This window comes from Pseudocercospora fijiensis, assembly GCF_000340215.1.
Source record: "Pseudocercospora fijiensis CIRAD86 unplaced genomic scaffold MYCFIscaffold_1, whole genome shotgun sequence".
Taxonomy (NCBI): Eukaryota; Fungi; Ascomycota; class Dothideomycetes; order Mycosphaerellales; family Mycosphaerellaceae; genus Pseudocercospora; species Pseudocercospora fijiensis.
The window spans coordinates 759605-895353 of NW_006921532.1; the positions used below are offsets into that span (position 1 = coordinate 759605).

The window sequence follows — 135749 nt, forward strand, 5'->3', positions numbered from 1 at the left end:
GCTAGGAGGGCCTTATCCGCCTAGTACGCTAGTAGCGGCTTGCTAACCGAAGTGCTAAACGTCGGCTATCTTTAGTTAAATAGAGAGGGTACGACGTAGCTCTAAGCTAGCGGTCGGAAAGAAAGTAGAAGAGGCAAATAGAAGTAGTAAGGGAAACGCGGAAGGTAGAAGGTAGAAAGAGAAAGAGAAAGGAGAAAGGAGAACGGCGGAAGGCGCTCTCTATTTATAGAACGCTAAGCTATACCGAATTAGGCTTAGAAGATAAATATAGCCTCCTATATATAACAGATTCGACTTGCTATACCTAACTATATATCGCTCTTAATACCCGTATTACTTTGCTAACGTTGCGTTACGGACAAGTTAAGTACTCGCTAAGGCTCGACATTAACTTACTCTTTACTTTAGTACTCTCCTTTTGCGGCGCTAGCGTTCTAGACAAGTTAAGCACTCGCTAAGGCTCGATATTAACTTGCCCTCTACTTTAGTACTCTCCTTTTACGGCGCTAGCGTTCCGGACAAGTTAAGCACTCGCTAAGGCTCGATATTAACTTGCCCTCTACTTTAGTACTCTCCTTTTACGGCGCTAGCGCTCCGGATAAGTTAAGCACTCGCTAAGGCTCGACATTAACTTGCCCTCTACTTTAGTACTCTCCTTTTGCGGCGCTTTCCGGACAACTTAACTACTCGCTTTTAGTATATAGGCGTAGGATTCTTAGAGCCTAAGGCCGCCGTCGTTATCGTATTAATTACTTTTACTAGCGTGCTTTTACTAGAAATGCGCTTAATCGACTAAACTCGGTCGGCTTCGGAGGGCAGGTTAAGGTGCTAGTTTAGGTGCTAGTTTAGCATATACTATCGATACTAACCTAATATTAATATAGCTTCTAGATAGGGAATTAAACACTTAACTAGTATACTATTTAAACCTTACCTCTCTACCTTCCCCTTCTAACTAAGCTATTACTGTCTAAGCTGTCCTAGGTAGTAGCAATAAGGGTATATAATAGCACTTTAATTTACGACCTTTAACTAATAATAATCGACTAAAACGAAGCTATAAGGCAGAAGCCGAGGAGGCTTAGCGCTAAGCACGTAGCGACCCTAGCCTATAAGTGCGCCCGAGATCTACGCTTAGTAAGCGCGGATACTTCCGATCTTTTGTCGCGGCGTAAGACGCTAGTAAACGGACGCACTAGTGTAGCGGTCTAACATAGTATCCGCGCTTTACGGTCTATAGGTTAAGGTCGCGCGTTCGATTCTCGGCGTGCGTTCTTAGCCGACTAGGCTAATCCTTAGTAGACGCGGCTTCGGAGGTGCCTAATTGCCTTAGGCGCGCGACTCGGCTATAGGCGCACCTGCCTTAGAGGGGTTAGCTTATAGGCTTGTTTATTTATTAGATTGCGACGCAATTCTAATTAGATGCTTAGCTATACGTTCGGGTGCGGGGCATTAGAAGATTTTATTAGCTACTCGGCTGCACGTGCGGGTGCAGGGTATACTAAGGCTAACTAGCTGCAGGGCCGCAGCTAAGAAAAGGGAAGCGCGTATAAGGCGGAAGCCGAGGAGGCTTGGCGCTAAGCACGTAGCGACCCTAGCCTATAAGTGCGCCCGAGATCTACGCTTAGTAAGCGCGGATACTTCCGATCTTTTGTTGCAGCGTAAGACGCTAGTAAACGGGCGCACTAGTGCAGCGGTCTAATAGAAGCGTATACCTAGCTACAACCGGATATTAGAGTTATAGTAATCCTTTACGCCTATTTATTAAGTTACGTAGGGAACCTAAGGGATTTAGGCTATTTAATAGTCTTTTCTAAGGCAGCTAGCAGCCTAATAAACTAGTAGAGGTAACTGCCTATTGTCTAAACCTAAAGAAATTAGTTCTCCGGGATAGGTTTTCTATAGCGGCGTTTCTTTTAAGTTTTGTAAGATTCGTATAAGGTCGAAGTCTAGTAGGTATATTTACTTAGTTAATTCGTAACTTGTCTTAAAGGGTCGTATACTCGAGGGCTATATCGTATCCGTAAGAGTAACCCCGGATATTGCCCGTCTATAGTTTTTTGCCTTTTAGTATTCTCCGTTTTTTTTAACTAAGTCCTTTATATCTCTATATCCTTAATTACTCGTACTTACTATTCTTGCTCTTCCTATATTGCTCTTTTACTATTAAAGGTAGCTATAGATAAGGGTTTGTTTATTTTACGATAGAAAGTCGTAGTTTGCGGAAGAGGCAGGTATAGTACTAGTATCGCTTAGTGCTAGTATCGCTTAGTGCTAGTGTCGCTTAGTACTAGTGTCGCTTAGTGCTAGTATCGCTTAGTGCTAGTGTCGCTTGCCGCTAGTGTCGCTTACCGCTAGTGTCGCATTAGATAGCGGTACTATTAGCGTATTAGATAGCAGTACTGTTAGCGCATTATAGTGCTAGTGCTATTAGCGACGTGAAAGTATAGCCTAAGGTTTAGGGCACGTAATTACGACTCGAATTGTTAGCTAATTACAGCGCGCGCTTAATTTTGCGGGCGTATCTCTAAAATCTAGCCCCTATAGTATATAGTATGCATTACTACTGCCTCTTTGCTAACAACAACAATAATAACTATATATTATTAGTAGCAATCTAATTTGTTCTCGATCTCTGTACTAGACTAAATAGACACCTTCTATAACCTTCGTCGTAAGCTCCTTAAGTTGCTCTAGGTGCCTATTTTTAGTCTATCGCTCCGCTCGAACAATACTAGTAGTATAGTGCCTACCGAAGTGCCTACTAAAGTACCTACTAAAGAGCCTACTACTAGGCCTACCGAAGAACCTATAGTTCTAGGTAACGACCTAGAGTTGCCTATTAACGATATACTTAACAATATTGTTAATCGACGATATAGCTAGCTAGCCTTTAGCCCTTAGCTAGTAGCGAGACTTTAAGAAGCTACCTAAAACAGGCTCGCTGCTTTACGCTAAGAACAATAGCTAAAGGATAACCTCCTCGAGCTTCGCCGCCTTTAGGAAGCTCCGATAACTACTACTAAACTAATAGTAGGACCTTCCTCGCTATTAGCCTAGAAGAAGGACGCTAAGCTTAAGGACTATACCGTGTTTAACGGCTCTAGCCGCAAGCAGTATAATAATTATATACGCGATTATAAGCTTAACTAACGAAATGTACTAAGGGCCCTTCTAGACGACTATTTATTAGTTGTCTACGCTATATAGTACATTAATAGCGACCTAAAACGTACCTAGGATAACTATTTTAACTCCCTCGATAACTAGACCGCTATCTAGTAGCAAACCTATAAAACTATTATACTAGATACCCTTAGAAACCCTATACTAAGGCAATAATATACTTAGGACTAGTACCTTCGAGCTAAGCAAAAGACTAATTAATCGGCCCGCTTATTCGAGGCCTATTTAAAAACCCTTAAAGACGACCTTCCGCCTAAGACTAATTCTATATAAATCTCCGAGATACGCCTAAAACTTAGATAGGAGCTTATCCTCGAATTAGACCGTCGCCGTATATTCGAACAAGCTAATCTAATACGCATTCAATTTATAGTCGAAGTAGAAACAGCCGAACGGGCTGTTTAGCTCTAATAACGACTAGAATCGAGGATCCGACTAGCTAGTACTAACCGTAGCAACCGTAGCCGCGGAGGAAACTAAGGTTCCTACTAAAACAATAGTACTAACAATAGTAATAGTAACAATAACCGTAGAAGAGGTCGTAGCCGACAGCTATATAGAGGAGGCTGTAATAGGGGCCGTAGAAGGGGCTCGTATCCCTATAATACTAACCGCTCGACTAATAATAGTAGCAATAGCTATAGCAACCCCCTAACCGGATTAAAGTGCTTTAACTATAATAGCACTAGCTATCTATTAGGCTAATGCGATAAACTAAGGGATTAGACCCGGATTAACCGCGCTTCCGCTAAATATAGGAAACACCTTTTAGTAGCTAACGCTACCCCTATAGGCTAACCTTCGAAAAAAAAGTAAGCGCCGTACTAACTGTTAGCCTTGTGCGGCGTAAAACTATCGACATTGTACTAGCTATTATACGCACCTGTCTTATATAGGATACGTATAGAACTACCTATTAAACTAAGGTTATACTAGATCTAGGAAATTCGGTTAGCGCCCTTATTAATTGCCGCCTAGCTAAGCAATTAGACCTCCGACAATTGCCTAGAACCGATATGCTAACCCTTGCTTAGTTTAATAACGCTCGGCACTTAACCTATAGAGCCTACTATATTCCTATAGTTCTAAAGGACGACCTCGGTAATAAGCGTTTATTAGACTTTACTGCCTATATAGTAGATATAGACAACCTCCTATCCGATATTATTATTAGCAACCCTGTTCTTAAGCACTATGCTATAGTTATAGACTTAGGCAGTTAATAGTAGCGATTTAGGATCGCTAGGAGAGAGGACATTAAACATATTAATATTAGCGAGTGCCCTAACAATATTAAGGTTCTGTTTATTAGTACCCTAATACTAGCCTCCGCCTTAGCTAATCCGACTACCGACCTACTCGGTAGTAATAACGATAAACCTGTGCCCCCTAATAGTATAGACCCTAATTAGCTTGCTCGCATACTATAGCCTATTCGAGAGACCTATATCGATATATTCAAATACTACCTAGTATCGATATTGCCTATATTTAAAGAGACGGACTATAAGATCGATATTATATAGGGCAAGGAGGTTCCTTTTAGGCCCCTCTATAACCTTAGTAAACGGGAGCTTGCTATGCTACGTAAGTACCTAGATAAGAACCTAGCTAATAGTCGAATTTAGTATAGCAACAGCCCTACTAGTACACCTATCCTGTTCGTACCGAAGAAGGATAGTAGCCTGCGCCTATATGTCGACTATCGTAGGCTTAACGCTGTTACTATTAAAGACCGCTGTCTACTTCCGCTTATTAATAAGACCCTCGATCGCCTTTCTAGCGCCTGTTTCTATACTATATTAGATATTAAGGATGTATACTATCGTATCCGTATCCGTAAGGGCGATAAATAGAAGACAGCCTTCTATACTCGCTATAGCTATTTCGAGTATTTAGTAATGCTATTTAGCCTAGCTAATGCCCCTACTACATTTTAGTCCTATATTAATCGGGCCCTTTTAGGCCTATTAGACTACCTCTGTATAGTTTACCTAGATAACATCCTAGTTTATACCTATTTACCTAACATTGCAGAGTACTAGGCTATAGTACGCAAGGTCCTCGACCGCCTACGAGCCTATAGCCTATATTGCAAACCTTCTAAATATACCTTTGCTACTAAGGAGGTAGCCTTCCTTAGCTTCCTCGTATTAACTAAGGGTATTAAGGCTAATCCTAACTAGATCAAAACAATTACTAAATAGCCTATTCCTACGTCTATTAAAGAGGTTTAATTATTCCTCGGTTTTGCTAACTTCTACCGCCGGTTTATTAAGGGCTATTCGAGGCATATAATGCTATTAACTAAGCTTACTAAAACCAAGGCCAATCTATCTAGAGAGTTTAAATAGACTAACAAAACACAAGCCGCTTTTAACGGTCTAAAGCAACGCTTTACTAAAGTCCCCTTATTATACTATTTCGTACTAAGTAAGCAGATCCGAATTGAGACTAACGCTTTATAGTTCGCTGTATCGGCTATTATATTACAGCAATTAGATAATAACTATTACTAGTACCCGATTGCCTTCTTTTTACGAAAGATAATCGATATAGAACGTCGATATAAGACCTACGAGCAAGAGCTCTTAGTAATCGTAGAAGCCTTTAAGTATTAGCGCTACTATCTCGATAGTGCTTAGTATACGATTTAGGTCTATACGGACTATAACAACCTGCGTAGTATTACTAAGGTTATAAGGGTTATAGGTCGATAGGCTAGATAGGCCGTCTACCTCGCTAGGTTCGATTTTAATATATTATATCGGCTAGGCGTAAGTAACCCTACTAATAGCCTATCGAGGCGACCTAATTACGATAGCGAGACCTAGTATATTAATTTATTGTTTCTAACCCTATAGTATAAGATTGCTATAGCCTATATTATTAATAAGCAAGCGTAGGATAAGCGGACTTCCGGACCCCGCGGCGGCAACAAATACTATAGCGGAGTTGTCGTTCTTCTAGTATACGTTAAAAGAAAGGACGTAGATCGCTCGAGCTATAATAACTCGATTAAAGACATTACTATCTATAGCGATAGCACTATAGAAGAGGTTGTAGTAGTTCCGGCTGCTAGTGCTATTAGATATATATAATGCGTACCTCGTTCGATAGCGAGGGTACTATTAAATAACCTTGCGAATAGGGATAGTTAATCGTTTATAGATAAGCTGTTACAGGCTTAGTAGAGGGACGCCTTTGCTATCGAACGTATTAATAAGCTTGTAAGTAGGCGAAAGACTCGATCTAGTAAGAGTAATAGTTAGTCGATCGACGACAAAGGTTACTTAAAGTTTAAGGGCAGATATTATGTCCCCGCTAAACAATCAATTAGACAAGAGCTTTTAAAGAGGCACTATAATAGTAAACTCGCTAGTTACTATAGTATAGAGAGGTCGTACGAGCTACTATCGCGCATATACTACTAGCTAAATAGTAAGCGGTATATAAAAGAATACGTACAGACCTACGTAGTATACTAGCGAGTTAAAGCACTAAAGCACTTACTATTTAGCGAGTTGTCTTTACTTCCTGTTCCTAGGAAGCTATTTGCTAAGCTTACGATAGACTTTATTATAGGCCTTCCGCCTACTAAGTATAGGGGTAGCAAGGATATATATAATACTATCCTAGTTATCGTAGACCGGTTTACTAAGAGCGCTCGTTATATCCCTACTCGAAAGGATTAGACTGCTATTAATATAGCTAAAGCCCTATAGAATAATATCTTCTATAGCTATTAGGGGACCCCTAAGAGGATAGTCTCCGATAGGGGCTCGATATTTATATCGCACTATTAGAGCGAATTATGCCTATAGCTAAGACTAAAGCATCGGCTATTAACAGCCTTCTATCTGTAGACTAATAGTTAAACAGAGAGGCAAAATGCTACGCTATAGTAGTACCTGCGTAGCTATATTAACGAGGACCCTAACAGATAGGTTAACCTCCTATAACTAGCAGAATTCGTATACAACAACAGTATACACTTATCTACTAAGGTTTTACTATATATAGCTATAATAGGCTAGAACGCTACCTTGCTATAAGATCTATTTACCTCGCTCGAGGCCGAGCGTAAGGAAAGGGAAGCGCGTTAAGTACTAATACCTAAGACACTAGCGGCTATTAAGAGGGTTTAAAAGATGCGGGAAATTCACGCTAAGTTAGCTAACAAACTAGCAAAGGCCTAGGCATATTAGAAGGCCTACTATAATAAACACTATACGCTAATAACTTTTAAGCAAGGCGATATAGTTATACTAAGTACTAAGAACCTCCGTATCCGTAAACACCTATTACCTAATAGCAAAACAAGACCCAAGCTCGTACCGAGATATATTAGCCTATTCTATATTCGAGAAATTAAGGGCTCTTCCGTATAGGCCTATTAGTTATAGCTTCTACCCTATTATACTATCTATAATACCTTCTATATATCCCTCCTTAAACTATACTACTAGCGCGAAGGCGATAAAGCGCCTACTAAGTTAGAAGAAGTCTTAGCCGATAGTAAAGAGCTATAGTCTATAGAGCGTATACTAAAGCATCGGACTAGGAAGGGTAAGAAGGAGTACCTATTAAGATAGTAGGGCTATTTACTAGAATAGGACTCGTAGGAAGCTAAAGATTCTTTTAAGGATATAACTAAGTTATTAGACGAGTATTAGACTAGCGTAAAGAATAAGAAAAAGGCTAAAAGCTCGTAATGCTACTAAGGCCTAGGAATAATGCTACCCCCGGGGTGCTATTAAACTAACTAATTAGAGATAAGCAATTATTAGCAAAGGATAACGAGACTATACTACTATAGTAAACGCGTACCGAGTATTAATAAACGAGCTATAACGCGTCAATTAACTACCTACTCTTCTAAAAGACATCTACCTCTCTACTACCGAGCCCTATAGGTCCCCCTCTTATTCCTTTATTCTATCGAGGCCTCGAGGCCTAGGTAATTAGCGAGGACGGCGCGGCCGGCGCGGCTATATTATTAACGGTATTGCGGAGTATATTGTTAGTTAAAGAAGAAGATTAGAAGCGAGGTAAAGTTAGCGCTAAGACGACTAGCGCCGCTATTGTTAATATTACTACTATTGTCGCTACGCCGTAGAGGCAACCTTACCTATACTACGAGCCTAAAGCACTATACTAACTAAGTTAAAAGATTGAACCTATTAAAGGTTTAATTAAAACTTTAAGGCCGAGTTAAAACTTTGAGCCGCCTAAAAGATTAAGCGACTAATAGACTAACTAAGGGCAAAAACTATAGAGCTAAGCTAGCCGGGGTCGATCTTGCGGACAATAGGTTACTCCTCGATCTTTCTAACCCTTTAAGCGAGGCGAACCTTAACTACTACACTTATAATAGCCTTTACTTATAGAAACTAGACGAGCTGTGTTTTTTCTAAAAAGATAAGATAAGATTGACAATTGAAGGCTACTAAACCTAACTAATTAGGGCTAGTGAAACTACGATAGTAAATAATAGTCCTCGTAATAATAAGAATAATAACCCTCGGAAGCGGACAAACCCTCGAAAGCGGACATTGCTAGGTCTTTTAAGAGTAGACGTAAAGAACTCGGACAACCTTACTTAGAACGGGGGTAGTGCTATAATACCCCGTATACCTACCTATTATAGTAGGGAAGGTGCGCTCGTATTGTAATTAGTTACTAGCCTTCAATTTATATAGCTATATAACCCCTTATTATTACTACGGTAGTAGTAATAGCGTAGTTAGAAGTTAGACATTGTCGGAGGTAAGATTTAATATAGTTATATAATTAGGTAGTTAAGCGTTTAATTTAGCGCGGCTAAACGGCTTAGTTAGTCTACTAAGTTAGCGGTAACGGAGATTAGGTTATAATATAGATAGGCTACGAGGGCGCGGCCTTTAGAAGGGAAGCGTGTATTAGGACTAAAGAGGTTATACGTAATTGGCATATAACTAGGCCGAGTAAAGCTAGGGTCTCGGTGCCTTAGGCAGGGCTTAGCGCTTAGCGTTAGGCTAACTAGCCTACCTTCCTCTCTCTCCTTTTAGATCTCTATCGAATACTATACTAATTCACTACTACCCTATCTACCTGCTAATATAACCCTTCTTACAGATCTACTATTCTAGTAATTTACGTAGGCGGGATTGCGTACGTAGTAAGACTAGCCTATTAATAAAGTAGTTTTACGTAAGAGAACCTAGAGCCTAGAAGCTAGAAGAGCTAGTACTAGTAGATAGAAAGCATAAGAGAAATACGGTATAGTAATATCGTTTAGAGTCTAGATAGATAGGTAGTATAGTTAGGCCTCTCTTAAGTAACGTAAGTTTAATTATATATATATAAATAGATATACTAGTCGGTACTAAAGGTCGGAATCGATAGTAATAATAATAATAATAACAACGGAAAGGGAAGGAGCAGGCAATCGATTAGTTTGTCTAGTATTATTATCGAGAAGTGAAGGGTTTTATCATAAGAGGTTGCTGCTAAAAAACATGCCCCTACAAAGGAAGAAAATTTGTGTCCGTGTAACCCACCCGCAGGCAGCACTGGCATTTGAAGCAACAGTCCGATACAACAAGAACAACAACAAAAACAACAACAAGTGCGTATCTTCCGAGTAGCGGTAGTAGAACATGGGTATTTGCGATGGGGGTATTGATGAGCGTGCTCCAAACAACAAAGCTTCGCCGTCAGTCAGGGTCGTTCAGCTAGAAATACAGTGGTCGATGCAGTGGTGGTGCCAGAAAGTGTTGTTACAGTCGCGTAGTCTTTAGTGGTCGTTATGCGTCCCGCGCAGTCTTCTAGTCGCCGAGCGACTCTTGACCGCCTGCAGTTCAAGAGAGGCATAGCATGCACTAGGGAGTATCTGTTCGCAGGAATTAGTATTCAAGCTGTCGAATGCATGGACGTGTTGGACATGATCGTACCATCTATCTCCAAGACGGTCTCATGAAAGCCTTGAACCCCTTCATTTTCGATTCGGGCTTTGGCGTGACCGGAGGTAGATGCATGTGGTCTACGGGAGACTTCATCGCCTTTGAGCTGGATTCCGGATTGTACTTTGGAGGTCCTGGAATCGGAGTCGTCGATCTTGAGCCCGTTGGTGCTTTGGGAGTCTGGCTTCTGCTTGTATCAAGGTATTGGCTCTCCTTGCGAGCGACTTGATTTTGGTTTCTGTGGCTTGAACCTCGCATTGGACTTTCTTGAATTGATCCTCTGTGTTCTTGACCTCCCCGTTCTTCGTCTGGACCTGGAAGAGTGCCATTCACATAGGGGTTGTTGGCGAGATCATCAATCGCTTGGAAGCATCGTTGCAGATAGTCGTCCACCGAGATGGCAGAGGATGGTGAAGCCGCGGTATGCATGTTGTTGAAGTCGCGGCTGCTTGAGGACATTACGGTCTGAAGTATTGGCGTCGTCCGAAAGGGAGAATCGGCTCCCACAGCTCTTTGCGCAATGGAGGAGAGGTGCAGATAGTCAAGTGCTATACTGCAACAACCAGTATGATGATGATGATGCTGATGCTCTGCACCGTTGATCGTTGGCAGCAAGCAGAATTAGTCACTGTGGTGAAGAGCGTCAAGTTTATGCGGAGTGATGGACCTGATGGTCTTTTGGGCAGCGACCAAGAGATGCAAGTATATCACAGACCAAGCCAAAGACGCTCGGACAACAGGTTTAATGAAGAAGCTTGTAGCTGGCCGGATCTGGAATTTGGACTCGGAGAGCTGAGGCTGCCAGGCTGCCTCCCGGCACACCAACGCCAGCTGTGCTTGGGCCTGCAACAGGGCAGCTAGCTCCGAAACAGGATCGTTGCAAGCAAGCAGCTATGATGCCTCGTACACACACGCAGGCGACCACGTTCATACCAGGCCTGTCCTGCGACGTCGAGCACTGCGCGCACGCAAAAGGGCGCTGCTTACCGGCTGCTGGGTGTGAAACGCTCGACCAGGACCCTATACCAACATCAGCGGTCGCCGGTCAGTGTCATCAGGAAATCGACAGCGTTCTCGTAGCGCGGACGACTCTGGTTGGTGCAGCTCAAGTCTCCCTGTCGCCGACGATGCCGAGCATCCAGCAGAATTCCAAAAGCGCGGCACGCGACACCTCGTCCCGAAGAAACTCCAGTACGTATGTATAACGGGCATAACCTTTTTCTCAACCTTATCGGAGGGGGACAAGGTCCACGCTACTCTCGTCGGCGTATTACCAGCTCTCATCATCATCCGCCGCGCACGCGCGCAGAGAGCTGTACTGTAGCTCTGGTGCCTTGCAGGTACCGTATAGTCAACCAGGTTGCAAGCAAGGGTCTGGAGCGCCAGTTCGCATTGCTTCTTCCTCAACCCACATGGCATTTTCATGAAACAGCTGGAAATTGTACAACGTGTTCGACGGTTCGTCCATTCTGTAACATTGGCCGGCACAGTGTCCGAAAGACTGATGAGCAGTGTCAAGAAACTCTATCTCGATCGTCATTTTGACAGGTCCAGGTTTGGCCGTAAACCAACAGTCCGTGGGCACTTTCTTCAAGGGTAGCGTGGCGGTGATTTAGTCAGGCTTAGATTCATGAAGGGGAAGGCAAGGACAAGTTGCCTTCGTATATGATGATTTGACTCATCAAGAATCATTCTGGAAAAAGCCATTGAAACGTTTCCAGGTCACAGTCAGCCCTCGTGGCGCGAAAGTAGCGGTGTGAACACCTCAGATGTGCAAGAGGAGCCGCTGTAATGAGAGACGGTTCGCTCAAAATTATTGACGTGCTTTGAACCCTCGGCCATCCTGCAAGCCCGCAACTCCGTACATTGGCTTGATGCTGCCGAGAAGCTGGTTTGCTGGTCACGCTGATGATGGCCACCACTCAATAGCGCCGCGGTGATGAAAGCTGACGCTGCCTGGCGTTTGCTTGGCAGCTTGGGTGATAGAATTGGTTCATATCATGACATGAGGCCCAACCTAGTCCCGGCCTGTCGCCTCAATGGAAGATCCTTGATGCTTGAAGACGCTTGATTTGCAGCAAAGCTGCGGCCGAGCCGCTTCATGAGGACGTGCGGTCGAAAGCTGACTGAGCATAGGGGCGAATTGGTTCCTGCCAGAGCCTGATCGCAGCCTTTCGGACTTGCTCGCTGCTGTTTTCCTTCTGGTCTGTTGTGTCTGCGCCTCTCAAGTCAACCCAATTACGCCCAGTGTGGAGTGCCATTGCTCGGTGCTCGGAATAACTTCAATCTGACTGGCGGTGACGGACTGAGTTGCAAGTTGCAAGCTCTGCAGAAAGGAGTTCTCCCTCTCAAAGCAGACAGGGGCGAGTTGCAGAATTGCGGTGAAGTCCTGCAAAAGGCAGCGTACCATAAGGAGCGGCATCCCTGCATGCGGCCCTTGAGCTCGGATCTCGAGCTTCTCGAAGGTTACGCCGCCGAGTCGATCATCAGCCACAACGACAGCGAAAGCAATTATTAGTTGTCGGCGACGGTGATGGATCATGGAGCCCACCATCCAGTGTATTCGTGTACACAGCGTGTAATACACCATGTACACAGCCCTCGAGGTCGGATGCCTGGTATACACCTATAGAGGAGTTATGTAATACGCGGATAACAGTCGGATTCCCTAAGATATCGAGGCATTAGTATAGGCCCTCGTATATACCTATATATTATATAGATATTCCTACTAGAGTTGTTAGAAGCGATAGCAGCGAACAATTAGAGACGAAGGGAAGATAGTTAAGAAGGAAGGGAGGACGAATAGAAAGTACTATATACTAGGGTAGAGGAGGTACTAAAGGCAGAAGATAGAAGAACCCCTAAGAGGGTATATAGAATAATAATTTTAGAACTCCTTAAAGGACTAAAAGCAATCTATAACTAGGCAAGCTACGTAATTATAAAGGTAGCTAATATAGTCGTAGCAAAGATTACGAAGAAACAATAGGAGATAAGCCTAAACTACCGTACCTAGGTAGCAGTAGCTAGTTAGGAGGCGCTAAAACCCCCGAGGACAGTAGTTCGAGTCTATATTACGGACCTATAGAAGTAAAAGGAAATCTAAGGACTTATAGGGAAAGAGATTATAGAAAGAATTATAGTTAAAGAGGTAATTAGGGCTAGGAACGAAGGTAAAGGGGTAATCAAGCTATTTATAGTATAAGAGCAAGACAAAAAGAAGCTAGAAATATAAAAAGAATAGACAACTAAGATAGGGAAAACAGCAAAGGTCTCCTAATAGTAATTTATAATTATAGCCTATAGTATAATAAGAAGCTTTAAGGAAGAATAGGATATTAAGAGCCTATAGAGACAAAACTAAGCTATATACCTAGGCCTAAAGATTATAAAAGTAGCATAGATTAAAAGGAAAATCGAAGAGACTAAGAAGCAATCTTCCCTAATTATCTAGGTAGGGAGTATAGAGCAGGCTAATATAGTACTAGACTAGGGGTTGTTCTAGGACTTTGAAAGATTAGAAATAGAGATATATAGAAGCAACTATAGGATAATATAGTGCTTCAAATATCAATACTATAGACACTTAGCAGCTAAATGTATAAAGACAACTAATACCTACTCCTATTGTATAGGGGAGCACTAGGTTAAAGAATGCAAAGTATATAAGGGAGAAGTAAGATATACATACTATACTAAAAGACACCCCTCTTAGGCGAAGGAATGCCTAGTAAGAATATAGGCAGCTAGGAAAGCGAAGGAAGCTAGAATCAATATACTAAAAAGATATATAATAAGCTAGGGTAGCTAGGTATAGAAGCAACCTAGCTAAGTGCTATAAAAGAGGTCTAGGCAAGATAATAGGTTTACATTTAGGGCCTTACTAGTACAAGAGAGTTACTAGCAACTAGGGAGACTAAGATACCTTAATATTATAGGAAAGGAAGCAGGGCAGACAAAGCTTAGTCAAATGTTAGTCTAAAGTAAGGGAAGACTAAAGGAAAACTTATAGGGAAATAATATAGATGAAACCTAATAAACATTGTAATATTACTGAACATTATACAGTACAATATTAATAAGAGCAAAGACAAGGTATAGAGGAGCTTCCTTTAAGTACTAAACCTAAAAGAATATTATATTATTGTAATCTAAGAGCCCTAGCTTAACCTATATACAAAGAGACTAGCAATAGTTAAAGACCTAAGATACTACCCAATTATCTACAACTAGGGAGCCCTAAGGACATATATCTATATTAGTAAGGAGATAGATATAGAAACCTAGCAGGCTATACTATAGGAGGATAGGGACCTAATATTAGTTTAAGTAGAGACATCCTAAGGTATACTCTAAGTCTACTGTATATACAACCTACTACTAGACTTAAGAAGCAGTACCTAACTAAAAACCCTAGAAAGACTACTTAGAGTTATTTAGGGGAATACCTACTAAATCCTACTTAGGGATTTCAACCTCTACTACCCCCTCTAGGGCTTAGACTTTACCCTAGCTTACTACTTCCTAGCAGGAAGACTAATTAATATATTAGAGAGGGAAGGAATAGAAATTGTTACCCTAAAGGGACTAATTACTTAGGAGGCAAGAGGAAGCAGCAGTATACTAGACCTATACTTTATATTATATTAGATTAGGAACAGGATTATAAGATACAAGGTCAATTAGGAACTAGAAGAATTATTAGACTACTTCCCGGTACAGATTAAGCTAAATGTCTAAGCTAATTAGGAAAGGGAACTAGAGGAGAAGCTTAACTAGAAAGGTGCCTAATAGGGCAGGATTAAGGAGGAACTAGAAAGGGGCCTAAAACTAGAGGAACTCTTAATAAAGTACCTACTAAGGCTAGAGGACATTAACAAGGCAGTAGAAGAACTAATAGGAATCCTAAAACAGGTAGCTAGAAAGCATACCCTAGTAAAGAAACATTTACTATACTAGCAACTATACTAGACTAGTAAGTATATAAGGAAGGTTAAAGTAGCAAGGAAGGCTAGGAGATAGTAGACACAAACCTATACCTAGGAAGTATAGGACAACTATAATAAAGCCTACTAGGAAAAGAAGATCTAGATTAAGAAAGACAAGATATAAGAATAGAGATCTATAATAGGAATGATTATAAAGAAACTAGAGGAGATATAGAGGATAGCTAAATAGGCAAGGAGATCTAAATAGGATAAGGATATGCTACTACAATTCCCGGACATTATAGACTAACAAGGACAAATACAGACTACAATAGAAGGGAAAGTAAGAGCCCTAGGCTACTACTTCTTCTATAGAGAAGTATAAGCAGACCTATTAGATATAAAGGAGAAAGAACAAGAAACTCTACTACTAGGTACACTAAGAGACACCTAGGTTAAACCCGAAACTATTGAAAGGATCCTAAAGAAAATTCTAGGCAACAAGGCACTAGGAGAAGACAAGATCTATAACAAACTCCTAAAAGCATATAGGAAGGGGCTAGCCCTAGCACTAGCTAATATCTTTTTATAAAGCCTAGCACTAGGACACTACCTAAGACTATTTAGGAAGTCCCTAATAGTAGTGCTAAGGAAGCCCTAGAAGGAAGACTATATATAGCTTAAGGCCTACAGACTAATAGCCCTACTTAATACAATAGGTAAGGTACTAGAAAAAATTATCGCTAAAAGGCTAACAACCTTTACCGAGGAAAGGAACATCCTTCCTAAAGGCTAGATAGGAGGAAGAAAGAAGAGGTTAACACTAACAGCTATAGAACTAATTATAGAACAGATTAAGTATATCTAGCACTATAGTTAAAACTAGGTAGTAACCCTCCTCTCCCTCGACATCTTAGGAGCCTTTAATAATGTCTTCTATAAAAGGCTCCTATATATACTTAAACAGAAAGCTATACTAAACTAGATAGTCTAATTTATCTAGTCCTTCCTATAGGAAAGATTAATACAGCTCATTCTAGGCAAATTCAAATTAGACCTAATACTAACTGAAAAGGGAATCCCCTAAGGATTAATACTCTCCCTAATCCTCTTCCTTATCTTTATAGTAGACCTACTCCTACTCCTAGAATTAAAAAACACATTAGTATTAGGGTTTATAGATAATACAAACATCCTAGCCTAGTCTAAGACAACAGAAACTAACTATAACATCCTAGAAGAGAAGCACTAAGAGTATAAAAAATAGGCAAGGAGGTATAGAGCAAAATTCGCCCTAGAAAAGTACTAGCTTATCTACTTTAGCAAGGCTAAATCAACCTATAATATAAAGCAATCAATCACTATCTAAGGCTTTAAAACCTAACTATTAGCAGAGCTTAGGGTACTAGGGATCTAGCTAGATCTAAAACTGAATTAGGGACTATAAGTAAAGAAGGTAAAGTAGAGGGCAGATGCTAATATGCAATCTATTAATAGGCTTATAGCCTCTATATAGGGGGCTATATTCGAGAAAGCTAAAGTTATATACAAAGCAATTGTTAAGCTAGCAATACTATATAGAGCACAGATATAGACAGCCTAGGAGAAAATACTAAAGAGGATTAAGTAACTAGTTAGTAGGTCCTAAACCTAAAGCCTAAAGAAAATCCTAGGAGTATATAAAACTACACTAACAAGGGTAGTAGAAATAGAATTAGGGATCCTACTAGTCAAACAATATTTTAAGGGACTAAGACACCAATATATAGCAAAGACAATAGAATACCTAGCCTAACAGACTATTTAAAAGGCACTAGATAAGATAAAAGCCTAATATATTAGGACTAGGAGGCGAGACAGACTACAAATAACTCCCTAGAAAGTTAAAGACCTAGAGCAATATAGAGTCTTAACAAGAGAAATGCTAGAGAAAGAGCTTTAGGGACTAAATATAAGGCCGAAGGAAGACAAGCTAAAGGGAGAGAAACAAAGCCTAGCAGAATTAATTGCTAGATACCTATAGGAGCAGGAATAGAACAAAACACAAGTTAGACTAGGAACCCTAAAGGTACTAATCAAATTTAGTTAATATAACTACTAGCTCTATAAGGACCTAAATAGGGCCGAGGTAAGCCTAGCTATCTAAATTAGATCTAAATATATTAGACTCAGATCTTACCTATTTAGAAGAAACGTCCTAGGAATTGAAAGTAGAGCTTGCTAATATAGCTACTAATCTTAGAACCCTAAGTATATACTGCTAGTCTGCCCTTAATAGTTAGAAGGTAGAAGTGATTAGAGACTAAAAGCAATAGAAAGGGAATACGATAAGCTAATCTAGAGCAAAGAAGACCTAAAGAGGATAGTAAAGTAGATTATTAAATAGGGATTTATATAACAATTCGTACTAGTAAGGGAAATTAAGGAGTAGATAAGAAGGAGGGAAGAAGAGGGGGAAAGAAGGGTAGAGCAGTAGGCAAGGTAGTTAGAGGGTAATAACTATAATACTAGTACACCCTAGAGGAAGGAAAACAGGGAAACGAGGAAGATTAACACTTATAAATAGGACAGGAGGGAGGTTTTTACTAACCAAGTTGGTTTCCTACCTAAAACAATACATAGAAACAGACCTACATAGGCCGAAAGGCACTATAACAGGCAAATGAAATATCTATCTATCTATATATTATATAGTATATACGGTGAATTTACATCCTTAGTCGGCGTTAGTAAGTTTTCGCTAAGTAAAAACAAAACTATTCGTTATAGATTTATATAGGGATCTTATTCTTAGGAGCGAGCGGTAGGCGCGGTAATAAAACATAGTTCTAAGACGTATCGTAGGCCTCTATAGTATTGTCTAAGCCTTAGTAATTACTATTACTACGAGATATAAGAAATAGTAATATAGATAGTAATTACTATTTAGTAATTACTATATTACTATTATATTACTATTTTTTATTAATAGAAAAACTTTTTTTAGAATAAGAGATTCTTAATAGCTTTTTATAGATATAGTACTATTATATTTATTTTCTAAAGATAATATAATATATCTTTAAAAATAAAGTACTCCTCTATATCTAAATAGTATATATTAACTACTATACTACTATATAGTAATAAGTAATTACTAAATAGTAATTACTATAGTAGTAATAATAATTACTATTACTACGTCTCGAAATTTCTATAGTAATTACTATAGGGATAGTAATTACTACTTACTAAGGTTTGGACATCACTAGGCCTCTATAGAAGGCTGAAGCATGCATGTCACAGTCTTCAGCCTGCACCAGGTGGCATTACTTTCTAGGTAATAAGGTTATGCGGTGAAGCCAGGCCAGCTGCTCTGCGGTGCCAACACATACGCGAATCCAACGACAATTCAATGCATATGCCGACCTGTTTCCAAATGACTTTTGCTATTCTCAGTACTGTAGTAGTCAGAAATTAACGATACGACACGACGAAGGATCAGTTTTAATAAAATGCCAGCGAAGCACCGCTTATGATAATAGCTTCTCGCATGTTATTATTATGCCGCGACACTTCGATGGTGCAGATGGCGCGGGTATTCTTGTTTGGTATGCCGTCTCATCAAGCAAGTACTCTGACCTACCTGTAGCCATATGCAACTTTTGTTGTCAAAGTGTGAATTGCGAACACCGTCTGGGAAGTGTTGGTGCCGTGCAGATTGTTGCATTGGAGTTTACATACTGGAACTTCAGACGTGACCGGCATTGATGCATGCACCGGCTGCAACGTGTCGCGCATGCCACTTGACTGCAGCGCCAGCTCCAGCTTCTTCGCGATGGCGCAATGAAGCAGCGTGGGATAGCGCGATGTAACAGGAAACAGAAGGCGCGCAATCGTGTGACCATCAGGTCAGTATATCATTTGACCACTGTCTTGGGTCCATCGCTATCAAAACATAGTTGAGGCGCGCATTCATCTGCAGCTGCCATTGGGTATATCACCTCCATTCCTCTCCACATCATGCTCGCATCTAAGCCAAAGAATTGCGCGCCTCCATGCCATCCATGCAATACCACCGTAGACCAACCCAAAATTACATTAACCAACGTCTGGCCAGCGCTCAAATGAGCCCCGACCTGGTATTCTAACAAGCCCGTGATGTGTTGTTTATTCAGCCCAGTAGTAGTACATTTCCGCCGTCCAGCAGCTCCGAAAGGGAATAAGGTATCGAAAAGGGTGACGACGTTGTAGTGTCGTCGGGGGTGATTATATGCGGGGGAGTTAAGATGGTGTTCGCGGCAAGAGGAGTCGTAATAAAAGGTGGGAGTGAGTGAAGACGCCTTCTCGCCAGTGGGTGTCGTACAGCAGAGCGCCAAGCATGTCGATTGGAAAGTGAATGGTCCAGCTGCACTCGACAGCATAGATAGACCGAGCCAGAAAGCTCCAGGATCCGAGCAAGGTGTGAAGCTGGCTTGCATGATGTTGTGTATTAGCTGCTCAGGCCAGGCCAGGCCAGGCGCGGCGAGGTGCGAACAGGTATTGCAGGCCTGGTATTTCCGAGTCGAGCCGGGAAACAAAGCCGCGTTGTCGAACAGAGTGTTGCAGGTTGTGAGTAGTATGGCGAATGAGCAATGCGTGACGCACATGCCTCATTTTGTGGGAAGAGGTGGCAGAGGCCGTGTTGGCGGAGGACCTGGGCAGGGTGGAAATGTCGAGGCTGGCATTGTGAGATTTTGTCGTTAGCGACGATGAGTGACGTGGGTTGTCGTATGGGCCTGAGGCTGTGTCCACGTGGATGAGTATTTATCGATGGAACAGGCGTGCAATGGATCGTGCCGTGATAAAAGCTTGAGATTCCAAACGTCTTGGTAAATAATGTTGTTGTTGCTGGTCGAGAGAAGCAAGGGTGAGGGAGGCGGAGGAGATGATGCTTATATGATGGGAATCATACGCAAACCATGTCCACGGGTCATTTCTTCTCTTGATGCAAAACGGCATCCCAGACCGCCTTGACTAGACTAGCTGCCTAAAAGAAAGGAGGAATTGGCTGAACTCAAATTTGGGCATGACAGGGCAGTCAGGGCAGCGATTTTGGACGGATCATGCGGTCGCCCTACCACTCGCATCCTTACTGCTTTCGGCCTCGAGTGACTAGCATTGGCCTTGTTTCATGTAGGCACTCGTATGCGATGATGCGCAAAGGACACCGGCGCCAACGCCCTGCTGGAGATCCATTGTTATTACGGCACTGGGCACAGTCAATACAAGGCAATCGATATGCCCTGTCCCACGTTCGCAATATTGAAGGCACCGCGCACATGTCGCACTGCTTCAGACATGATGCGTGGGCGCGCAAGTATGATATGCCTGGCTCCTATGCAGCTCCAGTAGTCAGGCCGTCAAGCCACACTGGGCAGCTGGGTCAAGCTACAAGGGCGTTGCGTTGTGCGGGACATGGCCTCATCGCTTTCCGCGCGCAGCCGTGCCGTGGGTAACGTTAGCTCGACGATGGCTACAGTAGTGCAGCTCGCAAGCTATTTCTGTGTCGCAGGGGCACGGGGAGAGGGAGAGCAACAGCAGCGACGCGGCCTCCTACGTACGAAGACGCCGTAGCCGTACGCCTGTTTCACCCTATACCCTAGCTAAGGAAGATTTTTTTTGTCGCAGAAGAAGGCGTGTTCTGCGTGGCAAATTGTTCGACGCTATGCTCCTGACGTTGGTGCGCCGTCGCAGATGCCGGCAAGCGAGATGAAGAGGCGGGCGGAAGAACGGTAGTGGTAGTACCGATACATAGTTCTATGACTGGCCGGCTGTCTTTGGGTTCCTTGGGCTGCCTAGCTCTCGACCGCACCGTCATCGGCGTGTCCTTTATTGCTGCACTTTGCTTATGATATGCTGTTAGGCGAATCAGCATGCATGGTCTTCTGTGCAGGGCAGGAGAACGAGAAATGGTCATGCACGAGAAATGATGATGCTCATGCCATGCCATGCTATGCTATGCTATGCACGCGTCAGCTGGACGAGCAAACGCACTCGTTGATTGAAAGAGTTTAGTGCTGCTAGTATTTCTGCTTACCTGGCTTCCACGTGGTCGCTCGCCGTGTATACCTGCGCTGCACATGATCTGCAGGAGTGCAGGCGTTCGGCTCACAATCAGCGTGGATCATCATGCTTCTCTTGCGTCTCGATGTAATAATAGCATGTAGTATATATGTAGCATAATGGATGTTTCACATTACATTGAAGCCCGATGCTTCTTCTCCATCTTCAACGATAAGAGATTAACACCAGATCAATATACTACCCGTGCCTTTCGCCTGCTTCATGCATGAGACGGCGCAAAAGCATTCTCAATGAATGGCATGGCGTGGCACAGGAGGCAAGTCAAGTGCATCTCCCGCCCGTCTGTTACACACGGCCTTCTCAAATCCAAGAGCCCTTCTTCTTCTCATTGTCTTCCCATCTTCCTATAGCGACACCGCAATGCCAGGGCTCCTCGTCGTCTTCGGCTTCATACGCAAGATCTGAGCCGACCACATCGGTACCAAGAGAACGGGTAGATGACAGGGACAGGTTGACGGATTTCCTGTTCCTGCCACCACCACGAGCTCTCTTCGCAGACGCGGGGTTCCGGATGTCAGGTCAGGCCACACAACGCGGACTGCTGTCGCACCACACAAGAACCATCGTCATGTCAAAGTACTTCCACAGCGCCCCCGCTAGACCTCCTGGCAGCCGTCAGTCGGCCACGCCGTTCATGAAAGGTCGGGACTTGGTCGCGGGCTTAAGCCACAGCGCTAAGATCCATTGTGACCGTAGACCACGCCTTGGCACCAATGCAATGTCTGTATCTGGAGAATACCAACCACCCTCATCGTCAAAGCCAGAGTACAACCAGACACCCTTCTGTCAACCAGCAGTATCCCTCGATATCATGGTACTACGCACTCCTACACGTAGTTTCTTGAAGGAATCGCTGCGCTGTGACTTGCGGGTTGCTGCATGCACAGCAACAGTATTGATGCCATCAGACACGTATTCAGGATGAGAGCATCCATGCCTTCCACTGCTACTGCTACTCACCGCCTCGAAGTAGCAATGACGAGAGCAGTTGTCTCACTGCTAGCGTGGGTGACCTTTCAACAAAAGTCTACAGCCCCCATGTGAAGCTTCAACTGCCGTGTGGTGTGCGAGCCACGTGATTAGTAAGCAGAGTTTCCCAGTACTGTAGCACAACAACACCGGAGTCCGTAGCTCGCGACCATGCTCATGATTGACGATAACACGCGTCGTGGTTTCTTTGATGACCAAACCGCCACGACAGCATGAACGGCACGGCTCATCATCACACAGTCACAACTGATGCTTGCCGGATATCCTCGTTCGCACTGTGCTCGTTAGCGTCCGAATCCTTCGTACCGACGTCTTCATCACCGTCATCATATCGAAGGCACAGTACGGAGGCAGCGGGAACGGCGTCAACGGGGCGAAATGCATCCCTGCCTGGTTCATAGAACTAATAAGCAGTACATCACTGGCCACTGCCACTGCCCTGTCTTGAAAAGGTCATGCGATGACAATAATGATGTTCTAGACGAGAGCTCACACTGACCCGTCACTCCTCTCTCGCATGTCCACCGCGCGGCAGATCGTTTGTCGTTTGACAGCTGCAGCCTGCAGCATCATTGCACCAGTGCAGAAATGTCAATTGTTCCCAATCAAGCTAAAGTAAAAATAAACCTTTATCAAAATCCTTGAGATGCATGGAACAGGTGAGGTATCCCCGCGCCGCTAAGCCAAGCCGTACCATGGGTCACAACAAGACAACGCGGAAATTCGTTTCTTAGATTGGTTAGGGAGTGGAGTTTGGAGAAGAAGTGATGAGTAGAAAGCTTTGTAGGATCAAGTGAGGGGTGTAGGCCGAGTGGACAGCGATATACCACTGTCTCCGTACTACAGCCCCAACAATGCGACTAACTCATAGACATGGCTTGAAGATAGTTTGCAGCTACCGAGCCTTTAAGGCCCTATATACTTCTGTAGATTGTAGGTTGTAGATTATAGGTTAATAACCTGTCGCTATAATCTATAGATTACGCGGTTATTAAGTAAACGGTTTTATAGTAGATTATAGGTTATTACGGCTCTATTAGGTTGTTAGTCTTAGCTCTTCCGCGGACGTGTCCTATCGCGTTGCTAGTACTATAGATTGCCTTATCTACCTCTTATTTATTTAATTTAAGCTCTTATAATAGCTCCGAAGCGTAAACGTCGTCTAGTAAAAAAGAATAAAGCCTCGAAGGCGACGAAGTATCTAGAGCTTAAGCGCTATACGAATAAGCACCTCTAGTTCTATCTCGACTAGTTAATTAAGATTAAGGCGAAGTAGACTAATAGTAGAAACTTCCGGTTAAAGGACCTCTAGCCTATTATAGCGATAATAAGTAAGAAGTTTTAGCTCTAGTTTAAAGACATAGCTCTTAAAAACAAATAGGCTATAATAAAGCGAGAATAGGGTTTCTAAGTTATCTATTTAACTTATATTAGCGGCTAGAATAGATAGCCTTCTCGAGAGACTACTAAAGCTAAAGATACTTATAATAAGGCATATCTAGAGTATACTATCTTTCTTAAGTAGGAGCCGGCGTAGAAGGTAGAAATAGAGGCGCTCGTAGGCGTAGATATCGCGATAGGTAATAGCGCTAAGACGGCGGCTTTGTTAGTAGAAGATAAGCTAACTAATACGATAGGTAGTCGAGGGTCGGACGAAGAGGATAAGGACTCGAGCGATAGTAGTAGTAATAGCGGCGAAGAATCTAAGGACGACAATTAGCTAAGCGAGTACAAACAATAGGTAAAGCGCGCAGCGAAGAAGCAGAAGATAAATAAGAAGAAGTTTCTAAAAGCGAAGGCGGAAGGTAAGCGTATCTACTACCGCTAGACAGCCGAGGCTACTACTAATAAGGATATTATTATAAAGGCATTTAATCCGCTAAAGGACATACTAGCTAATTTCCTTTATAAGTCTAACGCTAGGTCTTTTATACTAATACTACGAGTTAAGGATTCTTTAGAGCTAGTATATAAGCGGCTATTTAATCCGGAAGTGCTAAAGGAGTAGCTGTTTGCTATAAAGAACAATATAGCGAAGGAGGTTAGAAAGGTACTATACCGCGCAAATATTGCCGTTTTAATAATACGACCTAAACGGTAGGCGGACTTCGAAGCCTTCTTCGTAGAGCTTTAAAACGAGGTTAATAGCATGCCTCGACTATAGGGATAGTATCTAGATATACCTGCGTATAGCTAGCCGTCGCCCTTTACCCCTTTGCCCGGTTTAGGGTATCTATAGAGCTAGCGATAGGTTGTTATTTATAGAAGAGTTAGTATAGACTAAAGGTTAGAGGTTAAATTTAGCTAATCCGAGTCTAAGTCTAATTTATTAGTTTAGGAGGTCGGAGAGGTACGCACTTATATATATAGTAACTCTATGTTAGCAATTAATTCGACTTTATTAGTATTTTATTATATATCGACGAATCGTATATAACTAGCTTTTATATAAAGTATAAGTTCTAAACTCTTTATATCCTAAACCCTACCCTGCTAAGACTGCACTAATATAACGTTAACTTACCTCGAGATATCGATATAGAGACGTAGAAAGGTAGTCTATATACCGTTGCTATAGCTAGAAGGGAAGAAATAGTAGAAACCTTACTAAAAACGCCCCCTATATCCCCTACTAGATAGCCTCCGGTAATAACTAAACTTTACCCTACTCCTATAGGCGCTAATCGAGCCGTTTCCGCTCTAAATACTCGAGATAGTCCTACTACATTTCCTCCGCTAGTTTATTACGAAACTTAATTATTATATCGTCTTTAATACTACCTTATATCTCGTTTACGGACCTATCGGGGTTTCTAATTATACTATTACTTCTAGTAAGCTTAGGCTCGCTCTCGAGAGGCTATCCGCTATAGCTAAGAATAAAGTTATAGAGTACGAAATAGGCTATTAAGATACGCTTCTAGTTAATAAGTTTATAACCTTAGTATAGACCTTAAGCGACGATTTCGAAGCGCTTCTTAATAATGCTAAATATCCGCTCTATATAGTTACGAAGCTGCGCGTAGCGGAGGTTGAATAGCTCTTCCTTTGTCTCTAGTCGCCGAGAAGAAGCGTACTACTTACGAAGATAATATCTTATTCTTTAGTATAGTACTAGAAGGCGCTTATCGAGTAGTAAATAGCTACCGTTAGCGAGATAATATCGACCTTTAGGTACGCTAAATCTACCGCTCTTAAAGGCGCGACCTAATACTGTTCTATTGTTTATAGAGCCTTCGTAACCGACAAACGCGTATAAGAACTTGCAGTCGAAGTCGTACGCCGCTATTATATTCTACGTAATAAAATTCTTCCTATAACGCTAGGCGCTCTGTTCTTAGTATAGTATTTAAGCGTAGATATAGGTGCTATTAAGGGCGCCGAGCGCGCCTAAGAAGTACTTAAATAGAGGATCTTTTAGCTTCTCGTAGATTAAGTCTGCCTCTAGTAACGATATATATTTATTTGCTATCCTATAGAGCGCTTTGCTAACTCGCTTAATAATTAACTTAAAGGTGCTAAACAAGTGCTAATATTCCTTTCTTAGCTGCCTTATAGATAGGTTATACGCTATAAAGTCTAAGAATATAACTACCTACTTCTCGACCGAGACCTTAATCGCGCTATACGGATCTAAATCGCCGCCTTCTTTTAGCTCCTATATTAACTTATATAGCACCGGCTGTCTAAGACGTATTATATTATAACAATCCTACTCTAGACTATATAGTACTCGAAAGGTCTCCTTTATGCCTTTATTTAGCTCCGTAAGGGTCTCGGTCTTACTAGACGGCTAGTACTACCGTCTACGTATATTTCGTTAAAAGAGGGGGATCGAGGTAGCGAGAGTTACTCCGGCGATAAGAACGACGACTACGGCGACTTAAATAGAGTCTATATTAGATATATAATAATAGTTAGAAAGAAGAGCTACTTCGGAAGCGACGAGAAGTCTATTATTTAGGGGCTAAAAGCACCTCTCGAGGTATTTAGTAGGTTATTCGTATATAACTACTGCAATTAGTATCCCTAATAATCTTTTTATAATAACCTACAATCTATAATAGTCGTACGATTAAGAAGTATATAGTGTTTAAGAAGCTATAGATTATAGATTATTGCTAATAATCTATAGGAAATAAGCCGATAATCTACAGAAGTATACAGGGCCTAACCAGGTGCTTGCCCACGAGGAAGTTGATTAAAGACAGCAAAGCAGTGGTGTATTCGCATGCCCAATCAGTACACCTCACTCCGGATCACCACAGCTTAGGACTTGGTAGTGCAACTTGAAGTCCTTCATGCTGACCTCTATCTACCTCACAAGGTGAAGTAGTAGTAGAAACTAGTGCGTGGTCAATGCACAACCTCTGATCCCACTGCAGGAACAGAACAAAGTCGTCACACTGACGACGCAGGAACGACGCAAAACCGAAGCCTGAAATTTTTCGACAAGGTGCAGACAGCTGACCGGCTCCTTCCTTCCCTGCATCGCAGGGCGGCTTCGTATCGGTATCATTTGGACATGAACAAAGTGTTCACGAGACCTGTTGGCTTTATTTTATTGCTAGAAGAGGACTACGTGCGGAAGTGCATCCTTGACTCTGACATTTCGATCAATATCACAATTGTCATGTCGTTTTCCATGCTATGATATCCGAGCGTCTTACTCGGATGGAGATTCCGGTCTGGAGAAGTTGTTCAAAAGTAGCAATTCGAGACCGATAAGTCAAGTCTCGGAGTCATTCCTATTTTCTTCCTAAACAGATTGATACCCCGAGGACAGAGTGCTGCAGAGGTCTTGCTCGAATCTCGAATATGCCACAATCGGGCCGTTGGTGAGGAAGCTCGTTATCTCGGCTTTGGCTGCGTGACACGAGAGGCAAGCTCACAAAGACATGGACAGCTCAAATCTTCGTCGCATGCTTCGTAGTCTCATGTATCCCCCGCGATTACTAGTTGGAATAATTGACCGAACTGGTGAAGGCGGAGGGCTCGGTTTGAAGATGAGGGCGATGCATGCAATGTGCAGTAGAGCATATACTGGACCACGCCTGCGCCTCGAATACATTCACGACAAAGGCCATACTTGACGTTGGCATGCAAATCGTGCGTCGCGCCCTAGTGTCCCGGTCTTGCATAGTAGTCACTGCGACTCCCAAAGTAGAACTGTCATCTCATCCATACGCCTTGAAGCTAGGATGCTGCTAAACGACTTCAGCCTTCCTCATCATCGAGGATAGCGTTCCCACCTTCTGCTTGAGTTCCAATCCACTGCTCCATCATCTGGCTTCCGCCCACTGCAGCAGTAGCAGTCGTCGCGCCAGGATCTCGTCTCCCTTTCCTCGTAACAATCAAGCACAGAATCCTCCCATAAATACTAAACCCATCATAATTCGTATCCATCATCATTTTCTTCTTATCATCATCTTGCTCTTCGACTTCCGGCTCTGGCTCTACCTCGTTCCTCTTCCGTCTCTTCGCAGGCTTAGGGTTCGCACGCTGAGTCGCAAAAAATTCCTCATCGCTCGAAGACACGAAAAGCGCATCGTCCTCCCCATCAGCAGCAGCAGATTTCCGCTTTCCATTCATCTTCTCAGGAATATCATGCAACGACACAACCTCCTCCGCTCCTTCCTCTCTCAAAACTTCAGGAATCTCCTCATCACCATCAATATTAATCGGATCCTCGCTCAAATACCCCGTCAAATTCTTCACCCCACGACTCTTCAACCTCGGTTTCTCCGTAAAACTCTTGCTCTTACTCAAAAGCGAATGCCTCGTACTCGTATCTTTGAGAAAAATCGCAACTTCGAAATCTTCCTGACTCGCAACGTCTTTGATTCCACGTTTCTTCTTCCCGCTCTTCTTCTTCGCATTCTCATTCTCCTCGCGTAGTTTGGGTAGGACTTTCGGGCGCACTTCTGCGATTATGCGTTGGAGCACGTTGTCTCGGGAGGAGAGGAGCCAGGATGTGTCGGAAGGTTTGTGCAGGTAGACTCGTACTTCGAGGACGGAGAATTTTGTTATGCGTAGATAGCGGCGGATGGGCGCCATTGCTGGAGAGTCTACATTGGTGTTGTGATGAGTTTCAAGTGTTGTTCACAGGAAAGTAGACTGGAACCTGTGATGACGCAGGGAAAGGTGAAGCGCGTTGCGCCTTGCAGGGATTTGGCGCGGAAAGTGGAGAACTCTCTTCAGGTGAATCTCGGAATTTGGATGCATGAGCGTGCTCTCTTCTACATCTGAGTAACGATCAATTGCATCTTGAAATTTATCGAGAAGGGGCCAATGTTTCAACAGGCTGTGCGCTTGGTGCAGAGGACAGCATACTCAACCATGGCATCCCAAACACCGATGGAAGATGCTATCAGACAAAAGGTCAGGCCTTCCACGCAAAGCTCATTTGGCCCGCATGGTGTTAACCATGGACATTGTAGCTCACAGAGACTCTTGCGCCTGCAAGTCTGGTAATCCATAACGATTCACATAAGCATTCACACCACAAAGCAATGCAGGGTGTGACGTCTAAGGAGACACATTTTCGGTAGGTGGTCTACATGTCGAACAAACCCCATTGCTGATGCGTTCTAGCCTTGAGATCATTTCAGAAGCTTTCATGGGCAAGCCGCAAATAGCTCGCCACCGCATGGTGAACCAGTTGATGAAGGATGAAATGGCGGCGGAGGGAGGTATTCATGCTTTGCAGCTGACGACGAGGACGCCTGAAGAAGACGAACGACTTCGGTCGAAGGATGTTTCGTGAAAGTGTCTACAATTTGCTTCCAGTTAATCTAAGCCATTCGTCACAGCTGTCTGTTGCAGCGCGAGCCGGTCTATTGCCAGACACCAGACACCATGCTATACCCCAAGCGAAGCCCATGCCATACACAGTCGCCCTTCTATCCGAGCAATTTCCATCCATATCACAGGAGCGAATTCGAAGTCTGAAATCCTTACAAAGGTGGGAGCTCGCCTCCGTCCCTGTCGTGCGCTCCACTAGGCGCAGAGTTGAGGTAGCTTAGGTAGCAGTTCCAACCTGAGATTTTTTCCATTAGCACTCGAGTTCAACATATCCGCATCCATGCACTTACCAAGTGATACGACGTTCACCACCAATACTCGGTGCTCCAATGGGACGAATTTGAAGTTGGTGAATTGGACGGCCGGCCAAATCATCCAGTTCTTCTGCAGCGCAGTTCCGTAGCTTTGCTTCAATTTATCCCTCGGGTCCGTGCCTTCCATGAGAGCCATTGAGCTCAAGAACACAAACAGGTTCGTACTAGCGAACACAGTTTGATCTGTCGCCACTCTTGCAACAATTTCTGTATTCGGTCGGCCAGGGAACACTATCTTCTTCTGCAGAAACCCAAACCACTTCGTTGCAGCAGGGCCGAAGACGCAACCACCATAGAGGGCCATGCGACCAGATCGAGCGAAATCTTGATTCTGAATACCCTTCTTTTCGACGAGTTGCTGGGCCATCGTATCACCTGTCGCGAACAGGACGGCGGTCGTGACGGCTTGTGTGAGGACCGGCCGCGAGGTCAATTTGGATTGATACCTTTTTGCCAGAACAATGATTAGAGAATATATGAAAAGTAGACATGGTATATCTTCATACCATCGCAACATTTTGGCTGCGTTGATTTTCGAGTCAAGCTCCTGCCTGAGAGCTACGAATTGTAGATACGCGTCGCGAAGTAGGTTGCCGCCGTCGGCTTAGGAGAAATCTGGTTGGTGTGGATGCTGACCTAAAGAAATGCGGAAGTGAAAGTGGCGATGTAATAGTACAGCAGAGCAGAACTTGTGAAGATGGCTCGCCGACCGAAGCTCTGTGCCGTATGGATTCGAGATTGAGGCTCTTCGAGCGAGAGCTTCTCCTTCCCTGCACGTCGATGTCATTGCTTCGAATGCTGGACCCTGCAAAGAAATGCTTCTCGGAACAGACGCCGCGCGAAGCGAGCTGGAGTCAAACCAAGCAAGCCAAAACACTCGTTCACTCACAACAAAGCATGTGATAATCGATAGCGTGGCATAGCTTAAGCTTTGGAAAATATCTCCCTGCGAATCCTTCCGCATTTTTACAGCGACCAGACCTTTACATGCTCTTCCACGCCGTCCTCATGCCACAGCCTTATCGCCGATCTTACGCCCCACCTCCAGCAAACACTCTCCTATGAATGACTACGGTCGCGTCCTCGTCACCTTTTCCACCACCTCTTAATTCAAGCTCTACACTGCGCTCCAGACCATCCAAGACCCACCATTTCATCCGCATCGCACATACCACTACCAGCCATGGCGACCACCAATGGCACCGATCACCCAGAGGGAATATCCTCGCTGCTTGACACAGATCTGTACAAGCTGACGATGCAATGCGCCGTCCTCAAGTACTTTCCAGATGTGGACGTCGAGTATACCTTCACCAATCGTACCCCTCATATGCGCCTCACCAAGGAGGCTTTCAAGTGGCTACGCGCGCAGATCGACAAGCTCGAGAATATCTTCGTCACAGCCTCCGAAATTGGCTGGTTGAAGCGAACATGTCCATATCTCAGTAATGAGTATCTAGAATACTTGAAAACCTTCACGCTGAAGCCAAAAGAGCAAGTCACAATCACATTCACACCATCTACTGTGGGGGACGCGGACGACTCTACGCCTGGTGACTTGCATTTAAAGGTGCATGGAGGGTGGAAGGAGACGATCCTATACGAGATCCCAGTACTCGCGCTCACTTCAGAAGCATATTTCAAGTTTGTGGACAGAGATTGGAACTATGATGGTCAGCTAGAGAAGGCGAAGCAGAAAGGCGAGAGGCTGCTCGAAGCAGGGTGCGTCTTCAGCGAATTCGGAAGCAGGAGAAGGAGGGACTACAAAACCCACGATACAATAATTCAGGGCTTGATCGCAGCGCGAGAGGAGGCAGAGAACAACGGCAAGGGTTGGAAGGGCAAGTTTAGTGGGACCTCCAACGTTCACTTAGCGATGCGCTATGGTTTGAATCCGATCGGCACGGTCGCACATGAATGGTTCATGGGAATTGCTGCTGTTACCCAAGACTATGCGAATGCCAACGAAAAAGGTCTGCAATACTGGATCGGTACCTTTGGCCGCGGCGTGCTAGGTATTGCTCTTACAGATACCTTTGGCACGCCGAATTTCCTTCGCGCCTTCGCTCGTCCGGCACCTACGAGTGGCTACACGTCAGATGCGCAGCGCGGCAATGCCACATATGCTGAAATCTTCACCGGCGTTCGACAAGACTCAGGGGATCCAGTCGAGTTCGTGCAATTGATGAAGACATTCTACAGCAAGCAAGGCATCAAAGGCCCCAAGACCATCGTATTTTCCGACAGCTTGAACATCGATCGCTGCGTCCAATATAAGGCGGCGACTGAAGAGGCTGGCATGACGCCAAGCTTCGGCGTTGGTACATTCTTCACCAACGATTTTCAGCGCCTCAAGACCGACGAGAAGAGTGTCCCTCTGAACATCGTCATCAAGATCAGCAAAGCCGATGGCAAGTACGCGATCAAGCTCAGCGACGATAAGGGCAAGAACATAGGCAACGACGAGCTGATGCGGTATGTCAAGGAGCAAGTCGGATACGAGGAGAAGAGCTGGTCCGGTGGCGACGAAGCTCACAGATGGGATGCAAAAAAGGAAGGCCATGCTTAAAGAGTGCGATAGACGAATTATGGAGTTATAATACAACAGAGGAGCAAAGTCTAGCATAGATGTAATACCCAGAAGAGCCTTGATATAGCGATAGCGCAGCCATTGAGCAAGACCTTGGGTTGACGTCAACCGAGGAACTAGACTTGCGAGAGCTGAACATCAGTTTTCCATATGGTCTCAAATGAGATATAATGAAATCTCAGCGTCCAAGAAAGCCCAAGAACTTTCAGTTGTCTCAATCTCAGCATGTGAGAGGGTGATTCATTTGAATTGCCACGTCTTTTGAAAACGCGTTCGTTGTCTAGATTCATGAAGCATCATACATACATACATAGATAGCATCATTCAATCATTCGGCGTCGAAGACTTTTCTCCCAAGAACAAGGAAGGTACTATTATCGTATCAATCACCATTATGTTCATAATGCTGCATATCAGTAAGTGGTATCTTCCAAAATCGACCCAGCTAGCTAGCTCTTCTACTGTGACAGTGACTGTGTATTAAACTCAACACAAGTCTGAAATTCCTCGGAATCTTCCCTATCCCCATCATCACTTTCTTCTTTCCCACCATCACCACCCTCACCATTTCTTGGAACCTCCTCCTCCCCTTCAGCTTTCGCAGGAACCGGAACCGGAACCACCGGGGGTTTCCCGAATTTCGCCTGCCGTAACACTGTTCCCCCAAAAACGTTCTTCTTCGGTTTCATTTTCGTCCTCACAGAGCATTCTAACCTTGCGATTAACCTCTCCGTCGCACTTTTAACTTCTGTTCGACGTAAGTGCGTCGTGCCGGCATCGCGGATTCTGGACGCGATGTAGTTTAATTCCGAGACGATGGCGTCGATTTGGGTGTTGTGGAGCTTTGCAGCAGGTGTTGTTGCTGCGGTGGTGGTGGTGGAGAAAGGTAAGGGTTGTCGTGTGGGTCGAGAGGAGTCTGAGGTTGGGGGATGGAGGTCGGACCATGGGGTGAAGCCGGAGGAGATTGCGATGTCGAGGATATCGATCATTGTGAGGAGGAGGTTGAAATCTGTGCGTTCGGACATTGAGAATTCGGGGGCGGAGTGGAGGGTTGTGAGGATTGAGTGGAGCCAGTCTTGGGTTTCTGCGGTTTTTCGGGAGGGGGTGGTGGAGAAGCATTCTAGGGCGAGACGGCGGCGTAGGCGGTAGGAACGGTCAGTGCCGGCAGGAAGTGAGGCGATGATTCGACATCGTATTAGAGTGTTGAGATGGTCGGGTAAGAAAAGGGTGCCAATGGCTTCGGTGACGAGCATTTTGAATGCTTGTTCGGACAGGTCGGCGAGCATCTTTTCAATGCAGGATGCGACTTCGTAAGAAAGGCCGATGGTTTGCTTGACATGCTCATCGATGTTGATCATAGCGAGGTCTAAGAAGGCTGCGGTCGTCATTGAGGGCGCTGCGTCCGGCACAATACTGTCCGATGCAGGTGCGCAAACTTGAACGACGCGCATCATATATCTCAGTCCAGGAGGTAGACCTTTTCGGACCTGTTCCTTGGAGCCATTTTCGAAGAATGATCGTGTCTTGTACATCGATGACAACGACGCTATCGTGTCTGATACGGATGTATGGTCCTGGCTTGCGACTTCAAGTATGCCTACGTAGGCTTCGCAGAGCACCTCGTCCCGTTCGTGAAGCAGCTGCTGTGCAAGCCAATTTGTTACGGCTACAGGCAGCGGGCGATAAGCGGCCACTTCAGCCGCAAATCCAGTAATACAGGCTTGCCTTCGAGAGTTCTCACTCTTGTACAAATTTGCCCACGGCTCGTTTGGGAGTGATTCCACCGGAAATGGAGTATCGGGAAATTGTGGCCGGTTGTCGAGAAAGAAGTGGTATCGATTAGGTTCATGAAGCGCCTCAGTCCTTTCCAGAGCTATAATCATCCTTTCGCGATTCTCATCGTCACTGCCAGCGGCAGCCACCAAGGCGTCGCCATCCGCATCTTGTTCCAGCGCGTCGGTCTCCTCCTCCTCCTTTTCCTTCCGGTCTAGGTCTGCCACGGCTTGTTCAAGGCTGGCGATCTTTGCCTCAGACAGCTGCCATTCCTCACTCTGTCTAGCCAAGCTCGACAGACTCTTAAATGTTCTCCTCGGGGGCGAGGAGATGCGCGACTGCAGCTTCTTTTTCACTCCTTTTTGTCTATGTCTCTCACTCTGCGCAGAACACTTGGCGGTGCTGGGTGCGATCTTGCTTGGTCCTGCTTCGACAGCAGGCGAAAGCTTGGGTCTCTTGTTCGCGAAAAAGGTGGACACATCTGCCAGATCATCATCACTGCCATCAGATTCCGAGTCGGAATCGCGAACACCTTTCAGTCCGCCGCTGATCACGCGCTTGCTCGACGACGCAGTGCTGATGGGAGCTGATGGAGTCTGCGAGCTCAATGGAGCGCTCGACAATGTGGATATGGACGAAAACGATGTTACTGGTGCAGGTGCGGTGGTGTGCGGTGGTGCGCAAACGGCAGGAACGGGAGGCGCAGCCATTGAGCTCGAGCCGGTAGCAATGGGGTCTGAAGATGTTGATCTTGGCGAGGAGGAGAGTTCGACGCCGAGGGCAACTCGTCGTTTCGAAGGCGTGGCAGATGATTCGCGATATGGTGAATCTTTGGTCGGTGTGACGTCTGGCAGTGCCGTCACTGGATTCACATTGTACCTCAAGGGTGACTTTTTGGGCGTGGCAGTGTTGGCATGTATACTGCTATTCCGCGATGGATTGGATGACGAACTCAGGCTTGACTTGGGCGCGCGGCCTCTACGTCGTCTAGGAGTGCTGGCTGAAGTGTGTGTGCTCGACAGCGAAGCTGTAGATTCCTTGCGCGGCCTGCCTCTTCTGCGCGGTGTACCCTGCGAGCTATTCGACTGCCGTACATCTTTTGCCGGGCTCGGTTGGCTGCTCCTGCGGCCATGCGTGGAGGCGATTCTGAGCTCGGATCTTGGTCTTGTTCTGCAGTCGGTGCACAACCATTCTCCCTTCGGCTCGGCCGTCAATGCCACACATGGATAGTGAAAGCACTGCTTGTCGCAATTTTCGTTGTCGCATCGGATCATGGCGCCATGCTCGGCTTTTCTGCATATACAATACAATGTGTCGTCCGGTGCGGACAGCGTCGACGCGCGCGAACCGGGTGTCGCGACGATGATCTCATCTTCGATTACGTTGGGATCGGGGCGTCGTTCTTTTGGGACGGTGAACTTCTTGAAGAACGAGGTGATCTTGTGACTGGCGCCAATGTCTGGGCGGGCAGGCGCCATAGGGTTGCATAGATGTACAGAGAGCGGTTCGAGTCTTCGGCTGAAGAGTCGCGAGGGACGCGTCGAGGACCAGAAAGCTCGGATCACTAACGCGCTTGCATACGGTGGACCCTTGCACTGGGCCACTGGCGCGCGCATTATCATACACGAGAGAGAAAGAGCCGCAAAATCGCCGTACACCGCTGCACACACCCTCGCCGCCGACGCCGACGCCGCCGCCGCTGTGGTACACCCTCCCTCCAGAGATGCAACGCTGCCTCATGGAGTCGAGCTCGCCGAAGCTGATGCATGAATCACGATGACTGCAGCAAGCGGCTTATCCGAACATGCCGAAGGGCATTAATATTGTCGTATTCGGATGACAAGAATAACGCACGCGGTCTGTGGAGTCACTGGAGTGTCGACTGCGCTATCCTTGGCACAGCAGCCGCAGCAGCACGTTCTGTTTCCCGAGCCACAGGAACAGTGCAACTCTGCTAAATTTACGTGCCACTCCAGATCTCATACAATAAGCTTTGTAGGACTGACCTTCGATACGATTATTATATCATTCTGCGATGCTTCTGCCGTAGGGATGCGCCTCAGGCTACAGTAATAAGCTGCGCTGCGCTCGCTCGCCGACGCCATGGCCATGCTGTAGCCTGTAGCTGCTCGCCAACTCGGCATCTCATTGCTCCAGTCCCGTGGCGCATCCTGGCTCAGCTCTGCAGCTGTGCTCACTTAAGTTAGTTACTGCTGAGGCAAACAGCCAGCGATGGAAAGGCCGCAGAGGCGGATCTTACGCTTCCGCCCGGAGTCGCTGGCATCGATCTCACTAGAGTATTGCGTCGTGTCTGCCTCGACGGCGACGGCGACGAACACTCGCTGCATCGCACCCTTTCTTGTTCATTGCCGTCCTGCTTGGCCGCGTGCCGTGCGTGGTGCTGTGTGTCTGTGTGTGTACTCCGTATAGGGGGCTCCATCCTCTCCCTCTCCGTCTGCGCCTCGACAATAATCGTCCGTCTGGAAACTTTATCACTGCCAGAGCAACAACCTGGCCTGGCCTCCTTGCACCTGGTCCCACTCCCTGGCCACTCGAGCATCATCCCGCCCAGCGCCCGTCAGTTTCAGCCCGAGTGTCGAGAGGTGAGAGCCATAATAACAAACACCGCCGACATCACCTCATCCCCACGCCCGCCCGCGCGCGTCAAGCAGCATTCGAAGCCCACACCCCCGCGGTCATCGGTCATTCCAACAGCCACCGGCCACCATTCCTTCGATGCCAGCCTGAGACGACGCCGTCGGTCGCGGAGAGCGCGGGCTGTCAGCCCACCCACGAAGAACACACCGCGCCGTGCAGGCTCAGCGCACCGCTCTGCTGCATGCCATCGTTCACCACATTGATCCCGTCGCCGCAATGGCTGTCACATATGACACGGAGCAGACGCCGCCCTCTCAGGCTGCTGAGCGCAGCACGCCATTGAATCGCATGCGATGGGCTACCGTGCGGAAACCGGGGCGCAAGGGTGCCGTCAAGCGCCGCAGCATATTCAACAGAAACATCGCCCGCTTGAGTGGCACTTACAACAACCGACACTCCACCGGCACCGATCTGAGCGACGCGAAGCCGCACGACCTCGCCAATGACCAGCCTACCGAAGGCCACACGAGCCGCACCATATATTTCAACCAGCCTCTCCCGGACTCCGCACGCGATGAAGAAGGCAAGCCATTGAACCACTTCAAGCGCAACAAAATCCGAACCGCAAAATATACCCCCATCAGCTTTATCCCCAAGAACCTGTGGTTTCAACTGCACAACATCGCCAACGTCTACTTCATCTTCATCGTCATTCTCGGTGTAAGTGGAGCGGTGCACATGGCTTCCGCCAACATTACTAACTCCATATTATCATCTAGATTTTTAGCATATTCGGTGTGCAGAATCCAGGTCTGGCCGCAGTGCCCATCATTGTTATTCTTACCATCACCGCCATCAAAGACGCCATAGAGGATTGGCGGAGGACAGTCCTCGACAATGAGCTCAATAACGCCCCTGTGCACCGATTGGTCGACTGGGAGAATGTCAATGTGTCCGAGGAGACGATTAGCTTGTGGAGACGATTCAAGAAGGCAAACACCAGGGCAATCTTGTTGCTCTGGCGATGGTGGAAAGGCAAGAGAGAGGCTGCTCTGGCGAAGAAGGGCAAAGGTGCAACGTATCAGGATCGAAAGCTGGATGAGCAGCTGGAAATTGATGAGCGCCGTATGAGTACCCTAACCGCACGACTTGACTACGACGAACGGAATCCCTACGAGAACGAACAAGGCGATGTGGAGATGACGCCAGTGCCATCTCCGACACCTGGCCAGAAACGATCAGGAGATCACAGTCACGAAGGGCAAGGAGACGAGATTGTGAGGGACAGCTTGACAGTGCCCAACCTTGGTGAAGACGGAAAAGGTGGAGACCTGCCTGTGCCAAAGAAGTTCCACGGCAGCTTGATCAATCCGAACAAGCCAAGGCCCGAAAAGGCACGCTTCAAGAAAGATTATTGGAAGAATGTGCGCGTGGGCGACTTTGTCCGCCTATACAATGACGAGGAGGTGCCTTCAGACATCATCGTTTTGTCGACTAGCGATGCAGACGGTGCATGCTACATCGAAACGAAGAATCTAGACGGAGAGACGAATTTGAAGGTTCGAACCGCGCTCTATTCCGGTCGTCAAGTCAAGCGAGCGAGAGATTGCGAACAAGCCGATTTTGTGCTCGAAAGTGAGCCACCGCATGCGAATTTGTACGCGTATTCTGGAGTCGTGCGTTGGAACCAGTACGACATGAAGAATCCTTTCGCCGAGCCCAAGGAAATGGCAGAGCCAGTGAGCATTAACAATCTGCTCCTGCGTGGTTGTACGGTCAGGAACACCGAATGGGTACTAGGAATCGTGGCATTTACGGGTGAGGACACAAAGATCATGCTCAACTCTGGTATCACACCTTCCAAACGGCCAAAGATTATGCGCGATCTGAACTGGAACGTCCTGTACAACTTCGTCATCCTTTTCGTCATGTGTCTGGTTGCCGCACTTGTCAATGGTGTGACGTGGGGCGAAGGAGACAACTCCCTCGACTTCTTCGAATTTGGAAGCTATGGTGGCACACCAGGTCTCAACGGCTTCATCACTTTCTGGGCGGCCATCATCCTATTCCAGAATTTGGTCCCCATCTCACTGTACATCTCCCTCGAAATCGTGCGATCCGTCCAGGCATTCTTCATCTACTCCGACACCTACATGTACTACGAGAAGATCGACTACCCATGCACGCCAAAGTCTTGGAACATATCCGACGACTTGGGCCAGATTGAGTACATCTTCTCCGACAAGACCGGTACGCTTACGCAGAATGTCATGGAGTTCAAGAAGTGCACAGTCAATGGCCACCCATATGGCGAAGCATATACGGAAGCGCTTGCTGGAATGCAGAAACGCCAGGGAATCAATGTCGAGGAAGTCGCCGCTCAAGAAAGAGCGCGTATTGCAGAGGACCGAGTGGTCATGCTGAAGCACCTTCGCCGGATGCACGACAATCCTTACCTACGAGACGAGGATCTTACCTTTGTTGCGCCAGACTATGTCGCAGACTTGGATGGCGAGAGCGGGCCTGAGCAGAAAGCGGCCGTGGAACAGTTCATGCTTGCACTCGCACTCTGCCACAGTGTCATCACTGAACGGACGCCTGGTGACCCGCCGCGAATAGAGTTCAAGGCGCAATCTCCCGATGAAGCTGCGCTCGTTGCCACCGCTCGAGACGTTGGCTATACCGTCATCGGTCGATCGAACGATGGCATCATCCTCAACATCATGGGCAAAGAAAGCGAGTTCCAGGTCCTGAACATCCTCGAGTTCAATTCCACCAGAAAGCGAATGAGTGCCATTATAAGGATGCCGGATGGCAAGATTGTCCTGTTTTGCAAGGGTGCCGACAGCATCATCTATTCGCGTCTGCGAAGAGGCGAACAACCAGAACTGCGAAGGGCCACAGCCGAACACCTCGAAATGTTCGCCCGAGAAGGTCTCAGAACACTTTGCATTGCACAGAGGGAGCTTGGCGAGGAAGAATACCAGAAGTGGAACGTTGACCACGAACTCGCGGCTGCCGCGGTCCAAGATCGTGAGAACAAGCTCGAGGACGTCGCTGACCGAATTGAGCGCGAGCTCACTCTTATCGGCGGAACAGCTATTGAAGACAGATTGCAAGATGGTGTGCCAGACTCCATCGCTTTGCTTGCGCAAGCGGGAATCAAGCTCTGGGTCTTGACTGGAGACAAGGTGGAGACCGCCATCAACATCGGGTTCTCTTGCAATCTTCTCGACAACGACATGGATCTGATCGTGCTCAAGTCTGAAGACGAAGACATTGCAGGTGCGGAAGCAGAATTGGACAAGCACTTGGCGGCTTTCGGCAAGACTGGGTCAGACGAGGAGCTCAAAGCTGCTAAAAAGAACCACGAACCTCCGGCTCCCACGCACGCATTGGTCATCGACGGCGATACGCTCAAGGTCGTGCTTGACGACAGGCTACGTCAAAAGTTCTTGCTGCTGTGCAAGGAATGCAGATCCGTTCTTTGCTGTCGTGTCAGTCCTGCGCAGAAGGCTGCCGTTGTGGGTCTTGTCAAGCACACGCTTGAAGTCATGACTTTATCCATTGGCGACGGTGCTAACGATGTCGCCATGATTCAAGAGGCTGACGTTGGCGTTGGCATCGCTGGTGAAGAAGGTCGTCAGGCCGTCATGAGTTCCGATTACGCCATTGGCCAATTCCGCTTCTTGACCCGACTACTCCTCGTACATGGTCGTTGGGACTACCGGCGCATGGGCGAGTGTGTTGCCAACTTCTTCTACAAGGTATGTCATCTCCATCTGAATCTTCCCTGCCCCCGCTAACGTTACTACAGAACATCATCTGGGTCTTCGCCTTGTTCTGGTATCAGATCTACACCAACTTTGATTGCTCGTATGCTTTCGACTACACGTACATCCTGCTCTTCAACTTGGCCTTTACCTCACTCCCGGTCATCTTCCAAGGTATTCTGGATCAAGATGTGGATGACAAGGTCTCACTTGCCGTACCCCAGCTTTACCGACGTGGCATCGAGCAAAAGGAATGGACTCAGACCAAGTTCTGGATCTACATGTTTGACGGCTTCTACCAATCAGTGATCGCCTTCTACTTCACCTACCTGCAGTTCAAAGTTGCCAATTTCGAATCCGAGACTGGTCGCAACATCAATGACTACAAGCGCTTGGGAGCGTACATTGTGAACCCCGTCGTGTTCATCGTCAATGTCTACATTATGATGAACACCTACCGCTGGGACTGGTTCATGTGTCTCATCACGGGCATTTCCATTCTCCTCATCTACTTCTGGACCGGAGTCTACACCTCCTTCACCGCTGGCTACACCTTCTACGAAGCTGCACCACAAGTCTATGGTGCCTTGTCATTCTGGGCAATCAACCTTTTGACTGTCATTGCATGCCTCCTCCCCCGTTTCGTGGCGAAGGCGTACCAGAAGATGTACATGCCTTACGACATCGACATCATCCGCGAGCAAGTGCGGCAAGGAAAGTTCGATTATCTCAAGGAGGTGGATCCACACAAGGTTGGACCACAACCTGACAAGCTTGCTGAGAGTACTGCGAGCAGTGAGGTTAGCCAGAAGGTAGGCGAGAACGGAGACAAGAAGGGACACAGGAGAGGCGGCAGTCCACCCACTGCACCGGGCCGACATACCTTTGACGAGGACATGCGACCAATATATCCACCAAGTGTGGCGGCGACTGCAACGACTAATAATCCCAGAAGTCATAACGGGTCGGATGGGACAGAGTATACTGGTCATCGGTCGTCTGTGGGTGATCTAGATCGCTTTGAAAGAGCCTTCCCGCCCAGGTACTCGCAGTCTGCGAGTAACGCCGCCACGCCGGCAATCACGCCGGTAATTACCAGGCAGGATCATGATCAAGCACCAACGCGGCCGAGTTACGATCGACCGAGGCCGTCATTCGACCGATTGAGATCTTCTATGGATCGAACACGGCCAAGTTTCGAAGCAAGCCATGACTTTACATCTGCCGCCTACTTGGCGCGGGTGGAGTCAAGCCAAAGCGCCGGCCGGGCTTCAAGAAGAAAAGACATCTCTGAAGATCTGAGGCGATGACACTGACAAAAAAAGTGATTATTAAAAAAATTTGACGAAGCGAAACGAGAATAGAGAAACAGAAAAGGGGGGCGTGGAGTGGCCTCTTTTTTTTTGAGATACCACCACCACCACACCACCGTCACCAGTTTCTTTGTAATGAATGAGGGGGTTAAAGCGTAAGCATCGTGGATTTTTGATCTATTTATCTCCACAACAACTTGTATATAACTGCCGGCGCGCGCGTGTACTGTTTCGCACGCTCTTTTTGCCTTGCAAGCTATTGGACTGAGAGATACCATGTTCCTGCTTTTCGCATGGTGTTTGAGGGGAGGGAGCATTGAGGAGTTCGAGTTTGCATGGTCGTTGTTGTCGTCGGGCTATTTTTTTTTTGGATAGACATTGCTGGTGCGGTATTTTTATTATTGTAGCGAAGAAAGGAAGGTTTCATTATAGCATTTGAAAAGAAAGAGGAAAGTGTTCTGTTTCTGGAATTGTGTGTGTGCTTCTTGATCTCTATTTATTGACTACAGAAGGGAGAGGAGGGATTGGCTGGTTCTAGAATAGGAATAGTGTTTCTTGGCATTTGCGCATCATTGAACTTCAACTTCCAACTTCAACTTCGGCGATTGATTGATGTTTGAATAAGAACGACTTCGACTTCACCCATCCATCGATCTTTTTTTTTTTGACGAGCGATCACACGGCTTGATATCACATCGAAACTTCGAATTGAGCGCGGGAGAACTGGAATCGGAGCGAGAAAAGAAAGAAAGAAAGATGAAATCCATCACTTGGATCAAAATGGCTTTGGCGTAAGTATTCCATTCCATCCCATTCCATCCCATCCAACTAACCCCTCTTCTTCTTTTCTTTTCTCTCCAGCGGCGGAGTCATGTGCATCGGCGGCCCCGCCCTCATCCTCTGGATCTCTCCCACCGAAGAAGAATTATTCCTAAAATACAACCCGGACCTGCAACGCAAGAGTTTGGAAAATCGCAGAGGAAAACAGGAGGATTTTGATAATTTTGTGAAAAATTTGAAGAGGTTGAGTCGGAGTGATCGGCATAGTACGTATTACCCCTTCTACCCTTAACTGACGTGAAAGAAGAGAGGAGAGAGAGTATGCTGACTTTTTTTTTTAGTTTGGATGGTTCAGGAAGAAGAAGCTAGTCGTTTGAGGAAAGAGGGAATTCAGGCGGAACTTGAGAGGAGGAGGGAGGAGGAGGAGAGGAGGGTTGAGATTCGGGATAGTTTGAAGACGAAGTGAGATGGGGAGGTGAGGTGGAGTTTGAAGACGGAGTGAGTGGGATGGAGAGGAGGAACTGTGTGAATTCGAAGTGAGATGGGGGAGGGGAGGGGAGGGGAGGGGAGCAGAGGCGGAGACTGAAGATTGGGAATTTGAAAGATGCAGAAGCATCTGCATTTTCTGTGCAGTATGAATGAAGGAAGGAATGAATTGATCGACTCCTGAAACTTCCGTTGTGGTAGGTAAGAGCTACAGACTTTCAGTATGGGAGAGAGAGTATCAGGCTTCTCTTCAGATCTATGAGTGAGCACTTGACGCTCAGAGTAGTTTAGTCTGCTTGTTTCTTTCTCCTCAATATGTTATGATTACAGATACCTAGCTTTCCTTCGAGGCGCTAAACAACACCCCATCCTGCCATTCTCATCCCATACCCACTTGACTCGCAGAGTAAGTAGTCTGCTTTCTTCCCCACGATATATAATCACCTATCTTCCCACCTCTCCCCCTCCTCCCCCCACAAAAAAAAAATCCTGACTTAAAAAGGCGGATAAACCTTCATTCTTCCATTCTCATCCCAAACCCACGCTCGCCTCACCACCTTGACCACTTTACCCCCAGGGATCTTGCCTTCGAGCTTCTGCGGCGTGATTTTGGCTCCGTTGAAGTGGGCGTTGATGCCGCCCACAGCCCAAAATTTCTCCTTCTTTGGTGGTTGTTCAACGGCAAAGGTTTCTTCTGATGATGATGATGGAGAATCTTCGTCCCTCTCAGAAGTCGTTGCCTCCCGCCTTCGCTTGATGGCATGTGTCTTGTCGTCGCTGTCTGGCGTTGAGGGTTCACGCTCTCGTCTCCGTTTGATGTGATGATGATGATGTGTAAAGTATGCCTTGTCGCTGTTTGGTGTTGAGGGGTCGCGCATTTTGCCATGGGCGCTGGCTTGTATGGCAGCTGTGCGTTGAGGCACCGCGCAGCCGAAGGTGAGATTTCTGTTGTTGTTGTTGTAGAAGGTTGTACGATAGTCTTCTTCATCATCTTCATCTTCAGGCTCGGGCTTGATGACCATCTCCTCGTCATCTTGGTCTTGATCATCATAATGACGCCCCAACTGAGTCAAGGGGGTAGGATAGTTTGCGTTGGAGCGAGCAATGTCAGGCTTATTGATCTTGCCTTCCTCCGCGCCGTCCAACCAAGCCGAAAAAGTCCTCCGAAGCCAAACATCTTCGTCAATTTTGTTGTAGAATTGGGGAAACAGAGATCTGGCGGAGCCGGTAACCTTGCCCTTCCGCTTCTCCAGCTGGTTAAGCTTCTCATCATACCAGAGACTGAGCTGAGCGAAACGGTCTTGCTTGGCGATGAGGCGTGCCTTTCCAGTCGCAGTTCCGTCCTTGGAAACGCCCTTTTTGTCTACGATGTATGTCTCGATGGCATTACGATCGTTTTGTGTTCTCTTCCAGAAGCCGTCTCTTGTCGATGTCTCTGGGCGCTGGGAAGTGGACCCGAGATGCTCAGTAGCTGACGAAGTAGGTACAGGATCTGTCCTGGTAACGCGTGCCGGAGCTGTGGACTTCTTCTCGGTGCTCTCCTCTTCGTTCTTCGGTACAGTCAAGGTCATTCCATTCCTGGCAAGAGGATGACCATAGCTGGCGGTGTCACCTTCCTCGTCTGTTTCAATGGTCGCGCGTGGATGGCCTCTATGCTTCGATGCAGTTTCAATCTCTTGCGGGCTTGATGTCCTGACGTGGTCGACGTTGACCACATTTAGGACAGGCATAGTGTGCACAAGGTGTGTTGAAGGAAGCAATCAGCGCGATTCGATCTGATGGCTTGCAGTCGTCGAAGGCGAACTTCGTATTGGGAGCGTGGCGCTGACAATTTCGACGAAGCCGCTTGTTATCTTGCGGTTGCGTGACAGAGAGTGTGATGTGACGATGGCGTTTCGTGGCGTCTGGAGCGTGGTAAGCGCAAGTATCATCTGAAAGACTCAGTAGGGTAGTGATCATGAATGCAGATGAGAACTGTAAGAATGTTGAGTGCTTGAAGTGGTTCTAATGATATATGCTTCAACCAGCTGGCCCGAGCTCTTGTGACGTGAGTGAGCATGAAGTAAGACTGTGACAGCTCACTCGGCGCCACCATCTTCCCAGACACTTCGATCGAAGAAAGCTCTGATCTGTCTCGCGTTCTCCTTCCCAATCAAGTCCGCGAGCATAGTCTCTCTCGCATTCGCCACGTCAAGCACATTCTCAAACTCCAGTATCAGCTTATTGAGGGCTTTGCTGGTAACACCCGGCACACAGCGCAGCATATCTTGCGGAACCTGGCTAAAAGTCCTTGTCTCAGGATCTTCTCCATTCTCAAGGCCAGTCTGCACAGCCTTGATGGGATCTGGCTCATCCTGCTTGTTCTTGAGCTCTTCGAAGATCTCTGCCGTCTGATATGGCGAAGATGACCAGATGATGCGAAGCCTGGGAAATGCCAGTGTCAAAAGGACCAGCTTCGACTGTAGATCTGTGCCCACCATGTCTTTGCTGCCGACAGAAGACGTGAGGTCGGCAAAAGGCTCGAGCGTGAAGGCTTTCTGGGCATCGAACTCGATCAGCAGCATAGGAGATTTGTAGTGCTGGAACATAGTCTCGGCCTGGTTGTAAAGGCGGCCATTATTGAAGGAAGAGATTAGATCGCCGATACTCTTTCGCTCAACGCAGATATCGGGCGTAAGCACGTAGTCGCCCACTGTCAGCATACATGGGATGACGACCATGTTGCGGCCATGACAGAGTGATGGCAAACTGCTGCGGAACTCTCGAACATCGACGACTACGCGCGGGGGTTCAGCAGTGGCCGTCAATCGCCCACCGCCAGCGATTCTGGTGTTGACTGTGCGCAAGAATGATTCCTGAGGGTCCATGTTGTCAGAATCGTGGGTGAAAGTCATGGCCATGTTTCCACGCTCGCGGATCAGTCTCGTAAAGGAATCCTTCTCCCTTCGTACCGCGGACAGGTAGCGCTGCTCTTCTACACTACCACCATAGTACATGAAGTACACACGCACTTGACGGTTGCTGTGGCTACTTCTGTACACTTCTATTCGTCGGATGAATGCCGCATCCGGCTCGTACATGATGACATATCTTGGCTTAATTTCCTCAAGCAGATGGTCGTCCATGTCGCCGTCGTAAGGGTGTATTAGCACAAGGTCTTTCATATCGTAAAGTTCGTAATAGTCGTCCATATCATCGAGCGGATCTGCGCCAAGATCCACTTTTGCTGCTGTGTTATCCTCCGTGAAGTTCGTCCTGTCGAGATCTTGGATTAGTGCCTGGATGTGTGAGTCTTTGTCGCCTGCGACTCCAACTGCGCCCATTGCCGTCCGACCTGGACCAGCACCAACGTCACCCCCTCCTCTGACTCGTCTCCGCTTGTTCGGCGGTGCTCGACCACGATTTGCCTGTGGTCCATGCAGCTTCTTCGCAGTGCCGTCGATCTCCTTCTCATTCGCGGCGAAAAGACTGTTGCTGACTTTTGCAAAGTCCCGTTTCCATTGCAAGTAGTATCGCAGCTTGCGTCGCATCATATATCGAGCGCTGACTTTCGACTCTCCATCATCGACCTCATCTGCCTCTCTTGCTCGCCGATCCTCCTCTGCTTCTTGTCTCATGGTTTGTAGATACTCTCGCAGCTGCCGGCAAGTACCCTGGTCGGCGCACATGATCAGAATGGCACCGCTTGACTCATCATCCGGGCGTGGATTGAAGTATGTGTCTCTCTCGATCTCTTCCAGGATCTCTGCCAAGAGTGCCCACTTTGGAAGCTCCTCGAGAACGGGATGCAGCCCATCTTGCTCGGCTGTTGCAATAGGTCCATCTGCAATCTTGCCGGTGTAGACTCTTCTCTTCGCAGAGTCGAATAGAGTGTGCGCCGCATCCAAAAACAGCCAAGGCGAGACATCTTTTCTTGAAGAGTTCGGCGGCGGGCTTGAAGCAGCAAGTACGGTATCCAGATACTTGTTGAAATCGACAGCATTGAGAGTCAACAGCGAATGGAGAATGGTTCTCAGCATGGTCAAGTCTCGAACAATCATCTTCGTCCTGAAGCTGACTCTGTGCCACACCGGATCTAGCTGTCTTCGCACTATCGAATCGAATGAGCGATGCAGTGCGGAATCTAGGTTCCAGTCTTCCATCTCAATCGTGCCGGTGTTCATCTTCTTCAATTCTGATATACTGACCTCGACGCATTCCAGCACAGCATTCTGAATGTCCCGCATAGCATCTGTCATCGGCACTTCCAGCTCTATCACTTCTGCCTTGCGCTTCCCCTCCAAGCTCTTTGCGACTGTGACATGGAATCGTGGATATAGAATCGGCTTGCGTAAGAATAGATTTCTCAGGATACTCGTGAGAGGCTGGTAGCCTGTTGTGAAAGGTTCAGGCTGGTCGGAAAAAGCTTTGAGGAAGCCTTTCTTATTCTTCTGCCGATAGATTCGCACGATGAACGCCTCCAAGCTCGTGGCTGCAACGCGATCGGCATGAAGTATCACCAAGCCAGTCACAGTCGCAGGATCAAGGAGACCAGACAGGAAGTCGACAATCAGAATTCGACTTGTGATGCTGCATATGCCTCCTCCCTTGTACATCTTCTCTCTCGACCCAACATTGGTCATGTCGGTGTTGACCAGCTGCATGCCTCGACATTTTGGGCTGCCGCTGACCGCCGCGTGCTCTGCCAGCGACTCGCCAATCCAGTCATTCTCGCGATCATCTGCGCCGACGAGGATGACGAGATTGTGGCCGGCGGCATCGTAGCTGTGTAGAAGGTTCGTGACAAGGCGGAGCAGACCCAGTCCGCGCGCGAGCACTAGCAGCACGTCTTCGTCGCGCAGTTCGTGGAATATGTCTTGCTGGAATTCGAGAGGCAGCGAAAGGCGGACGGGCGGGTTGGCGACGGCGACGGCGACTGCATCGTCGGCGGCTGTGGCCATTGTCACATTGCGAGTGCAGATGGCAGTGGGAGATCACGATGATGGCGCGAGATCACGAGGGGGAACAGACTTCGACAAGGATCAAGCGCGTGTTGGTGAGGTGAAATACCACTCTCTTCGATGGGACTTGTCTCCCTTTCTCCCATCTATCAAAGCATTTTCGGTACCGCAGACTGAAGGGCGTATATCGTATATCGATGGTTGATGAACAGTCAAGATGGCGTCGCTGAGGCTTGGCCACCGGCCCGGCATCGATCGCCTGCTGAATCAATTTCATCCACCAAATCTTCACGTCAGTGTGAACGGCTTCTCCTTCGCCCCCAAAGAACATCTGGACATGGTGGCTGCGATCCCTCTCGATCGGCTACAGCTCGAGACTGATGCTCCTTGGGGATACATCAATCCGAATGGAGACTTGGCTAAGAAATATCCCAGTCCTGTGCCGCTTCCGCCAAGCAAGAAGAAGGACAAGTTCGAATTGGGCCTGATGGTGAAGGAGAGGAATGAGAGCTGTGCAATTGGACAGGTAGCGAGCATCGTAGCTGGCTTGAAAGGTATCACGGTTGAAGAGGTGGTCGAGGCTGCTTGGAGGCACAGCACCGAGATGTTCAATCTGCATAGCTCGAACACACAGGCTGATGCTGGCCAGTCGAAGTCTTGACATGGAGCAGAGCCTGGCAGCGCGAATGGGCAAATCTGGCACGACTTGACACGTGCAAAATGGATGAGCTGGGGAGATGAGACTTCAGGAGGTGAGCAGAGCTGCCATCGCTATGCAAGTGTCCTACACGACCAACTCACTTTCCCACCTGCCACACGACGATCGAATCCGATCCGACAGCAGTCCAGATAACCAGTTGGAGATATCCTCCCAAGAATCTGTCTCACTTTGATTTGATTAGGAGGACTCTTAGCAGCTATACGTAGCGAAATCTCAACGCGAAACGACCAGGACTTCGAAGCCGTGACCGGCAACCCAATAGCAAGTGACCTTCGTATCCACGAGCACTTGATATCAAGTCCTTGAGAAGAGAAGTCAGCAGCAGCACAGACCGAAGGATAGACATCGAGACACGAGCTTCGCATTCGTAGATTTTTCTTGCTTCAAAGTGGATAGTGAGATCCTTCACGAGCGGTTGTGTCAAGCACCCTTCCTATTGGTTACATTGTAACACTGTTTTCAAGGGTGTCTATTGTAGTAGTTCTGATTGACTAGTTCTATCTAAAAAGGCGGTAAGAACAGGTGTTGATATTTCCCTGGTTTTGCCGAGAGTTACGTGCGCTATCAAGAGTTATGTGACCTCAGCTATGCGTTATACACCCCCTTAGCTTGTGCAAACTAGGCTTGCCTTCCATTTTGGGCAAGGTAGTTAATGCTTCTTTATATGCAAACAAAAGAAAAATTAATCTTTTCAACTTCTTATATAGTACTTTATTAAAACAACAAAAAATTAGTTTAAATCTACACTATATATAAGAGAGTCTTATTTCATACCCCGATTACCCTAGAAGGATATCGTTACATAATCCGGACTGTATATGTACCTTTATATATAGTCCCTATTACTAGGAACTATTGTCTTCCTATATAGTCTAAGTATAGACCGACACTATTAAGCCTTATCTAAGTACTCGTATCGTATAGTAAAGTTAGTTCAACTAAATTAAACTAAGCCCTTTATATTATTACTATCGTTTATTAGATTAATCGTATAGGTAGCGTCTATTTAATTAGACAAAGGATTAAGTAAGGATATACATTAGTTAAACAGATTTAATAAATTAGGATAGGTAACTTAACTAAGGACGCTACCCTTAGCTAAGACTACTACACTATTATTACTAGCACTAATACAATCGCCGCAGACTTGTTATTAGTTAGTAGAAGTAACGTTCGAAGTAATAATATAGGCGACAATAACGTATTAGGAAGTAAGGTTAGATCCGCTACCCTAGTTAGTCGTCGCTATCGTATTAGACACTTTTGCTAGCGCTAATCGATAAAGGTATACTTAATTAACTTAGTTACAATTAATAGTAAATAGGGGGCTACTACTACCTATTATATAGAGTTGTCTTCGTGTAGTTTATTAGCTAGTAGCCTTAATAGCCTAAGTTGCTATATAAACCTCTGTTAGTTCTGTAGTCTATAGAGTTTAGTAAGTCTATTAGCTAGTATGTCCTATATAGCTAGGTATTCGCACTATATTCGGCCTGCTTTATGTTCTTAGCGGAGCTAACACTAGTAGATATCTATATGCCTAAGCTTAGTGTCTAGTTTACTAGCATTAGCCTTAATAATACGAATAGTCTAGGTGTTGTCGCAATATAGCATAGGTACTGTGTCTAATGTAAGACTAATGTTGTTAAAGAATCGCTTCTACTAGATTAGCTCTAAGCTAGTATGTAATACGGCTAGCAGCTTAGCCTTAGTCGTAGATTTAGTGACGGTTAATTGTCTTGCTACTTTCTAGTCGACTAGGCTATTAAACAGGCTAAATAACCATCCTTCTAATAACTGTCTAGTGCCTTTATAGTCGCTATATAAGGCATCGGAAGCTCCGTAGAACTCATTTAACTAATAGCTAGAATACGCTATAATTGCTAGTCCGTCGGTATTGTATTCTAAGTATAGGTCCTTCGTTTGCAGGAGGTATTTAATATACTAATTTGTAGTAGCTATGTCTTCTTGTCGTAGATTTTGAAGGGCTTTAGATAGTAGTAATATAGCCTTAGCTATGTTAGGCCTAGTCTGTACTACTGCGAAGTTAAGCGATCCTATACGGCTTTAATAGGCTAGTACTACTATTAAATCTAGGTGTTGTAAGGCCTTCTTACCGTCTGTTTTCTTATAGGGCTCGTATCTAGTTAGTAATAGTAAGTCTGCCCTTCTTCTAGTTCTAGCGTCAATTCTATACCGCTAACCCATTTTTTCTATATAGGCCTTCTATAATAGCTATAGCTTTCGGTAATTACGGTTACGCACAACCTAAATACTAAGAAACTATAATAGTAGACTAAGGTTATTTAGTTCGTATTCCTTTATTAGCCGTTGCTTTAGGTCTATAGCCTTCTATTTGTGTTAACGGTAATATAATAGCACTATATCGTCTATATAGAAGAAGATAAATATATGCTTATCGGGGTTTGTATATAGGCAGTCGACATTATCGACTAGCTATATACCGAGCTTCTCTAATATAGTAGTAAAGTAATTGTACTATAACCTTAGTAACTCTTATAGGCTATAGAGAGCCTAAAGCAGCTGCAGTACTATACCCTTCCGTTCAAAGCCTTCTAGTAGCTTCAAGTACAGTATATATAGTAGGCTAGCATTTAAGAAGGCATTAACTGTATCTATTTGCTTAGCTTTAAGGTCGAACCTAGTAGTAATAGCTATAAGGGCTCGAAACACGCGTACAGCGAGTGTTAAGGCATAGGTGTCTAAGTAGGTGTTCTTCTATAGGTCTCCTCTTGTATATACTCTAGCCTTAAACTTAACTAGCCGTCTATTAGCATCGCTCTTGTATTTAAATACCTAGGTAAGAGGCAGAAGGTGTATATTGTCTATTAGTTCCTCTATATCTACCTATTTGAATGTACCTATCTTTAAGGCCTTATTAAACTCTACTCTTGCAGTATATATCTAATGCTCTTTAAACCGGCTCTTTAATACCTAGCGCTAGTTGCGTAGCTCTATAGGCAGGTCTAACACCTTCGGTATAAGGTTTGAATCGTGTTCGTCTCGTAGAAGCGGCGGTAGATTGCTATCGGCTTAATTACTTAATACTAATGCATACGTTAATCGGGCTTCGTACTTAGCCGCTATACAAAGGCTGCTAAATAGTAGGAGATTTCTCGCTTGTTCTCGATCGCTAATATAATAACGGCCGGCTCGATAGATAGCGGCTGTTCGCTATCGTTTATTCGGATTATTAGCTCGATAATGCGGCCCTCCTATGTTTAGTAAGTAACGATGTAAAACATTAGCTGCTTTAATTGGCATTAGCAATTCAGCTAGTTCCGCTCGTAGTAGGTTTATGTCTATGTCGTCTACGTAACCTAGTACGTCTATATTGTTAGTAGGGCTATAATTGCTAGCATCGTTCTTAGTCTTAGGTTGCTAATTAATAGTTAGGTCTACTAATCTATTTAGCATATTATTACGCGGTTGCGGTGCTTCGCGTAGGTTAATTAGAAAGTCCTATTAATAGGTAGGTACTTCCCCTAGTTTAGGCTTATGTAATCTCTAATTAGTAAGATCCAAACGTAGCCTCTTCGGCACCTATACGAGCTGCAGCTTAGTTAGTAGTATCGGCGATGATTAAGGTAGTTCTTGTCTAATAGGTTTATCTACTAGCCTTGTAGGGTCGACTATTATAAGCCGGCTAGGTCCTATTAGTGTATCCACCCCCTTAGTTCCAAACCGCACTAGGTCTAGTAGTGTGTCGTGTCCTTCTCGAAGATCGTTAAATTGATGCTCCGAGGCTAGTGCTTGTAGCTCTTCGAGATTACTAAATTAAGCTAGTTCTTAGTTAGTTATAGTAACGCCTAGGTTAGCGTTATGTCTATTATAGAACCTAGTCTTATTAAATACAACATCTCTTGTGCGTAGTACCGTTATTCGTAAAGGTACCCAAATCCGATAGATAGAGTGTCCTTCGTATCTATAGAGGTATCTAATATGTGTTCGTAAGGCCACTTTTATAGTATTTAGCAGTATAGCCTTCCTCTTGCCGTTAGCTATCTCGGTACCGTAGATTACTAGATATGCTCTTACTCTAAACTGATAGATGTAGGCTATATTTAGCTTATATCTAGTCCTAATCTCGTATAGTGTACGCATTAGTAGGTTAGTATTGCGTAATCTTAGTAACCTATTAGCTAGGAAGGTTGCTGCATAAACTGCTTCTAGCTATAAGCTGTATAGGAACCTAGTATGTATTATCAAAGCTCGAGCTACCTTAATAATAGTGCGGCCTGCTCGCTTAGCTAGGTCCTGTTCTAACGTGTATAGTGCTGTTAGCCTCTAAGTGGTATAGTTATTACGTAGATAGGATCGAAACCGAAAGCCTAATATGCCTCCTTTATTATTAGATAACAAACAGATGATATCTCTGCTAATGCTGCGTACGAAGGTTGCTAACTAGTTCTAGCACTAAAGGAGTGTTAATTCCTAACGATTACTTATTATCTATATAAAGTGAAGTCTAGTATTTAGGTCGTATACGTAGAAGATATACTAGTCGCTATTGTAGGCTAGATCCAGTTGCATTAGATTAGTAGCAATATAGCTATATAGTATAAGAATTGACATATTATACTTTCGTAGCCTTCTAGATATAAGCTTCTTACCCTTAGCTTATATACATACTAGACAAAGTAGTGTTCTTAGGACCTCATTTCTATATAAGAGGTCCCGTGTTATTCTATTAACCCTATTAACTAGCTCTTCTGCTCGCTTTATACCTAGGTGCCTAAAGATCTTATGTATCTACTAAAGAGTAAGCTGCCTCGATAGTAGTAGACGTGCGGAGCGGCGAGCTGTTGCGTATACTAATAGGAGTTAGAATAGGTATTTAAGTAGTCGACCTTCCGTATCGGCTAGCTACTCGGTTAGTAAAGGTGTGTTATCTACTATACTGACTATGTTAAAGTATAGCATCCAATTATCTAGTCTAATAAACTTAACTAGAGGCTTCTACTAAGGGTCGTATAGGGTGTTATTAATTTCCTAATGTTTGTATCCTCGCTAGAAGAATAGGGCTCTACCGACTATATTAGTATAGAAGTTTGGAATGTATAGGCATTCTCCTAGTTCAATCTGTAGGGGCCTGCTACTAACAGCCTTAACCGTGAATAATGCCTTTCTAATAGCTACGACCCTATTATAGCCTGTTCCGGTTGCTACTATAGACCTTAATAGTAGGAAAAGAGGAGCAAAGTTAAATCGACCTAGATAGTTAATAATATAGCAATTAGATCTACTATTATACATTAGTCTATTAAAAGGGTTCTATTTTCTAATAGATATTCCTATGCTAACCTGTCTATATCTAGTTGTTCCTACAAAGGATAATAATAGAGTGTTAGGGCTAAAGAAGCAGGCTAGTAACAACTTGTTAGGTGTATTATTATTAGTCTTGCTATATCTATAATGCTGCTAAGCAATCTTGATAGCTAGTAGGTCCTTATAGAAGCTGGCTTATCTTAAATAGAAGTCCTTGTTTCGGCGTAAGTAGCCTTTAAAGTAGTTCAGTTTTCCTTGCTATTTGCTATCCTTATCCTTCTCCTTAACCTTCTCTCGAAGGCGGTAGTTAACTACTAAGCACTTGCTACGGTTCTTATATGCCTTCTTCTTACTAACGCTAGTGAGTTCTATACAAGATTTTGGAGTGTAGGTGCCTTTCTTGTCCTTCTTGTCCTTGTTTTCGGAGGCTCCTTAAAGGGCGGCATTAGATTTACTAGTCTCTATATCGTAGGTGATTCTAAATAAGGCTCCTCGCTTTGTCGATAGTCCTAATATGTTTCGGGCATAGTCTCGCACTATACTAATTAGTTAATAGAAGTAGGTAGTATTTAGTAAGGCCTAGTGCATTATATAGAGTCCTTTGCTATAGGTTTCATCTATATTAGCTACTGCAGTACAGAGGTAAACAACTATATTATTAAGTTCTATATGCTATATCCTTTTTATAATTTTGTATAGATTAAGCTATTCCTTATACTACTACTTAGGATCCTTTACCTGCCTTAAGTTAATTAAACGATTTAGCTCTTTAACTAAGTTAGTTCTTTGCTACTAAGTATTTAGCGCTAGCTTATCCTTTAGTCGTATTATAATTAATCGAAGGGTTAGTAGGGATAGCTTATTGTTATTAGTAATCTCTAAGTAATAGCGGATATCTATTATAGTTGCTAGGTACTCGAGGGTCTTGCTGCGGGCCGTTCTAAACCTATTAAACTTAGCTATATAGACATTATAGAAATCCTTTTCTAGACGGATTGCCTATTAGTAGACTTAGTCGTCCTATAGGCGTTCTTTATCTATAACTAGTAGAGCAGGCTAAATTAGCTCTATAGGCAGCGTAGCATACGGATTAGTATATAGCTAGGTCTCGTAACCTGTTAGATAAGTCTTAGTTTGCTCGTACTATCGATCCTAGTCGTTCGGGCCTCGAAGGGTAATATATTTAGTACTACTAAGACGGCTAGCTAATAAGAGGGCTATTATTAAAGATATGTTATAATAATCTTAAAGAGATGGTAGGTGCTTTGGTTAGTTGTTTAGTGTCGTAGAAACTGATTTCCTTTTGCTAATATTGTTGCTCGTAGAATAGAAAATTCTTCCTCCTTTCTTAGTCTCTAATACCGCGGGTAAAACCCGGGCTTATAACTGTTAAGCACCCTTCCTATTGGTTATATTGTAACACTGTTTTTAAGGGTGTCTATTGTAGTAGTTCTGATTGACTAGTTCTATCTAAAAAGGCGGTGAGAACAGGTATTAATATTTCCCTGGTTTTGCCGAGAGTCACGTGCGCTGTCAAGAGTTATGTGACCTCAGCTATGCGTCACAGGTTGAAGCGCTTCACAGCTCGCTGGCTGGAATCGAGACTCGGCGTACGGAATCCAATAGCACAGCCTGTAGGGGTGGGTAATAGGTCAAATCTTCACCAAAAAAAAATTCGTCTTCAATTGGATGGTCTCACTCATTCCTACTCTTCTCCTCCCCAAAATCCCTCCAACTCCAACTCGCGCATCAAAAAATCATCCACCCAATCAAAACCCTCATCCCACCTCTCTCATCATCCCCCATCCTCAATCCCGACTAGGACTGACCAAAAAATGCCCCTCACAATACCCCCCATTCATAACCTCGCGACAAACTCCACAAATCGGCTCCCGACAATTCAAAAACTCGCAAATATCCCCATGCTCCGGACAAAACACCCTCTCGCAGGACGAGCACTCAAGATTCGTATCGTAATTCTCGATACCATTCCCGCCGGAATGTTCTCGGAGGAAAGAGACGTGCTGACGTGCGCGCTCGATGCGGAGTTTCAGGTCGGAGTCGCGCGTGAAGGGGAGCTTTGCGATTTGGGCTTGTTCGGCGTAGTAGCAGCAGGTGCAGCCGCAGTAGAAGCAGGATTTGGCTTTGCAGGTGGAGGGTTGGGGTTGGGGGGGAGTAGATGCAGTGGGATTGGTGCGAGCGCTGAGGCGAGCGAGGGGGCTTTCTTCGGAGCTGATGGTCGTTAGGGTTGAGGTGCTTTCGCGACTGGAGGGATTGTGGACGCCGAAGCACATGATGTTGATGGTGTCCCAGACGTAGGGGTGGTTTGGATGTGGTCGGTCGGCGTCGCTCTTTGCTTGTAGCAAGGGGAGTCCGAGCTTGTGGCGAAGTTGTTGAAGATCAGAGATGTTGGCTTGAGAAGTGTTGGAGTCTTCTGGTTGTCCGAACGGTTCACTAGACATGTCCGGCGTGGCCTTGTTCCATTTGTCGACCATGGTGTCGATTTGTTCCTCAAGCGGTGACTGTGAGCTGACAAGATACTGATACTGATCGTCGTCGGCTTGGGCTGTGGTGGATGCTCGTTCAGAAGGCGTGGTGGCAACGCTTGGCGCAAGCCTGTCCGGTCGAGGGAATGGGAAAGGCGATGCGTTCAGGTTGTTGCTGCCAGCCATCTGTGCAAGCTGGTCTTTGACCGGGGTGAAGCCTTTGCCTGGCGAGATCCGGCCGCCATACTTGGGAGGTGTGATCCGCAGAGCACTCTTGGGCGGTATTGCCGGCGACTCCTCGTCCATCAGTCTCTGAATAGTGGCGTGGGCGCTTCTTGTAGGTGTCGGAGCAGCGCCAGACTGGTCTCGAATCGCTGGATGAACGAGCTGTGCTGAGTTTGCGGCTTGGCGAGCCTGTCTGCGTTCTCTGACGTCTTCGAACCTTTTGAACATGTCCTGGCGCTTTGAAGCGCTGCGAGAGACCACAGCGCCTTCAAATGTTGGATTGCGGTCGATCACCAAGATGCTTCCACGATCTCGCGCTGCTGTAATAGTGCTTGCTGCTTTTTGGGCTGATGCATCAATGCCTTCGTCATCGAATGGGTGATATGAAGGAGACGTGGCTCCAGCAGCGTTGACTTCATCGACGAGATCGTCTGCCACGTCCTCCCAATCTTCGTTGTCTGCGTACTCGGTGTCACCGCTATGGATGCTGCGTCGCGATGGAGGCCTTGGCATTGTCCACACGGACCGACTCTCATCGATTGCATAATTATCCGCATCTCTTTCGCAAATTTCGCCACACTCCGATGTAGCGGTCATGATTCCGCTGCCACGCTTGAATTTGCGAATCTGCGCGACGACGCTCGCTGGACCAGGGTTGCACAGGCTGAAGTGCGATGTCTCCCATGGCGGCTTGATAGACGGAGGCGATATCGTCTTGGTCGGGTCATCGCGGTAAGCTGCGTACGGAGTTCCACTGCCTTCAGAAGAGCAGGTATCAACAGTTGTGATTCCCAAGCCTGTCATCTCATCTTCCCCAATGCTGCTTGCGGCGAAAGACGAGCTCCCATCGAAATCGTCTCGGAGTCCCGGATCTCGCTTTTCGTCCACGTCCTCTTCGGCTTCGACGAATGATCCCATTGCGCGCGAGACATCAGCTCCTTCTGACGACGGCTTTGGCGACAAATGTAGCATGTGCGCTAGGTGCGACAGCGAGGACTTCCGTGGAACCGTTCGCGGCTGTGTGGGTGTCGTTGAGGCGCTCTTGCCGGTCGTAGCTTTCTTCAAGAATCTGTTCAAAAGTCCTTCCATCTTGCTGCCAACATCCTTCTCAACATGCATCTCCCGTAGTTCACTTCCAAGTATCCGGTAGCAAGTCTCGGTCTCATTGTGTTCCTTCAATTCTAAACCGCGGTAGTGACTCGCACATGATGCAAGATTTTCACCGATTCTGATCAAATTGTCGTTCTTAAAATGTTCGTAGGCGTTGCGTTTCTCGTCGTAAGCGGCGTGATTGCTGGCATCGGCATCGCCATCGAGAAGTTCCCTTGCGAGCTTTTGTTCTCGCTCCAGATCGAGCTGGATTTGATGCTTCGCGTTCTCAATACATTTTTCCCATGCTTCGGGATCATGGTCTGCCAAATCAGTCGATGGCAGTCCTGGTGAATCCGGGTCGACTGAAGAAACGTATTGATCAAGGGTATAGCCGCCTTGCATCACGACTTTCTTCTCCGTTCTGATCTTGCGTCCTGGCCTTTGCGCCGCAATTTTGACAGGACTCTGACTGAAAGTGGCTACCTCGTCTCTCGGGAGACGTGGCTCACATGCGATGGAGGATCTCTTCGTGGCATTATGCGACTCTTGGACCCTCAGAAAAGTGGAAAAGTCGTCCTCTGGATCTGGAGGAACGTGACCAGCTGTAGTAGGCGTACTGACGGTGCGCAAGGAGGATGGTGTAGCGGGTGCGAAACCATGCATGGAAGAAGCGACAGAAGGACTGTCTAAGAGCCGAGCGGTCGCGGAAGGGGATGCGGAGTCTGCTGCAATTTCCAAACGCTTCGGCGAGCTTTTCATTCGTTCATCGGGGTGCCTTCCAAAGTCCATTGGAGGTAGCGATTTCAGTGACGATGAAATTTTTGATCCATGGGTCTGATCGATGTTGTGTTGTCCAGCAGTAGCCACGTGCGGTCTGTGATTTGTCTGAATCTGGAGCTCTGGTCGTCTTGGTGTGCTTTTGGACCGCATCCTGCCAGCTGATATCTGCGTCGTATTGCCGCTGAGCGTATTCGTATCCGTCGCGCCCACGGCACTCTGGTCAACGGTGGGGCTTTCGCCAGGAAAGTAGGCCTGTGGTAGCTTCACACTGCTCTTTGATCGTGGTCGTCCAGTCTCAACCGCTGTTGTCTTCGTGACCGAGATCTCGCTATCAGTTCTGAGGAGGTCATGGCCGCTGATAGGGCTGGACAGAGCTCGACCGGAGTCAGGCTTAGGACTTCGAAAGAATGGCCAAACTGTTTTGCCCTTCTGTGCAAGGTCAGTAATGCGGCTGTGATTGTCGGAAGACCTGTCATTCCAGGTCGCCACCATCTCGTTTACGAGGCCATGTCTGATTGATCCGACATCACCGCTGCTGCAATGGTCTTTGACACTTCGGCTGCCGATGCCTTCATGAAGGGATGAAGGGCTTACCTTGAGCTCAAATTCTTCACTTGTTCGCGCCGAGTCCGGCCCAACTAGAGTTGATCCTTGAGTGTCGTCAGACGATCGCGCTGTGCCAGGCATTGTTGGTACCGGTGGCGCATCATTGTCAGTGTCGTTCGCGCGCCCTGGTCAATGGTCAGTCCATTGCCGTTGGCATGCATCTCGGTTGCCTTACGACCAAACCATGATTTCTTCTTCTTCAGTGTGGGCTCCGCCATGTTCTGCTTGTAATCGCTGACTGGCGAGACTTTCTTGTCTAAGGTGGTGTCAGCGTAAGGGTTCAAGATCAGAAGTGAGGCTGTCTTGGGTGAACATCCGGCCGGTAGATGGAACTCACTTGATATGACATCAGGCGATAGAATCGCCTGTGGAAGTGCGAACATTGTAACGGCGCGCTCTTGCGTAACACATATAGCGAGGTCCGCGCATGGGCTAAGTGGGCGATTGAGGCCGCCGCCTGCGACTTCTGGTGAATGCCGAGATGCGTGATCTGTTGGTTTTTGTTGTTTCGCGGCCGTCGTGGGAGGGAGAAAGTCTCGTCCGCAGGGAGAAAGGCGAAGTGAGGGCGAGCTGAAATGACAACCGCTTTGAGATTCTGAGCAGAATTCAGGGTCTCCACTTTTGTGTCAAGCTCACATGCAAAGCCGTTTGTAATTCCCCAAACGGAAGGAGCCTGAGCTGGCTTGCCCACCGCTGTGGTTCACGAAATCATTCCTCGATCGCTCCGTAGAAATGGTTTCTGGGTAGGCGACATTATTCACGCTCTTTCACGACGGCGGCGACTGACCTCGCTCCTCCTATCGCGTGCCGTCATGGCTGTGCCGAGCTTCGCTACGGTCTCGCAAATCGAATCCTCGTGTCTGCACCATTATCAGTAGCTGAGGAGCATGATACCTTATCGAACAAGAGTGCCTTTTGAGATACTCAAAGAAGAAATAATTCAATGCCAGCTTCAATCCAGCCGTCGGCGCTGGGCCCCTCATATCTCTCACGCTCAAAAGTATGCTATCTAATGCAGCCAATGCAGCCACGCATCTCTTCCGCATCACCCATTGTAAGTCAAATCGCTTGGTCGTTGATATCATGCAGTCCCTGTCAGGCAGTTCGTCGAAAGCTGTAGAGCTGGCCAGAATGTGAAGGCAGTCTACCATGTCAATGCTCGTGAATCTGCCGCAACGGGATTCCGGTTCCTCACTGATCAGGCTGCGCGTACAGCTTGGTCCATTCGCGAGCCGTCTTGATGGCCTCGGGTTGGTTCTCCTAAAACGAAGTGTCAATATGTGCCATGCCTATGACGCTTCTCAAGGCCTCTTACTTTCCACTGCTTCGCAACAGCCTCGTTTAGAGGATCCTCTGGGTTGGGGGCGCCTAAGAGCGCCTGTATACTGAGCAAGATGGTCCGTATCTGCAAAGCTGGTGACCAATTGTTCTTCAGTACATCAAGGCAGATTCTTCCAAGTCGATCGATGTTTGGGTGGTAGATGCGGGTCAAGAATCGTATTCTTGGAGGACACATGGGATAGTCGTCGGGAAGGAACAGCTCAAGCTTGAAGACACCGCCTGAGACGAGGTCAGTATGAGGTCCTCATTGAGATTCACATGAGCGCGCCAAAGTACCCTCGTAACAGCTGCCGCCTGGCCCTTCGACCATCACGTCGAAGTATCTTGCATTATCATCATGAGGCATGGCCGAGATGCCTGGGACTGGTTCATTCTGCAGACGCTCTGTCTCTTTGATAATTCGCTTCGGCAGCGGAGCCGCCATGGTCTCCGCAAAGGATGGTATGCTCTCGGTATCTGAGCTGGATCTGGATGGTGAAATGGTGCTCGTGCTCGGTCGAAGTTGTAATCGGGGATGTTTCGCGCCGGGCGAGGCTGCGTCGATTGCTGGCGGTGTGTGAAGTTCGAAGGCTGAATCGCAGACAACCAAAAAGGCAAACAGCGTGTCCAGGCGTGGAGATTGCTGTCTGGCGACGAGATGAGAGGTCGCCGGCGATGTTTCATGCATGGATGCCGCGCTCTGGCGTCATCGTGCCGCTTCACGCTTCACGCTTCACGCTTCACGCTGCTCGCTTCACCTCACTCTCTCTCTACGCGATACGCTTCATTGCTTCATCACATCGCGCAGCACGCGCAGTCGGAGATGAGGACGGCGTACAACGCGCTCTCTGTCGATGGAGCTGGCGAGCCCGCGCATGGTGGAGTTCGACGATGACCTACAGCCGAACAAGAAAACGAAACATGGCACGGAAGGCGCGGCGACCTATGCTGTCAACGCGCACCACACGGCATTTTCCGACTATCGAGGCGTGTTTGTCCGGAAGCTGTCTGGACGCGAGGCATATCGACGCCTCTTTCGATACGAGGAAGATCGGCCTTGGTTTGAGCCAGTCTTGGCTTTTTCAGCAACCCGTCTGAACCTCCTGGCAATCGCAACCGGCCTCCAAATCCTGATCTTCGATGTCGAAAGCAGAAAGGTCAAATGTGCGCTGAAGGGGAATGGAAGGGTGGTCACGTCCGTTTCCTTCTCGAAGAGCAGATCAAGCTTGTTAGCCACGGGCCATGTCGACGGTTCGATATGCGTGTGGACTCTGAAGCATCCCGCACGGCCACTGCGCCATCTGCGTGCCTCTCGCCGCGCCTGCACTCATGTTGCTTTCAGCGACCATGATGCAGATCTCCTTGCCGCGTGTCATCAGGATCGCGTGTCCGTCTGGTCGCTACCAAGCACGCGCCCTGTCCTGCTCACCGAGGCAATGGAATCGGGCTTGAAATCCATGCTTTGGTTCTCCAGTCAGCCCGAGCGAGTCATCGGCATATCTTTCACTGGATCCGTCGCTATTTACAATGTGCATGACGCGGTAAAGTCGTTCAGAGCTAGGGCTCCTGCCTCTGGAGTATTCGATGACAGTGACGATGAGCTTGGAGCATTTGGTGATCTCGACGACTTGCCCTTCAAGCCTGCCATACATTTTGATCTCAGCTTTCGGATCAGTCAGGCCCTGCTGTTTGGTCGCAATGGCTTGATTGTCCTTCCACACAAAGGTCATGTGCTATTCTTTGTGACCTTCATGGAAAACCACAACGAGCCTACAGAGCTTTGGCGGCTCCGCCTCGACTCCCAAGTAGACTGCTTCACCTTGCGCCAACGTGCAGATGCAATCGAGGTTGTAGCCTGCTTTGGCACAGACGCACACGCCTACGAGATTCCTGGACCTGTTCTAGATGGTATGAGGTGGATTCCTGGAATGTCCATACATCATCATCCTCTGACTGTACGAGACTCCAAAGATAACATAGATGCTCTCTCGACCAGCTCTATGAGGCCCGAGCTGAGTCTGTATCAGCGCATAGCAAGACCTCCAACGCTGTCAACCTCTACGAAAGAGTCCCCACCACAGCCCTTGCATCGACCTATCCCTAGAACAAAAGCTACGTACAAGGTTTATGGTGAGCCCTCTAGATCTGCAACCCCCACACCTCGCTCAATGACCTCCAGTCTGGAACTACCAAAACCGTCCAATGCTGAACAAGAGCATGATTCACCGATGCCATTTCTGTCGCCAGGCATACCTGCTAAGAAGACCTCGCCAGCTCCGGTGCTCACGCCGCTACACGAGACAGTGCGTCTTCCACCTCGCTCCTCATTCGATTCTATTGCTTCATCGGCAAATCACGACAGCGACTCCGACGATGAGGCATTTGCTGAGATCATGCAAGGCAGCGGCTCCTTCCTCCCCGGAGGAGTAAATGTGCCACTACCAAGAACCTGTGGAGCAGCTTTCGCACCCAATGGGCAACTACTTACGTTTTTCCCCTCGAAGATGCGACCATCATCTGCCACCGAGGACGCCAGCATTACACATCAGGCTGATCTGCCCAGACTGCAAAGTCGTGAAGTTCAGCAGCTATTTCAAGGTTTCGGCAATCTCATGCGTGCGGACATTGATCGCAGGGATAGCATGGCCTCAGAAGGCCATCGGGAAAACGGAGCTGGCGCGGAAAGTGACTTGGGCCATTCTCTTAGACATCTGACCTTGGATTCTGAGATGTCGTGGTCAGCAAAGGTGTCGCCTACGAAGCCCATCTCGATGTCTTTGACCGTGAAGCAGAGAGTCTTCGTTGCGGTACGTGAGCTTCGACCTGAGCTGCAACCTCATCGTATCCTGGCTGATCAGTACTGTGTCCTTCCTGATCGTCACGAGACCATTTCTGATGTGTGCTTGAATCATGCTGGCGCTGCCGAAGACGTAGGCCTGGAAGAGATCTCAGATCTTTGGCGTCTTTTGGCCCTGATCACAGAATCCAAAAGTGTAGTCGATCCCATATTGCCGGACAACGGAGGTGAGCCATCGCGCTCGCTCTCGTCGCAAAAGCCCACTGCTTCCCGTAATCCTTCGACGGCCTCTAGCTATGTTGGGCGACTTGCACGGCCAGCATTGGCAATATTGTCTTGGTCTCGACATCCGATGGGCAAGGCATGGGCTATTGCGCAAATTTTGGAATGGGCAGAGCGCAGGGGGGAAATACAGCTGCTAGCTCATGTCTCGGCACTGATGTTACAGGCTTCTAAAGCACTGGGCCGTAGTGTTCAGTCTCTAAAAAGCAGAGACACAAGTGAACCCGACGGCGCTCAGAATCATTTGGCAGAATTTGCCTCCACCAAAATCGATCCATTGAAGTTGCCTCCAAGGATTCCTATCCTCCGCGCCGGTGCCGAATTCGTTGACCAGATCAGTCAAGATGATTCTTTGATCAAGGCACGCTCTCAGGCGTCTTCAAGGGAGCCCTCCCAGCCACCGACGCCCTACTTGGACTCTTCGTCAAGCACGCCGCCTCTAGGATTGCCGTACTTCCAAAGATCAGGAACAAAACTTTCTTCGTCGGGATCTGTGAGTCCAGAGACGCAACGAACTAGCTTCAGCTCAGCTGCCAAGTATTATGCGCAGACGATTACGGATAAATTGTCGTCCTATGGTTCATCGCCTCCACCGAAGAAGATGCCGAGTGATAGTCCAAACGCAAACGAGCTGTCGTCAAGTCTGCCAAACACCACACCGGGAAGCTGGAGCAAGTCTGTGTCATTCGCTTCCACCACGGACACCGCAAGACATAGCCAGCGCAGCTTGAGCCTTGCGCAGCAGGATGATGACTACGACAGTGACAAGACGATAGATGACGCTAGCCTGCCGCACACCCTGAAGCCTCCCACCGGTGTGAATATCAAAAGCACCAACGACCTTTTCTGGGACGAGCCTGCGGCCTCTTTCGAAGCGGCATTTCTCCCTGATCAGCACAGTGAACAGAGCAAAGTTTGGCGGGAGAGCTACGCCGAGCAGCTGCGTGCCTGGAATCTCTTGCTTGAAGCTGCCGAGCTGGAGAAAATCGCCGACGAGAGCCAAGCAACACCGGGTTGGAATTCTCCTGCGAGTTCGACGGTGAAGCCACTCATAGACGACGGTCAACAACACGCAACTTGCGGGGTATGCTTCTGCGCAATCCAAGCAGCTGAGCACATGTGCTCTGCTTGCCTACACACGATGCATCTGGATTGCTTAGACAAGATGTTGCTGGCTTTGGGCGAGAGCCAGTACACATGTCCAACAGGCTGTGGCTGCGACTGCACTGCCGAAGCCGATCTTTCATATGGACTTGCCGACGATGAGAGCCCCCCAAGCTCGGCAAGCATGGGTGAGGAGGTCCCTTTTCGACCTCCATTTCTCAAGAAGAAGAGTCTGACTGATCCACGCTCTCTGCGGGATCGATTGCAAGGTGAAACATGGTGATGTAGAAAATGAATCGACGGTTTAGCTCTACAATCCGGGGGGGGGGGGGCGACATTACAGCAGCAGCAAATGGGATTTTGGCCAGATCCATGCTGCCGACACATGTCCATCCTTCTACGTGAGCCTCTGGCGATGAACTGAATAGAAGCGTGTCCTTATGCCGAGTCAAGGCTTGTGATGTTGCCATGCGCCTTCGGCACGTTCCTGCCGTTTCCTTTCGACGCGTGCAGGTAACAGCAGCTAGGGGGTCCAGCGCTTTTGCCGTCACCCACATCAACGTTCCTCGGCACCAGTGTCCCATCATCCAATCGACGCTTCTGGTCTGATCGCAGATCTGATCGGGAGTTCAAGTCAAAGCCAACCGCGCAACTTGTGCCAGTAGGTCGTGATAAGGGAGTGGGCGAAGTGTTTGGATGGAAAGTCCCGAGCTTCTTCGTCTCGTTGATCCAAGGACGAGATTTCACGTCTGGGCGGGCCAGAGATGAGCACTTGATCGGAAACAAGTGGACCAAGGAGAGTTTGTGGAAGCCAAGCGATGCCTGATAGGCGACACAATAGCCCTGAAACTGTGCATTTTTGCTAGTAAAAAATGTTGTTAGATATCCCATAGATCGATCCAAATAGACTCCAAATTGCTCTGTCGGATTATGTGCAGTGCTGCTATTTACACCAGTCATCATCATTACATTCCGCCTTGCTTGAAATATATGGCATGCGTATGGCCTTCCGCAGCATCGGCTCGCTCAAACACACCCACAGTGCTTGAGCAGCCGTACAGACCGGGGTTCCATTCGGCGGCGAATCGTTGCTTGTGATAGGCTCTCCCGCTCTTTCTACGGCCGGTTATAAACCAGTGGTGCATCATGGGACTGAAAAGAAGCTGGTCTAAGCCAAAAGGCTCACGCACAGCATCCCCGATGAAGACTCGCAAGCCTGAGTTGTGAATATCGGGCAAAGCTTTGACGTATATACGAAGTGCGATCTGTTCTTCTCTTCGCTGTCCAGACTCATTAGAAGTGGAAATGCGCACGCAGTTGAGTGGGAATAATAAGGTTGTCCCTTGTCGCCCGATGGAGTCGGTCCGGACAGGGAGAGAAAGCTGAAGTCCCTTGTTAGTCATTGAGTATGGAGCGCGCTGGAAGATGTCACGTTGTTCGATTGCTTCGTGGCCAGCAAATGCATACGGCGAGGGAGCCAAAAGTCCTTTCCATAAGGGTTTGTCCGAAGTCCATGCGAAGATGCTCTCGTCTTCTGATTTTGAGATTATCTCTAGTTGAAGTCGTGTGAAGGCTTTCCGGCCTTCTCCATAGATTAGAGGCATGTTGACGTCGAAGATGCCCAGGAGACAGTACGCCATGTCTTCGACTCTAGTTGTCTCACGCAACGATGCCCATCGCATTCGCTCTGCGATACTGGCCAAGCGGAGTTCACGGGGACGCTGCAAATATGTAATGCCGATTCCCGTGATCTTCGATAGCGCCTCGCAGAAGGAACTTTCCCGTGTTTTGACACCAATGAGCTGGAACTTCGCGTTGTAGAAGTTGACCAGGCTCGATGCCAATAGCTCCTGCAGTGTCCAGCCTCTAGTGAACCAGGTGCTGTTCTGCAATTGGTCGTAGAACACTGGATCTGATTGCTGAACTTCGACGTCAGGCAGGAAGGCATAACACTGCTTAGAATTTTTGTAGTAGTTGAACATTGAGTTGATTGATTCCGTCAATTCTGCACTGCTGTGCTTGTCCAAGCAGCATGTATCGATCCATAGCCACTTAATGTTGCGAAGACGGGCGATCCGACAGCCTTGAATGATCTTTTGCCACCCTTTTCCATCTCGATTCCTTCCAGACAGGAAGTCTTGATATGTTACTTCTTCGTCTGTCCAGCGATGAGAGACAATGGCGTATACGGGCGCTCGGTGACTGTCAAATTCGTGCAGCGTGACGTTGGAGGTATCTAGCAGGCGCATGTTGCCTCATCGCCGTATCAATCTGTAGTACAGAAGCAGTTCCAGTTCCAGCACGGTCTAGCAACTTACGAGGAACATGCGAGGTGGTGGATCGGGTGAGGGGAATGGAGACGAAAAGCTCGCGTTCATTACCATCTCAATTACCATATATACTGGCAGGGCTTTGGAGTGCTGGTATCCTCCCAGTAATGCCAATATGGTGCTGCTTTGTCTGTAGATGTGGCATCTCCTATGTAGACATCGGGAAGGTAGAAGTGAAAGGTGTAGGTGGATGTGAGCTGCTGATCTCGCGAAGAGTTCGCGTCCCGTCCGAGCTCCATCCCATCCATGACTTCATTATTTTTGGTATAAGTATCGCCGAATTCGTTCACTTACCTACACATCCTCCGTTAAAGAATCATGGGTTCATCGGCATCGAAAGCATCGCGAGCAGCAGGCTCCGCCGCCCGCAAATATCCTACACGGACTCCCACGCAATCGCCTCCTACAAGCAGTGCCAGTGCTACGACATCCAAAACCACAACCAATGCCGCTCCACAGCCGCCTCCAGCAGCGGCATCACAACCAGGCCCAACCGTGAAACCAACGCCTCGCGCAAGCGGGTCTCGCGACAATGCCATCAATCTCGATGCTTCAGATCCCGACTTCGCACAATCGCTACGCTCGATAGGTCCTGTGCAGCCCAACCCTACGCTTTCGCCAACATCTGCATTCAATCCCAATCAAGCTGCAAGATCTGGGCCCGACCCGAGACAGAACCCTGCCGTATTAGTGCTGGAAGCGAGAGCAAAATTGCAAGAAAAAGCTGAGATTGAATTCATGGAGGCCGGTCGACGAGCACACACAGGACGAGAGTTTCTGGATGTCTACCAGATCCGACAGATTCTTACGATGCGGGACCAGCAAGGTCGAAAAGATGAAGATATTGAGCGGAGACTTGGGCTGAAGAAGGGTGCTGTCAGTCGGCTGGGCATGCACGGCATTGTCGGGCTTGCGCACGAAACTGGAAGAGCAGAGAAGGAGATTAGAATGGTTTGAAGGATGTCACGCGACTGCGGCTTTAGGTCTTCTACATTTTCTGCTTGATGCTACGCAGCCCAAACACAGCTTTCACGCCTAGATGGTCCGTGATCCATGGCTTGTCAAAGCCAAGACTAACGATCTGGTCTTGTTCGGATTGGTCTTCGACACATACATCACCACCGAACTTCTCGAATGATAGAAGCTCAAGACTTCCGACAAAATACACTTTATCCATGCGGCTGGTGCCAAAGCGCTCTCTCTGGGATGTGGCAGCTTGTTGGCCCCAAGTATGCCCACTCGCATCGTCTTCGCGGCCGCCAAGTTCGAGATACGCATCTTTGAGGCCGTTGTCCGAATGCAAAGACTTGTCGAATGGCTGTATGGCATTGAAGTCACCAGCAACTGCGGCGCCATCCACAGACTGGTCATGCATGTACTCAGCAATCAACTTCATTTGCGGTATCCGAAATGGCGGCTCCAGCGCAAGAGACTCAAGATGACTGTTGCACAATCTGATGCTTTGTTGCTGGATTCTGACGTCCACGATTAGGACATCCCTTTCCATGCGAGTCTTCGAATAGTGGACGCGAAAACAGGATGTTATAGGAAGGCGTTTATCCACCAAGCTGATGGTGCCATAATGTCCGGACTGCCAGTTGTTGCCACTCAAGTCAGTGAGTGCGAAGTTGGATCGGATCCAAGTATTGGAAGAGACAGTCTGAAGGTCTGATTCGACGCACTCTTGCAAGTAGATTACTGTGGCCGTCGAAGCGTCCGTCTTGGCCACCATAGACTCAAGATGGGATAAAGCCTTGTTCATCCTTGACTGTGCTGCCGGTAGCATAAAATCAATGTTCCAGCTGTACAGTGCCAGCTTCGTGATATCTGCTGCTCCTGGTGACGACTTGCTGACAGGCTCCCGAGTTTGCCACTCCGCGTTGTTGAAGACATAGTAAGGCTGCTGATAAGGGTGATCAAACTGCCATGGCACGCTTGATCTCTTCTTAGCTTCAACCTCTTGGATGCACTTCTGTACCAAGCTGTCCATGTTGCGTTGCCTAGATCTGTTGAGAATCTTGGAGAAGCGCGGGATGCTTGAAAGGATTCAAATTCTTGGGGTGAATGTATGAGCCTTCAATCGAAATCAGCTTGCGAGACTCGCTAGCTAAGAGGTCTTCTTTGCAGGAGCGGATCATGAGCAAAAGACCTTCAAGGTGATGCTTTCTTGTTGAGTTGTATCGTCAGACGAAGCACTTTTGGCACAATGTCAATAGTCGTGTCCTCGCGGTCGAGCTGACCTTGTGGGCACAATGAACCACGTTTCGCTGCCCTCTGAGGGACGATATAACAACTCCGAATCTGGGCTCACGATTTGCTGTTCGTCGACGATGTCTAGCCCTTCCCTTCCCCCTCCTGAGCCGCACTTTCTGACCCAACAACACACCTCTGACTCTGCTTGCCCCCCTTCATGATCTCTTACGCGCATCCAACACCTCCAATGCTCCTCGGTCCCTATCCCACCTGATTGACAGCCATGCTCCTTAAATCCGCAAATCGTCCAGCCGATGCAAGCTGATATGCGTCCACAATGGGGGCTAGACGACGTACCAATGCCTGATGTACAGCGACCGGTGAAAGCATTTCGATAAGACGCTGGATCTTGTCATAGTCGTATTGATGCATCAAAACCTCGATCTGGGACACTTGTGGATTCGAGATCGCGTTCGCCAGATATACGTTCAGTGCCGTTTCCAGTAGCCCGGAGATCTCCTCCAAAGCAATAAGCCACGCAGGGACGGGGAGATTCTGGCCTTCATATGAGGAGCGCACTCTCTGGACTTCAGTTCGAATCTGCTGCAGCATATCGGTGTGTCTATCGCGAAGCTGGCCTTCTGGTGTTGCAAACATGAGACTGGCTTCCTGGTGTCCCTCAAAGGCGAACATGTATCGGGAGATGATAGCTTTGAGAGACGGCTGCAAGCCTAGGTAACCTCTCTCGGAAGCCATGCGTATGCCGTTGATGACCCCCCTCATTCGGCCATGCACTACTGTCCTCTCTTGGTGTCGAGTTGTGTCCCGGTCCAGGGTTCGCAAATGCGCGACATGAGCATCCAATGCGGGAGCGAGGTTGTTGATGAGGCGTTGCAGGACGTTACGCTGCTCTTGATGCTCATAATGAGCATCAAAGATGCGCTGGAGCTCGTGTCGATCTCTTCGCATGACCTGGCCTTCGGGACTCCCTTCGATACGTTCTTGCTCGACACGGAGTGCCTCTCGACGCTGGATCCTGGCTTCGACTTCTGGAGACAGGACTGGGTCATGTATAGCGTGGGATGTACCGGGTCTTCCAAAGCGAGGGCAGCCTCGCCCAACGACCCAGTGGGTACTATTCGCAGTAGCAGGTTGTCCGCATACAAAGCAAAATTCCGTCTTACAGTACAGGCATTTGACGCCATTGCAGCCGTCCCACAGCGCGACCTTGACCTGACATGATGAATTCGGACACTGCTGGTAGTCTTTGCCTCGCAGCATGCCAGTGAACGGGTCGACCTCGAGATCGGTCTTGCAGACGTGCTTGCCAAAATGGACCAGAGCGCCGGCACATTTTGAGCATGCTAGGCTGCCGCAAGCATTGCATGTCAATTGAAACGGCCTTCCGGCTTTTTTTCGACCCACAAACGCATTGCAGGCTTGGTTGGTGCCTCGGTCAACAGCTTTGCAATACAGCCGCGCTTTGACCACGGTTTGGTACTCGTATTGCTTCTGTTTATAGAAGAGGAGGAGCCCGCGTGGTAGAAGCATGCCATAATCGAACGGGTCCAAAATCGCATCGCCCCATCGCACCGGATATTGCCCCTCGTTAATCAGCGCTTCTTCAAACTGTGGCTTGATGCCGTCTTCAAAGCAGTCTTCGCACACTGCGGTCTGAGCGACGAAGATGGGAATGCCCGAGCAAGAATCGAGACAGGCGCAGCATTCGAAGGAAACCGAGACGTGCAGTAGGGGATCCCCGATGGGTATGCTCTGAGCAGGGCGCTTCATACGAACGGATGGAGGCGTGCTCGAGGGCACCGCAAATCGCGTTGCGCGGCGATTAGGATGTCGACTCGCCATTATTTGTCGAGGTGCGAGAGCAAAGCGGAACAATAATGGATTGGAGAGGTAAATGCAACGCGGAAACTTGGAGCAACTTCGGGAACAGCGTTTGCCTGGGCTGAAGTTCCACTCATTCATTCACTTCACATCCTGCCAAGACACGCACGAGCGCCGCTGTGTCTAGATCGAAACGAGCGGAGTCACCTTGACTTGGAGTGTGTGTCCAGGTGTCAGGGTCCATCACGTGCCTGATGCCTGAGGCTGCAACTGACGCACTTCATCTTTAGACTTTCCGTAGATAGTCCTTCTTCTAAATACATTAGTTACATTAAGTAGTTATAAGCCCCCTGCGTTTCTAACGCATTCTATACGTTTTCTAATAGTTAATCTAACTGCTACGTAGATAGCGCTCGTTACTAAAAATTACGCTAATACTAATATCGTCGCCGCCGCCGCTACCCTCGAGTATTCTAGTAAGTACTAGTCCGACTCGAGTCGGTTACTATTAGTGTTAGCTGTCTGCTATACTAGTATTAGCTGTCCGCTATACTAGAACGTAGGCGCGCCTATCGGCCGCCCCTTAAGACAAGTCTATAGTCTTATTTCTATATCGCCGTCGCTATCTATAATAGCTCCCTCTATAACAATATCTAACGCTTATATAAGCAACATTCCTAAGCTAAAGAATAAGGAGAACTATCTAGCATAGGCCTATGCCGCTAAGGGTGCCCTTAAAGGTATATAGGTATAGCGCTATATCTAAGGGACCCGCCTAAAGCCTAAAGTTAAGCTATTATCTACTAAAACATAGGAGCAAATTCAATTTAAAGACCGCTAAGATAAATAGGAGGCTAAGGACTAGTTAGCGCGTACGTAGATATTCGCTAACTATATATCGGAGATCTAGTAGTCGTTGCTTAGACTCGATACCTCCTAGGTAGTATAGAATTATCTATATAAGAAGTATACTAGTAAAGGTAGGTCTACTAAATTTATGCTCTTCTAGGACTATATTACCCTTCGTTACGATAGCAAGGACGTCGAGAAGTTCTATAATAAATATAAGAAGAAGCTCGGTACCTTAAAGGATACTAAATTAGCTATTAGCTAGTATTAGGCTATCTATATATTTATTATATAGATCGCTCTATTCTACGAGGCTTTCGCACAGATACGCCGTAAGCAAATGCGCGCCTCGGAATACACTATTAATAATAGTACCCTTAACAATATTATTAGCGCGTTGCTTAATAAGAATATAGCTTAATTAAACTAGGCCTAATATAATAGCTTCTTCGGTCTTTAACGCTAACTATAATAGCAAGGTAGCAATAGTAATAGCAATAGTCGAGGTAACTCGAACCGTAGCGGTCGTAGTAGCCGCGGAAACAATAACAGTAGTCGTAGTCGTAGTAGAAACAACTAGAATAGTTATTAGTCTAACCGTAAGAAGTGCGCCTATTATTAGGGATCGTACCCTTCTAACCGCTACTATACTAAATACCCTTATCTAAAGGAAGAAGACCGACTACGTTGTAAATAGTAGAAGGCTAAGAAGAAGGGGATGCAGCAGCAACAGTAGCAGCGTAGACTAACTATGCAGTAACAATAGCAATAGCCGCTATCTAGTTAGAATAGTGCCTAGGGCCTATATGCGGCTAATGCTACCCCGGGGGTATTATTAGACCTAAGCAGCAACTACGCCTTTAATACGATTACTGTTAGTAACGTAGCTTCTATAGCACTTACTATAGCGACTCGTACTACTAATTAGGTTGTCGACTTAGGTACTAGTATATATATAGTTAATAATCCTTTATTGCTTATTAAATACGAAGGCTATTATATTCCTATCCGGTTTAGTAGCAACACGAAGCACGCTACGATAGTTAGTATAGCTTAGACTAAGGTTGTTAATAAGCGTAGTATAAGTAATATAAAGTTGTCCGATATACTATATATACTAGGTCTAGTAGCTAACCTCCTATCTACTAAGAAGCTTGCCGATAAGGGCTGTTTCTATCGGAATAACAAGCGCGTGCTATTTACTGTTATTAACGGCTCGGAAGTTACTATTGCTTAGACATACCGCAAGAATAGTCTCCCCTATCTGTATATACTAACCTCTAGTCTAGATAGCTAGATTATTACGCTTCTATCGAAGAAGAGGGTGCTAATAGGTACGATAGAAGAGTAGTATCTACGATATAGTAAAGGACGGAAACTAACACTACTACTACTACTCGTAGCAATAGTATAGGCTACCGAGGGTAATATAACCTATAGCAATATAGGCAGCTATGTTTAGTAAGATAGGATAACGAGACTGTCGCTTAGGCTAATAACTAGAGCCCTGCAATATAGGCATTGTAGAAGTGTAACATAAACAATGTGCTATACGAGGTTAATAATCTGTCTACTCTATAGAAGGAGGCCTCTTATATAGGCTCAAAACTAGCCTATAGGTATAGGGCCGGTTACTAGCTAATATCCCTCCCTTTCTTCGTATCTAACTAGATACGGTTTACATTATGCGCGCTTAAAACAAACATATATGCATCCTTAGCGCTCCTAGCTAAGGCTATTCTTAGAACTCCGCAATAATACCTCCGGGGTAGCATTAATCCTAGATGCTATAATTATACAAAAACAACTTCCTAAGCAATACTATATAGACTTACTGTTGCTTTAACGCGCTGTAATCCTTACTAGTAATAACCTTATCTGCTAGTCGGCTCTCGAAATCTCCTCCGTATACGTTAAAGCTGTTAGCACCGAAGTACTATCCCTCGTAGAAAGCTTAATTAACGAGGAGGTTAGCAGCCTTTTCCGTCGTAGCGTTCTCCTAATCGTATAGATATTCCTTAAGTCCTTCGTTATTAAGCTAGAGGATCTATTCAACTTCGTTCTAAACAACGTAACTTAACTAAGGAATCCTACTAACTAGGGCGTCGGAGATATAGCCGAGGCCTTCGACTAAGATAGCCGTAGGGAAAGCGAATAGTACGTAGGAGTTAGAGGATAGGAGGGCGGTTAGATTACGGTACGCTTTAGCAACCTAAGAGACTATTAAGTTCTCGTAGCCCTTAACCTTAGTACTGTTAATAACGCGAGAGTAGCCTAGGTTAATTAATATACGGTTGCTCTTAGTCTTTAGATTACTATATAGTAGGTATAGCATCTAAATAGAGACCTCGCACTCCTTTAGAGGATTAAGGATCTACTCCGCTTTACGCCCCTTACTATTAGGCTAACTATTAAACATATAGTCGAGGTCGTCGTCGGTAAGGTGCTTATTAGTAAGCTTGCCGATCTTGCTTAGTAGGACTAGGCTACGAGCCTTAAGCTTCTTAACCTAGTTCGCAAAGACCTCGGGCTAATATATGCCTTCGATAATAGTAGAGTAGCTAGTCTTATCCTTAGATATAAGGCAGACCTTAATGCGTAGGTAACTAGCACCCTCGCTAGCTGCGAGCTTAACTATATCTTGTCCGAGACGAGTAGACTCCTTAGAAGGACAGTTTTTATAAGTACCGCTAACCTTAAAGAACTTAGTAGGCTTAGGGACGGAGATAAGCTCGTATACGTAATTAGGTCGAAGGGCGATAGCTAAGAGCTATAGGGCAGGATACTAGCGGACGATCTAGTTACTTATACTATAAGTTTAAAGGGTATTGCGGCCTTCTTGCTTAGACTTAGGCATCGTACGTATATACTAAAGGTATATTTTAAACTCCTCCTATATTAGATCGATAAGGAAAGGAAGATATACTCTACGAGGCTCTTATAACTAACTAAAGACTTAAGGGAAGATAGCATTGCTAGTCTAGCGAAAGCGGTCGAAGGAGGTACCTTAGCTAAGGATACCGGTAACGAACTTGCTCTAGCGATCTGTCGGCGTAAGGGCGCGAGTAATAGTACTAGTAGGGTTAAACGCGTAGAGTCCTAGAGAGGTCGGGGCGGTAACAGGGCGTCTAGGAAACTAGTCCGCATAGGCCTAATTAGCCTTAAGGGCAGCGAAGGCATCTTAATTAGCGATATTACGTCTAATCTTTAATAGGCGGCTAATAAGGACACTCGTCTTAGCACTAGTATAGAGACTATAGACCTTAGCAGCCTTCTTAATATAGTTAGTATATATAGTAAACCGCTCTTTACCTAGCTTGCTAAGGTCGTCGAGCTATTAATAGATAGATAGGGCAGTAGGAGCTTTACCTATATCGGCTTTAGGAACTATATCGATCTCGGTAATAAGGTACGCAATAGAGTCGCCCTTATAAGAACTATAGATATTCTTAGTTAATAGGATCGGCGAGAGGCCTCTATCTCTACGCTCGCTAAAGGAGCCTTCGGAGGAGACATCTTCTAGTAGTATATCTAGTATATTAATATCCGAGTTACTATAGTTAGTACTATAGTTAGTACTATAGTCGGTACTAGAAGGAGTACTATACTTCTTAGTAGCCTTACGGAGGGCCTAGCGAGTATACAATGCCTTCTTACGCGCTACTTCGGCCTTAGCGCGCTCGTCTTAAACTTCTTAAGAGACCTTACGGTTACGGGTCGAGCGACGATCTTTAGCCTATATTTCTATAGCGAGCGCAAGACTAGTAGCCGTATCGGCCTCGGTTTCTAGGCGAAGAGCCTTACGTTTAAGGACATTAACGATAGGAGCCTCTTAACCTTTAACAATAAAGCCTATACTATTAATGCGATAGCCTTTCTCTTTTAGTAGATCCTTAGTTATCTATACGTTAAGATCGACCTAGACAATCGCATCGTAGTGCTTCTTCTAGTAGGCTATCGTAAAGTCGTTAAGCGTAAAGGACAAGTTAAGTAACTACTTGCCTACCTTCTTACTAGCGGTAGATATACGATAGATTATAGTACGGGAAAGATGCTCGGCGCCTTAACGACAGACCTTATACTTATTAACGAACGAAGAGACCTGCTTAGTACGCTCTTATCTACCGTAGGCGAAGTTAATAAGGCTCTTAGGAAGACTACTTAGTCCTCCCTAATGTTCGAAGGCCTAGTCGAGGGTCTTAAAGCGTAAACGAATCTAGGTGCCGGCTATCTCGAGGCTATAGACGATAGGAAAGGCTTATTCGATGTCTATATTATTAAGAACCTCGCGCTTAAAGATACGCTTACCGATAGACTAACGCAAGTTGTTTATACCGTACGTAACTAAGATAGCAGCCTTCTTAATATTCCTATTAATAACGCGTAGTAGGGTACGAGCGTTCTAGATCTTCTCTTAAGGGTCTTTAAGGGCGGTAACGATCTAGAAGCAGTGCTCGAGGCTAGTTGTAGTAGCTAAGGCGCTATCGGAGGGGGCTTCGATCGGGACTAGTATACCTAAGTTTAGGGCTAGCGGGTTGCTACTACTACTAGCGCCTAGCGGATTTAGGGCGCTAGAAGACATCTTAGTCGACCGGAGCGGAAAGGAGTTAGTAACGAGCTTACAAAAACGTTCGTAGCTTATTAATAATAATTAAAGGGTTTAGATAGAAGAAGGGGGAGGGGTAGGCGGTAGTAAGTTAGTTAGTATTCGAGTAGAAGAAAGAGCTTAGAAGGCTCGCCTTAAATAGGGTACGAAGGTAGCGTAGTCCGTATATTCCGGTAAAGCAAACGGATAACGACTATATATAGACCCTAAAAAGTAAAGCTATATACGAGACTCTTTTATTAGTAGGGCAGCTAAAGTTTAATAATCGATCTAGCTAATTACTAGTAGCGACTACGCGCCTTTTATTAACCTCTAGCTTTCGTAGATTCCCGCGTACTCGAAATGTAACTAGTTAGTTCGAGTACCTAGTAGTAATCTATAGTAGTAAGACTAGCGGGACTAATAACACCCCCGGGGTAGTATTAGCTTTTCTCTAGAGATGCTCGGTAACTAGGAGCAAATCGCCTAGGCCTAGCGTAGCTTATATTAGCCTATAGCACTATCGTTATAGATACAGCATTACCTTTTATAGTAGTAGGCATATAAACGTAGCCCGTGCGTTCTTCTTTCTTCTAGATACTAAGCTTAGCGGCCTAAGGTCCCTATTCTTAGAGGCTATAGGCCTAGGTTGCTACGTCTATCTAAGAGCTAGGAAGGGAGAGGGATCCTCCCTTTCTTAGTGTCCTACGTAACTAATGCTAATTAGGGCAGGAACAATCTTCTCTAGCGGAGTATCTTGTTATCGTTACTACCTAAGGGCGGTTGCTAGAGACTAGGAAACTAGAGGGAAGTAGTCCTAGAAGGGCGGGAGGTTAGGTTCGGCTAGCTTCCGAATACTACCCCCGGGGTATTATTCGGAAGTTATACCTCGTACAGTTCTTTTCTAAGGAAACACAAAAAGAGTAAAGCTATAGCAATATCAATCGAAGGCAAAAGATAAAAGAGCAAAACAACAGACAAGGTAAAAGCAAAGAAGGGCAACAACTAAGAGTATTAACATCCGTAGGAACTAGGAATAGGCAGTAAGGACTAAAGGCAAAGGGTAGCGCTATATTAACAGCGCGGAGAATAGTTAATAGAGGCAAGGAAAGCAACGTAGTAGAGGTAGGAAAGGATATACGATTATTTAGTCTCGGGGTCGTCTAGCTATAATTCTAGGCGGTCTTTATCGCTAGACTAGTTAGGTTCCTCGGAGTTAGAGTTAGATAGCTAGAAGTCTAGTTCACTATTAGAATCGGAATTAATATCGGAAACGCTCTATATATAGTTAATCCGTATATAACCCTCCCTTTGTTCTTAAGTTATTCCTAATAGCTTACTAAGACGAATCTAGGGATAGGCATAGTTCTTAGGCAGAACAGGATCTATAATAGCGGTAGGATCCTCCTCCTAATAGGCATCTAAGGACGGTAGAGGGTCTATAGAGGCACTAACTTCCTCCTCGGTCGGCGGAGGGTAGGCAGGTTCGCGTAACTTAACGATCTTCTTTAGATTAGCCCGAGGGTAAGAGTGCTTTAAGGTAGCACTATCTAGCTCCTAAAGAAGGTATACGGAACCCGAGTAAAGGACCTCCTTTACTCTATAAGGACCCTTCTACTTAAAGGCTAGCTTATAGGAGTAACTATACTCTAGTTCGGACCGGTATAGAGGGACTATATCGCTAACCTTTAGAGGTTCCTAATTAACAGCATTATAGTTATTAAAATACTACTTAGCTTCCTCCCGAAGGCGACGTTGTCGAGCAAGACCCTCCTAAGAAGTCGTAGTTATATCCTTAAGAGCCTTAGCCCGTAGGGTAAGAAGATCTGCCCTAGTACGAATAGACCCCTAATCGTAAACGCCGTACGTACGATAGGACAATTTAATAGGAAGAACGGCGTCCCTCCTAATTATAAGTTCCGCTAGTATAAGTCTAGTCGTATCGATAATAGTAGTTCGGTCCGCCTAGAGAAGGGCTAGGACGCGGGTAGAAATAGGAATTAATCTATCGCTACTATTAGTTATCTTAGATAGGGCATTAATTAACGACCGATAGCCGCGCTTAATAATAGCATTCGACTAGGGATAGTACGGGGAGATGCGAACGTTCTTCGCCCCGTACGAAACAAGTAGCGCTTAAACCTCCTTAGCTATATTGTTCGTAGCGTTGTCTAAGATAACCTCGTAAGGTGTTCCCTAGCGGCAAAACAGATCCTTAAACAGGAAGGTAGCTATATTACGGGCATTAATAGCACCGCAACCCTTATAGAAATAATAGGCCTCCGGCTATCGAGAAAGACCCTCTCGAATAATATATAGGCTATTATTGCGGCTAAGATAGACCCTATCGCTATACTACCGCTCCCTAACTAACTAGTATTAGCTAGTAACCGGCCCTACACCTATAGGCCAGTTTTGAGCCTATATAAGAGGCCTCCTTCTATAGAGTAGACAGATTATTAACCTCGTATAGCACATTGTTTATATTACACTTCTATAATGCCTATATTGCAGGGCTCTAGTTATTAGCCTAAGCGACAGTCTCGTTATCCTATCTTGCTAAACATAGCTGCCTATATTGCTATAGGTTATATTACCCTTAGTAGCCTATACTATTGCTACAAGTAGTAGTAGTAGTATTAGTTTCCGTCCTTTATTAGAGCCGAAAGTAGGGCTATCTCTTTATATCTAATAGGTTCGGGTGTATTAAAGGTAGTCTCTAGGCACGAATAGCTATAACCGAAGCGAGGGCACGATAAGAGCCTACGATACGGACGATACCGAAGTATCTTAAGGGGCCGTTACGACAAGCAGAGAAACCTCTTAATAAGGGCATCGCTTTAACCCCGAAAAGCTACAAACCCTTAGGACTGTTATAGCTTAGGGCCTAGTCTATAACTATAGCTAGCTTCTAAGGACTCGGCTCCGGGTCGAAGACCTATTTAGTACCGCTTGCTCGAGATAAGCCCCGCCTAAGGAGGAGATAGATTAATTACCTATCGACCTTGCTTAGTTTGCTAAGACTATCTATACGATAGCAATTTCTAAATTATAGGTCGGATGCCTAGATAGTTCCCCTATTAACCGGGTAGATTGCTTCGGGATTCGCTACCTCGTTCGGATAGTACTTAGCCTTCTACTAGAAAAAGAAGGTCCCCGCCCCCCCTCTACCTAGCTAAAAGAGATAACAATAGTTAGTAAAGTAGCTGGTTTCTAGGATCTAGGTATAAATAGAGATTACAGTTCCTTTCTCCGAGCGGCTTTTGTCTAAAATTACTAAATTAAAGCTCCTAGGGGTGTCTAGGCGACCCCTAAGAGGCTAAACTCTAATACTACCCTAGGGGTAATATTAGAAGAAAACAGCCTAGTACACTATTCTCTCGTATAGCAACATCGAAACAAACCAAACCTACAATATATACTAAAAACACTTTCCTATAGTATTTTATTTTAACTACTTTATAACAATCGAATAAGCTCTAGCGAAAGCGAGTATTACGAATTAGCGGAATCTTCGGAATCTAATAACCTACCGGACCCTATTAACGAAGAAATTAGGCGACGACTAGTTGTTATAAGCGCTATCGAACTAGGGGCTGTCGAGCCTTCTATGCCCGAGGCCCTCTATAATGTCGTTATAAAGATAATTTAAGGGTAAACTAACCTTCTCCGTTAGAACAGGCGTCGCCCGCTAGAGCTAGGAAGTAGTAGGAACCCTCTATTCGAAGGGTAGAACGCTACGGCGTACGTAGAACGCTTTAAGGACAACTTAGCCGAGTACGGACTCGAAGAGGAGTCGGACTAGTACAAGGTCCGGTCCCTTACGAGGACTACTATTACTAAGCTTTACCGAACCCTTAGAACCCTAGTTAGCTACCTAGAAAAGGACGATAAGTCTAATGCCGACTAGGAGGTCTTTAAGTAGGCCTTTATAAGGGAGTATCGGAATCGCGATAGCCGTCGTATTAAAGGCAGTCGTACGTAGCTTAAGAACCTCTATATAGAGAGGCGCACCGAAGATAACGACCTAAAGGAGTACGTCCGCGAGTTTGTTAAGTTAGCGGACGGTATCGACTAGTAGGACCTCGAGAATTCTTAGAGAACGAGGCTACTCCTTAAAGGGTTGCCGTAGTCTACGGCTAAGCGGGTCTTCCGTCGCTATAAGCTTAGCGAAGCTAATCCCGAGACTTTTAGGAAGTATAAAGAGGTCCTAGAGGCTATTAAGGACGATATTAATAGCTCTGCTAACGTAAAGAAGTTCATTTACGGCGAGGACCGGAATAACCTAGCCTAGGTAAGGAACGATACCTCGGGAACTAGAGGGCCTAAGTTTCTTCCTAAATCGCAAAGTAGTCCTAGTACCGTAACTCCTACTATTACTAAGCATTCTTAGGACGTTGCGGACTTAGCTGAATCCCTAGCCTAGCTTAACCTTAATACGAAAGCACTATAGCGAGTTAGGGAGGTCCTTAATACTAGTATACTAAAGGATATACTACTAGTCTACTAGGTCTCCGATCCAAACTACCCTAAGGCCCCTTTAGTTAACGTCTACGCTATACGGAAGATCTATTCTAACTTAGATAGTAAGTGCTAGATGTGCGGCGGTTTTAAACATATTTAATTAGACTGCCCTATCTAGAAAGAGCTTCTTAAGAGGAAGCTCGTTATATAAGTAAATAGTCGGTTCTACTATACCGATACCGGCGATAAGATTAACTTCGAGTAGGATCGTAGAGCTCCGAAGCTGCCTTAACTTAGGAGTCTTCTAGAGAAGAAGTATAGTAGTAAGATCGAGTTTAAGGATACTAGGAATAGTACCCTCGCCGCTATTACTAAACGAGAAACTTAGAAGGTTAGGGCAAAACAGGTTAAGGAGCGGAGTAGTAACGGTACTACTAAGCCTATTAAAGTTAACTTTGTGTCTTAGGACCCGGACGCAGTTACTAATGTTTACGCGGTTACTAAGAACAGTATAGATGTCTACGCTACTATAAGGTCCTAAACTTAGTCGTCCTAAACCTAGTCCTAGGGCAAGGGCAAGAGCCCGTAGAACCCTACCCGCCCTAGTGCGGCAGCCCCTACTAGGATACTTAAGAAGTAGGCAGCTAATAAGGCTAAGAAACAGCGAGAATTAGTCACTAAGACTAAGACACTCTAGACAGCCGAAGACCGTGCAACCCGAGCTAGTATAGCTACTCCGGAGGTCCTAGAGACTCCGGATGTCGATATAGAGGATGCTACTACCGACCTTAGTAGTACCCTAGGCCTAGCTAACCCGCCGGCCTATAAACGAAAGTTAGCCGACCTAAAGAGCTTTCGCTTTAATAGGTATATAAAGAAGTATAGTGCCGGGCCTACTAACTCTTACGATATAAAGGCAAATGCTCTCTTCTAGGCTTTATAGTTCCTAGACCTTAAGTCTAACGTATCTATAGAAGAGCTTCTAGTATACGGTTTGCCTACTAACCTGTTCTAGAGCCGGATTCCTAACGAATCACGATGCAACCTTTATAAAAGACCTTATAGCCCTTTAACGCAAATAGGGGCGAGAGGACTATATCGACGTCTCTTCCCTATAGTTCCTTCCTAAATTTTTAGGGGCCTAGGAGTTAGCAGAAGGCGAATTAGTAACCTACGAGAGCTAGGAGACTATCGATAATGCTAACGAAGAGGGGATTAAGGAGATAGGCCGAGGGGATAATAATAATGCCGACTCTGCTTCGGTTTTAGTTTCTATTAAGGCTGTCCGATTTACTAGCTAATAAATCGGTCGAGTAGGACCTCCTCGACCTAAGGAACTTTACTCTATCCCTAATAATATAGACCTTTCCGTAGTTACCCGTTCCTTTACCGTCGTTCCCGCTATCTATATTTAAGTTACTATCGGAAGCTATAGTTAGTAGTTGCTAGCAATGCTTAATAATAGTTTAGAGTTACTTATTATAAGTAAGCGCTAGGCTAAACAGCTCCGACTGCTAATAAACAGAGATATTTCCCTTAGTATATAGGGAGTAAATAGGGAGGTTGCGCTAGTAGGTGCCTACTACAATGTTATAGTAGACGCTTTCGGCATATACTTTTCCTTTACCTTCTAGATTGCCGCTAACCCGAACACGCTAATTATTCTAGGTCGTCTATAGTCTCGTATAACCCGGGGTATCTAGCGTAACTGCGACGATAGCCCCTAGGAAGGAACTATCGCTAACTAGAAGGGCAACTAAGTCGTATTTACTAGTTATGTCGGAAATACTAGCTATAAATCCTACGAGGATATCCTTGCTACTTCTAAACGCTCTTCGGGAAACGCTATAGCGCGGTTATAAGACCGGCAATCTGCGCTATAAGTTAATATAGCTTAAATAGGTTATATCTAGAGGTGCGCCGCTCTATACGATAAGGCTAGTTTCTAGGCTCTATACTAAGGAGACGAATGCTCGAAGCGATAGCGAGTATAATAGTGCAACGACTACCTAGTATACGAATCTCGGTAATAATGCTATCGTAGGCATCGCCGCCGGAAGCGGATCTACCCGAGCCCGAATCCGAACTAACTAATTAGAGCGCCGAGCTAATACTACCCCGGGGGTATTATTAGGAATCTAACGTTTTCGCCGGAATTATAAATTAGGATTACTAGCTATATACCTACCGACTTAAGGAGACTTCTAATAAAGTTTACGCGCTGTTCTATTGCGCTAATCTCCGGGCCTAACTTTAAAGAGAGAGGGCTCGGGTATTACGAGCGGTTAGTATATATACCCTATATAAGAGGGTAGCTAACAAGATTAAGCCCGTAAAAGGCAGCGTATATATAACCGATAGGTCTAATCCTAGCGGAAATCCTAACTAGCGATAAAAGTGCCTTAACCGCGAAGCGATATTAATACCTAGGGATAGTCTATACGACTAGAGGTATATTACTAAAAAGTTCTCCGCTATTCCTAGGGGATCGAGGCTAACGCCGGAGAGACTAGCGAACATTAAACCTAGTATCGAGCTTTCGGATCTTAAACTAGATTTGCTATACGAGCTTCTATACAACCGCGAAGCCGTATTAGTATATAACTTTACGTATCTAGGTAGGATCAACCCGGAGGTTGCCCCTCTATAGAGGATCCGAACGATCGAGTATAAGCCTTAGGCTTACCTAGGGTTTAAGCTAAACCTAAGCCTAAGAGGTATAGTTAAGGATATAATACGGTAGCGTGTAAAGGCTAGCACCTTAGAGCCTTCCTATGCCTCGTATCGCAACCTATACTTCCTAGTTTAGAAGAAGATAGCTCCTAGGGAACTAAAGAAGTACCGTCTAATTAACGCTATATAAAAGTTTAACGCAGTTACGATTAGAGATGCTAACCTCCCTCCGGAGACTAATAGGTTCTTAGAAGCCTTTACTAACTGTATAGTAGCCTCGCTAGTTAATATGTTCTCGGGCTACGACTAGATACCTCTCTACCCTAATAGTAGAGACCTAACTAGTTTCGAAACGCCTCTTAAGCTATATAGACAAACTACCCTTCTATAAGGGGCAACTAACTCCGTAGCCTAGTTCGTTCGCATTATAAACTAAGTCCTCGCGGCCTATATCTCCTATATAGCGATACCTTTCCTCGACGACATCGGCATTAAGAGCCCTAAAACTAGGTACGATAATAAAGAAGTAGAGCCTAGCATCCGTAGGTTCTTTCTCGAATATATTTAGAACCTCGATAGTATCCTCTGCGACCTAGAGCGAGCTAACCTAACGGTATATAGGGAGAAGCTTTAGCTCCTATATAAACGAATAAACATTGTCGGGTTTGTAACTAATAAGAACGGCCGCTATCCTAATAATATACGGGTCCTAAAGATTGTTTCCTAGCTAGACCCTACCTATTAGAAAGATGTCCGGATCTAGCTTAGAGTAGTCTCCTACTTCCGTATCTAGGTCGAAAACTTTGCGTTAGTATACAAGCCTCTATACGCCTTGCTTAAGAAGGATATAGAGTTTGTATAGACCTCCGTTTACTAAGCCGCTAAGGACAAGGTTACTAAGGCACTTATTAGCGCGCCTACGCTTACCTCTATTAACTACTCGGAAGGCGTAGGTCTACTAATTGTTACTATCGACTCGAGCGGGGAAGGCTACGGCGAGATACTAATATAGTATAATCGTAAGGAGCCCTCCTTACGTTACCCTATCCGGTACGAGTCCGGTCTATAGAAACCTATCGAGGCCCGATACGATACTAGCAAGCGAGAGTGCCTTAGTGTCTATAAGGCTCTTAAGAAGTTCCGACCTTAGCTCTTTAGAGTATTCTTTCGCCTAGAAGTCGACGCTTAGACGCTAGTCTATTAACTTAACTATATAGCCTCCGACCTGCCTAACTCTGCGATAGCTCGGTAGGTTGCCTAGATCTATTTGTTTAATTTCGACGTCTTCTATATTCCTAGTAAGAAGTATACTAGACCGGATAGCCTTTCTAGAAGGCCTACTATAGAAGAAGATATCGCCGAGATAATAGAAGAAGAGGATGTCGACGCGGTTATTAACCGTATCTTCTTTACTACCTTCTATATTAACGCTATACCGGTAATTACTAGGTCTACTACCGACGACTAACCTAGTAACTAGCCTAACGAAGACCCTACTACTAACGGCGAGGACTAGGACGATACTAAGGTAGGCGAACTAGGTAGGGATAATATCCTTAATAGGGTCTACTCCGATAACTCCTATAATATCGCCTACTTCCTTACCTATACGAAGAGAGCTCCTAGTCTATTAAAGAGTTAATACCGTCGGGTTATTCGCTATTCTCGACGATTCCTAGTTAAAGATCGAATTCTTTAGCGATAAGCGATAGTTAATGCACCTCTCTAGCGTATTATTAACGATCTAGCAGCCCGATAAGAAATCCTTCGCTCCGTTTACGATAAGCTCGGCTACCGGGCGGCGGAGGGTACCTTCGATATCCTTCGTCGACGCTACTAGTAGGACGGCGTATAGGCTAATATCTCCTGCTACTATAAGAGCTGTCCTAAGTGCAACTTTAGGAATAGCTACTAGCGTCTAGAAGAGCTGCGTATCCCTACTACCTAGTTAGTTAGGGAGCGGTAGTATAGCGATAGGGTCTATCTTAGCCGCAATAATAGCCTATATATTATTCGAGAGGGTCTTTCTCGATAGCCGGAGGCCTATTATTTCTATAAGGGTTGCGGTGCTATTAATGCCCGTAATATAGCTACCTTCCTGTTTAAGGATCTATTTTGCCGCTAGGGAATACCTTACGAGGTTATCTTAGACAACGCTACGAACAATATAGCTAAGGAGGTTTAAGCGCTACTTGTTTCGTACGGGGCGAAGAACGTTCGTATCTCCCCGTACTATCCTTAGTCGAATGCTATTGTTAAGCGCGGCTATCGGTCGTTAATTAATGCCCTATCTAAGATAACTAATAGTAGCGATAGATTAATTCCTATTTCTACCCGCGTCCTAGCCCTTCTCTAGGCGGACCGAACTACTATTATCGATACGACTAGACTTATACTAGCGGAACTTATAATTAGGAGGGACGCCGTTCTTCCTATTAAATTGTCCTATCGCACGTACGGCGTTTACGATTAGGGGTCTATTCGTACTAGGGTAGACCTTCTTGCCCTACGGGCTAAGGCTCTTAAGGATATAACTACGACTTCTTAAGAGGGTCTTGCTCGACAACGTCGGCTTCGGGAAGAGGCTAAGCAGTATTTTAATGACTATAATACTATTAATTAGGAGCCTCTAAAGGTTAGCGATATAGTCCTTCTATACCGGTCCGAACTAGAGTATAGTTACTCCTATAAGCTAGCCTTTAAGTAGAAGGGTCCTTATAGAGTAAAAGAGGTCCTTTACTCGGGTTCCGTATACCTTCTTTAGGAGCTAGATAGTACTACCTTAAAGCACTCTTACCCTCGGGCTAATCTGAAGAAGATCGTTAAGTTACGCGAACCTGCCCGCCCTCCGCCGACCGAGGAGGAAGTTAGTGCCTCTATAGACCCTCTACCGTCCTTAGATACCTATCGGGAGGAGGATCCTACCGCTATTATAGATCCTATTCTACCTAACAACTATACCTATCCCTAGATTCGTCTTAGTAAGCTATTAGGAATAACTTAAGAACAAAGGGAGGGTTATATACGGATTAACTATATATAGAGCGTTTCCGATATTAATTCCGATTCTAATAGTAAACTAGACTTCTAGCTATCTAACTCTAACTCCGAGGAACCTAACTAGTCTAGCGATAAAGACCGCCTAGAATTATAGCTAGACGACCCCGAGACTAAATAATTACTTGCTCTTCCTTGCCTCTATCTACCTCTACTACGTTGCTTCCTTGCTCTTGTTAATCGTTCTCCGCGCTATTAATGCAGTGCCGCCCTATACCTTTAGTCCTTACCTGCTATCCGTTCCTACTAATGTTTATACTCTCGTTTGTTGCTTTTAGATTATCTTGTTGTTGTCCTTTGCTTTGCCTTTGCTTTCGATTAATGTTGCTATAACTTTATTCCTTCGCTCTTGTTTCCTTAGATAGAACTGTACGAGGCGTGTTTTCCTAATAATACCCCGGGGGTAGCATTAGGAAAATAGCCGAACCTAACTCTCTACCCTTCTAGGACTACTTCCCTCTAGGTTCCTAGACTCTAGCAACTAGCCTTAAGTAGCAACGATAACAAGGTACTCTACTAGAGGATGTGCCTGCTATAATTAGCACTAGTTACGTAGAACACTAAGAAAGGGAGGATCCCTCTCCCTTCCTAGCTCTTAGATAGACGTAGCAACCTAGGCCTATAGCCTCTAAGGATAGGGACCTTAGGCCGCTAAGCTTAGTGTCTAGAAGAAAGAAGAACGCATAGGCTACGTTTACATGCCTGCTACTATAAAAGGTAATGCTGCATCTACAACGATAGTGCTATAGGCTAATATAAGCTACGCTAGGCCTAGGCGATTTGCTCCTAGTTGCCGAGTATCTCTAGAGAAAAGCTAATACTACCCCGGGGGTATTATTAGTCCCGCTAGCCTTACTACTATAGATTACTACTAGGTACTCGAACTAACTAGTTACATTTTGAGTGCGCGGGAATCTACGAAAGCTAGAGGTTAATAAAGGCGCGTAGTCGCTACTAGCGATTAGCTAGATCGATTGTTAAACTTTAGCCTACCCTACTAATAAAGGAGTCTCGTATATAGCTTTACTTTTTAGGGTCTATATATAATCGTTATCCGTTTGCTTTACCGGAATATACGGACTACGCTACCTTCGTACCCTATTTAAGGCGAGCCTTCTAAGCTCTTTCTTCTACTCGAATACTAACTAACTTACTACCGCCTACCCCCCCTCTTCTATCTAAACCCTTTAATTATTATTAATAAGCTACGAACGTTTTTGCAAGCTCGTTACTAACTCCTTTCCGCTCCGGTCGACTAAGATGTCTTCCGGCGCCCTAAATCCGCTAGGCGCTAGTAGTAGTAGCAACCTACTAGCCCTAAACCTAGGCGTACTAGTCCCGATCGAAGCCCCCTCCGATAGCGCCTTAGCTGCTACAACTAGCCTCGAGCACTACTTCTAGATCGTTACCGCCCTTAAAGACCCTTAAGAGAAGATCTAGAACGCTCGTACCCTGCTACGCGTTATTAATAGGAACATTAAGAAGGCTACTATCTTAGTTATATATAGTATAAATAACTTGCGTTAGTCTATCGGTAAGCGTATCTTTAAGCGCGAGGTCCTTAACGATATAGATATCGAATAAGCCTTTCCTATCGTCTATAGCCTTAAGACGGCCGGTACCTAGATTCGTTTGCGCTTTAAGACCCTCGACTAGGCCTTCGAATATTAGGGAGGACTAAGCAGTCTTCCTAAGAGCCTTATTAACTTCGCCTACGGTAGATAAGAGCGTACTAAGTAGGTCTCTTCGTTCGTTAATAAGTATAAGGTCCGTCGTTAAGGCGCTAAGCATCTTTCCCGTACTATAATCTATCGTATATCTACCGCTAGTAAGAAGGTAGGTAAGCAGTTACTTAACTTGTCCTTTACGCTTAACGACTTTACGATAGCCTACTAGAAGAAGCACTACGATGCGATTGTCTAGGTCGATCTTAACGTATAGATAACTAAGGATCTACTAAAAGAGAAGGGCTATCGTATTAATAGTGTAGGCTTTATTATTAAAGGTTAGGAGGCTTCTATCGTTAATGTCCTTAAACGTAAGGCTCTTCGCTTAGAAACCGAGGCCGATATAGCTACTAGTCTTACGCTCGCTATAGAAATGTAGGCTAAAGATCGTCGCTCGACCCGTAACTATAAGCTCTCTTAAGAAGTTTAAGACGAGCGCGCTAAGGCCGAAGCAGCGCGTAAGAAGGCATTGTATACTCGCTAGGCTCTCCGCAAGGCTACTAAGAAGTATAGCACTCCTTCTAGTACCGACTATAGTACTAACTATAGTACTAACTATAGTAACTCGGATATTAATATACTAGATATACCGCTAGAAGATGTCTCCTCCGAAGGCTCCTTTAGCGAGCGTAGAGATAGAGGCCTCTCGCCGATCCTATTAACTAAGAACATCTATAGTTCTTACAAGGGCGACTCTATTGCGCACTTTATTACCGAGATCGATATAGTTCCTAAAGCCGATATAGGCAAAGCTCCTACCGCCCTATCTATCTATTAATAGCTCGACGACCTTAGTAAGCTAGGTAAAGAGCGGTTTACTATATATGCTAACTATATTAAGAAGGCTGCTAAGGTCTATAGTCTTTACGCTAGTACTAAGACGAGTGTCCTTATTAGCCGCCTATTAAAGATTAGACGTAATGTCGCTAATTAAGATGCCTTCGCTACCCTTAAGGCTAATTAGGCCTATACGGACTAGTTTCCTAGACGCCCTATTGCCGCCCCGATATCTCTAGGACTCTACGCGTTTAACCCTACTAGTACTATTACTCGCGCCCTTACGCCGACAGATCGCTAGAGCAAGTTCGTTACCGGCATCCTTAGCTAAGGCACTTCCTTCGACCGCTTTCGCTAGACTAGTAACGCTATCTTCCCTTAAGTCTTTAGTTAGTTATAAGAGCCTCGCGGAGTATATCTTCCTTTCCTTATCGATCTAATATAGGAGGAGTTTAAAATATACCTCTAGTATATACGTACAATGCCTAAGTCTAAGCAAGAAGGCCGTAATGCCCTTTAAACTTATAGTATAAGCAACTAAATCGTCCGCTAGTACCCTACCCTATAGCTCTTAGCTATCGCCCTTCGACCTGATTACGTATACGAGCTTATCTCCGTCCCTAAGCCTACTAAGTTCTTTAAGGTTAGCGGTACTTACGAAAACTGTCCTTCTAAGGAGTCTACTCGTCTCGGACAAGATATAGTTAAGCTCGCAGCTAGCGAGGGTACTAGTTACCTACGTATTAAGGTCTGCCTTATATCTAAGGATAAGACTAGCTACTCTACTATTGTCGAAGGTATATATTAGCCCGAGGTCTTTGCGAACTAGGTTAAGAAGCTTAAGGCTCGTAGCCTAGTCCTACTAAGCAAGATCGGCAAGCTTACTAATAAGTACCTTACCGACGACGACCTCGTCTATATATTCGATAGTTAGCCTAATAGTAAGGGGCGTAAAGCGGAGTAGATCCTTAACCCTCTAAAGGAGTACGAGGTCTCTATTTAGATGCTATACCTACTATATAGTAATCTAAAGACTAAGAGTAACCGTATATTAATTGACCTAGGCTACTCTCGCGTTATTAACGGCACTAAGGTTAAGGGCTACAAGAACTTAATAGTCTCTTAGGTTGCTAAAGCATACCGCAATCTAACCGCCCTTCTAGCCTCTAACTCCTTCGTACTATTCGCTTTCCCTACGGCTATCTTAGTCGAAGGCCTCGGCTATATCTCCGACGCCCTAGTTAGTAGGATTCCTTAGTTAAGTTACGTTGTTTAGAACGAAGTTAAACAGATCCTCTAGCTTAATAACGAAGGACTTAAGGAATATCTGCACGATTAGGAGAAAGCTACGACTAAAAAGGCTACTAACCTCCTCGTTAATTAAGCTTTCTACGAGGGATAGTACTTCGGTACTAATAGCTTTAACGTATACAGAGGAGATTTCGAGAACCGACTAGCAGATAAGGTTATTGCTAGTAAGGATTACGGCGCGTTAAAGCAACAGTAAGTCTATATAGTGTTGCTTAGGAAGTTGTTTTTGTATAATTATAGTATCTAGGATTAATGCTACCCTAGGGGTGTTATTGCGGAGTTCTAAGAATAGCCTTAGCTAAGAGCGCTAAGGATGCATATATGTTTGTTTTAAGCGCGTATAATGTAAAACGTGTCTAGTTAGATACGAAGAAAGGGAGGGATATTAGCTAGTAACCGGCCCTACACCTATAGGCTAGTTTTGAGCCTATATAAGAGGCCTCCTTCTATAGAGTAGACAGATTATTAACCTCGTATAGCACATTGTTTATGTTACACTTCTACAATGCCTATGTTATAGGGCTCTAGTTATTAGCCTAAGCGATAGTCTCGTTATCCTATCTTGCTAAACATAGCTGCCTGTATTGCTATAGGTTATATTACCCTCGGTAGCCTATACTATTGCTACAAGTAGTAGTAGTAGTATTAGTTTCCGTCCTTTACTAGGCAGTAGGGATACGTAGCTCTCCTAGACGCCGGTAGCTATTCCTAAAGTTACACTTAGGACAGCTCTTATAGTAGCGGGAGACATTAGCCTATACGCCGTCCTACTAGTAGCGTCGACGAAGGACATCGAAGGTGCCCTCCGCCGCCCGGTAGCCGAGCTTATCGTAAACGGAACGAAGGATTTCTTATCGGGCTACTAGATCGTTAATAATACGCTAGAGCAGTATATTAATTATAGCCTATCGCTAAAGGATACAATCTTTAATAAGGAACCTCCGGGAATAGCGAATAATACGATAGTATTAACTCCTTAATAGACTAGGAGCTCTCTTCGTATAGGTAAGGAAGTAGGCGATATTATAGGAGTCGTCGGAGTAGACCCTATTAAGGATATTATCCCTACCTAGTTCGCCCGCCTTAGTATCGTTCTAGTCCTCGCCGTTAGTAGTAGGGTCTTCGTTAGGCTAGTTACTAGGTTAATCGTCGGCAGTAGACCTAGTAATTACCGGTATAGCGTTAATATAGAAGGTAGTAAAGAAGGTACGGTTAATAACCGCGTCGATATCCTCTTCTTCTATTATCTCGGCGATATCCTCTTCTATAGTAGGTTTTCTAGAAAGGCTATCCGGTCTAGTATACTTCTTACTAGGAATATAGAAGACGTCGAAATCAAACAAATAGATCTAGGCAACCTACCGAGCTATCGTAAAGTTAGGCAGGTCGGAGGCTATATAGTTAAGTTAATAGACTAGCGTCTAAGCGTCGACTTCTAGGCGAAAGAACACTCTAAAGAGCTAAGGTCGGAACTTCTTAAGAGCCTTATAGACACTAAGGCACTCTCGCTTGCTAGTATCGTATCGGGCCTCGATAGGTTTCTATAGACCGGACTCGTACCGGATAGGGTAACGTAAGGAGGGCTCCTTACGATTACACTATATTAGTATCTTGCCGTAGCCTTCCCCGCTTAAGTCGATAGCAACAATTAGTAGACCCGCGCCTTCCGAGTAGTTAATAGAGATAAGCGTAGGCGCGCTAACAAGTGCCTTAGTAACCTTGTCCTTAGCGGCTTAGTAAACGGAGGTCTATATAAACTCTGCATCCTTCTTAAGCAAGGCGTATAGAGGCTTGTATACTAACGCAAAGTTTTCGACCTAGATACGGAAGTAGGAGACTACTCTAAGCTAGATCCGGATATCTTTCTAATAGGTAGGGTCGGGCTAGGACATAATCTTTAGGACCCGTATATTATTAGGATAGCGGCTGTTCTTATTAGTTACAAACCCGACAATGTTTATTCGTTTGTATAGGAGCTAGAGCTTCTCCCTATATACCGTTAGGTTAGCTCGCTCTAGGTCGTAGAGGACACTATCGAGGTTCTAAATATATTCGAGAAAGAACCTACGGATACTAGGCTCTACTTCTTTATTATCGTACCTAGTTTTAGGGCCCTTAATACCGATGTCGTTAAGGAAAGGCATCGCTATATAGGAGATATAGGCCGCGAGGACTTAGTTTATAATGCGAACGAACTAGGCTATAGAGTTAGTTGCCCCTTATAGAAGGGTAGTTTGTCTATATAGCCTAAGAGGTGTCTCGAAACTAGTAAGGTCGCGGCTATTAGGATAGAGAGGGATCTAGTCGTAGCCCGAGAAAACATTAACTAGTAAGGCTACAATATAGTTAGCAAAAGCTTCCGAGAACCTATTAGTCTCCGGAGGAAGATTAGTATCTCTAATCGTAACTGCATTAAACTTCTATATAGCGTTAATTAGCCGATACTTCTTTAGCTCCCTAGGAGCTGTCTTCTTCTAAACTAGGAAGTATAGATTGCGATACGAGGCATAGGAAGGCTCTAAGGTACTAGCCTTTATACGCTGCCGTATTATGTCCTTAACTATACCTCTTAGGCTTAGGTTTAGCTTAAACCCTAGGTAAGCCTAAGGCTTATACTCGATCGTTCGGATCCTCTATAGAGGAGCAACCTCCGGGTTAATCCTACCTAGATACGTAAAGTTATATACTAATACGGCTTCGCGGTTGTATAGAAGCTCGTATAGCAAATCTAGTTTAAGATCCGAAAGCTCGATGCTAGGTTTGATATTCGCTAGTCTCTCCGGCGTTAGCCTCGACCCCCTAGGAATAGCAGAGAACTTTTTAGTAATATACCTCTAGTCGTATAGACTATCCCTAGGTATTAATATCGCTTCGCGGTTAAGGCACTTTTGTCGCTAGTTAGGATTTCCGCTAGGATTAGACCTATCGGTTATATATACGCTACCTTTTACGGGCTTAATCTTGTTAGCTACCCTCTTATATAGGGTATATATACTAACCGCTCGTAATACCCGAGCCCTCTCTCTTTAACGTTAGGCCCGGAGATTAGCGTAATAGAATAGCGCGTAAACTTTATTAGAAGTCTCCTTAAGTCGGGAGGTATATAGCTAGTAATCCTGATTTATAATTCTAGCGAAAACGTTAGATTCCTAATAACACCCCCGGGGTAGTATTAGCTCGGCGCTCTAATTAGTTAGTTCGGATTCGGGCTCGGGTAGATCCGCTTCCGGCGGCGATGCCTGCGACAGCATTATTACCGAGATTTGTGTACTAGGTTGTCGTTGCCGGGTTGTTATACTCGCTATCGCTTCGAGTATTCGCCTCCTTAGTATAAAGCCTAGAAACTTACCTTAACGTACGGAGCGGCGCACCTCTAGATATAACCTATTTAAGCTATACTAATTTATAGCGTAGATTGCCGGTCTTATAACCGCGCTATAGCGTTTCCCGAAGAGCGCTTAGAAGTAGCAAGGATATCCTCGTAGGACTTATAGCTAGTGTTTCTGATATAACTAGTAAATACGACTCAGTTACCCTTCTAGTTAGCGATAGTTCCTTCCTAGGAGCTATCGTCGTAGTTGCGCTAGATACCCCGGATTATACGAGACTATAGACGACCTAGAATAATTAGCGTATTCGGGTTAGCGGCAATCTAGAAGGTAAAGGAAAAGCATATACCGAAAGCGTCTACTATAACATTATAGTAGGTACCTACTAGCGCAACCTCCCTATTCACTCCCTATATACTAAGGGAAATATCTCTATTTATTAGTAGTCGGAGCTGTTTAGCCTAGCGCTTACTTATAATAAGTGACTCTAAACTATTATTAAGTATTGCTAGTAACTACTAACTATAGCTTCCGATAGTAACTTAAATATAGATAGCGGGAACGACGGTAAAGGAACGGGTAACTACGGAAAGGTCTATATTATTAGGGATAGAGTAAAGTTCCTTAGGTCGAGGAGGTCCTACTCGACCGGTTTATTAGCTAGTAAATCGGATAGCCTTAATAGAAACTAAAACCGAAGCAGGGTCGGTATTATTATTATCCCCTCGGCCTATCTCCTTAATCCCCTCTTCGTTAGCATTATCGATAGTCTCCTAGCTCTCGTAGGTTACTAATTCGCCTTCTACTAACTCCTAGGCCCCTGAAAATTTAGGAAGGAACTATAGGGAAGAGACGTCGATATAGTCCTCTCGCCCCTATTTATATCGGAGGGCTATAAGGTCTTTTATAAAGGTAGCATCGTTAGGAATCCGGCTCTAGAACAGGTTAGTAGGCAAACCGTATACTAGAAGCTCTCCTATAGACACGTTAGACTTAAGGTCTAGGAACTATAAAGCCTAGAAGAGAGCATTTGCCTTTATATCGTAAGAGTTAGTAGGCCCGGCGCTATACTTCTTTATATACCTATTAAAGCGAAAGCTCTTTAGGTCGGCTAACTTTCGTTTATAGGCCGGCGGGTTAGCTAGGCCTAGGGTACTACTAAGGTCGGTAGCAGCATCCTCTATATTAATATCTAGAGTTTCTAGTACCTCCGGAGTAGCTATACTAGCTCGGGTTGCACGGTCTTTAGCTATCTAGAGTGTTTTAGTCTTAGCGACTAATTCTCGCTGTTTCTTAGCCTTATTAGCTGCCTGCTTCTTAAGTATCCTAGTAGGGGCTACTGCACTAGGGCGGGTAGGGTTCTGCGGGCTCTTGCCCTTGCCCTAGGACTAGGTTTAGGACGACTAAGTTTAGGACCTTATAGCAGCGTAGATATCTATACTGTTCTTAGTAACCGCGTAAATATTAGTAACTGCGTCTAGGTCCTAAGACACAAAGTTGACTTTAATAGGCTTAGTAGTACTATTACTGCTCCGCTCCTTAACCTGTTTTGCCCTAACCTTCTAAGTTTCTCGTTTAGTAATAGCGGCGAGGGTACTATTCCTAGTGTCCTTAAACTCGATCTTGCTACTATACTTCTTCTCTAGAAGACTCCTAAGTTAAGGCAGCTTCGGAGCTCTACGATCCTACTCGAAGTTAATCTTATCGCCGGTATCGGTATAGTAGAACCGACTATTTACTTATATAACGAGCTTCCTCTTAAGAAGCTCTTTCTAGATAGGGCAGTCTAATTAAACATATTTAAAACCGCCGTATATCTAGCACTTGCTATCTAAGTTAGAATAGATCTTCTATATAGCGTAGACGTTAACTAAAGGGGCCTTAGGGTAGTTAGGATCGGAGACCTAGTAGACTAGTAGTATATCCTTTAGTATACTAGTATTAAGGACCTCCCTAACTCGCTATAGTGCTTTCGTATTAAGGTTGAGCTAGGCTAGGGATTTAGCCAAGTCCGTAACGTCCTAAGAATGCTTAGTAATAGTAGGAGTTACGGTACTAGGACTACTTTACGATTTAGGAAGAAACTTAGGCCCTCTAGTTCCCGAGGTATCGTTCCTTACCTAGGCTAGGTTATTCCGGTCCTCGCCGTAAATAAACTTCTTTACGTTAGCGGAGCTATTAATATCGTCCTTAATAGCCTCTAGAACCTCTTTATACTTCCTAAAGGTCTCGGGATTAGCTTCGCTAAGCTTATAGCGACGGAAGACGCGCTTAGCCGTAGACTACGACAACCCTTTAAGGAGCAGCCTCGTTCTCTAAGAATTCTCGAGGTCCTACTAGTCGATACCGTCCGCTAACTTAATAAACTCGCGGACGTACTCCTTTAGGTCGTTATCTTCGGTACGCCTCTCTATATAGAGGTTCTTAAGCTACGTACGACTGCCTTTAATACGACGGCTATCGCGATCCCGATACTCCCTTATAAAGGCCTGCTTAAAGACCTCCTAGTCGGCATTAGACTTGTCGTCCTTTTCTAGGTAGCTAACTAGGGTTCTAAGGGTTCGGTAAAGCTTAGTAATAGTAGTCCTCGTAAGGGACCGGACCTTATACTAGTCCGACTCCTCTTCGAGTCCGTACTCGGCTAAGTTGTCCTTAAAGCGTTCTACGTACGCCGTAGCGTTCCACCCTTCGAATAAAGGGTTCCTACTACTTCCTAGCTCTAGCGGGCGACGCCTGTTCTAACGGAGAAGGTTAGTTTACCCTTAAATTATCTTTATAACGACATTATAGAGAGCCTCGGGCGTAGAAGGCTCGACAGCCCCTAGTTCGATAGCGCTTATAACAACTAGTCGTCGCCTAATTTCTTCGTTAATAGGGTCCGGTAGGTTATTAGATTCCGAAGATTCCGCTAATTCGTAATACTCGCTTTCGCTAGAGCTTATTCGATTGTTATAAAGTAGTTAAAATAAAATGCTATAGGAAAGTGTTTTTAGTATATATTGTAGGTTTAGTTTGTTTCGATATTGCTATGCGAGAAAATAGTGTACTAGGCTGTTTTCTTCTAATATTACCCCTAGGGTAGTATTAGAGTTTAGCCTCCTAGGGGTCGCCTAGACACCCCTAGGAGCTTTAATTTAGTAAATTTAGATAAAAGCCGCTCGGAGGAAGGAACTGCAATCTCTATTTATACCTAGATCCTAGAAACTAGCTACTTTACTAACTATCGTTATTTCCTTTAGCTAGGCGGGGGGGGGCGGGGACCTTCTTTTTCTAGTAGAAGGCTAAGCACTATCCGAACGAGGTAGCGAATCCCGAAGTAATCTATCTAGTTAATAGGGGAACTGTCTAGGCATCCGACCTATAATCTAGAAATTGCTATCGTATAGATAGTCTTAGCAAACTAAGCAAGGCCGATAGGTAATTAATCTATCTCCTCCTTAGGCGGGGCTTATCTCGAGTAAGCGGTGCTAAATAGGTCTTCGACCCGGAGCCGAGTCCTTAGAAGCTAGCTATAGTTATAGACTAGGCCCTAAGCTGTAACAGTCCTAAGGGTTTGTAGCTTTTCGGGGTTAAAGCGATGCCCTCGTTAAGAGGTTTCTCTACTTGTCGTAACGGCCCCTTAAGATACTTCGGTATCGTCCGTATTATAGGCTCTTATTGTGCCCTCGCTTCGGTTATAGCTATTCGTGCCTAGAGACTACCTTTAACATACCCGAACCTGTTAGATATAAAGAGATAGCCCTACCTTCGGCTCTAATAAAGGACGGAAACTAATACTACTACTACTACTCGTAGTAATAGTATAGGCTACTAAGGGTAATATAACCTATAGCAATATAGGCAGCTATATTTAGTAAGATAGGATAACGAGACTGTCGCTTAGGCTAATAACTAGAGCCCTGCAATATAGGCATTGTAGAAGTGTGATATAAACAATATGCTATACGAGGTTAATGATCTGTCTACTCTGCAGAAGGAGGCCTCTTATATAGGCTCAAAACTGGCCTATAGGTGTAGGGCCGGTTACTAGCTAATAATAGCTATATCTATTACCGTAAGCTGCTACGGCTAGAAGCTAAAGGCTAGATTGTTATTACTAGTACTAAGAAGGACTTCCGTAACTGCATTGCCTATCGGATAGCGATAGCTTATAAGGAATACAATCGTCTACTACGCCTTCGACTATCTACGATTTACTATATTGTCTGTATAGACGTAGTTACTATTACTAATCTAGGTCTATTATAGGAGCGCTATTTTACGCTGTTTACGTACGCTAAGTTAGGCTATCGATACGAGTATACTAGTACGCTTAAGTTAGGGGCTATAGTAGCTATTAAGGACTATCGTATATATATCCGTATACAGACTAGTTACTTAATCCTAATCTACCGCCTCGATAGAGGGGGTAAATACGGCGGAAATTAGCTATTAAATTAGGCTCGAGACGAGGGCATTATACTACAAGTTACTGCACCTTATTTATTAACTTAGAATAGCCTTGCTAAGGTTAGCAATTACATCGTATATACGACTGCGAGAAAGATAATGCTACAGGCTAACCTTCTAAAGTCTCTATAGCTATATACTATTGCCTCCGCTATATAGGTCCTTAATATTATACCTAGAACCCTAGAAGGTCTTAGCCCCTACACTATTGTAGCTAGGGAGCTTAATTAGTCTCGAAAGTAGCTACGCCTTTAGTACCTTCGAGCCTATAGCTATACTACTATTATATACGATTATAGTGTCGCTCGTAGAAAGAAGATAGACAGTAGAGGTCTTGTTAGCAAGCTAGTTAGCTATGCTAAGGGCTCTATAGACTCTAGAAAGTATATAATCTACCTACCTAATTAACGTAAGGTTATCGCTTCTAAGGATATTCAGTTTATTAAGTTAGATAGTAACCTCCTACTTCTAAATAGCATAGATCTATATACTAATCCTAATAACCCTTCTAAGAGCGAGTTTATTAGTATTAAGTCTATTATGCCGGCTCTGTTTAATTCTATAAGCAACGAGGCTCCGTTACTAGCCGACGCCGCTAGTATAGTCTAGCAGCTTCTAGCCTAGTAAGAAGAGCCTCCGGACGAACCTGCTTAGCAAATGCCTAATAAGGTCGCTAGTCCGCTACCGCTCGACGATGACCTACTAGCTGTTTAACCGCCTTTAAGTAATAAAGAGAAAGAACCGGCGTACGATCCTTACGCTAAGAAGGGCGAGCCTAGCTAGTTGCCTAAGTTTGAGCGACTAGCTAAAGCTGTTAGTAATCGTTCTATACGTAAGACACGGAGCAACAAGACCGCTCGTAACCTATTACATAGCTATCTAGCTAATTGTAGTATTAAGCGGTTAACTCGACGTATAATAGCTAATATGCCGATAGCCTATATAAAGGGCTTTATAGCTTCCTACTACGTTGCTAAACAGTTAGATAGAGACACTATTCCTATTCCGAAGAGCTATAAGGAGGCGACTTAGTTACTATATTAGCCGCAATAGAAGGAGGCCTATAAGGCTAAATATAAGTTACTAATTAACAATTATATATAGGTTTATATAACTCGACTAGAGGTACCTAAAGGTCGCAAGGTTGTCCGTAGCCGATAGGTCTTTACTATTAAGCGAGACGCTAATAGCAATGTAAGCCGTTTTAAGGCGCGCTAGGTCGTCCGTAGCTTTATACAGGTCGAAGGATAGGATTATAATAAGACCTATACGGCTATTGCTAAGCCTTATACGCTTCGAGCCCTATTTGGCCTAATTGCTTATTACGACCTAGAGGCTAAGCAATACGATATTCTAATAGCCTTCCTTAATGCCCTAATTAGCAATAAGTACAAGATCTACGTTAAATAGCTATACGGCTTTAAAGAGCGTAGTAGCAAGGGCATAGTTTGCCTATTGCTAAAGGCACTATATAGTCTAAAGTAGTTACTAATGCTGTAGTATAAAGAGCTTCGGAAGTACTTAAAGAGCCTAAACTTTGTACTAATAATAACTAATGTATGTGTGTTTAAACACGTTGTTAGCGGCTCGATTATCGTTATTTACGTCGACGATATAATTATTATCGCCTATAGCCTATTAGTACTAGAGGCCGTTACTTAGTTACTAAAGGACCGCTTTAATATATAAGAACTAGGCGACCTTTACTACTATCTCGGCATGCGCATTATCCGCGACCGTAATAAGCGCACTATCTACGTCGTTTAGGACGCCTACTTAAATAGGCTCTGCGAGAAGTATAGTATACGTAGACGTGTCGGTCTAGCTACTCTAATAGCGCCTCGTTACGTTAAGACATCTATTTAACGCGCACCTAAAGGCTATATAGCTAGTGCCGCCTTTAAGACTTAGTATTAAGAAGGTATTAGTAAGGCGCTGTAGCTAGCTATAATTATACGACCTAATGCTTGCTATACTGCAGGCTTGTTATTACGATTTATCTCTAGCCCGACGGAGGAACACTATGCCGCGCTTCTTTAGCTAATTAAGTACCTAGTTAGTACTCTAAGCCGTAGCATGCGCTTCTAAGGCAATTAGAACGAGGCTAACGACCTTAAGTTTGCTAGATACTATAATGCCTTATAGGCTAATAATCCGGTTACTCGCCGCTCTATAGATAGCTTCTACTTTACTATTATAGGCGGACCTCTATTATATAAGTCCGGCCGCTAGACGCTTATTATACTGTCGTTAACTAAAGCTAAGTATATCTAACTTACTATAGGCGCTAAGGAGGTAGTTGCCTTAGCTCGTTTGTTAAAGGAAGTCGGCTATAAAGGCTACATTCTTCTAGTTACGCTATATAAGGACAATTAGTCCGCTATCGCTATTACTAAGTCGACTAGCATTAATAGCCGCACGAAGCATATAGATGCTCGTATCTACTATATCCGAGAGAAGATTACTAATAGCTCTATTGTCGTTTAATAGGTTAGTATATACGATTAGATTGCTAATAGCTTTACTAAGCCACTTAACAAGATTAAGTATAGCCGCTTTGTTAAATAACTAAACCTAGTAGATTGTAAGGCCGCTATTAAGAACGCTGCGAAGCTAGCTACTAAATACTAAGGAGGGCCTTTGTTTGCTTTGTCTATTTGACCTAAGAGTGGTCTAGTTTGTTTACCTGTTTCTGCTTACCTAATACCCCTGTTTGCTTTGCTAACTAAATAGCTATTATGTTTGGTTTGCTTTATTCTATAGCGATATGCACGTACTAAGGGGGTAACTTAGAGTGTGTGTCTAGGTGTTAGGGTCTATTACGTGCCTAATGCCTAAGGCTGCAACTAACGCACTTTATCTTTAGACTTTCCGTAGATAGTCCTTCTTCTAAATACATTAGTTATATTAAGTCCTTGTAGCATCTTTTATACGCCTACGACATTTTCTAGAAATTATGCTAATAGAACATCGTTCTAAGGTTACATAGGTCTCTAAGATCGCTTTTACGAGCTATAGAGGTCTCTTTAATTAAACACTAAAGCTAAATGTCGTTAAAATTACGGCTATTTTACCGCGGAGGACGCCTTTTATTACAGACTACTATATGTAGCTAGAGCCTAAATCCGTACGTAATTACATTATCTACCTCCGTTTAAGCCTTTATATATTAAGGATTACGTTCCGCAGTAGTAAATTAGTTAGATTGCATATAATAGATTTAAATAAATTAGGGCTAGCTTCCGTCTTTCCGAACAACTAATTATATACTACTCTACCTAATCCTTCGCCTAAAGGCCTAAAGCTAAACTGCTAATTTTTATCGTAGATTCCGCTATTAAAATACGATCTCGCTATACTAACAATAACTAGCAAATCTAATACGAGGAGGTTGTAGCCCTACTAATTGCGAGTCTAACGATCTAAAAATCTCGTATATACGACGTATACGCGCTAAGTTATACTAATTTAGCCGAGCCTACTTCTATAGCTATCCGCCTATCTAAATATACCGATTCTTAATATATCGCTATATACTAAGTTAATACCTAGAGGTCCTTAATTAGGGCTATCCGACTAACTTCTTCGCTATACGTACCTACGCGCGACTTCTCGCTATCGAGTTCTCGTCTATATCGGAAATAGCGGTAGTAATACCCCCCTTTATTTTTAACTAAACTAACTCGAGGCCCTTTAGAAAGTACTCGCGATCGACTTTCTTACTATATACGAGTACGTACGGCGTAGTAGTGCTAAGTTCTCGTTACTCTACTAATAGCATTTACTAGCGGTAAACGAGTTAGTCGAGAGTAGTAATTTACGTTTATCGATAATAACTTTAGTATTTCTAAAGCGACTAGCTTATTAAAATAGCGGATATTCTTAATCGCTAAATTATCTAGGTCCCGTCTCTATAAAGTGCTATACTACGACTAATAGTTGTTAAGCTATATAGCCTATTCGATATGAAATATAGTAGTAGTAACGCAACCTGTACCCGCTAGTAACGGTTTGGCTTTAGGCGCTTCGCTAGAATAAGATCTCGAATAGCGCTAAACCTAACGTAGTATAGTGTAGAAATGGAAGTCACGAGCACACACACGAATTCAACTACGAAGCGCCTGAATGGAGGTAGCACATTATCGAGCTTTTAGGTCTCCGCTCGACCCTGGCTGCTGTTTCTATATGCTCTGCAACCTTGGCAACAGACACTGCAGATGAGAACCCGGATCCTATTCCGTAGCTTTGGTCTCGGCCTCTTGATGAACGGGTGACCCGCGTCTCCGAGGAGGGGTTTCTTCGCGCCTAGATGGGATAGAAGGTATAGCTTGACGCAATGACCTCATGTTCACCGAGGAGATCGAAGAGGCAATAATCTCGCGTGCCCAGCTTCGTTCATCGCCACGTCAATACCAAATACCAGGGTGAGAAACCGTGTTCGATCGAGACCAAGTGTCCATCCAGCGAATGATCGTTCAATTCATAAGACCGAACGACAGTGACACAAGCAGTTCAGAGGGATTGAACGGATCCGGGAAGGCAACAATGAGGTCCGTCAAGGTCGTTGGATATCACCAGAATCTGGAGATGCAAGACTCTCCAGAAGCCAAGATCGAGTCGCCGCTGGATGTAATTGTTAAAATCGGCGCTGCTGGTGTCTGCAGGTATGTATGTATGCTGTATACGTTTTCCGTTGATTGTAGAAAATACCAATTGATGCGCCTCGCAAGGACCGACATCCATATCCTCGAAGGGCAGTGGGAAGAAAAGTCGGGAGTCAAACTCCCATACACCATCGGCCACGAAAACGCCGGCTGGATCCACGCCATAGGAGAAGCTGTTCGGCGATCCAGTCATCCTCCACCCTCTCGTAACCTGTGAGCATGTCGCTTCGGCGACGACGTGCACTGTGAAAACAGTACGTTCCCAGGAATCAACGTCGACGGAGGCTACGCAGAGTTCATGAAAACCACTGCGCGCTCCGTCATCAAACTCGACCCAAAACTCCACCCCGCCGATGTCGCGGCTCTCGCAGACGCAGGATTAAAACCGCTCATCATTGTCGCAGCGAAAGCTGCAGAATTCCTTCGACCTGGTGATAACTGCGTGATGATCGGAGCCGGAGGTCTCGGCCATATTGGCATTCAAGTCATGGCCGCGATTTCCGGAGCTACGCTCATCGTTATCGACCGAAACCCAGACGCCCTAGCCTTAGCGAAAAAAAAATCAAAAAAAAATCGGCGCTAACTATACCGTCCTCGTAACCGAATCTAGTACCTTCGTCTACGAAGTCCTTAAATTTATAAGCAAACGGCAAAGGAGCCGAAGCGGTAATCGATTTCGTAGCTCTACGTCGACTAGAATTAAGATACTCTCCGTCGAGCTCTAGAAATTACTATATCGTAGATTACAGAGAGAATCTTAAATATCCCGACTACTATCGATAATATCTCGACGGAAATCAACTTTCTTAATTAGAAACCGGAGAGGTTCGTATAATAATCTAGTAGAATTAATAGTATTTAAGCGGTATAAGGGAAGGTTAAATTATATATATAGCTTAAGGATTTTTAAGAAGGCGATTAAGGATTTAGAGAAAGGGAGGATAGTAAGAGGGTAGGCGATTTTAATTCTATAATAAGCGGGAAATTTTTAGAAGAAGGAGGATAATATTCTAAATTTCTAGTCTAATTTATATTTTTTTAGGGAGCCTCGGTAAAGTAATTATTAGTATAGCTATTAGTAAGGTTACGAACTTTTAAAACTCCTCTAACTCTACCTATATATATATATACTATATAACCTTATCGGCTAGATTTCTATATAATTAAAATTATAATTAATCGAGAGTGTGTATATTACTACCCGAATAGGCTATAGCTAGTACCGTCGGACTAATAATCCTTTTCCTTTATATAGAAGCGTTTCTCCGCCGATCTCGCCGAGTAAGCAAGTAATCTAAGTTCTTTACTAGAATATCTTAGTAAGTTAGTATATAATTTTCACTATAATATTATTTAAGACCGATAACAACCTACCTCTGCCTCTGCCTCTAAAGCAAATTATTTATACTTCCTTAGAATTAACCCTGCTTTATAATAATAGCTAGCGGATATTATACCTCTCGGTCGTCTAAGAGAGAGAAGAGAGAAGCGGTAGAAAGTATAGTCCGTTAGACTCCGTCTAGTCGCATTGCTTAAGTATACTAAGTACTTATAGCTAACGGGGACTAAATTTAATACCGTATATACGGACTTTTAACCCCTACGCTCGTTACGAAGGGTAACCTGCTATAGAATACAGAGGTAGGTAAATAAATTAGACGAGATTTACGATATATACGTTACTTTTAATATATACTTATTTGTAACGCTTTTAAAAATAAAGATACTAATAGCCTCTAGTAGAAGAGGTAGTATCTCGTATAGAATAGTACCCCTACGCCTCGAGTATATCTTACGGACGGGTCCCCCCTTCCTACGGTCGTACCTTTCTACGGAGGGACCCCGCCGTCCGACGGTCTCGGCTAGCGGAGGCTCTTACTATTCTTTACTCTAGGATCCCCTAAACGAACTCTAGGGTTAAGTCCGTAGAACCTATACCCCTACTATCCCCTTAGAGGGTTCTATAGTAGATGCTAAATTTAGTATAGCCCTATACAAAACTATATCGCCCCTCGAACAGCGATCGTATCCGATTAGGTCTCGGATTTAGCCGTAGTAGAGCTTAAGGTTAAGAAGCCGACACCTTTACGAGTCGTCGCTAGTAAAGGTTTTGTAGTAAACCTTAGCAAGTAAAGGTCTATAAGAAGGTATAGAAGAAGCTATATAATAGAAGCGCTAAGTACGCTATCGAGATAGGTATATAGACTATATAGACTATAGATTGAGACCTTCTAATAACTAATTAGCTACTAACTAAGTCTCGCCTGTCTCGTATACGCCGTCGACTAAGGCGCTATAAGCTTAGTAAAGAGACACTTTAGACACTTGTCGAGCCGCCGAGTCTACTTAAGAAGTAGTTTAATATTAGTCTACTTGCTACGAAGGTAAACCTCCTTATAGAGGCAGTAAGGGACTTAAGGGTAGACGTAAACCTTCTACTAAAGAAGGAGGTTATAGAGTCGCAGGTAGCTGCTTAGTCCGCTAAAGAAGAAGGCTCTTAAAGTAAGGCAATAGTCGTTAAGAGGGCGGAGTTTAAGGCACTATAGCGCTAGGTTGCTTACCTCCGTAAGATAATTGCCGCAATCGTAAAGCAGCAGTATGCCTTAAGTGTAGTCTCTAAGTCTAATATAGAAGCAATAGCGACTATTATTAATCGCTAGCGGCGCTCGAAGGGTTATTAGGTTGCGGCCTTAAGCTCTCGAAGAAGGACTGTAGATTAGCCTCGTTATACTATATTACGTCGTATAGGTTATAGAGCGCTATAGGGTATTTGCTATACTAGTGCTATACGGAAGTCGCGTTAGTAAGTAAACTGTTAGTCCTTAGTCTACTTCTTATTACCTCGAAGAAGGATAAAGGAGTTAATAACCGCTGCATCTAGTAGGAAGTAGAACAATAGGTACTATCCCTTCCTCGATTTATATTAGGTTAAGTAATAATAGCGTAGCTAGTTATAAATGTTAATACTACCTATATAGTTATTATATAAAGTAGCAACCTCCGGAAGGTCCTTCTCTTCCTTACCGTCTGTCTTCTAGTAGACTCGTACGTACTTATCGATATAGGCGTTATTGCTAGCTCGAGGGCATGCCCGAAGCCGTTGTATTCGCTCGAAAGGCCGGTATCCCGTCGTAAGGAACTGTACGAGGTTTCTGTCCTACTAGATTACCGCTACTACGTTATAAATTGCCTTGTAAAGCAGTGTATCGTAGGGAAACCGTATTGTCTTGCGATTAAGGCCTAGGTAGGTTAAATTCTTCCTTATACTATCCTTTTTTAATATACCTAGCTTCTCGAAGGTTTTGCCTCGCTACGGCTACGAAAGTAACCTAGAACGTATAGTTCTAGTCGCCGCAATGCCGAGGTGTCGTAGGATTGCAAATAATAGCATATTATTGAACAGGTTGTCTATATAGATATAGTAGAAGTATTATAGGAAGGGAAGTTATAAAATTAGTCGAAGGACCGCTTACCTAAGCGAGCTTAGCTTTGCGCTAAGCGAGACGGTAGGCGATACGATTAGGCTTTCGGTTGCTTCGGATAAGCGGTCTACGCGGACCGCTCTTATATAACACTCCTTCCTTACATCCCTTATTAAATATAGACCTATGTTCTAACTATATCTAATACTACTAGGACTACGGCTCTTACGCTTACGGCGCTTCTTATTACTCTCCTTCTGCCGCTCCTTCTTCTCGGCGTCCGTAAGAACCTCTAGAGTTACTACCGGGTGCTAAGAGACTATAGAAGCTACCGAGTCCGGATTATCTTCCTCCTATTTAAATGCCTTCCGTAGGCTCGAGAATAAGAAGGAATATAGGTACCCGCCCTCGTATAGGCATAGGATATAATATCCGATAGGTGTTAGCTTGCCTCGCATTATAATAATATGCCTAGATTTACTAGTAAACCGGACTATGCTCTTATTAATAGATACGTTAGTACTAGGTACGACAACCTCGCGGAATTTGCTACGTAGAATGTTAGTAAGAGGCAGTATCTACGTCTAGGTAGGTAGGCCTCTTCCGCTTAACGAGAGCGCGTTACTCCGGTACTACAAAGCAGCCTTAATCTATTTAAATCGCTACTCGCTTATATATTTAGCGATACTATGTCTCGGCTAGTATCTATCTTCGCGCTAGTATTCGCTCTTGTCGTCTATTTAGATTGCGGACATATATATAATTAAGCCTACGAAGATCTGCATTGTTAGCTTGTCTACCGGCTTCTATAGACGACTAGAGATATATATCTTATTGTCCTTCTTAAAACCTAGCTTGTCTCTCGCATACTTATTAGTACAGTCGACTAATCGGTCTATAACCTCTTTAGTCTAGAATAGCGAGAAGAAGCTATATTAGACGTTATTAATAGCCTCGAGATCGCCTTATAGGTAGGCTAGCAAGTTAACCTGTCGCTAGTAAGAGATGCTACGCAACGGCTCGTAACGACCCTTATTTATATCTCCGTCGGCTAGATAACACAATCTACCTGCCCTACTATCTACCCCTATGTCTTCGACCTCGTTATCTCCTTCTACGACTACTAAACCCTCGTCGTCTACGCTGCTTAGCATTAGCTCTCCGGCTTTCTCGAAGATAGGCTCTCTTCCTTTAGTTAGCTAATTAGCATTTATCTTATCGTCGTCTATTAAACTAGCGCCTATATCTAGCTACTAGTTATTAGCGTCGTCGTTATACCTATCTTCTACGAAGGCCTAGAAGGTCGCTATTGCTATAATTATGTGCTTCTTAGCGACTTAGAGTTTGGAAATATAAAGGCAATTAAGTTAGTATAGTTAACCGATAGCGGCGATAAAAGCTAAGCGCTTAAAGAGACTTAACGTATATACAACCGAGTCTAATTAAGGCCTATTTATTTACCTATAGAGCGGCTTCTATATGCTAACTATATAGATACTATAGGGGTTAATCCCTATTTAACTAATAAACGCCGATAGCTAACGAGTTATTATAGAGGATAGAGCGGGATTCTAAAAAGAGGGAGGGGAGCGATAGCGAGGTTAAATTTCCCGGCTAAAATGCTAGAAAGGGACCCCTACGCGAGATATATATACCGCGTCTACGATATATATCGTCCTATGCGTTAAAATTAGTAGTAGATAAAGGGAGGGACGGTACTTATAATAGCAAGGTTAATATAGAAGGGAGAAAGAACGCGACCGGAAGATATATATATATATGCCGAGAAGTAAACAAACCTCAAACAAACATCCTGTTTAGGAACGCTAGTCGTGCGGTATTAAATGTGCGTCCGGCTGACGTGGTTGTTTTCGCGGAATGCTTGGCGTGCGTGTGCTTTGACGCAGGAAGTCTTCATCCGGAGCCCGCCCCTTACTGTGAGAGATCTCTACACCGCTACGTACGAGCACATGATGAGTACATTTCCATGTCCTATATCTCGTTTCAAGAGTTCATCCTCCGCATCGCCATCTCCATCTCCGAATCAGATTGGTTTGCAGTGTAGAGGTTCAAATCAACAGTGAGACAACCCCTGTCTTCGCGCCATTGCGATGGTGGCTGCAGTGGATACTCTGAATCTCGGTTACGTCGATGGAATTCCGAAAAGAGTCCGGTCCAGTAGGATCGGTGCACATGGCTACAACGTGGGCGATGTCTTGCATGTGTCTCCAGGTCGCGTGCCACCTCTGCATCGCCGCAATCCGCTGAGCTGAGAATCATGGTGCGCTAAATGGCTTCGTGTGGCGATGTGGACGAGCCATTTGCTAGTCTGTGGAGAGGTTGGCAATACAACCAACAACTGACCAGGGGGTTTTGCGACGGAGTTCCATGCTCAACCACTTCCAGAAGTGCAGATGGTGTGACGCATCATAACCGTTGGTACGACAGCGCAACCTTTGCGATTCGTGTGGTTGATCACCAGATTTTCGGATGCCCGGCAGTTGTTTTTTCAACGCTATTCGTCGCCTGCAGTCCAACGAAGGCAATCGCAGTTGCGAGTGAATGTGCCGCCACATCTCGGAATATTTGCTGGCTGTGCTTTGAATGATGATTTTATGATGCGCCTTGCGGCCTCCGTGGCACAAGACGTCCGCCGCGGATGTATACTCGGAGTACTATTATTGGTTCTTCGTCCCAAATCTGCCTGTAGGGTTGCTTGTTGCTTGCGCCAAGGCATTTTCCGTACTACTGGTGGATTGTTGCAGGGAGAAGAGCGAGACGAAGTTCCCAACCGGAGGAGCTTCAGCGACATCCTCCAACAATTCTTCGGAGCTGTCCACGGTTGAACATGACCTGCTCACGACGAACCTGGCTTGTTCGCTGCTGTTGGGCTCATCTGCGCTGACACGAAGAGTGGAGCCAATTCGTTCAAACAATCGTGGTGAGCACGTCATTGATATCCTGTTCCTTGCATCTGGCAACTCAGCCGTTTGAGTACACCTTGTCATATCAGCCTGAGCTGTTTGGATATCCTCCATGTGGAGGGCCACCTGGATACCAAGGCTGCGCAGGCTGCTGTGCGGGCTGTGAATAAGGAGAAACACCCGGCACGCTTGAGCTACGTTGGTCTGGAGGCATCATATATTGAGGCTGGACGGGAGAATGACCATGGCCGGGAATTGTTCGCATTACGCGATGTTCGGGCGCATGCTGGCATGTCGGCGCGTAAGGGCCAGCCATTTGCTGGTTGTGAGGCGGACGGTAATTTTCAGGGTAAGACATAGACCGCAATGTCGGTTGTGACTGCCATTGCTGCGGCGGTTGCTCAGACGGATGAGAAAAGGACTCCGCTTGCGAGACATTCGGCGATGAAGGAAAGGGCGCTACATCCGCTCCGCTGGCTGTGTTGTAACGAGAAGGGGGCTGCGATAGTTGAGGTGTGGCATTCGTAGGGATTCGCTGGCCATGAACGGCATATTCTGAAGATTGCCAGGGTGGATTTGCCTGGCCTGCTTGATGATAGGGGTAATATTGCTGAGAAGGCGCTGCACCAATGGTTATGCGCTGATTTCTTGGTCGATGCTGAAATGACATACCTTGCATTTGAAGATGATTCGACGGAATGGGCATGCCTTGAAAGCCCGGCGTGCTTTCTTGCGGCACGTTTTGAAATCCGCTGCCAAAGGGATGAGCGTGTTCGAAAGTTGTCGGGTCCATTTGAGTCGGCGACGTGGAGACAGCAGATGATGGGCCTGATGGTTGTGCGCCAGACCTACTGGAAGACTCGGATCGAGCGTCGATGGCGGCCTGCTGGTCGACCGGGTAGAAGACGCATTCTTTCTTGAGGCGAATGCAGTTCTGGCATCGCGGTTCGTTCTCGTCTTCGGACAGCAAGCATCGTATCTTGCGACGGCGACAGTGCGCTAATAGGGAGTCAGCCAAATGTCGCGGCGCGGGAGGGTGCTGCGATGGCGTGTGCTGGGACGGGTCGTGGAAATCGAGACTTCCAAGGTACAGTAGCAGCAGCAGGACGGCACGACTCACCACACGCAATGGAGATCCGTTGGTATCCGAGCTTGTTCCGCTTCTTGTCGAGGTCAGAATCCGACATGATGTGAGCCCGAAGCGAAGGTGTTGAAGAGGACGTGGACAGATGTTGACGCAGCTTTGTTTGAGGAGGCTTCTGTTTCTTCCTGCTCGCTCCAAGTGCAAGTGGTGGTGGGGCTCCCGACGCAAAGGGTGCGCTGGCGATCCCGCGATCCACGGTCAGCTGCGCGGGAGGTGTTGTCCTTGCAGTGGTGGGTAAGGCGCCATGCTGGGGGAGACGTGAAGACATTACAGTAGTGGCTCAGCTCAAGCTTAACGTTGCCGTGGCTGTCCTTCAATCCCCTTCTGGCTGGATATTGCAAGGTCCTCAGATATGCAGGATGCAGGATGCGCGCGTTGATGAGGGAGGCTAGGATCGAGTGCTCCAGATGACCAAGCCTTCTCCTCCGCCGTCAAAAGGCTTGCGAGATGGTAGGAAGCGAAGCACCTGGCCAATCGAGAAGTTAATTTGCTCGTAGATGCTAACTCCCATTAATAAGGGTGAACGTTACTTCGCCTCCGAAAGTGTTGTGGCAAATGGGCTACAGAGCAGGAAAGTTTTGCTGCTCTGAACGCAGGCGTATCATAGACTCGCTATTCTCTTCCCGACTTTGACTAGATGTGTGGCGTTACTAGCCCAAAGCGTATCAAGACAATTGCGCCAATATGCACGCGAGAAAGTAGCCTCGCGGCGCTGTTGTCGAAAGAGGCGTTTCGAGAATGCAAGGTTTACTGAGCTTAGCCGAGCTAGATCCTGCTCATGCATGACTCCAGGAAGCAGGTGCCCAGAAGATATTATTGTCTGTCATATTGACAAGAAGGGTCCCATATTGGTGACCGTGTAGGGATGGAGAGTGGCCAAAGCCTCCACCCTGCCTTTCTTGCTACAAACGCCGGCAGTGCACACCTACAAAACTCTTGCAGGCTTCCTCCTCGCAGACCTCCTTCGAGTGGCCAGACCTTCGTGCCTCGCACATGCATTATTGTGCATCATGCAATTGGTTGACTTCTCATGTATTGCTCACTCTACGGCTTGAGCTTCTCCAGCATCTCCACCGCACTGTTTGGCGAGGCCCCATTGAAATGCCCAGCACTCCACGACGGACTGATCCAGCACTGCCTCGCCTGCCTCTCACTATGCTGTCGGAGGATGTGCAAAGGTTGCTGATGTGGACCTGGCAGCCGGAATTTTTGCCCTCTGGAGTGTGGAGGGAGCTAGGTTGAGAAGATGTGCAACAGAGCTGCCGTGATGGTCGTGACGAGACGTAAGTTACGCTTCACGAGATTCATCAGCGAGGTAGCGTTAAGATTTCAGATCTGGCGCACGCCGGGTCAAAGCGCCAACCGCCACGCCGTACGGAAACCAGGTACTACATTCTGTGGCTTTCGCGCATGCAGGGCAGGGAACAGAAGAGCAGGGCATTCGTGGAGCTGTATACAGTAGACCTTCTCCATTATTCCAGCCCATGTCATCAATAGCAGAACAGACGCCGGTTTGGCCAAACGAAGGATGCGCCAAAGACGCGATTTCGTGACATCTGTCTGGCCAGAAGGTTTCTTCCGGATCAGGGGGCCTGATCCTTCAGGCGTACGACCGACTCTCTTGCCACAAGAGGCGTGTATAGATCTTGGTCGAGGGCAACATCCATCTTGCATCGAAAACCTACTATTCGCCGCCGTCCTAGCGCACCCGCCAGGCGTGCTCGCCAGCTGGTGCAGCATGGGATGGGATGAATGAGCATAGCACGTGGTGAAGCTGAGACATGGGCGCTCGTTGCACATTACGGAGTGCAGTCCGTTGGATGCGTGCCAGGGATACCCTTACAGTCAGAGCGACGACACTTCAGCCTCCAGGTTTCACTTCATCAGACGGACGAGGTGTGCTGATCATCATCAAGTCGTGACGAGTGAATAATGGAGTTGGACAGCACGAACTTTCGCCTCCAGGCTCTTTGACAAGACTGATCTGCACCCGCGAACATGCGTTCCCTTCATCCATCAGCGAAGCCTCATGTTGTGCCGGCCGGCGGATTTGGAATTCCGCGCCGCTGAGCAAAAGAATGGTATATGGCGAGCTTTTCGGGCCTTCTTTGCTCTTTCTGACGTTCATGCCAAATCGAAGATCGTGATGCGCCACAGTCAGCCAAAATGCAGGCACTAGTGCGGAACGACTCGAGCAGAGCGCGCTGCCATGTCTGTCACTCGAACAAACTCCCGCACGAGCATTATTAGAATTTGAAAAGACACAGCATAGGGAGGAGAGCAAGAAGTAATAAGCAGGTGCAGTGCAGGATCAGTTCGAAGAATGCGTTGTAGAAGGTGCGTGCGTGTTGTGCCTGCCGTTCAACCAGGAAGGAAGGGGCTGAAACGGAGATGGCTGACAAGTCATGCATCGCGACTTTCGTACACTCCTTGACGAGCGAGCGAGCGGGCAGGGCAGGGCAGGTTTGAGTGTATGTGCGTGTGCGAGCTCGAGACGTTCAAATGCTCGTTCAGTTCCTTTGATTGCACCAGAGTTCCTCACAAAGCGAATTGGACATTCATCTACGTCAAAGACATACTGATAATCACATACCTACAAGCGTGAGGGCAAGAGAAGGGCAAACCATACAATCCAGCCAGTTCTCTTCAATCGTACATCAAGCCGCATTCCTAATAGCGAGCGCCTTCATCGCCATCTCCTCAAAAGTCCCCAAACGGTTCTCCTCCTTTGAATCAGGCATATACTCTCCGCTCGCAATACAATGCACCTTCATATTCTTATGATACTTCAAACCATTCAACAATTTCGGCGTGATGAGGAAGTACTGGCTCGTGTGCTCCGCGCAAGCAATGTCGACCATACGTGAGTGCACGAGACGCTCGTTACGAGGATCCATACCCTGGTTGATCTCATCGACAACACGGAAAGGTGCTCGAGCGAGGGATTGCAGGGCCATGAGGTAGAAGATTGTAGAGACGGCGCGTTCGCCGCCGGATTGCCGATGGGAGTCGAGGATGGAGAGCGATTCATTTTCCCTGTGACACGTGTTAGTTGTGAAGTTTGATCGCAGGGAAAGGAAGTGGGACGTACCTGAACTTGACTTTGATCTGTATGGCCCATTGCTCGAAGTCTTCGTCTTTGTGGACAGCGACCTCACCGGCGCACTGGACACGAGCGAAGTTTTCGAAAAAGGCTTCCGAAATTGACGCGATGAGCCCGTCGAGTTCTGGCTCCCAGCGGTTGCGAATTTCAGTGATCTTCGCATCGAGCTCTTCAAGATCGCTCTCGAGTGTGCTGAGCTGGGCACGCTTCTGCTCGATCTTCCGCTCACGATCCTCGTACTCCTTGAGCAGGTTCTGGCCACCAGTATGGCCTACCATTTCTAGCCTGGCTTTCTGCTGCTCTATCATTGCAGCGAGGTCTTCTGGTGATTTGCCGTTGATTTCTTGTCGAACCTCATCCTCCTCGGCTGTGAGGTCGCTTGAAAGCTGTTGAATCCTCTCCACGAGCGCTTGCCCGGCGCGCTGCAATTGTTCCTCCACCGTGACTAATCGCGCGACCTCTGCCTGACGTTCGGCTAGCTGTGTTCGCTCCTCCTCGTTCTGCGCTTTCAGTTGCTCGTAATCGGACTCTGCCTCTATGCGAATGATTTCTGCCTCGAACAGCTGCTCGTGTAATCTCCGAAGAGACTCAAGCAGCCGGGAATAATCCAGTGCCCGCTGTCCTTTCTTGAAAAGCAGATCTAGTTCCTTGTCTTTGATGGCCGAAACCTTGCCGTATCCTGCCTGGACTGCCGCTTGTGCGTCTTCAATCTTCTGTTCGGAATTGGCGATTTTGGTGTCAAGTCCCTGCCACATGGCCACCCTTTTCTGCTTGTCTTCCTTTTCCTTCTTCAAGTCGTCACGTTCACCTTCGAGCTGCTTCTTTTCCCGCTGCAATTGTGAAGCTCGAGCCTTGACGCCTTGCATCTCCTCAGTGATCTGCCGGATCTCATCCTGTAATTCGGAAATCTTTCTTCCAATTTCCTCCTCGGCCTGAGTATTGACCGGAGCGTCTGTGAGCAATCTGGCAGGACCAAAAGACGAGACTCTGATAGAATCGTGACTGTAGCGACGGGCAACAGTCCACGTCTTTTTGGGTGTCACCCATGCCATAATGCCCGCACGCTTGATGGCTTCGAATTTTTCATCACTGATATTGTCCGACGTGCCATATGGTATCTTGTGCAGATTCTTATTGCTGCAAAGCATGGCCAAGACGGCTTCTGGGCCTTCCAGGAGATCCTGAACCCACCCTTCAAGGCCAAGGCTCTTTAGCTGTTCGTCCGACAAGGGATGTTCAAATTCTGACAAGGGCTTTGCTCCGGATTGAACCGCCAAGTCCCAAAGTTTCATGGTCTTGAAGCCGTGGTCGGTGAGCTTAATGAAGTCCGGTTTGTTGACCACCGTAAAAGCTTTCAAGTCGCCTGGACCAATGATTGCTTCAATCATGCCCGCATGACGCTTGTCTTTGACAGAGCACTCAACGATAGCCGGTCCAAAGACATTTCCAGAGAATTGCTCTCGATTGTCTTGCAACCAGTCCCATAACTTGGCCGACTGAGTCGAATGTCTTTGGATTTGACTACTCATTTTGCCAGCTTGGGATTGTAGGTGCACACGCTTGGCCTGCTCCGCTTTGATCATTTCCTGGCGTTGTCTTCCCTGCTCACCCAGACTCCTTATTTGGTCTTTGGGCTCGTCTTCCTCCTTGTCGATTTCTTTGATACGATCTGACAGGTCTTTGATCTTGTCGCTCAAGGCTTCGAAGTCGAACTCTGGAGGAGGCTTGTCTTTCTCCGCTCTGAGCCTATTAAGATCAGGCTGAAGACGAAGGACAGTGGCCTTGTCCTTCTTGACTCTCTCTGTCTCAGTGTGCAACTCTTCTGTGCACTGCCGGATTTGGTCGCCTAAGTCCCTCAATTTGCCCTGTTCGTCGCCCAGTCTCCTTTCTGTCTGCTCTACCAGTTTCGATCGGTGCGTGACCACTCTGTCGAGCTGCTTTCGGTAGGCGTCCTTTGCGTTCATGGCTGCAAAATTAGGCTCCATTCTGCGTTCCAATGCCTTGAACTCCTTGTCGGCCGCCTTCCTCCTCTCCTTTGCCTCACCACGCTGTTTGCGAATGTGAGAATACTCGGCGACAGGTTTCATCTTCTCTAGTGCGTTCAGTCGATCTCGAAGTGCTTCTTTTTCACGGAATTTCTCCACGTCTTCGGCTTGCCTCCTCTGACGGCTTTCCATATCCTTCAATGTCCCGAGCAAATTCTGATTATCAGCCTGCTTCTCTCGTTGTTCCTTGCGCATGGTCTTGAGCTGCTCATGCCATTCAGACATGTATGGATCCGCGGCAGCCCTTTGGGTCTGGACGAGCAGATCAACAGGAGACAGAGCGGCAAATTCAACTACCCTGTCTTGAGGCAAGAACTGACAGAGATTGTCGACCTGGATGGAATAATTCTTCTTGACTAATTCTAGTACGGCCTTGCGAGTTGACTTTCTGCCGTTGATCTTGAACGTCGTCTTCTTGTCGTCGCCTTTACCACCGTCTCTGGTAATTATGCAGGTGATGACAGGGTTTTCGGGATGAATGTCGGTATCGGCCTTGAGCTCAATCTCGATCGTGGCTTCTTTGGCGCCATGCTTGACGAATTCGGTCACATCTTTCGCACGACCCAGATGTTCTGGTTTCCATCCTAGACCCAGGCAGATGGCACATACCAAGGTACTCTTGCCCGTACCATTTGGACCGATGATCATGTTCAGATTGGGTCCAGGGAGGAATTCGGCATGAGTGTAGGTGACGAAGGTTTTCATGGTGACACGAACAATAGCGCCGGGATTGTGTTCTTGCGAAGCGTCCAAGGCACCATTCGCGTCGATTGCGCGCCCTTTGCCCTTTGGAGAGCGACGATAGCTGTCTGGTAGAAGAGGAGCATCTGGAGACTCGTCGTCATCGCCGTCGTCATCGCCGTCGTCGTCGCCATCGTCATCGTCGCTGATATCTTCGTCTCTTCGCTGTCGCTTGCTGGCCGGCGACGTGGTAGCAGTCTCGTAGGTTGTGTTTTCTGTCTCCTGCTCATACTCGTCTCTGCGACGCCGGTGCGGCCTGGCGGACGTCGACGACGACGACATGGCCGCGTCGAGGTGGATGGAGGTGTCGTATGGCAAGCAAGCAGTGAGGTCGAGGTCGAAGTGGGAGAGACGCGTAGAAGCGCGTTCTCGATGCGGGCGCGGTCAAAAGTTTAAAATGACAGGGCACCACATTTACATACACATTCTCACTATGCACAAGCAAAGTGCTGGTCAAATATTCGACCATCCAGGAAGGGAAGGGAAATATGTAGTCGCAGATGCCACTGCATAATACAGGGTGTATGAATGCGACAAGATGGCGCCTCCAAACCTGCCCAAGACAGCGCCGACAAATAATGCCTCGAAAAAGCGCAAAGAACCGCCCACGAATACATCCAACTCCAAGAGCGATAACAAGCGGCCGAAGGCCGATCATAGAGCGAAGCAGCGAGATGCGCGGGCACTTGCTAGTCAGACATCTTCGGAGGCCTTCAAGAATGGAGAGCTGGACGTGGACAAGTTCGTCAAGGCGAGAGAGTATGAGATTCGAGCTCTGGAAGAGGGTATGGCCAGGAGCAAAAAGGCTCTAACTACACGTGCTTTCCAGCAAGTACCCAAAGAGCTGAGGAGAAGAACGGCGAGTCACAATGCTAAGAGAGTCCCAAAGCGCCTGCAGAAGCGCGCCAAGGTGGAGGTATGTTATGCCTTTGATCTGGGCTGAGGATGGATATCAAATGGCTAGCTAGAGCTGATCGCTGACATCTGAGCTAGATGGTGGCAGACAATACTCCGACAGTGACTGCTAGGAGAAGAAAGCCTACAAGACATATGCGACTGCGCATGGAAACAGCCAAGAAGCTCAGGGCGCTGGGAGCGGCCCAACGAAAAGCGAGCAAGAAAGATAGCGATGAGAAGGTCACTGTCAGGCCTATTGATCAAGCGAATGAAGAAAAGGTGGTCGAAGGCACTGCGATCAAGGCACGAGCGCCGAAAGTCAAGAAGGCAAAACTCGCGGAAGCACCCACGCCTAAAGCGAAGTTTCGAAAACGACAAATGAATAAGACTTGGCTGCCGACTCACATGTTCCATGCTAAAAGAGCCCGCATGACATCTCCAAAAGAGCCTTTGTGGCGCTTCGCCATTCCTCTAACTCCGACGGCGAAATGTTATAGACCGACGCATCGAGCCGCCAATGATCGTGGCGCGATAGCTTGGGATGTGAGCTACATGTCCACTATTGGTCTGGAAGGCCAGCAAAGAAGTATCGAAGGCTTGCTGAAAGCTTTGAATGTCGATGAAAATCTTTGGACTAGGGATGGAGAGAAGTGGCGCACTGGCAGTAGAGCATGGGATGGTTTTGTGTTCGAGCGCGAAGCACCGCATAGACCGATCGCACCCGTGACTGTGATATGGTCCCCTTCGCCTGAATCGACAGCTGAAATCGAAGACTTGTCGAAGCGAAAGAGGAAGGTCTTGTTGCGGGTGCATCCATCTGCATTTCTACAGCTATGGGAGGAGATACTTCGACTCAGCAAAGTTGCAAAGCCATCAATTACGGTTGAAGATCTTCGCTACGAGATCGGTAGCATTGAGGTGACAGGTCCTGGAGCGACCGAAGCGCTTTTAAGTGCTCTCCGGCCTTCACCGCACGAAGAAGGTTCTTCCGGATATCCCAGCGGAAGTGCTGAGAAGGTTTGGAGCTCTTTGGCTGGACTCACGGACGTCTCGTTGATACCTAAGAATGTTGTCTTAGGTCTGAACGTGCAGGACTCAAGACTACATCACCCTCCACGCACGATCAAGCTTCCAAGCACAGCAGAAGAGCAAATGAAATTGCTTGAGCTCACGGCTTCGTGGCCAGTCGATGCACCTTCTACACCGTTCTCCTTGCTTGACCGACGCGCGCGTGTTGCTGCAAGCTCGAGCCTGCCCAGTCAAAAGGCAATCAATCGACGAAAGTCCTTAGCAGCACCTGGCCAGTATCCGGAGGCAGTAGCCACCGATCCCAGAATACCAACCATAATCTATTCAGCTTCAGGTGGAGACCGAAGACAAGGATCGTGGGTTGTACTACTGCCCTGGAAAGCAGTACAGCCGATCTGGTATGGTATCATCTACTACCCATTATCGACAGGTGGTCAGCCTCGATTTGGCGGATTGGATGAGAAGCGTCAACTGTGCTTTGAGGCTGGACGGCCTTGGTTTCCTGGTGACTTTCCTGGCACCAAAGCTGGATGGGAGTGGGAGATACAAGAACGAAAGAAACGCGAAGATGAATGGAGGCGACGGCCAAAGAGCAAGCGCGTCAACTGGGATGCCGTCAAGCTCGCAAACGGCAAGAAAGGAGAAATAGGATCTGGCTGGGCATGTGACTGGGAGCGCCTGATCAACGGTCCTCCGCAAATTTCCGAAGCAGACACGAAAGAAGGCGCCAAGGACGGCAAAAACGACAAACCAAACGCTCCACCATCCATCGAACCACCAACCCTCACCTACCTCCCACACCCACAATCAAAAACCCCCCTCCCCCCAAACCCCCTAACAACAATCTCCCTAACCTCCCTCTCAAAAGGCACCCCCCAACCCAACGCCCGAATCTACCGCCTCCCCTCCAAAAACCCCACCTTACGAACCTCCTGGCTCTCCCTCCTGCACCGCCAAAAACCAAACCCCCCTCCCCTCCCCAAAAACGCCCCACCTCACATCCTCCATCGTAATCTAGCCCAATCCCTCCTCGAACCCGCACGAGCCGGAGCAGAAAATTACCCGACCGTACCCGGCGAGGAAGATCTGATAGGTTTCGTGACGATGGGGAATAGGAATTTGAATCTTGCGGAAGGGAGGGGGACGGGGGTGGGGAGTATTTTGTGGGAAAGAGTGGTGGGGGAGGAGGAGGAGGGGGAGGATGTGAAGAGAGATGGCGGGAAGATTTGTATTGTGAGGAATTCGGGACAGGGGGTGGGGAGGTTGGCGAGGTGGGAAGTAGTCTGATGAAGACGGTTGTTCGAAATGAAGTGAGTGAGTGAGTGACTCACGTACTTTTTTTTGTTCGTTCCATACTATCTATACATTCATTCTGTCTCCTTCTGCATGCATGCATACGAAAATGCTTGTTTCGACTAAGATATACAATGTTCTGTTCTGTTCTGTTCTGTCCTTCCAGTTTATCCGTCCACCAACACCATGCTAATATGCTAAAATCACAAGTGTAGTAGTAGTAGTACTGGCATTTCCCTTTCATCCAGTAATTTATGCCTGACAAGACGTATTCAACTCATCCCAAACCACGCAATTCCTCCTCCTCCTCCCAGCCTTCTGTCCTTCACAATCCCAAACAAAGCGCTCTTTTCATAGTCATGAAACGTAACTCGACACCATCACTCTTCCAATACCGTCCTTCCTAATTCCGCTTTTTCGGCTGAGAAAGCGCAGCAAGCCGACTCTGGCTGATAGTTGTGCCAGAACGAGCAGTGGTCTTCTTCACAGGACTGGTGGTCTTCGCTCCTTTCGGCTTGACACCGAGAGTAGTGCGACGTGCGGCAGAAGCTGCTGTGGGTGCAGTCGCCGCGGAAGGCTTTTTGATAGTCGTCATCTTCGGAGAAGGTGCGGATGTCTTCGCTCGCTTGGCAGGTCTATGCTCTTCTTCTTCTTCCTGTTCCTCCGCCTCTGGAAGCGCTGGAGTATTCTCCTTATCGGACGTTATCTCGACATCAGAGTCTGCGTTAGCGGCAGCCATCTTGTTTTCAAACTCGAATTTGCGCTTCTTCGTGCCTTGAGCTGGAGAGACGATTTCGTCTTTGGAAGCAGTCGCAGCATGGTTTTCGAACGCGAACTTGCGCTTCTTGCTGCCTGTAATTGGAGCGGGAGATGGAACGACATCGGCTGAGACGTGGCGAATAGTCGAAGGACGCTGTCGCTGAGCCTCAGAAGCTGGAGCATTGGGTGACTGTCCGAAGATGATGCCGTGGTGATCGGCGCGGAACGTGAAATCCTGCGGTCCAGCTGTTTGTCGGCGCTTCTGCGGAGATGGAGAGAGCGATGGCATCCGATCGTAGGTCGGCACCTCAAGTGGTAATGTTGGGTATGCGGGTGCATTGGAGACTGCCTCCGGCTCCGGCTGTGGCACCATACTGACAGTACGTTCACTCTTAGGGGAAGGCGTAGGTGTCTTAGACTCAGAAGATTGACGCTCTTGTGATTTCAGATCGCGCGCTTTTGTGGACGACGAAAAGTCAACCTTCTTGGATGTATGGCTCGCAGTATGTGGAGCAGCTGGCAAGGTCTTGTTCAGATCGGCAGCTCGCTGGCCCGGCGGAGTTGCAAGGTGAGTGCCTGCTGCGACCTTTGCAGGATCTTCAGAGTACAGACGCTGTGGCGTTCTCAAGATAGACTTCATCGGTGACTGACGGAGCAAGTTGAAGCGGCCCATCAATTTGCTCGAAGCGCTCTTGTCAGGAGTTTCCGTGACCGGTGCCGACGCCATGGGAAGCTTGGTGGGAGATCGCGCCAAGAATGGAGTTGTTGTATTTTGCTCATGTGATGACTCTTCCTTGGAAGCCTGACTGACTGCTGCTTTGACTGGTGATCTGGACAGGAATGGAACAGGCTTTTCCTTGGGCATCTCTTCGGCGTTCTGTTCTGCTCCCATTCTCTTAGACATACCACTCTTAATTGGTGACCGAGCGAGAGCTGCACTCATCATTGAGCTTGGCTGCTCGACTGGAGCAGTCACGGTCGGCTTGGTGGCAAAGAGAGACGCTTTTGACGGGGACTTGGCGAGCAGAGGAGTCGCTGTCTTCTGCTCAGCTGGGGCTGCTTTGATTGGCGTGGACTGAATCGCTGCAGGCATAGCGATAGGTGCTGCGGCTGAAAGCTTTGCCAGCGAGAGCTGAGGAGCTGGGATTTTGCTTGTCTTCGTAGACTTGACACTGGCAGCACGGGCGAGGGAAGCCTGTGTTGGTGTCGTAAGCGCTGCAAGATTCGGTGCGCTTGCTTTCGACTGAAGCTGCTTAGGCGTGGACGGCAATGACTTGTCGCTCTCACTCGATGGTGGGCGATTAGCCGACACATCGTCAGTCTCTGCACGCTTAATTCGCTTAGTGGGCGAACGTGGCGCAGCTGCCACGGCACTCTTGAGATCTTTTGTAGAAGTCGAGCGTGGCAGGCCACTGCCTTTGAAGCTTGGCGTCGGCTTTGGACCTTCACGTGAGGTAGGTCGTGATGAAGGCGTATCTGGTTCGTCCAGTCTCGCCTTGGAAGGGCTTCGCTTGAGCGACTTCGTCTCATCTCTCTTCTCGGTGACCGCCTTAAGACGCGATGGATCTGCGCGGAAGGCACTGGCATGACCAGCAATTGACTCCATTTTCTCGAATTCTTTCAAATGTGCCTGGGAGAATCGGCCCTTCGGTTGAGCGATCCTACGCGCCGCCACCATCTGGTCGATGCTCTGTACGCCTTCGCCGCTGGAAAGCATTTGCTCTCTGATCAAAGCCGCCTTCTCCCGCTGCTCGTTCATGAGCGTCTTAGCCTCTGGACTCAGCTCCAGCGAGTGCTCGCGACGAAATGTGAAGTGGAAGGCAGGAGACTTGAGATCGTTTTCGAGGTTGCGCGTCCTGCTAGGAGTTGCTTGCAGTGCGGCAAGAGGGCCCTTCTGCTTGGGCGGCTCGGTATGTGGTGGCATGCTCGAGAAGCCAAGATGGCGAGCTTCCTCTCGTGGCTTTGCGGTCGTCTGATGATGTAGCTGCGGGTGCATCTCTTGCTCGCTGGGCTTGATCGGCGTGCCTTTGCGGGGTGTCGACATGGACTGCGGCAGACTCTGCTTCAGGTCTGGATAGCTGACCATCGAGGGCGAGTCGGGGAATGCGCCTGGCATCTCGTCACTCTCCTGCAGCGATGAGAGTTTCGCCGGTACAGTGCGCGGAGTTCGAGTGGTGGGCGCATCGTGGGACAGGGAAACACGCTTGGGTGTTGTTGACTTGCGGTTTGCAAGGCGCGCTGAGCTGCGCCGCGCCATTGTTGCGCGAATGGGCGGGCTTTCCAGGCTCCTTCTAATATGCGGTGGTAGTAGCAGGAGTGGTAGCGCGACGATGTGGTCAAGGGTAGGCCGTCCACGAGGCCCCGTCACGATTGGCGTGTGTGCTCTGGCGGTAAGGTGTGACGTTGGAAGTTTTCGCTGTGTACCGCACAAGCAAGCGGCCCGGTTGTCTGGACGACCACCACGCCCTGCGCCTTGGCAGACGATGCACATTGTACACTGCGATTAAGCGAGATGGCGGACGGGGGTAATCCCCGTAAACGGCAGCTAGCTTGAAAGCGTTAGACGTGAACTTTTTAAAGGTACGGATAATTCCTTTAGGCAGTACGCTAGCTTTGACCAGTTAGATCCCGTTTTCAGGGATTACCGCCGTCCGCTATCTCGCTAAATCGCGGTATATATGCCCCTCGAGGATTCCCCGAGCCCTAGCTACCCGCCCGAGCCCTAGCATAACCCGAGATTACGAGATCGGCTGTTCTATATAAAATCGCGTATAGAAGCGGATAATCGCGTCGCTATAGGCCCCGCTAGCTAGGCAACTACTACAATACTGCTACTAGCAGCTATAAAGCTAAAGTTTGTTAGCAAATTAGTAGTATAGTAAGATTAAAGGTATTATTAGTTATTAGCTATCTACTTAGGTCTAAGCGGATTGCGACCTACCGCCTTATAACTACGCGATGCTATATATACTAGCTTATACTAGTCTCTTAGTTGCTAACTAGTATACTACTACTACTAAATAAACTAAATTAGCTAATAGTACTATTACTAGCTAGCATACTGCTATTACTAGCTGGTATACTACTATTGCTAGCTAGTATACTACTATTACTAAGTAGACTAATAGTGCTATTGCTATAGTACCTAGTAATAAAGCGGCCTTCCTACTAGCTATATAAGCGACTAGTAGTACTATTACTAAGTAGCCTATCGTTATTATTATTGCTTATATAATGCCGCTATATAGTAATTACTATATTACTATATAGTAACAAGGAGATATAGACAACCTATATAGGGGAGCTAATATACTAGGTATAAAAAAATAGCAGCGAATAATTAGAGACGAAGGGAAGACAGTTAAGAAGGAAGGGAGGACGAATAGAAAGCACTATATACTAGGGCAGAAGAGGTGCTAAAGGCGGAAGATAGAAGAACCCCTAAGAGGGTATATAGGATAATAATCTCAGAACTCCTTAGAGGACTAAAAGCAATCTATAACTAGGCAAACTACGTAATTATAAAGGTAGCTAATATAGTCGTAGCAAAGATTACGAAGAAACAATAGGAGACAAGTCTAAACTACCGTACCTAGGCAGTAGTAGCTAGTTAGGAGGCGCTAAAACCCCTAAGGATAGTAGTTAGAGTCTATATTACGGACCTATAGGAGCAAAAGGAAATCTAAGGACTTATAGGGAAAGAGATTGTAGAAAGAATTATAGTCAAAGAGGTAATTAGGGCTAGGAACGAAGGTAAAGGGGTAATTAAGCTATTTATAGTATAAGAGTAGGACAAAAAGAAGCTAGAAATATAAAAAGAATAGACAACTAAGATAGGGAAAACAGTAAAGGTCTCCTAATAGCAATTTATAATTATAGCCTATAGTATAATAAGAAGCTTTAAGGAAGAACAGGATATCGAGAGCCTATAGAGACAAAACTAAGCTATATACCTAGGCCTAAAGATTACAAAAGTAGTATAGATTAAAAGGAAAATCGAAGAGACTAAGAAGCAGTCTTCCCTAATTATCTAGGTAGAGAGTATAGAGCAAGCTAATATAGTACTAGACTAGGGGTTATTCTAGGACTTTAAAAGATTAGAAACAGAGATACATAGAAGCAACTATAGGATAATGCAGTGCTTCAAATGTTAATACTATAGACACTTAGCAGCTAAGTATATAAAGACAACTAATACCTGCTCCTATTATATAGGGGATTACTAGGTTAAAGAATGCAAAGTATATAAAGGAGAAGCAAGATATACATACTGCACTAAAAGACACCCCTTATAGGCGAAGGAATGCCTAGTAAGAATATAGGTAGCTAGGAAGGCAAAGGAAGCTAGAATTAATACACTAAAAAGATATATAATAAGCTAGGGTAGCTAGGTACAGAAGCAACCGAGCTAAGTACTACAAAAGAGGTCTAGATAAGATAATAGGTTCACATTTAGGGCCTTACTAGCACAAGAGAGTCACTAGCAACTAGGGAGACTAAGATACCTTAACATTATAGGAAAGGAAGTAGGGTAGATAAAGCTTAGTTAAATGTTAGTCCAAAGTAAGGGAAGACTAAAGGAAAACTTATAGGGAAATAATATAGATAAAACCTAATAAACATTGCAACATTACTAAACATTATATAGTACAATGTTAATAAGAGCAAAGATAAGGTATAGAGGAGCTTCCTTTAAGCACTAAACCTAAAAGAACATTATATTATTGCAATCTAAGAGCCCTAGCTTAACCTATATATAAAGAGACTAGTAACAGTTAAAGACCTAAGATACTACCTAATTATCTACAACTAGGGAGCCCTAAGGATATGCATCTATATTAGTAAGGAGATAGATATAGAAACCTAGTAGGCTATACTATAGGAGGATAGGGACCTAACATTAGTTTAAGTAGAGACATCCTAAGGTACACTCTAAGTCTACTATATATATAACCTACTACTAGACTTAAGAAGCAGTACCTAACTAAAAACCCTAGAAAGACTACCTAGAGTTATCTAGGGGAACACCTACTAAATCCTACTTAGGGATTTCAACCTCTACTACCCCCTCTAGGGCTTAGACTTTACCCTAGCTTACTACTTCCTAGTAGGAAGACTAATTGATATATTAGAGAGGGAAGGAATAGAAATTGTTACCCTAAAGGGACTAATTACTTAGGAGGCAAGAGGAAGCAGCAGTACACTAGACCTATACTTTGTATTATATTAGATTAGGAACAGGATTATAAGATGCAGGGTTAACTAGGAACTAGAAGAATTATTAGACCACTTCCCGGTGTAGATTAAGCTAAATGTCTAAGCTAATTAGGAAAGGGAACTAGAGGAGAAGCTTAACTAGAAAGGTGCCTAATAGGGCAGGATTAGGGAGGAACTAGAAAGGGACCTAAAACTAGAGGAACTCTTAACAAAGCACCTACTAAGGCTAGAGGAGTAGGACATTAATAAGGCAGTAGAAGAACTAATAGGAATCCTAAAACAGGTAGCTAGAAAGCATACCCTAGCAAAGAAACATTCACTATACTAGTAACTATACTAGACTAGTAAGTATATAAGGAAGGTTAAAGTAGTAAGGAAGGCTAGGAGGCAGTAGATACAAACCTATACCTAGGAAGTATAGGACAACTACAACAAAGCCTACTAGGAAAAGAAGATCTAGATTAAGAAAGACAAGATACAAGAATAGAGATCTATAATAGGAATAATTACAAAGAAACTAGAGGAGATATAGAGGATAGCTAAATAGGCAAGGAGACCTAAACAGGATAAGGATATACTACTATAATTCCCGGACATTATAGACTAATAAGGATAAATATAGACTATAATAGAAGGGAAAGCAAGAGCCCTAGGCTAATACTTCTTCTATAGAAAAGTACAAGCAGACCTATTAGATATAAAGGAGAAAGAACAAGAGACTCTACTACTAGGTATACTAAGAGACACCTAGGTTAAACCCGAAACTATTAAAAGGATCCTAAAGAAAATTCTAGGCAATAAGGCACTAGGAGAAGACAAGATCTACAACAAACTTCTAAAAGTATATAGGAAGGGGCTAGCCCTAGCACTAGCTAATATCTTTTTACAAAGCCTAGTACTAGGATACTACCTAAGACCATTTAGGAAGTCCCTAATAGGAGTACTAAGGAAGCCTTAGAAGGAAGACTATATACAGCTTAAGGCCTATAGACTAATAGCCCTACTTAATACAATAGGCAAGGTACTAGAAAAAATTATCGCTAAAAGGCTAACAACCTTTGCCGAGGAAAGGAATATCCTTCCTAAAGGCTAGATAGGAGGAAGAAAGAAGAGATTAATACTAATAGCTATAGAATTAATTACAGAATAGATCAAGTATATCTAGCACTATAGTTAAAACTAGGTAGCAACCCTCCTCTCCCTTAACATCTTAGGAGCCTTTAACAATGTCTCCTATAAAAGGCTCCTATATATACTTAAACAGAAAGCTATACTAAACTAGATAGTCCAATTTATCTAGTCCTTCCTATAGGAAAGATCAATACAGCTTATTCTAGGCAAATTCAAATTAGACCTAATGCTAACTGAAAAGGGAATCCCCTAAGGATTAACACTCTCCCTAATCCTCTTCCTTATCTTTATAGCAGACCTACTCCTACTCCTAGAATTAAGAAACACATTAGCATTAGGGTTTGTAGATAATACAAACATCCTAGCCTAGTCTAAGATAATAGAAACTAACTATAAGATCCTAGAAGAGAAGCACTAGGAGTATAAAAAATAGGCAAGGAGGCATAGAGCAAAATTCGCCCTAGAAAAGTACTAGCTTATCTACTTTAGCAAGGCTAAATCAACCTATAATATAAAGCAATCAATCACTATTCAAGGCTTTAAAACCTAACTATTAGTAGAGCTTAGGGTACTAGGGATCTAGCTAGATCCAAAACTAAATTAGGGACTATAAGTAAAGAAGGCAAAGCAGAGGGCAGATGCTAATATACAATCCATTAATAGGCTTATAGCCTCTATATAGGGGGCTATATTCGAGAAAGCTAAAGTTATATACAAAGCAATTGTTAAGCTAGCAATACTATATAGAGCATAGATATAGACAGCCTAGGAGAAAACACTAAAAAGGATTAAGCAACTAGTTAGTAGGTCCTAAACCTAAAGCCTAAAGAAAATCCTAGGAGTATACAAAACTATACTAATAAGGGTAGTAGAAATGGAATTAGGGATCCTACTAGTCAAACAATACTTCAAGGGACTAAGATACTAATATATAGCAAAGACAATAGAATACCTAGCCTAACAGACTATCTAAAAGGCACTAGACAAGATAAAAGCCTAGTGCATTAGGACTAGGAGGCGAGACAGACTACAAATAACTCCCTAGAAAGTTAAAGACCTAGAGCAATATAGAGTCTTAATAGGAGAAATGCTAGAGAAAGAGCTTTAGGGACTAAATATAAGGCTAAAGGAAGACAAACTAAAGGGAGCGAAACAAAGCCTAGCAGAATCAATTGCTAAATACCTATAGGAGTAGGAATAGAACAAAACATAAGTTAGACTAGGAACCCTAAAGGGCCAAGGCACTAATCAAATTTGGTTAATATAACTACTAGCTCTATAAGGACCTAAATAGGGCCGAGGCAAGCCTAGCTATCTAAATCAGATCTGAATATATTAGACTTAGATCTTACCTGTTTAGAAGAAACGTCCTAGGAATTGAAAGCAGGGCTTGCTAATATAGCTACCAATCTTAGAACCCTAAGTATATACTGCTAGTCTACCCTTAATAGTTAGAAGGCAGAAGTAATTAGAGACTAAAAGCAATAGAAAGGGAATACGATAAGCTAATCTAGAGCAAAGAAGACCTAAAGAGGATAGTAAAGTAGATTATCAAATAGGGATTTGTACAACAATTCGCACTAGTAAGGGAAACTAAGGAGTAGATAAGAAGGAGGGAAGAAGAGGGGGAAAGAAGGGTAGGGTAGTAGGCAAGGTAGTTAGAGGGTAACAACTATAACACTAGTATACCCTAGAGGAAGGAAAACAAGGAAACGAGGAAGATCAACACTTATAAATAGGATAGGAGGGAGGTTTTTACTAACTAAGTTGGTTTCCTACCTAAAACAATACATAGAAACAGACCTACATAGGCCGAAAGGCACTACAATAGGCAAATGAAATATCTATCTATCTATCTATATAATGCCGCCTATTAGCGGCATTGTTTAAATTGTTAGCGAGAGCGCTCTTCTTTACGCGCTTATAGATCGATAACTTATTACTATAGAAGGTCTAGCTTAGAAGGAGGTTATAGAGCGTCCGGAAGTACTTCTTTACGTAGATTATAGCACTCGAAGCCTTAAGGGTAGTAGGTAGGTCTATACGGACGGTTAGCCTTCTAGTAAGGGCACTATTAGTTACGGTATTAGCTTTTTACGCACTTATAGTACTTAGTAACCCTCGTACGAAGCTAGGTAAGTAAAATACTAGGTTCTAGAGTAAAGGCAGTCGTTCTTGCTATTGCTATCTTCTACCTCTTAGCTACTACTATCTCGTTTATATCGTCTAGCTCTCGAGTAGTCTATATACGCTTTGTTCTATATAATATCTATCCGCCGGTTATAGGCTTCCGGTTACTAAAGACAACCTATAGCTCTCGAAGGCGAGTAGAACGGGCCTTACTAAAGTCAATAAACTAATAGTCGTAGAAGTAACGAAGTATAAGAATAGTACGCTTTCTACCTATCTTAAGAAGCTTTATTATCTCGTAAAGGCATAGATAGCCGTAGGTCTTAGTTAGGTAATCGTTATAGCGATACTACGGATAGGAATACGAGTACGCCGAGAACTTAATCTCGTTGCCTTTATCGTCTACTATAGTACTAAGAAGTGCGATAGTACGCTTATATAAAGCGTAGACTTCGAGAAGATAGTAATCGCTTATAGTACGAGATACGCTTACGTAGAAGGGACCTATAAGTTACTTATAGTATCGCTTTAGGTTATTAGTAAGCTATACTCGACGACGATCGTACCCTTAATACTACTAGTTAAGAAGCGACTCGAAGAGCGTAAAGATATCGTAGTAGCTACTATAATTAAGCTATTGTTTAATACGGCCGTAGTAAGCTTCTATACGAGAAGTAACCTTCTCGCCGAAGTAAAGTACTTCGTTAGTCTAGTAGTAAACGAGCCTTATCGGATATTTCTACTAGTTCTTATATAGATAGTCCTTAAACTGCGGATATATATTATCTAGTTTACTAACGTTGCTATTAAACTCGGCTTCTAACTAACTCTTTACTATATACGTAAATAGCTTTATAAACTTATTAGTACTCGGACTATCGATTTATAAGCTATTAGCCTTAATCTATACGAAGTCGCCTCTCTCCTTACAAATACGAGTTAGAATATCTTATTATAGATACTAGTCGTATACTATAATAGTCGCTTCTAGAATAACTTCCTTAACGGTATAGATAAGCGCTTCTTTACAGTCCGTACTAACAATATAAGGCATTAGATAACCGGCCTATTCGAGACCTTTCCGTAGTAACCGTAATAACTATTATTAGCTAGTAACCGGCCCTATACACCTAGGCTGAGTTTTGAGCCTATATAAGAGGCCTCCTTCTATATTATAGATAGAGCACTAACCTCGTATAGCACATTGTTTATGTTACACTTCTATAATGCCTATATTGCAGGGCTCTAGTTATTAGCCTAAGCAACCGTCTTATTATCCTATTATGCTAAACATAGCTGCCTATATTGCTATAGGTTATATTACCCTCGGTAGCCTATACTATTACTATAGGTAGTAGTAGTGTTAGTTTCCGTCCTTTATTAGAGCCGAAGGTAGGGTTATCTCTTTATATCTAACAGGTTCGGGTATATTAAAGGTAGTCTCTAGGTACGAATAGCTATAACCGAAGCGAGGGCACGATAAGAGCCTACGATACGGACGATACCGAAGTATCTTAAGGGGCTATTACGACAAGCAGAGAAACCTCTTAATAAGGGCATCGCTTTAACCCCGAAAAGCTACAAACCCTTAGGACTGTTATAGCTTAGGGCCTAGTCTATAGCTATAGCTAGCTTCTAAGGACTCGGCTCCGGGTCGAAGACCTATTTAGCACCGCTTGCTCGAGATAAGCCCCGCCTAAGGAGGAGATAGACTAATTACCTATCGGCCTTGCTTAGTTTGCTAAGACTATTAATTAATAGCAAATACGGCTTACAGGTCGGATAGCTAGGGAGTCCCCTATTAATCGGGTAGGGCGTTCCTAGATTCGTAGCCTCGCTTAGATAGTGCTTAGCCTTCTACTAGAAAAAGAAGGCTACCGCCCCCCCGCCTAGCTAAAGGAGATATAAGCTAGTTTCTAGGATCTAGGTGTAAATAGAGATTGCAGTCTCTCCCTCCGAGCGGCTTTCGTCTAATACTAAACTAAGCTCCTAGAGGTAGTTAGGCGACCCCTAGGAGGCTAAATCCTAATGCTACCCTAGGGGTAATACTAGGAGAAATAGCCTAATATACTATTCTCTCGCGTAGTAATATTATAACAAACCAAACAAACCAAAGACACTAAAAACACGTTTATACAACATTTCATTGCGACTTTATATAGTATTTCATTTTAATAATTTTACTAACAATCGAATAAGCTCTAGCTCTAGCGAAAACGAGCATTAAGAATTAGCGGAATCCTCTAAATCCGAAACCGCCCCTAATCCTATTAACGAAGAAATCAGGCGGCGACTAGTTAATATAAGTAAGCCTCCTACGCCTTCTACGCTAGAGGCGCTCTATAATGTTATTATAAAGATAATAGAGAAGCAAACTGAACTTCTCCGTTAAAATAAGCGTCGCCCGCTAGAACTAGGGAGCACTACAAACCCCTTATTCGAAGGGTAGAACGCTATAGTATATATTAAGCGCTTTAAGGAAGGCTTAGTTAATTACGAGCTCGATAGAGAATCCGACTAGTACAAGATTCGGTCCTTTACGAGGACTACCTCCTCTAAGCTTTACCGAACCCTTAAAACCCTAGTTAGCTACCTAGAAAAGGACGACAAGTCTAATACTAACTAGGAGACCTTTAAGGTAGCCTTTATAAGGGAGTATCGGGAGCGCGATAGCCGTCGCATTAAAAGCAGTCGTACGTAGCTCGAGACCCTCTACTCGGTAAGGCGCACTAAGGATAACGACCTAAAGGGGTATATCCGCGAGTTTATCGAGTTAGCGGACGGTATCGAGTAGAGTAACCTCGAGAACTCTTAGAGAACGAGGCTACTCCTCTAGGGATTACCGTAGCCTATAGCTTAGCGTATCTTCCGTCGCTATAAGCTTAGCGAGTCCGATCCTAAGAGTTTTAGGAAATACAAAGAGGTCCTAGTGTATATTAAGGCCGACATTAATAGTACCGCCGATACGAGGAAGTTTATCTACGGCGAAGACCGAAATAACCTAGCGTAGGTTAGGAAAGAAGCCTTAGGAAGCAAGGGACCTAAGTTCCTTCCTAAATCGCAAAGTAGTCCTAAGACCGTAACTCCTACTATTACTAAGCACTCTTAGGATATCGCGGACTTAGCTAAATCCCTAGCCTAGCTAAACCTAAATGCGAAAGCATTATAGCGAGTTAGGGAGGTTATTAATGCTACTATACTAGGCGATGTACTACTAGTCTATTAGGTTTTAGATCCTAACTACCCTAAAGCCCCTTTAGTAGATGTCTACGCTATACGGAAGATCTATTCTAACTTAGATAGCAAGTGCTAGATGTATAGCGGGTTCAAATATGTCTAATCGTCCTACCCTATCTAGAAAGAGCTTCTTAAAAGGAAGCTTATTATGCAAGTTAATAGCCGATTCTACTATATAGACACTAGCGACAAGATTGATTTCGAATAGGATCGGAGAGCCCCGAAGCTACCTTAGCTAAAGACCCTTCTAGAAAAGAAGTATAGCGGCAAGATCGAGTTTAAGGATACTAGGAATAGTACCCTCGCCGCTATTACTAAGCGAGAGACTTAGAAGGTTAGGGCAAAACAGGTTAAGGAGCGAAGTAGTAACGGTACTACTAAGCCTATTAAAGTTAACTTTGTTTCTTAGGATCCGGACGCAGTTACTAATGTTTACGCGGTTACTAAGAATAGTATAGATGTCTACGCTGCTATACGGTCTTAGACCTAGTCCTAAAGCAAGGGTAAGAACCCTTAGAACCCTACTCGCCCTAGTACGGTAGCCCCTACTAGGGTACTAAAGAACAAGGCGGCCGACAAGGCTAAGCAATAGCGAGAGTTAACCGCTAAAACTAAGACTCTCTAGATAGCTATAGACCGTGCTACCCGATCTAGCACCGTACCTAGTACCGTACCTAGCACCGTACCTAGCACCCTACCTATAGAAAGCCTAGTCGTCCTAGAGACTCTAGAGGTCGATATAGAGGATGTTGCTACTAATATTAGTAGTACCCTAGGTCTAGCTAACCTACCGGCCTATAAGCGAAAGTTATCCGATCTAAAGAGCTTTCGCTTTAATAGGTATATAAAAAAGTATAGTACTAGCCTAGCTAACTCCTTAGACATAAAGGCAAATGCTCTCTTCTAGGCTTTATAGTTCCTAGACCTTAAATCTAATGTGTCTATAGGAGAGCTACTAGTATACGGTTTGCCTACTAACCTGTTCTAGAGCCGAATCCCTAACGATACTACCTTTATAAAAGACCTCGCTGCCTTCCGAAGGAAATAGGGACGAGAAGATTATATCGACGTCTCTTCCCTATAGTTCCTTCCTAAGTTTTTAGGTGCCTAAGAGTTAGTAGAAGGCGAATCGGTAACCTACGAGAACTAAGAGACTATCGATAATGCTAACGAAGAAGGAGTTAAGGAGATAGGCCGAGGGAATAGTAATAATCCCGACCCTACTCTAGTTTTAGTCTCTATTAAGGCTGTCCGGTTTACTAGCTAACAAATCGGTCGAGTAGGACCTCCTCGACCTAAGGAACTTTATTCTATCCCTAATAATATAGACCTTTCCGTAGTTACCCGTTCCTTCGCCGTCGTTCCCGCTATCTATATTTAAGTTACTATCGGGAGCTATAGTTAACAGATGCTAGCAATGCTTAATAATAGTTCGGAGTCACTTATTATAAGTAAGCGTTAGGCTAAACAACTTAGGCTGCTAATAAACAGAGACATTTCCCTAGGTATATAGGGAGTAAATAGAGAGGTTACGCTAGTAGGTGCTTGCTATAATGTTATAGTAGACGCCTTCGGCATATGCTTTTCCTTTACCTTCTAGATCGCCGCCGACCTAAACACGCTAATTATTCTAGGTCGGCTATAGTCCCGTATAACTCGTAGTGTCTAGCGCAACTGCGACGATAGTTCCTAGGAGGGAACTATTACTAACTAGAAGGGCAACCGAGTCGTATTTACTAGTTATATCGGCAACACTAGCTATAAGTCCTACGAGGATATCCTTGCTGCTTCTAGACGGTCTTCGGGAAACGCTACGGCGCGGTTATAAGACCGGTAATCTGCGCTATAAGTTAGTATAGCTTAAATAGGTCATTTCTAGAAGTGCGCCGCTCCGTACGTTAAGGCAAGTTTCTAGGTTCTATACTAAGAAGACGAGTGCTCGAAGCGATAGCGAGTATAATATAACGACTACCTATACCTGCTATATAAGTTAAGGTAATAATGCTATCTTATATATCGTCGCCGGAGGTATTACTACCGGACGCGGGTCTACCCGAACTAACTAATTAGAGCGCGAATCTAATGCTACCCTAGGGGTATTATTACGAATCTAACGTTTTCGCCGGCGTTATAAATTAGGACTACTAGTTATACACCTATCGACTTAAAGAAACTTCTAAAGAGGTTTACGCGCTGTTTTGTTACGCTAATCTCTAGGCCTAGCGACAAAGAGAGAGAGCTCGGGTTCGACAATCGATTAGTATATATACCCTATACAAGAGGGTAGCTAATAAGATTAAGCCCGTAAAGGGTAGCGTATATATTACCGATAGGTCTAATCCTAGCGGAAATCCTAACTAGCGACAGAAGTGCCTTAATTAGGAGGCGATACTACTACCTAGGAATAGTCCGTACGATTAGAAATATATTACGAAAAAGTTCTCTACTATCCCTAGGGGGTTAAGGCTAATAGAGGAGAGGCTTGCGAAAATTAAACCTAGTATCGAGCTTTCGGATTGTAAACTAGATTTGCTATACGAGCTTCTATACAATCGCGAGGCCGTATTAGTATATAACTTTACTTACCTAGGTAGGATAAATCCGGAGGTTGCCCCTCCGTAGAGGATCCGAACGATCGAATATAAGCCTTAGGCCTACCTAGGTTTCAAACTTAACCTAAGCCTACGAGGTATAGTTAAGGACATAATACAATAGCGTATAAAGGCTAGTACCTTAGAACCTTCTTATACCTCGTATCGCAATCTATACTTCCTAGTTTAGAAGAAGATAGCTCCTAGGGAACTAAAGAAGTACCGCCTAATTAACGCTATATAAAAGTTTAATACGGTTACGATTAGAGATACTAACCTTCCTCCGGAGACTAATAGGTTCTCGGAAGCCTTTACTAACTGTGTTATAGCTTTACTAGTTAACGTTTTCTCGGGTTACGACTAAATTCCTCTCTACCCTAATAGTCGGGACCTTACTAGTTTCGAGACACCTCTTAGGCTATATAGACAAACTACCCTTCCCTAAGGGGCAACTAACTCCGTAGCCTAGTTCGTTCGTATTATAAACTAAGTCCTCGCGGCCTATATCTCCTATATAGCGATACCTTTCCTCGACGACATCGGTATTAAGGGCCCTAAAACTAGGTACGATAATAAAGAAGTAGAGCCTAGCATCCGTAGGTTCTTTCTCGAATACATTTAGAACCTCGATAGTGTCCTCTGCGACCTAGAGCGAGCTAACCTAACGGTATATAGAGAGAAGCTTTAGCTCCTATACAAACGAATAAACATTGTCGGGTTTGTAACTAATAAGAACGGCCGCTATCCTAATAATGCACGGGTCCTAAAGATAGTGTCCTAGCCGGATCCTACCTATTAGAAAGATATCCGAACCTAGCTTAGAGTAGTCTCCTACTTCCGCATCTAGATTAAGAACTTTATATTAGTATATAAGCCCTTATACGCCTTGCTTAAGAAGGATGCTAAATTCGAATAGACCTCCGTTTACTAAGCGGCTAAGGATACGGTAACTAAGGCGCTCGTTAGTACACCTATACTAATATCTATTAACTACTTAGAGGGTATAGGTTTAATAATTGTTGCTATCGACTCGAGCGGGGAAGGCTATAGCGAGATACTAATATAGTATAACCGTAAGGAGCCATCCTTGCGTTATCCTATTAGGTACGACTCCGGACTATAGAAACCGATCGAGGCCCGATACGATACTAGTAAGCGAGAATGCCTTAGAGTCTATAAGGCTCTAAAGAAGTTCCGGCTATAGCTCTTTAGTATATTCTTTCGCTTAGAAATCGATGCTTAGACGCTAGTCTATTAGCTTAACTATATAGCCTCCGACCTGCTAAACTCTACGATAGCTCGGTAGGTTACCTAGATCTATTTATTTAATTTCGACGTCTTCTACGTTCCTAGTAAGAAGCATACTAGACCGGATAGCCTTTCTAGAAGGCCCGCTATAGAAGAGGATGTTAGGGCTAAAGAGGCTATACGTGATTAGCATATAGCTAGGCCGAGTAAAGCTAGGGTCTTGATGCCTTAGGCAGGGCTTGGCGCTTAGCGTTAGGCTAACTCTCCTACCTTCCTCCCTCTCCTCCTAGATCTCTATCGAATACTAAACTAATTCACTACTACCCTATCTACCTGCTAATATAACCCTTCTTATACAG

General features: G+C 45.6%; 31 protein-coding genes across 31 annotated transcripts; 12 read left to right on the forward strand and 19 right to left on the reverse strand.

The window, feature by feature from the left end:
• Positions 1-10124: 10124 nt before the first annotated feature.
• MYCFIDRAFT_191726 (uncharacterized protein) lies at positions 10125-10589 on the reverse strand (the record flags this gene model as incomplete). The annotated part of the gene is made up of 1 exon (XM_007922554.1): positions 10125-10589. One exon carries the CDS (start codon positions 10587-10589, stop codon positions 10125-10127), a length of 465 nt encoding a protein of 154 aa, XP_007920745.1.
• A 1640-nt stretch (positions 10590-12229) lies between these two features.
• On the reverse strand, positions 12230-12720 carry MYCFIDRAFT_169078 (uncharacterized protein; the record flags this gene model as incomplete). Its single annotated transcript, XM_007922555.1, has 2 exons — positions 12230-12393; positions 12423-12720. The coding sequence occupies 2 exons, from the start codon at positions 12718-12720 to the stop codon at positions 12230-12232; spliced, it is 462 nt and encodes a 153-aa protein (XP_007920746.1).
• Positions 12721-18333: 5613 nt separating this feature from the next.
• On the forward strand, positions 18334-18890 carry MYCFIDRAFT_169079 (uncharacterized protein; the record flags this gene model as incomplete). Its single annotated transcript, XM_007922556.1, has 5 exons — positions 18334-18363; positions 18407-18509; positions 18546-18688; positions 18718-18743; positions 18776-18890. 5 exons carry the CDS (start codon positions 18334-18336, stop codon positions 18888-18890), a joined length of 417 nt encoding a protein of 138 aa, XP_007920747.1.
• Positions 18891-18937: 47 nt separating this feature from the next.
• MYCFIDRAFT_209454 (uncharacterized protein) lies at positions 18938-19908 on the reverse strand. Its single transcript, XM_007922557.1, has one exon. The coding sequence runs from the start codon at positions 19687-19689 to the stop codon at positions 18961-18963; it is 729 nt and encodes a 242-aa protein (XP_007920748.1). The 5' UTR covers positions 19690-19908; the 3' UTR covers positions 18938-18960.
• Positions 19909-20145: 237 nt separating this feature from the next.
• On the forward strand, positions 20146-22320 carry MYCFIDRAFT_169081 (uncharacterized protein; the record flags this gene model as incomplete). The annotated part of the gene is made up of 13 exons (XM_007922558.1): positions 20146-20530; positions 20578-20666; positions 20711-20762; positions 20792-20904; positions 20946-21078; positions 21107-21130; positions 21174-21224; positions 21290-21349; positions 21377-21410; positions 21433-21496; positions 21534-22058; positions 22087-22241; positions 22275-22320. The coding sequence occupies 13 exons, from the start codon at positions 20146-20148 to the stop codon at positions 22318-22320; spliced, it is 1731 nt and encodes a 576-aa protein (XP_007920749.1).
• A 26-nt stretch (positions 22321-22346) lies between these two features.
• On the forward strand, positions 22347-23027 carry MYCFIDRAFT_169082 (uncharacterized protein; the record flags this gene model as incomplete). Its single annotated transcript, XM_007922559.1, has 8 exons — positions 22347-22395; positions 22445-22520; positions 22558-22608; positions 22638-22694; positions 22724-22746; positions 22803-22815; positions 22867-22920; positions 22955-23027. 8 exons carry the CDS (start codon positions 22347-22349, stop codon positions 23025-23027), a joined length of 396 nt encoding a protein of 131 aa, XP_007920750.1.
• Positions 23028-25259: 2232 nt separating this feature from the next.
• Positions 25260-25451, reverse strand: MYCFIDRAFT_44623 (uncharacterized protein; the record flags this gene model as incomplete). The annotated part of the gene is made up of 1 exon (XM_007921784.1): positions 25260-25451. A coding segment is annotated over one exon (192 nt), but the record flags the coding sequence as incomplete, so codon positions are not given.
• Positions 25452-27373: 1922 nt separating this feature from the next.
• Positions 27374-28213, reverse strand: MYCFIDRAFT_84193 (uncharacterized protein; the record flags this gene model as incomplete). The annotated part of the gene is made up of 1 exon (XM_007922380.1): positions 27374-28213. The coding sequence occupies one exon, from the start codon at positions 28211-28213 to the stop codon at positions 27374-27376; it is 840 nt and encodes a 279-aa protein (XP_007920571.1).
• Positions 28214-28495: 282 nt separating this feature from the next.
• On the forward strand, positions 28496-28922 carry MYCFIDRAFT_44649 (uncharacterized protein; the record flags this gene model as incomplete). Its single annotated transcript, XM_007921785.1, has 3 exons — positions 28496-28537; positions 28597-28703; positions 28751-28922. The coding sequence occupies 3 exons, from the start codon at positions 28496-28498 to the stop codon at positions 28920-28922; spliced, it is 321 nt and encodes a 106-aa protein (XP_007919976.1).
• MYCFIDRAFT_71100 (uncharacterized protein) lies at positions 28902-29991 on the reverse strand. Its single transcript, XM_007922116.1, has 3 exons — positions 29781-29991; positions 29251-29720; positions 28902-29195 (listed from the first exon to the last, which is right to left on the reverse strand). The coding sequence occupies exons 1-3, from the start codon at positions 29789-29791 to the stop codon at positions 29113-29115; spliced, it is 564 nt and encodes a 187-aa protein (XP_007920307.1). The 5' UTR covers positions 29792-29991; the 3' UTR covers positions 28902-29112.
• Positions 29992-30457: 466 nt separating this feature from the next.
• On the forward strand, positions 30458-31843 carry MYCFIDRAFT_44487 (uncharacterized protein; the record flags this gene model as incomplete). The annotated part of the gene is made up of 1 exon (XM_007921780.1): positions 30458-31843. One exon carries the CDS (start codon positions 30458-30460, stop codon positions 31841-31843), a length of 1386 nt encoding a protein of 461 aa, XP_007919971.1.
• A 50-nt stretch (positions 31844-31893) lies between these two features.
• On the reverse strand, positions 31894-32161 carry MYCFIDRAFT_169085 (uncharacterized protein; the record flags this gene model as incomplete). Its single annotated transcript, XM_007922560.1, has 3 exons — positions 31894-31956; positions 31987-32083; positions 32121-32161. The coding sequence occupies 3 exons, from the start codon at positions 32159-32161 to the stop codon at positions 31894-31896; spliced, it is 201 nt and encodes a 66-aa protein (XP_007920751.1).
• A 161-nt stretch (positions 32162-32322) lies between these two features.
• MYCFIDRAFT_84189 (uncharacterized protein) lies at positions 32323-34347 on the reverse strand (the record flags this gene model as incomplete). The annotated part of the gene is made up of 1 exon (XM_007922379.1): positions 32323-34347. One exon carries the CDS (start codon positions 34345-34347, stop codon positions 32323-32325), a length of 2025 nt encoding a protein of 674 aa, XP_007920570.1.
• Positions 34348-34806: 459 nt separating this feature from the next.
• Positions 34807-34959, reverse strand: MYCFIDRAFT_9960 (uncharacterized protein; the record flags this gene model as incomplete). Its single annotated transcript, XM_007921451.1, has 1 exon — positions 34807-34959. A coding segment is annotated over one exon (153 nt), but the record flags the coding sequence as incomplete, so codon positions are not given.
• A 1552-nt stretch (positions 34960-36511) lies between these two features.
• On the forward strand, positions 36512-41318 carry MYCFIDRAFT_184350 (uncharacterized protein; the record flags this gene model as incomplete). Its single annotated transcript, XM_007922561.1, has 4 exons — positions 36512-36955; positions 37015-40002; positions 40053-40808; positions 40902-41318. The coding sequence occupies 4 exons, from the start codon at positions 36512-36514 to the stop codon at positions 41316-41318; spliced, it is 4605 nt and encodes a 1534-aa protein (XP_007920752.1).
• A 626-nt stretch (positions 41319-41944) lies between these two features.
• Positions 41945-42567, forward strand: MYCFIDRAFT_212807 (uncharacterized protein; the record flags this gene model as incomplete). The annotated part of the gene is made up of 3 exons (XM_007922562.1): positions 41945-42112; positions 42183-42367; positions 42443-42567. The coding sequence occupies exons 1-3, from the start codon at positions 42078-42080 to the stop codon at positions 42565-42567; spliced, it is 345 nt and encodes a 114-aa protein (XP_007920753.1). The 5' UTR covers positions 41945-42077.
• Positions 42568-43081: 514 nt separating this feature from the next.
• MYCFIDRAFT_84186 (uncharacterized protein) lies at positions 43082-44317 on the reverse strand (the record flags this gene model as incomplete). Its single annotated transcript, XM_007922378.1, has 1 exon — positions 43082-44317. One exon carries the CDS (start codon positions 44315-44317, stop codon positions 43082-43084), a length of 1236 nt encoding a protein of 411 aa, XP_007920569.1.
• A 322-nt stretch (positions 44318-44639) lies between these two features.
• On the reverse strand, positions 44640-47527 carry MYCFIDRAFT_212808 (uncharacterized protein; the record flags this gene model as incomplete). Its single annotated transcript, XM_007922563.1, has 1 exon — positions 44640-47527. The coding sequence occupies one exon, from the start codon at positions 47525-47527 to the stop codon at positions 44666-44668; it is 2862 nt and encodes a 953-aa protein (XP_007920754.1). The 3' UTR covers positions 44640-44665.
• Positions 47528-47744: 217 nt separating this feature from the next.
• Positions 47745-48188, forward strand: MYCFIDRAFT_84184 (uncharacterized protein; the record flags this gene model as incomplete). Its single annotated transcript, XM_007922377.1, has 1 exon — positions 47745-48188. The coding sequence occupies one exon, from the start codon at positions 47745-47747 to the stop codon at positions 48186-48188; it is 444 nt and encodes a 147-aa protein (XP_007920568.1).
• A 6910-nt stretch (positions 48189-55098) lies between these two features.
• Positions 55099-59109, reverse strand: MYCFIDRAFT_84183 (uncharacterized protein; the record flags this gene model as incomplete). Its single annotated transcript, XM_007922376.1, has 5 exons — positions 55099-55169; positions 55384-58549; positions 58715-58851; positions 58902-58982; positions 59064-59109. The coding sequence occupies 5 exons, from the start codon at positions 59107-59109 to the stop codon at positions 55099-55101; spliced, it is 3501 nt and encodes a 1166-aa protein (XP_007920567.1).
• Positions 59110-59656: 547 nt separating this feature from the next.
• On the reverse strand, positions 59657-60684 carry MYCFIDRAFT_53827 (uncharacterized protein). The gene is made up of 3 exons (XM_007921886.1): positions 60344-60684; positions 60042-60286; positions 59657-59986 (listed from the first exon to the last, which is right to left on the reverse strand). The coding sequence occupies exons 1-3, from the start codon at positions 60489-60491 to the stop codon at positions 59918-59920; spliced, it is 462 nt and encodes a 153-aa protein (XP_007920077.1). The 5' UTR covers positions 60492-60684; the 3' UTR covers positions 59657-59917.
• A 216-nt stretch (positions 60685-60900) lies between these two features.
• On the forward strand, positions 60901-64512 carry MYCFIDRAFT_191737 (uncharacterized protein; the record flags this gene model as incomplete). The annotated part of the gene is made up of 1 exon (XM_007922564.1): positions 60901-64512. The coding sequence occupies one exon, from the start codon at positions 60901-60903 to the stop codon at positions 64510-64512; it is 3612 nt and encodes a 1203-aa protein (XP_007920755.1).
• A 1081-nt stretch (positions 64513-65593) lies between these two features.
• On the reverse strand, positions 65594-66478 carry MYCFIDRAFT_13938 (uncharacterized protein; the record flags this gene model as incomplete). Its single annotated transcript, XM_007921459.1, has 1 exon — positions 65594-66478. A coding segment is annotated over one exon (885 nt), but the record flags the coding sequence as incomplete, so codon positions are not given.
• A 399-nt stretch (positions 66479-66877) lies between these two features.
• On the forward strand, positions 66878-67516 carry MYCFIDRAFT_44464 (uncharacterized protein; the record flags this gene model as incomplete). The annotated part of the gene is made up of 1 exon (XM_007921779.1): positions 66878-67516. One exon carries the CDS (start codon positions 66878-66880, stop codon positions 67514-67516), a length of 639 nt encoding a protein of 212 aa, XP_007919970.1.
• A 31-nt stretch (positions 67517-67547) lies between these two features.
• On the reverse strand, positions 67548-68549 carry MYCFIDRAFT_65435 (uncharacterized protein; the record flags this gene model as incomplete). Its single annotated transcript, XM_007922093.1, has 1 exon — positions 67548-68549. One exon carries the CDS (start codon positions 68547-68549, stop codon positions 67548-67550), a length of 1002 nt encoding a protein of 333 aa, XP_007920284.1.
• Positions 68550-68710: 161 nt separating this feature from the next.
• On the reverse strand, positions 68711-70615 carry MYCFIDRAFT_191739 (uncharacterized protein; the record flags this gene model as incomplete). The annotated part of the gene is made up of 3 exons (XM_007922565.1): positions 68711-68833; positions 69110-69813; positions 69937-70615. The coding sequence occupies 3 exons, from the start codon at positions 70613-70615 to the stop codon at positions 68711-68713; spliced, it is 1506 nt and encodes a 501-aa protein (XP_007920756.1).
• A 31544-nt stretch (positions 70616-102159) lies between these two features.
• MYCFIDRAFT_169098 (uncharacterized protein) lies at positions 102160-103062 on the forward strand (the record flags this gene model as incomplete). Its single annotated transcript, XM_007922566.1, has 4 exons — positions 102160-102239; positions 102269-102313; positions 102366-102692; positions 102735-103062. The coding sequence occupies 4 exons, from the start codon at positions 102160-102162 to the stop codon at positions 103060-103062; spliced, it is 780 nt and encodes a 259-aa protein (XP_007920757.1).
• A 6164-nt stretch (positions 103063-109226) lies between these two features.
• MYCFIDRAFT_84176 (uncharacterized protein) lies at positions 109227-110012 on the reverse strand (the record flags this gene model as incomplete). Its single annotated transcript, XM_007922375.1, has 3 exons — positions 109227-109324; positions 109498-109824; positions 109946-110012. 3 exons carry the CDS (start codon positions 110010-110012, stop codon positions 109227-109229), a joined length of 492 nt encoding a protein of 163 aa, XP_007920566.1.
• A 1489-nt stretch (positions 110013-111501) lies between these two features.
• MYCFIDRAFT_147918 (uncharacterized protein) lies at positions 111502-116140 on the reverse strand (the record flags this gene model as incomplete). The annotated part of the gene is made up of 2 exons (XM_007922567.1): positions 111502-113005; positions 113061-116140. 2 exons carry the CDS (start codon positions 116138-116140, stop codon positions 112627-112629), a joined length of 3459 nt encoding a protein of 1152 aa, XP_007920758.1. The 3' UTR covers positions 111502-112626.
• A 256-nt stretch (positions 116141-116396) lies between these two features.
• Positions 116397-119299, forward strand: MYCFIDRAFT_89000 (uncharacterized protein; the record flags this gene model as incomplete). The annotated part of the gene is made up of 3 exons (XM_007922568.1): positions 116397-116774; positions 116852-116995; positions 117059-119299. 3 exons carry the CDS (start codon positions 116397-116399, stop codon positions 119069-119071), a joined length of 2535 nt encoding a protein of 844 aa, XP_007920759.1. The 3' UTR covers positions 119072-119299.
• A 181-nt stretch (positions 119300-119480) lies between these two features.
• On the reverse strand, positions 119481-122093 carry MYCFIDRAFT_191743 (uncharacterized protein; the record flags this gene model as incomplete). Its single annotated transcript, XM_007922569.1, has 1 exon — positions 119481-122093. The coding sequence occupies one exon, from the start codon at positions 122091-122093 to the stop codon at positions 119481-119483; it is 2613 nt and encodes an 870-aa protein (XP_007920760.1).
• Positions 122094-135749: the final 13656 nt, after the last annotated feature.

Bases quoted from the DNA above. Each gene is read 5' to 3' on its own strand.
- MYCFIDRAFT_209454 (XM_007922557.1), bottom strand. From the start codon at position 19,689: ATGTGCGTCACGCATTGCTCATTCGCCATACTACTCACAACCTGCAAC.
- MYCFIDRAFT_71100 (XM_007922116.1), bottom strand. The intron at 29,196-29,250 runs GTAAGTGCATGG...AAAAAATCTCAG, and splicing joins GGTGAACGTCGTATCACTTG to GTTGGAACTGCTACCTAAGC.
- MYCFIDRAFT_53827 (XM_007921886.1), bottom strand. From the start codon at position 60,491: ATGGCGGCTCCGCTGCCGAAGCGAATTATCAAAGAGACAGAGCGTCTG. The intron at 60,287-60,343 runs GTACTTTGGCGC...ACCTCGTCTCAG, and splicing joins AGGCGGCAGCTGTTACGAGG to GCGGTGTCTTCAAGCTTGAG. The intron at 59,987-60,041 runs GTAAGAGGCCTT...ACTTCGTTTTAG, and splicing joins CTGTTGCGAAGCAGTGGAAA to GAGAACCAACCCGAGGCCAT.